At 49.0% G+C, this 144179-nt stretch overlaps 2 protein-coding genes and 1 pseudogene across 3 annotated transcripts; 2 read left to right on the top strand and 1 right to left on the bottom strand.

The window, feature by feature from the left end:
- Positions 1-18132: 18132 nt before the first annotated feature.
- LOC308354269 (sodium/glucose cotransporter 1-like) lies at positions 18133-35818 on the top strand (annotated as a pseudogene). The gene is made up of 7 exons: positions 18133-18154; positions 18829-18860; positions 20550-20655; positions 21704-21782; positions 28207-28427; positions 35623-35758; positions 35811-35818. The product of its transcript is annotated as a sodium/glucose cotransporter 1-like (transcript).
- Positions 35819-64159: 28341 nt separating this feature from the next.
- Positions 64160-138998, bottom strand: RSPH14 (radial spoke head 14 homolog; the record flags this gene model as incomplete). The annotated part of the gene is made up of 6 exons (XM_080821843.1): positions 64160-64398; positions 66195-66331; positions 68085-68310; positions 134755-134873; positions 137419-137521; positions 138800-138998. 6 exons carry the CDS (start codon positions 138996-138998, stop codon positions 64160-64162), a joined length of 1023 nt encoding a protein of 340 aa, XP_080677969.1.
- Positions 96917-125548, top strand: GNAZ (G protein subunit alpha z; the record flags this gene model as incomplete). The annotated part of the gene is made up of 2 exons (XM_080821842.1): positions 96917-97639; positions 125204-125548. 2 exons carry the CDS (start codon positions 96917-96919, stop codon positions 125546-125548), a joined length of 1068 nt encoding a protein of 355 aa, XP_080677968.1.
- Positions 138999-144179: the final 5181 nt, after the last annotated feature.

The raw sequence follows: 144179 nt of genomic DNA, 5'->3' as shown, positions 1-144179 counted from the left end.
TTTTTTTAAATTGGCCTCAGGGCTCCTTGGGTGGCTCAGTTGGTTAAGCGTCTGCCTTCAGCTCAGGTCATGATCCCAGGGTCCTGGGATTGAGCCCTGCATCTGGCTCCCTGCTCAGCGGGAAGCCTGCTTCTCCCTCTCCCACTCCCCTGCTTATGTGCCCTCTTGCTGTGTCTCTCTCTCTGTCAAATAAATAAATTAAATCTTAATTTAAAAATTGGCCTCAATTATAAGAAACATTCTTCTGAGTGGCCTGTGGACACAGGGGTGCTGAGTATGAGTACTTGTTTTGGGATCCTTCCCCTAGCGCTCGTATTGAATTAGGAACCCCCCACCCAGCTTTCTTCCAGGCCTAAGTTTGGGGCCTAAGTCTGACCAAGGTCAAAGGACTAGTAAGCCATCTGGTCATTTCCAAAAGAAACCTGCTGTTCCTTCTGTTCTAGGAGCCATAAAATATACACAGTTATCCAGACTGCTTTAGTCTTTTTCCTTCTTTATATTAGTATCTTTCCATTTGTTCTTTTTGCAGATCACATACTGTTTTTTTTTTTTCTTAGATTTTATTTATTTGTTTGACAGACAGAGAACACAAGTAGGCAGAGAGGCAGGCAGAGAGAGGAGCAGGCTCCCCACTGAGCAGGGAGCCCGATGGGGGGCTCGAACCCAGGCCCTGACTCGAACCCAGGATCATGACCTGAGCCGAAGGCAGAGGCTTTAACCCACTGAGCCACCCAGGCGCCCTCATATACTGTTTTTAATTAGGGAAGTATTACATGCTCATTGTAAGAAGTAAAAAGATGCTTAAATAAGGAATGTTACTATTCTTCCCCCATCCATTCCCATCCTGCTGAGATAACATGGGTTGTGTATACTTCCTCCCCTTTCTCAGTGCTTTGTAGGCATGAGGATACATATGTAGAGTTTTTGTCTGTTGTCTTTACAGAAGATGTGATCATGTCATACACATTACGCTGCAGCTCACTTTTTTCCCCACTTGCTATATATGGAGAGAGTCCTATAGGTCAATGAATAAGAGATTCACCTTATGTTTTTATTACCTGTCTAGTAGTCCTACAAACATGTACTCTTCAGCTCTTCCCTACTGACACTTAGATTGTTGCCAGGTGTTGTTTTTGATGTATTGGTGCTTTTAATCTGTGTAGCATGGATTCCAAAAATTAGAACTGCTGGATCAGAAGTATATGTTTACTTGAAATTTTAGTAGCTGTTACTAATGCCAACCCCCAAAGCTTGTGAGACTTACTTTAATTTTCTCACAAGCAGGATATGATCATGCTCTTTTCCCAAAGACTTAGTTATTACCGTGTGTGTGTGTGTGCACGCACTTTGTCATTGTGGCTTTGATTTGCACTTCCTAGACTCCTGGTGAGGTTGAGCATCTTTTTATGAGTTTATTGTCCATGAATTTTCTTCTCCCATGAATAGCCAGTTTATTTGCCATTTTGTATTTGGGTTGTTTGACTTTGCTATTATCAACTTCTCTGTCATTTGACTTGCTCATATGTTTCCCCCCAAGCTATCATTTGTCCAGATCAGTGTCTACTACGGATATTCGGGACCAGATAATTCACTGTGGGCATCTGTCCTATAGTTAGTTATAGGAGGCTTGGAAATATCCTCAATTCCTACCCATCCATGACTAAAAATGTGTGCAGACATTACCAAACATCCTCTGGGTGGATGGGGCAAAAATCACCTCTGGTTGAGAACTGCTGGTCTGAACTGTTAATGGTATCTTTCTGTCATTTGAGTTTTTGTTAGCTTTGAGGAAGTCAACTATCTCTCTTTTCCTTTGTATCTTGTAGGTTTCCTGCCTTGCTTAGGAAAGTTTTCTCCCAATTCCAAGATCATACAATTATTATCCTAAATTTTCTTCTAATATTTCATAGTTTTTTTCATATTTAAATCTCTAGAACATTGAGAATTTATTTTTATGTATGATGTGATGGATGAGTCTAGCTTTATTTTCTTCTACTTATTAAACCCCTTTTCTCACTGAACTGATTGCCTACATACGCACAGATGGGACTCCTTTCCGAAAGCGTTCATCAATTCCTGTCTGCCGAGCCCTCCAGGAACCTGGGAACTTAGTCTTTGCTGCTGATGCCTCGGCTCTTACAGGATGGTACAGAGGGGAAAACTTAAACTTTTTTTGGTTTGTTTTCTCTTTTATCAGTGTCACCCAGGAGGGCTTTGAGAAAGTGTTGGCTGTATCTTCTTCCCCACCAACCTAGCTGCTATGGTTGTGTTATTATTCAAGAAAGAGAGCAGGGAGAAAGGAAGAGGCAGGGACGGATGCTTAAGCCACCTTCTTCCCAGGATCTCTCTGCTTACTGTATGCTCTTCTCTTTCCATAAAGAGAGAATGCTTTTATTCATCTGAGAACTGTTTTGTAAATTCCTTTTATAAGTTTTATTGCTGATACCTTCCTTAGAAATTTTAGCTCTGCACACAGCAAGACCTTGATAAACATTTAGTGAATAGATGAAGTGAGACTAACTTAATAAGTCTGATTTGGAGTGTTGTTTCTTTGGCTTAAGGCGCTATGAAACAAGGGGACCCCATTAAAATGCAGATACCTCAGATGGCAGTTTTTAAGTTTACTGTTCCCACAGAAACACATTTCTGTCAACTAGCTGCCATCCTTAGGTCATGCTGATTCTACGCAATCCAGGAAATCCGCAGGATTGTCTTTTGATCACATTGGGGTCTGGGAATCAGAGCTAGGAGCCTGAGTAAAGAGGATGTGGATATGTTGGAAGGACACCAGAGTAATGGCAGATTGCTGTCCTGGGAGAAGCTAGGCACATGTTCAGATTTGCCATTCCTGAGTGATCCAGACATTCTCTAACCACTTATCTCCCAGACTTTGCTGGAGACTATGGCACTGGTTAACTAGCTGGGAAAGACTACAACAATATTATTTTCCCAAGAGTGTAGAGAAATGAAATGTCCATGCAATCGGACCTGAAATAGACTAGCCTCCAGCTAGGCAACCTTGAGCCTTCACTGTAACTCAGTGGGTAGGGGCTTCTATTCCTAAAAAGAAAGAAGGGGAGAATAGATTTGGGGATCTCTGCTAAAGAGAAGTGAAGGTGGTTTTTGAGAGATCGGTGTCTTTGGAGCAGTTTGTTTCTTGTATTCCTTTGTTTTTAAGGCTATCCTGTCAAGCAGTCGCAAAACAGTAGAAGACTTCTTCCTGGCTGGCCGCAATCTAGCATGGTGGCCAATGAGAAAGCCTTGCACATGGCAATCCACGTGGGGGGCCGCACACTAACTTGTCTATTACTTTAATGTAGATGTCTTATACCCAAAATAATTTGAAGTTGCCCAGCCAGGAAAGTCATTCCATTAGAGTTTGCATAACTCTGAAGAAGTTTCTTACCAACATGTTTCCATTCAACTCAGTTGAATTTGCTAACCATTTATTAGGTGCCTCGTATATACAAAGCATTGTTCTAGGTTCCAGGATACAGGCTGGAAATAGACAGTGTTGTCCTCTAGAAGTAAACACTCTAGAATGGGAGTTGGATGTGTATCCAACAAATCTCAGCACGTTACAGTGCTGTACAGTTAGTCTGGTGGGAGGTGCACAGGCCAGGTATGGATGAAAGGTAGACTCAGGCTTGCTGGGTGGAGGTGGTGCAAGACAGGAAAGGCCTTACAGAGGTAGGATTGTTTGAGCAAGATTTGAAGGTGGAGTGGGTGTTTGGCAGGGAGAGTGTGAGGGTATTCCAGGCAGAGGGAACAGCACATGGCAAAGCTTGGAGGTGTGGAACAGCTTGATGCTGGATGGAGGGAGACAGAGTAGAAACATCTTTTGTCTTTTATGTATTAAATAAGTTTTTCATTATTCAGAGTGATTCCATCCCAGAAGAGTGCCTCAAAACTCCCACAGCAGCAGAGGCAGCTGCCTGTCCATGACCCTGTACCCATGATGGAGTGGGTAGGGGTGCCCCAAGGGAGGAGAAGGATGTAGGCAACTAGCAGGGCCCTGAGTTGAGGACCCAAGCCAAGCCTGAGCTAGGGCCGCTTTATAGCTTATTTTGTAAAAAATGTGCATGCATTTCCTGCACAGGAGTGTAAGCTACATCAAGAGCATTGTATAAGAAGCACGCCCTTTCTCCAATATTCTTTGCCCTCAAATGTTAACCAGTCTTTTTTTTTTTTTAAGATTTTATTTATTTATTTGACAGAGAGAGAGAGATCACAAGTAGGCAGAGCAGCAGGCAGAGAGGGGGAAGCAGGCTCCCTGTTGAGCAGAGAGCCCGATGCAGGGCTCCATCCCAGGACCGTGAGATCATGACCTGAGCCGAAGGCAGAGACTTAACCCACTGAGCCACCCAGGCGCCCCAAATATTAACCAGTCTTACGGCAAAGATTTGGTTTTTCGCACTGGGGTAATGCTTCAAAGAAAGAAGTCTTGTCTCAGGAGGAGAAGGTGCCTTTATTCAAAGGAACAAGGAAAGTTCACTTATTTACTGTGATGGATTCCAACAACATAGCAGAAATGGCTTCGCCTCTCAGCTGCGAAGGGGAAAAGCGGTTTCCTGGTGTTAACTCTCTGAATTATACATGGATCTTCTTTTTTATATATATAAACCTGATTTAGAAAGAGAATGAATACAGCAAAGAAATATTTGCAACTGGCCTCCTCCCTTAGTTTATTTTTCTACGGAGGATTCTAGCAATACAGTCTCTTCCTGAGCTGTGAGGCCCCCAGTCTTTTGCCTAAGCCTCTTTTAGACCTGAAGTCATGTTTTCTATACCCAGAGAAATGGCACTCTGCTTCCCCCATTATCTTGTGTAACTGACACTTGTAATGGTTTTCAGGAAACACTAACATGGTTTGGCCTCCCAATGTTTATGTATATTATGATTTATTAATTTCTTTGCTGTGGCTTCTCTTTTCATTGTTAGGATTATTGCTTAATGAGCAAAATATATTTTAATATAATATATTTTATTTATATATATTTACATATATTTCATTTAATAATATAACATATTATTAAAAGAAATTGAATCAAAAGAATGACTTTTGCCACTCTGGCTTTCTTTTTTGTTTTATATTCTTCTTTAATTAGCAGATATCTGATGGGTATCAATTGCTCTCATCAAGGCCCACCACATGACTTATTCTTTTCTTCCTTTTTCTTTCTTTCTTTTTTTTTAAATTGTATATGGCTTATTCTTTTGCCCAGTTCCCAGCCCTCATTCAGCTGGCTTGACAGTGATGAAACTCTGAGACTTTCTGTCCTCCTACCCTCCCTGTTTTGTCACCTTTCTCTCCTCTCTTCCAGCTGCCTACCCAGCCGCTCATGGTCAGTCTCCCCAGCTGGCTCTCCCCCATCTCCCTTGCTTGTTGATGCTGAAGTTCCCCAGAGCTCACACTTGACCACTTCTCTCCAATTACACTCACACACTTGGCAACTCCTCTAGCTTGTGGCGTTGAATACCAGTTACATGCTAACAAATCCCAGGTCTCTCCCGTGAACTCCAGGCTCTCTTGTGACGCCTGCACTATTCAATACCTGCACTTGAGAAGTCTTTCAGGTATCCCAAATGGAACGAGCCCCAAAGGCAGCTTCAGACCTTCCTCCACAAATCGGATCCTCCCACCATCTTCCCTGTCTCCTGAACAGCAAGTCCATGCTTCTGGTTGCTCCAGTTGACAAACATGGATGCTTTAGTCTCTCTTAAACCCGACATCCCATCCATCAGGAAATCCTCTGACTTGATCTAAAAGATATCTTTCAAATCTGACCACTTCCCATCAACTCTCCCTCCAGAGTTGCTGCTTTTGTCTCTCACCTGGATTAATTTTAACAGCTTCTTGGGCTCCCTCTTTAACTACCTTGACCTTTCTATATCCAATCTCAGCAGAGCAGCTAAAGGGAACCTGTTAAAAAAATCAAGCCAAACCATGTCACTTTTCTGCTTAAAACCTTCTTGGGACTCCCATGTTACCCAGAATGAAAGCCCCACCACTTACAATGGCATGTATTAGAGCACAGATGATCTGTACCTCATTCCTCTCTGACCTTGCCTCTCAGGATTCCTGTCCCCAGCACTATCCAGTGTCCTTGAACAACACAGCTGTGCTCCTGCCTCAGGACCTTTGCCCCCTAGCTGCTCTATTCAGCTGGAACACTTTCCCCAGAATCCCCATGGCTTGCTCCCCCACCTCTTCTGGTCTTCCTCAGCTCTTCCTCAGCTCTTCTCTCAGTCCACCCTGACCACCCAATTTCCCAGTACTTCCTATCCACTTCCTCATCTTTTTTTTTTTTAAGTCTATAGCGTTTATCACTATATATCATGATATAAAATAATCCTTGGAGCACCTGGGTGGTTCATTCCATTAAATGTCTGATTTTTTTAAGATTTTATTTATTTATTCATGAGAGACAGAGAGAGAGGCCGAGGCAGAGGGAGAAGCAGATTCCCCGCCGAGCAGAGAGTCCATTGAGGGACTGGATCCCAGGACCCCGGGATCATGACCCAAGCCAAAGGCAGATGTTTAACCATCTGAGCCACCCAGGTGGCCCGTAAGTGTCCAATTCTTGGTTTCAGCTCAGGTCATGATCTTGCGGTCCTGGGATTCCTGGGATTGAGTCCTGCATTGGGCTCCACATTTAGGAGGGAGTCTGCTTAAGATTCTTTTCCCTCCTCTCTCCCTCTCCCTCCCCCTCTTCTCCTCCCCTCACTCAGGTGTGCATACACACTCTCTCAAATAAATAGATAAATAGCTTTAAAATAATCCTCTAATTTATTTTGTTTATTCTCTTTTTCCCAAAAGAATGTTAGCTTCATGAGGACAAGACTTTGTGTCTATTTTACTCACTAATGTATCCCTAATATCTAGAACAGTGCTTGAACATAGTTGGCAGTGGACTTTTATTAGTAGTTATTGAATTAATGAATGGTGCCTTTTAAACCTACCTTTTAATTTGGGGCACCTGGGTGGCTCAGCGGGTTAAGCCTCTGCCTTCGGCTCAGGTCATGATCTCAAGGTCCTGGGATTGAGCCTCGCATTGGGCTCTCTGCTCAGCAGGGAGCCTGCTTCCCTTCCTCTCTCTCTGCCTGCCTCTTGGCCTACCTGTGATCTCTGCCTGTCAAATAAATAAATAAACTCTTAAAAAAAAACCTATCTTTTAATTTAATAATGTGCTAGTATCTTCTGACATCTATAAAACATAAATAGATGGATTTATTTTATATTTATATGCAGTTGCATAGTATTATATCATTTGGACATTCCACCATTTATACACCATATTGTTGGGCAATTTAGATTATATATCACTTCTCACTGTTATGGTAAATGTAGTGAACATTCTTTTTTTTTTAAGATTTTATTTATTTATTTGAGAGAGAGAGGTGGCAAGAGAGAGCACAAGTAAGGAGAAGAGGGAGAAGCAGGCTCCCGCTGAGCAGAGAGCCTGATGTGGGGCTCAATCCCAGGACCCCATGATTATGACCAAGCCGAAGGCAGATGCTTAACCAACTGAGCCACCCCAGGTGCCCCTATAGTGAACATTCTTAACAATAAAAATAACTAGTTATACTTGAGGATTTATATGTGCCACTTCTAAGACTTTTTTTTTTTTGCCTTACAATTGTCACCGTTAAGGTATTTAGTGTCTGTATGTTCTCAACTGTGTCTTATTAGTGTATTTTACCTTTTATATTTATTTAAAAAAAACCTTCTTCGTCTGTTTAATCCTTTTGGTCTTGAACACTAGTTTTTCTTATGTCAATATTGTCAATACTGGGGTGTCTGTTTTTACCTAAAGGTTTTGTTATTTGCAGCCTTTCTTGATAATTAGGTTTTAAATCTATCTCATGTCAAGAGCATAATAGTTGGACTTTGGTTTTGAATGGAGTGGCTATCCGTACTCAACTAAAAAGCTGTCATTGGTTTAGGAAGGATTTTGCTCATTTAAATACCTCTAGGATTTTTTCTTTTGAAAGTAACAGATGTTGATTGTAAAAAAAAAAAAAAGAAAGAAAGTTGCAGTCTAAGTACAGAATTTGAAATTTTCTCCTCATTCCATCTCTATAACCATAATTCCATAAATATTTTGTTATATGTATATATTTATATAGCCAGAATCACTCCCATGCATATTTTGCACAAGTGTAAGATGCACACATAAAATTTTGATGAGATTGTATTATACATACCGCTTACCTTATTGTTAAATGAAAAGCTCCTTTATTCTTTCTGTATGCTACATTGTATCTCATCATATTCGAGTTCCTTAGTATTTTAACAAGTCTCTTATAGCTAATTAGTTAAATTGTTGATATTTTTAACTTATCTGAAGCAATGATGAAATCACATTCTGCTAACATTTCCGAAGTAGGGAACCACAAGGAAGTTGCCAGGGCAGGTGAAGGGTGGTTCCGTAAGAATGGCCATCCTTTTCTTTTCACTTTCCCCCACCTTGGGGAGCTTCTGATTTATGGCAAGGGTTTGGATAGAAGAAACACAAATGGGAATTCTGTCCAGGGAATAGTTCCTTTTGAGAAAATAGAAGATTCAGTTTGAGTTTACATTTGTGAAAATGATTTCTTGGAGCTGGACTGAGAGTTTTGATAGGTGATTGCCTTTTGATTATCAGATAGGTGCTTCTCTTTTTGCCTCAAATATTGGCAGTGGCCACTTTCTGGGCCTGGCTGGAATAGGAGCAACTTCAGGGATTGCTATTGGGGCCTTTGAGTGGAACATGAGTAATACCTCCTACAGCCACTAACCTCCATCTTTCCCATTGTCCAAATAAAACTCACAGACATAAAAACTTGCTTTCAACCTCCAGTGAATAAATATTAAAGACTCCTGGAGAAGACACAGAAGAAAGGAACCAAGTCTTTGAATTCCCAAAAAGATTGTGTCCGTTTTTGTTCTTGGTTGTTAAAGTTAATGAAGAGACAGAGAATGTTTACATTCCAAGGGTCATAGCAATACAGTGAACAAAGAACTATTAGGAGACTAATCAGGTAGGGAAAAGAGAAAAAATCATATTAACATTTAAGTATATGTGTACATATACATTTGTGCTTAAATATACATACAGATATATATATGCATATATGTGTATATGTGTGTATATAGACACACAAATATATGTACATATATGTGTGTATATATGTGTGTGTGTGTGTATATGTGTATGTATTATATATTTGCAGTATGTATTGAGAATGGGCTTCATTGAGCTCTTTGAGATATTTAACTAATTATGACAAAACTCCTAATTGACCTCCTAAGAATACCAAATTTCAACTATAAAACTTGTGAAATTGATTATTTACTTAATCTGTGGGATATATTTGTTATAGGACATGGAATTTGTTCACTATATAAGTTCAATATGAGTGAATTTATAAGTCTCGGCTTATTAATTTATCCCTATATAAATCATCTGACTTTTCTGGATAAATCAGAAAGCTCCCTACTTTCTGAGTTTTGACTTTCTACAAAAATAAAGAATACTTCTAGCAGAGTCAGTTTCAAACCTAGCAAGAAGCCTGGTTTTTACCACAATTTACCTCTCAGAATTTACTAGCATCTGCTTTATATATCCAGCTCACCTTACCCCTTCTTTGTAAGAAAGCCAGAGCCAAATTTATTACTCAATTTCAGTAACTTGTATGAAATTTTGGTAGAGTTTCTCCCCTATTTCTCTGAATGGTTTCTAATTTTTTTAAACTATCTTTTATATATAAGCCATCTTTACTCTGATCTGGAAGTAGGCAAACAATAAATTAAAAATAAATCCCCTGAAAACTGGCTCAGTTAACTCCCCAAAATTAAGAATGCACTGCTTCATAGGTTTGTTACACTGGAAGGTGTGCACTTGGGCTGTTGTTTGTAAATTTCCCCAGTACTGATACATTTGTTAGTCTCAAAACAGATAGTCACTGAGATTGCATCTCATTTAAGAGGTTGGCCTAATTCTTCTTCTTGGTTCCAGGCTCCGTTTCTTCTCTGTGTTCTCAGTTGGGTATTTTCTCCTATTTATATTAAAGCTGAGGTGAGTGTCCATAATCAGTTAATCTGTTCTCTATAAAAAATTTTTTCTTACAAATATTGCAGGTATACATAAAAGCATCCTGGAGGACAAGTTAAATTTCTCAGTCTTTTGATTCTTGTGCTAACTTCCCTAAATCCTAAGAAGTGCCTAAAATAACATCATTCTGCCTTGGGTACGCAGATACCAGTAATTGCCCATTGTTTTACTCTGGGACTTATTCAGGGGTCCACTTTTTAGGGCTTTTATAGAAAATGTTTTAAAACTTTATCTAAAAATAAGACCCAAATAAATGAAGAGAACAAATATGTTAAAGACTGGAGGACAATATCCTAAAAATGTTAGTTCTTTCCAAATTGGTCTGTACTTGGAATGCAATTCCAAACAAAATCCAAACAGGATTTTTTAGGAAGTTGATGCAATTCTAAAATGTATGTAGGAGATAGGGGATAAAGTCATGTCAGTGTCCAGCTAAAAGAGACAGAGTCCATCTAGGCTGCACATCTGTGAAGACATGTGGACTGACATTATCAGCATGGTGGAATAAAAGCTTTCTACTCTTTTCCCTCAAAGGACACCAATTTAGACAATCACCCATAGAAAAGAGGGCCTCTGCAGAAGTCCAGAAGTCCATTGGAGAAGTTCTAGCACACTGCTGGAGAAAAAGAAAATCCAAGATTAGATGTATTGAAGAGGGTGAGAGAAACAATTTCAGTGTACCTATGTCACTCCTCCCCCTAGGTGGCACAGCTTACTGCCAAGAGAGATCTTCCTGGCCTGAGATTTCTCCAACAGAGAAAATTGATAGCATGGAAGTAAATGCCCAGCTATGAAGTTGTGCAGGAGTCTACCAAGAAGACCCACTTCTTTCTCACCCCATCCAGAATATAGAGGTGTGCTACACATCTCGGGGGGTAGGAGAGGGAATGACTGAGAAAACAGCAGCCAGTGCTCTCAGATGGCATCAGAGGAACACAGATCCTACTAACCACTTTGCAGACTTATCAGGAAGCCTGCCAGGGAGCCACTGGGGTCTCCTCACCTACAGATCCCCCCAGCTGGCCCAAAGGGCACCATCCAACATGCCACACATGTCACCCACATACACCTCCATCCCATGGCTAGCTCCTTTGTGCACCTCTGATGGTGGCAAGAGTATGTCTTTTTTTGCAGAAAGTTAGTGAGCATTCACAGAAAACAAGACTAGCTCTGGAACTGGGAGAAAGCACACAAAGTTTAGTATTCAGCATTGCCCTAGGGAAAACAAGGAAAGGAGAGGCTGTCAGAACTTGACCTAGCTTTGCAGAATCAAGAGAAGATATATAATCTTAAAAATCCCCCCCCCCCAAAAAAAAGGAACAAGAAGTGTGGAGCAGGTGTATCCATAGAAAAGTCTGAGAAAGCTTCAGAATTTCTAGCAAGGCTTACAGAAGGTATTTCTCTTCAAAGTCCAGTCAGTAAAGATGAGGAGGTGACTGCTTCCTCAAATGCAAAGGCAGTAATATAAAATTTGAAGAACATGAAAAATCAAGGAAACATGGCACCACCAGAAGAATACAGTTTTCCAGTAACCAAGTCCAAAGAAACGGAGAGCTGAGATTTGTTTGATAAATGATGCAGAATAGTTGTTTGAAAGAAGTTTGGTGGCTAAAAGGAAACACAGAAAGACAATTCAATAAAATAAGGAAAACGACACATGATGGAAATGAGAAATTTAATAGATAGAAATCATTAAAATAAACAGGTTCTGGGGTGGGAGAATACAATGGATGAAATGAAAAGTACAATATAGAACATAAATAGTGTACCGGATTAAGCAGAAGAATCTATGAAGTAGAAGACAAGTCATTTGAAATTATTTGGTCAAGGGGACAATGAAAAAGAGTTATGAAAGCCTATGAGACTATGGGATACCATTAAGAGAAGCAACCCACACATCATAGAGCTCCCAGAAGGAGTAAAGAGATGAAAGGGACAGAAAGCTTATTTAAAGAAATAATGACTGAGAACCTCCAAAATCAGGGGAGAAATTTGGATATCCAAGATCATGAGGAACATAAGTGTCCCCAATTTCAACCTAAAACTATATTTTCCAAGACACATCATAATAAAATTGTCTAAAAATCAAAGAGAAAAAAATTAAAAACAACAAGAAAAAAATCCTCACATACAAGGGAACGCCTGTAATGCTATTAGCAGATTTCTTAGCAGAAGCCTTGCAGGCCAAGAGAGAGTGGGATGATATATTTAAAGTGATAAAAGGAAAAAAAAAACCCTACCAACCAAGTATACTTTATGTGATAAAGTTATCCTTCAGAAATGAAGGAGAAATAAAGGCTTTCCCAAATAGACAGTAGCTGACGGAGTTCATCGCCGCTACAGCTGTCTTACAAAAGTGCTGAAAGAAGTTCTTCAAGCTGAAATGGAAGTGCTAATGAGTAACATGAAAACATATGAAAATAAACAATACCCTGATAAAGGTAAGTATATAGTCAAATTCAGAGTAGCCTAATGTTTTTTAAGTGGTGGGATGTTAATCACTTAACTTCAGTTTAAAGGTTAAAAGACAAAAGTATTAAAAACAACTATAGCTACAATTATTGGTTAATAAATAAATAATATTAAAAGAAGTAAATTGTGGCATCAAAAACAAAATGTTGGGGTGGGGAGTAAAAGAGTACAGTTTTTGTATGTGATCAAAATTATTGCCTTAAACTAGACTGTTATAACTATGAGAAGTTGTATGTAAACCCCATGGTAACCAAAAAGCAAAAAGTTACAGTAGATATATAAAAGATAAATAGGAGGAAATGAAAGCATACTGCTAAGGAAAATCATTAGTTCATAAAGGAAGATAGCAAGAGAGAAAGAAAATAACAAAGGAATTACAAAACTACCAGAAGACAATTAATAAGATGGCATTAGTAAGCCGTTATGTAAGTAAGGTTTGTTAATATCTCCAACACCTCATGTCATTACCTTTTTTTTTTATACCGAGAGTTTCAAGATTTACTCTCTTAGCAACTTTTAACTATATAATACAATATTGTCAATGATAGTCACCATGCTAATTTTAAAATCCATTTAGCCACTCTATGCCTTTTGATTGAAGAATTTAATTCATTTATATTTAAAGTTGCTAAGAGAGTAAATCTTGAAACTCAGTATAAAAAAAAAGGTAATGACATGAGGTGTTGGAGATATTAACAAACCTTACTGTGATAATCATTTCACGAGTATTTGTATATCAAATCATGTTGTACACCTTAAACTTACACAGTGTTACATGTCATTATATATCCATAAAGCTGGAAAAAAGAAATTAAATGTATGTAAAAAGGCACAAGCATAAGAATAGCAAAGATGCTCCTATCAAAGAAAAATAAGAAGGATTTTTCTTACCAGCTATCAAGACTTACTATAAAGCTATAGTAATTAAGACACTATGATATTGACACAAGGATAAAAACATTAGCAAGTGGAAGAGGAAAATAACCCAGGAATACTCATATATATGGACATTTGATTTATGACCTCAGTGGTGCTGCAGACCACTGAGGAAAGGGTCAATTGATTATCACATTAAAAAAATCAAATTGGATGCCTATTCTACACAAAATAATTTTAGATTGATTAAAGACTTAAATAGGAAAGGTAAAAGATTTTAAACTTCATAAGGAAGTACAGCATGACTTTATGTCTTTGAGACAGAGAAAGATTTTAAAGTAAGTTGGAAAAAGCTCAAAGCCCGGCTGACCACCAATGTACACATGCATGCATGAGAACCCAGGGAACAGAAAAAAGAAACTAGAGGGAGCTCTACCCTGCAGAGACAGAGCGGCACCTCTGAGATCTGTGACTTTATAGTGCCTAGGACTCAGTACATTACCCAGCCCACCCAATGTAGGCAGTGGATAGCAGAAGTCTTACTCATAACAGAGGGCTGAAAAAACAACAGGAAATTTATGTGAGAGCTCCAAAACCAAAGGTACCAAAGAGAGGATTAACCCCCAAATCTGCATATAAATTCTGCAAGAAACCCTGACTGACTGCCAGACTACTCAATTGCCAGGAAAACCTCTAGACCAGGCTAAATTAGCAGCAACTAAAAGCTAAAAAAAACAAGCAGAGACATCAGCTGCTACACACTGCAGGGTTGTGGTGGGAGGTGGGGTGGCATGAAAGATGTTGCAGTTTGAGTCCAGGGAGGTTAATTGCCTAAAAAGCAAGAAACAGCAATCCTCAGAACAAAACAGATTCTAGAATGCTGTATCTTACGATCGATGATGGCCAGTCTGCAACCAAGAAGTATTAGACATATAAAGAAATGGAATTATAAATGTGACCCAGACTCTAAGAGAAAAAGCAATAAATAGAAACTGACTCTGACCAGGCCCAGATGTTGATTTAACAAACAAAAGACTTCAAACCTACAATTATAAATATGTTCAAAGAAGTGAATTGCGATACCAATGAATAAGCGAATAGGGCCTCTCAACAGAGAAACTGAAACTATAGAAAAGAACCAAATGGAAATTCCAGAGTTGAAAAGCACAATAGCTGAAATGAAAAATTTACAAGGGGAGCTCAACAGCACAAATAAGATAGCAAATGAGAGAATCGGTAAACTTGAGGATAATAGGAATTATTATTACCCAGGAGAAAGAACAGAAATCTGAAGAAAAAGGAAGAAAACCTCAGGACCTATGATACAATATCAAACAGTCCAGCATGCATTTACTTGATATTCCAAAAAGGAGAGAGAAACAGGCAAGAAAAAATTTTTTTCAAAAAGTGGTAACTGAAAATATCCTAAATTTTGGTGGAAAATGATAATTTACTGCGATAAAAATCTTAACAAACACCAATAAACACACAAAAAGCTACCCTTAGGTTTACATCATAGTCAAACTACTAAAAGCAAAGATAAAGAAGAAATTTTGAAAGAAGTAAAAGAAAACACATTGCATGCAGGGGAGAAATGGTACAGTGAAGGGATGAGATCTAGATGGAAGATATAATGGATATCAGGTATAATGGAGGCCAGGAAATATTTGAATGACATATTCAAATGCTGAAAGGAAGAAAAATCTGTCAACCAAGAATTCCATATCCAGTAAAAGTACTCTTCAAAAATGTAGATGAAATGTGTATAAATATCAAATCATTATTTGTACACTTAAAACTAGTATAATGTTATATATCAATTTTACCTTAATTTTTTAAAACTTAGTGCAAAAATAAAAAGAGGGTGACTAAGTAGAGTAAGATTTCTCAACTAGGACAAAAAGCATAAACCACAGAGGAAGAAATTGATGTGTAGGACTTCAAAATAAAATTTTAAACCTTAACTCTTCGAAAGATATCTTTAAGAAAGTGAAAAGTCAAGCTAGAGATTGGGGGGAAATATTTCTAGAACATATTTACAATAAAAGACTTATATCCGCAATGTGTATTTTGTTTTTCTAAAAAACCTAAAAGCTCAGTAAAAAGTTTTGAATAGCTGCTTCACCAAAGAAAACAGACAAATGGCAAGTAATCACATGAAACGATCCTCACTACAGCTGATCATTAGGAAGACATTATGTAAGATGCCACTGTACCAGACAGAATGGCTAAGAGGAAAACAACTGACACTAGCAAGAGTTGGAAAGGTGTGGAAAACTGAGACTCACACATTTCTTGAGGAAATGCAGAATGGCATGGCCACATCAGGGAGGACAGTTTGGCAGTTTTCCCACAAATTAATCCTGACCACCCAGCCAAGTATTTCCTTAGATCTAGATCCTTATGTACTCTGGAGAAATGAAAACACATGTCCACACATAAATTTGTACATGAAGCTTCATAATGGTCATGTTTCTACTAGCCAAATCTTGAAATAATCTAAATTGCAGTAGGAGAGTGGACGAACAGCACACAACATCATATACCAAGCAGCATTAAAAAGGCATCCTACAACCATGTGGCTGAATCTCAAGAACATTAGGCCAGTGAAAGAATCAGGACATTGAAAAAGAGTACATAGTGTATGATTTCATTTATTTAAAATTCTAGGAAACATCTGTGGGGAAAACTGATACTGGTTGTCTGAGACCAAGGGTGGGGTGAAGACCTTGATTGCAAATCCTAGGGGGTTCTGGGGGGGGTGTTAAGAATGCTTAATATTTCAAGTATGGTGGTAATCACATAACTATGTATTTTCCCAAACTCATCAAACTTGACGCTTAAAATGGGAGAATTTCACTGAATAGAGCTACCCTACAACCCAGCAATTACACTACTAGGTATTTAGCCAAAGGATACAAACGTGATCCGAAGGGGCACCTGAGCCCCAGTGTTTATAACAGCAATGTCCTCAATAGCCAAACCATGGAAAGAGCCCAGATGTCCATCAACAGATGAATGGATAAAGAAGATGTGGTATATATACACAATGGAATATTACTCAGCCATCAGAAAGAATGGAATCTTACCATTTACATCAACATGGATGGAACAGGAAGGTATTATGCTGAATGAAATAAATCAATCAGAGAAATATGGTTTCATTCATATGTGGAATTAAAGGAACAAAACAAAGGATCATAGGGGAAGGGAGGAAAAAATAAGATGAAATCAGAGAGGGAGACAAACCATGAGAGACTCTTAACTATAGGAAACAAACTGAAGGCTGTTGGAAGGGAGTGGAGGAAGGATGGGGATAATGGGGTAATGGGCATTAAGGAGGGCACATGATGTAATAAACACTGCGTGTTACATGCAACTGATGAATTATTGAGCCTTACATCTGAAGCTAAAGATACACTATAAGTTAACTAATTGAATTTAAATAAAATAAGTTTAAAAAAACAGTGAAATTTTTTAAATATTTGTAGAGAGACATCAAAAATGTGGGAAGCTTACTTGCCATGCAGCCTAGCATCTGCAATGATGAAGCCATAATCCCAGGAAAACTACTTCAGTTTGTGACTGTATTTTGGGATAAGGGCTTTAAAGAAGTAACTAAATTAAAAATGAGGTCATTAGCGTGGGCCCTAATCCAGTACGACCCTATAAGAAGAGAAAATTTGGACAGAGACATATACAGAGGTAAAAGGGTAGGAAGACACAAGATAACAGCCATCAACAAGCCAAGGACAGAGGCCAGGAATGGACCCTTCCTTCATGGGCCCCAAAAGAAAACAAGCCTGCTGACAGCCTCCAGAACTTCCAGCCTGCAGAACTATGAGACTGTAACATTTCTTTTTTTTTTTTTTTAAGATTGTATTTATTTGGGACACCTGGGTGGCTCAGTTGGTTGGGCGGCTGCCTTCGGCTCAGGTCATGATCCCAGCGTCCTGGGATCGAGTCCCACATCGGGCTCCTTGCTCGGCGGGGAGCCTGCTTCTCCCTCTGCCTCTGCCTACCACTCTGTCTGCCTGTGCTCGCTCGCTCTCTCTCTAACAAATAAATAAATTTTAAAAAAAGATTTTATTTATTTATTTGACAGACAGAGATTACAAGTAGACAGAGAGAGAAAGGAAAGCAGGCTCCCTGCTGAGCAGAGAGCCGGATGCGGGGCTCGATCCCAGGACCCTGACCCATTACCTGAGCTGAAGGCAGAGGCTTTAACCCATTGAGCCACCCAGGCGCCCCGAGACTATAACATTTCTATTGCTTAAGCCCCTCGGTCTGTTGCATTCTGGGATAGCAGCCCTAGCAAATGAATTCAATCAGCAGGTGTAAAATAGAACATCACCAAGAAAGAGTCATATATGAGAGTATATGATTAAGAACCCAAGAGAAGGTGGGGCGCCTGGGTGGCTCAGTGGGTTAAGTCTCTGCCTTCAGCTAAGGTCATGATCCCAGGTCCTGGATCGAGCCCCACATCGAGCTCTCTGCTCAGCAGGGGGCCTGCTTCCCACCCCCTTCCCCTCTGTTTGCCTCTCTGCCTACTTGAGATCTCTCTGTGTCAAATAAATAAATTAATTAAATAAATTAAATCTTTAAATTAAAAATATATATATATATATGTAAAAGAACCAAACAGAAGGTGAAAATATTAAAGTCATAGGTGTTTAGGAGAGGATCCATGGTCCCTGTGAAGCCCACAGGTAAGTTTTCATAAAGCAGATGGATTTTGAGGTAGAACTTAAAATAGACACATGTGAGCAGGTGCACATGAGGATTCTCAGGGCAGGTGGGACAGTTTACATTTAATTATTAGTTATTCACCTACCATGAGCTAGGCACTGTGCCTGGGTCCAGGAATCTAATGAACAAAGAGGCACACTCCCTGCCATGGGGTGCCCACAGTTGGAGACAATGGAAGTCAAAATGAACAGGATTTTTGGGGACAGCCAGCACATGCACGAGAACATGAGTACAGAGGACTAGGTTCAAGAGCTGTTGAGTCAAGTTCTGTCTCTCCTGAGCACTTGTTATATTTGTAGTATGTGATAAGTCTTTTGATTTTGCTCTGTGGAGTATTTCATGAAGGTGATTTGTCATCATTAGACCTGTTCAGTTAGCAGGATTTCCTTCTGCATTCAGGAGATTACACAGAAAGCTGGGTTCTTGGAGACAGTACTATTTCCTCTCCTTTCTTATTTCCCCCATCCTAACAAAGCCAGAGGGAGTGACCCTGCTATATCTTATATTCCTGGGCCTTTCCTAACATCAGCTGTGTCTCGGTGTGACAATCAGCATATTGTGAGCAAGACTCATCCGTTTAGGTCTGCCTCTTCTGGCACTCTGTCTGGTGATGACCCCTTTTTTGCTTATACAGGTGACAACAGTGCCAGAATATTTGAGGAAGAGGTTTGGTGGCTTTTGGATCCAGCTCCTCCTTGATATTCTGTACTTATTCCTCTATATCTTTAATAAGATCTCGGTGAGTTGTGTAAAAGTCAGCCCAAGAAAGAAAACAAAGGTAAACAAAAATTCAGTAGGCAGGAGAGTGCTAGATTGGTCTCAGCAGTTCACTCTGGGACCCCACAAGTTACTTACAGCCTCTGCTGTCTAAGTGAGAGGAGAGAAAAAAATAACTGAATAATACTTACAAAAAATAAAGTCAGAGGCATCTTCTTTGTGCCCCAAGCCTAGGTTATATGTCCCTCCTTTGTATTTCCAGAGAACATTGGGCTTACCTGTGTCATGTCATTAGGTGATGTCATTCCTCTGCTTAAAACAATTCAACAAGAGTTTTCTACCACCCCTACAAGAAAACCTAAGCCCCTTGTTATGATCTGTAAGGATGTCGGGTTCTTGTCCCTGCCTCTCAGCCTTGTCTCCTGGTCTCCTCCCTTGTTGTCCTCCGGCTCTGGCCACACTTGCCTGCCTTATTGTTTCTCAAACCCAGCAAGCTTATTCCCACTTGAAGCCTTCAACACTTGCCCTACATTGTGTCTGGAATGTTCTTCCCCCAGATTTTTCAAATATCACCTCCTTGGCGAGGTCTTCCATGGGTGTGTGCAGCCAATCTCTACTCCATTATTGGGTTTTTATTTTCTCTGTAGTACTTGTTACCATGTGAAGGTGAGTTGTTTCCTTGATCATTATCTGTCTCCTCCACTTCAGTGCAAGCTTCTGTAGGTCCAGGGCCTTGCCTGGCTTCTTCACTACATTACCCACTATGCTGAGAAAATGATTAGCACTTAAGACATTCGATTCATGTTTTGGGGTTTTTGTTTTTGTTTTAGTAACCAAATGAGTGTCACTTACCACACTGCATAGAATTGCCTATTTAGTATCTGTCACTAAATATAAGGTCCCCCAGGACAGCAGCTGAGTCTTAGTAACTCTTGTGTCTTCTAAACCCTGTTGAGTATCTACTATATTGGCATTTAGTAAACATTTGATGAATAAATGGATAGATGAATGTTGGGTTCCTTATATCACTACCTCAGAGACCACAATAACAAAGTAAGAGAATAGCCAGTTAAATGATGTGCACATGCTTTAAAATCAGTGCCAACTAAGCCAAGGATCAACAAATCTGGCCTGCAGGCCAGTCAGCCTCGTCTTCTCCTTTGTTTGATCTAAGAATGTTTTTTTTTACAGTTTTAAATGGTTATGAAAAACAGAGACAAGTATGTGGCCTACAGAGCCTACAGTATTTACTATCTGGTCTTTTAGAGAAAAAGCTTGCCAGGCCCTGATGGATGAGCTGACCCCTTTGCCTTTTCCCAACAGCAGAACTGTAGGAACGGCTCTCTCTGCACACACACTCCCTGCTACAAGGCTCCAGGGAGGAAGAGGCTTAGTTTTGTCTGAACTGAATTAACTGGATTAGCCCAAGCCCTAAAGGTGCTGACCTTGCTGAACTCATGGGGCACAAGTCTTTCCGCCCAACAGAACTTGGGTAGATTTAGTCTCTATCCATTAGCAATAAAATAGATGTGCTAACCATAGACCACTTCCTGCAGATGGCTTCTAGGGTCTTTATGATACTGCTATTGAATGAGCTGGAAATGAAAATGCAGCTTGTTGCCTGTGTACTTATTTCAGGGAGAGATCTGTACTGGCACCATGTTCATGAGACTGGTTTGGGGGTTAGATGTCTACCTGGCCACCATAGTCTTGCTGACAGTTACTGGCATTTATACCATCACAGATGAGGTTACTATAACCATGCACATATTTATATTGACACAAAAGCTCTCCTCTTATAGTGGAGTGGTAGTAGGCATTGAGGCAGGGAGTCTCCAGCTTTTGCATTTTTGCTAAGTCTATAGATCACATTGCTAGGCCCGAGGGGTGAAACAGTGAAAATAATTGTGGTGGGGTGCCTAATTGGTTTCCTACCTCTAGAAATCAGATCAGGCCTGTGGGAGCTTTCCAAGGGCACTGGCGAGGATGGCAGTGATAATGTTTGAGATGGGCCATGGCCTGACACTTCAGACTGCCAGGTAATGGAGTAGAAACAGAGAGGGAATGAGGGAGATGCAGCAGCTATAGGCATCCCGGTCACCTGGTAACCTGGTCGGGCCATCAGATGGGATCTTTTATGTAGGCGGTTCTGTCCCAGAGTATCCCCCTAGATTTTGAGAGTGGGAGATCTCATCACTTGTTTTTTCCCGCCACAACGCAAATCTTAGATGCCGGTGAGTATCCCTGGCAGTCCACCACTATCTGAGTGGGGCGCAACAGGCTGGGAATGGAATGTACTCAGTCAATGGCTGTCAATGCACAAGGGAATGGAAGTTGGGGGCTTCTTCCCAGGGGACATTTGGTAATGTCTGGAGACACTTTCAGTTTTCACAGCTGGGAAGGGGGGTGGTATCTATTGGTTTCTAGCAGGTAGAAGCCAAGGATGCTGCTAACTGTTGCTTCCAAACTGAGATTTTGTGATTAAAGATGTACTTTTTTTCCTTAGGAAAACTACCAGCTTTTCACTCATCCAAAAAGGGGAATGTAAAGGGAAATTGGGACATAGAAGGGCAAGATAAGAATCCAGCAAAAGATCATGAGAGGTATTAAAGAGAGAAAACAGGATGTACAAAGACTAAACATTGTATTATAAGACCTACTGACTTAAAGGTACAGAAGGTATGAATGGAGCAATCTGGGAGGAAGCAACACTGTAAAATAGAGACACAGAAATGACTTTCAGCAGAGAGTCTCAAATGTGGATTTTGTTTCTCTTTCTTCTACCTATTCAGGTGGTTTTGCAGCTGTGGTTTACTGATACCTTACATGCTGTTGTTATGGTCCTGGAATCAACCATATTAATGGGCTTTGGTAAGTTAATCTTGGAAAACTGGGCACCATAAGCGGAATCTTTGAATCTGATTGTCACCTAGGGCCACTTCAGCACCTTCATCTCACAGACAAGGAGACTGAAGCCCTCAGAACCCAAGAGCATTGTCTCAGATCACCCAAGAAGTTGGGGGCGGGAAGTGGGCAGGAACTTCTCTGCTCACTTCAGAAGACCGAAGAGTCAAAGAGTCAAGAAACAGGAGTGGCAATGACAAACTCTAGTGCTTTGGGACAGTGTCAAGTGGCCCAACACACTCACCCCCACCTCTATGCCTCTGTCCACGCTCTTCCCCTCTAGGTAGAACCCCCTCACTATTTCATCCATGTGGTTAAACCCACCCATCAATGTCAACAGAAGATCCACCCTACCTCCCCCCAGAAGCTGTGATTCTATGATTATTCCATCCACATGTCTTTTTTCCTGTGGACTCACATCACTACCACACTTAATATTCTGTGATACATATCCTGATTCTTCATTGATTGTGTCACATAAGAAATCATACCTCCCAGCTCTAAAACTTCTTAAGAACCAAAACCATTGTGTCCTGCACATAATGTGCAGTCTGAGGCACATGATAGGTGCTTATTAAGTAGTAAGAATGAAAATGATGGCTAATATGAATCAAGTATCAGGTACTACTAGGTATTGCCTCATTTAATCACCACAGCCACCATGATGCATTACTGCTGTTGTTATCCCCATTTTACAAATGAGGAAAAGGAGTTACTCAGTTAAGTAACTTGCTCATGAGACACACCAAGAGCAGAACTCATAGTGGTCTCTAAGCACCAAAGCTCAGCAGTATCTATAATGGCAGGTACACTTACCTTAATATGGAAGTTTCCTTCCACTAGACTGAGATAATGACCTTAGTGAGGTTGGTGTTACACACTGCTCCGTGGGTCAGAGATTGGTCTTACATAAATCTAGAAGGGATAACTCTTGGCTTGGGTATTGAAAAATTATTGAAATGATATGTGAATATGGTTGAAGGACTATGGCTCCATAGAGCATATTGTTGAGCCCCACTGATCAGAAATGATAGAATCAGAGTCACATAATCCTCAGTCTTACCATTTAGTAAGCATTAGTGTGCCATCAAGGGTACTAAGTGCCTTATTGCTGGAACACAAAATACATGTCAGGCATGAGCCAATGAATTTTTTAATGAGCTGGGAAGCAACAACTAATTTGAGTGACGAAACTGCCTAAACTATAAAACACACTAAGCCATTGTATTTAATTGTGTACGAGTATTAAATATCAACATTTTTTAAACCAGCCAAGTTCACCCCAATAGTTGAAAATGACATCCAGTTAAACTTTAAGAGCAGGTGGAATATTTCATTTAATGTTAGCAATTATATCTCTAAATAACTATATATTCTTCACTGTTATAGACTGAATATTTGTCTCCCCACAACAAAAATTCATATGTTGAAATCCTAACTCCCAATTGTGATGGGAGGTGATACCTTTGGGAAGTGATTCAGTCTTGAGGACAGAGCACTCATGAATGGCATTAATATTCTTATAAAAGAGACCCTAGAGAACCCCTTCACTTTTCTACCGTTTGAGGACACATTAAGAAGATGGCCATCTGTGAGCCAAGAAGGAGATTCTCACTAGACACCCAATCAGCCAGCACTTGATCTCAGACTTCCTAGCCTCCGGAATGGTGGGAAGCAAATATATAGTTTATAAATCACTCAATCTATGGTATTTTGTTTTGTTTTGTTTTTTTTAAAGATTTATTTATTTATTTATTTATTTGACAGACAGAGACCACAAGTAGGCAGAGAGGCAGGCAGAGAGAGAGGAGAAAGCAGGCTCCCCGCTGAGCAGAGAGCCCGACTCGGGGCTCGATCCCAGGACCCTGGGATCATGACCTGAGCCGAAGGCAGAGGCTTAACCCACTGAGCCACCCAGGCGCCCCTATGGTATTTTGTTATAGCAGCCCAAACAGACTGACATTTTCTGAGAAATGTAATGGGGTTTTTAAAACTGGGGCATTCATATTATTTCTTCTGGTAAGTAAACTATTTTAAAGTATTGGAATAATTGTTTTCTTTTAAAAATATGCAAGAATTTATACATCCAAATGAGTGTTGTTCAAACTAGTCACCATGAGACCCCATGTATATACAATTATATTTTTTTATTTTTTATTATGTTCAGTTAGCCACTGTTTAGTACATCATTAGTTTTTGATGTAGTGTTTAATGATTCATTAGTTACGTATAACACCCAATGCTTATCCCAGCATGTGCCCTCCTTAATACCTATCACCCTGTTACCCCCTCCCCCCATTCCCCTCCCTTCTGAAACCCTCAGTTTGTTTCCTGGGGTCCATAGGCTCTCATGGCTCATCTCCCTCTCTGATTTCTCTGCCTTCGACTTTCCCTCCTTATGGTCCTCCAAACTATTGCTTATGTTCCACGTATGAATGAAACCATATGATAATTGTCTTTGTCTGCTTGACTTACTTTGCTTAGCATAATCCTCTCCAGTTTGATCCATGTCAGTACAAATGGTAGGTATTCATCTTTTCTGATGGCTGAATAATATTCCGTTGTATATATGTGCCATGTCTTCTTTATCCATTGATCTGTTGAAGGGCATCTTAGCTCCTTCCACAGTTTAGTTATTGTGAACATTGCTGCTATGAACATTGGAGTACATGTGCCCCTTCTTTTCACTACATCTGTATCCTTGGGATAAATACCTAGTAGTGCAATTGCTAGGTCGTAGGGTACCTCTATTCTTCACATCTTGAGGAACCTCCATACTGTTTTCCAGAGTGGTTGTACCAGCTTGCATTCCCACCAACAGTGTAAGAGGATTCCCCTTTCTCCACATCCTCGCCAACATTTGTTGTTTCATGTTTTGTTAACTTTTGCCTTTCTAACTGGTGTGAGGTTGTAGCTCATTGTGGTTTTGATTTGAATTTCTCTGATGGCTAGTGATGTTGAGCATTTTTTCATGTGTCTGTTACCCATCTGTATGTCTTCTTTGGAGAAGTGTCTGTTCATGTTTTCTGCTCATTTTTTGACTGGATCTTTTTTTGGAGGGTGGGGGAGTAACAGCTATCCGGATTTTTTTAAATTTAATTTGTGTGTGTGTGTGTGTGTGTGAGAGAGAGAGAGAGAGAGAGAGAGAGAGAGAGAGAGAGAGAGAGTTGCATTTGAGAAGTTCTTTATAGATCTTAGCTATCGGCCCTTCATCTGTAATGTCATTTGCAAATATCTTCTCCCATTCCATGGGCTTCCCCTTAGTTTTGGTGACTGTTCCCTTTGCTCTGCAGAAACTTTTTATTCGATGAGGTCCCAAAAGTTCATTTTTGCTTTTCTTTTACTTGCCTTTGGAGGCGTGTCTTGAAAGAAGTTACTGTGACTGATGTCTGAGAGGTTACTGCCTATGTTCTCCTCTAGGATTTTGATGGATTCCTGTCTCACATTGAGGTCTTTCATCCATTTGGAGTTTATCTTTGTGTAGAATGTAAAGGAATGGTCCAGTTTCATTCTTCTATATGTAGCTGCCCAATTTTCCCAGTACCACTTATTGAAGAGACTGTCTTTTCTCCATTGGATATTATTTTCCTGATTTATCAAAGATTAGTTGACCATAGAGTTGAGGGTCCATTTCTGGAGTCTCTATTCTGTTCCATTGATCTATGTGTCTGTTTTTATGCCAATACCATGCTGTCTTGGTAATCACAGCATTGTAATATAGCTTCAAATCAGGCAACATGATGCTCCCAGCTTTGTTTTTCTTTTTCATCATTCCCTTGGTGACTTGGGGTCTTTTATGTTTCTGTACAAATTTTAGGATTGTTTGTTCTAGCTCTTTGAAAAATGCCAATGGTATTTTAATAGTGATGGCATTGAAAGTGTACATTGCTCGGGGCAGGATATACATTTTAACAAACTCACACAGGTAAACAAATAAAAATGTACATGGTGAAATACTCGTTGCCTTCGGTTCCTCGGTTCACCTCCCCAGAGGCAACCAGTGTTATAGTTTTGTGCATATCCTTCCAGAGATATTCTTCATATGTACAGTCATTTTTTAATCTATGAGATGGATAGATAGGTAGAATCAAAACAAAATTTTGCAGACTGTTTTCCACCACTGGTACTATATCTAGGGTAAATTTCTATGTCTGTGAATAGAGATCTACTACATCTTTTTGGTTTTGTATTTTTAATAAACTTCGTTGAGAAGTACACAAGACAAAATATGTAGCTAGATGAAATATCGCAAAGTGAACACACTCTGGTAACCAGCATCCAGGTCAAGAAGTTATCTTTTTGTTTACTTGCTTTCCAAACAGCTTTTGTTTCTTTTCTTTGCCTTATTACATTGGCCAGGGCCATTAGGGAAGTGTTGAGTAGAAGACAGAGTAGTAGAAGAGACAACAGGCATCCTTGTCTTACTTCCAACTTAGAGGGAAAGCTTTGGATATTTTACCATTAAATAAATTATTTGCTGTCAGTGTTTTATAGATACTCTTTGCAAAACTAACAAATTCTCTTCTATTCCTAGTTTGCTACAATTGTTTATCATGAACAGGTTTTGAATTGTAGCAAGTGTTTTTTCCATTTCTACTGAAAAGATTATATTATTTTTCTCCTTTATTCTGTTAACACAGTGAATTGTTTTGAATGTTAACTCAATCTTGCATTCCTGGAATAAACCCAGCTTATTGAGGCATATCCCAAATTCCTCTCCAAAGTGGCTGTATTAACTTGTATTCTCAGCAATATATGTGAGAATATGTGTTCCCTAACTTTTCAGCCAATAATTGATGTTTCAAGACTTTTTAAAAATCTGCCAAATAAGTGAAGAAGAAAAAAATATATCAATTCTTGTTTTACTTGGAAGTTCCCAGATACTGATGAGGTTGAACATCATTTCACATACTTAGTGACCATTTGTAGTTCCTCTTTTGTGAATTACCAATTCATATTCAATACCATATTTTTTCTGAATAGTTTCCCTTGGCTGTCAGTGTATAGTTCTTTATATGTGACACAAATTTCTTCTTTTAGCCTGACAAAATTTTAACTGATTTCAGTCATATAAATTTTAAATTTTGAGATCAAATTTATCAACCTTCCTTTTCTTTTTTGTGTCTTGTCTAAGAATATACTCCCTAACTCAAGATCATAAAGATATTCTGTTTTTATCTAATAACTTTGTACTTTACTTTTTTATTTCACCTTTTTTTAATACACATGGAATTCATTTGTAGATGTGTTATGAGGTGTCTTATTGATTTTATAGTCAGTCAGTATTCTTTCTTTGACTAGTTTTGACTCCAAATGATTCTGAGCACATTTCAAAACTCAAGTCTATATCAAAGGAACATGGCTTAATATGCCAAAATAAAAGGGTTGGGTTTTTTTGTTGTTGTTCAGTAAGTGGAATTAAGGGTGTTTTTGTGCCCTTTAAAAAATATTTTTCTTTAGGGTCACAGAGGGTGCTCAGTTTGTTGAGCAGTCAACTCTTGATTTCAGCTCAGGTCATGATCTCAGGGTCATGATATCTAGCCCTGTGGCAGGCTCCAGCACTCAGCAGGGAGTCTGCTTAAGGATTCTCTCTTCTCCTCTGACTCCCCACCCCACTTTCTCTAAAACAAGTAAATCTTTTTAAAAAAATTTTTTCTTTACTTTTAAGATTGTATAACACTTAGAAATTTTCAAGTTTGACATTTGATAAACATTTTGTTGGCATTGCAGGAAAGTTAATATTAATTTGTTTTGGTCAAGATTCTTAAGAGAGCTTGTGATAGAACTTTAGTTCAAAACTGAATATAAGCAAATAAGTACCTTCTTAACTCAAGTAAGTAAAAATTCCAAGGGCACACGACCTTCAGTGATGGCTAGATCCAGGGTTCTGAATGAACCAGGTAGACAAGAGAGCTTCAAACTGTTAAACTAGCTTAGAACTGCAAAGAATGGAAGCAGGAACTTTTGGTTCCTTAAGCTGAAGACTCCTGGGACAGATTCCAGTTAGCCCAGTTTGGGTCTCATATCCATTCCTGACACATCAGTTGTTGCCCATGGGATAGAGAGTATTGGGCAGGCCCCAGGGCATGTGGACAGTTTGATGAGGCCCACCTAAGCCACACAGGATGGAATGCAACTGGGAAGAGGAGTTCTGCTACCAGAAGTAGGAGGTGGGGTGTGGGCACACAACCGTGATTATCTACTCTACTCGTTTCTCTTTGGAAGAGGTGATGTTTTTCTTAGGCACATTTAGTCTTGACTATTTTTCAATCCATTGTGCTTTTTATACTAGGTACAGTCCATGAAACTGGGACTCACTTAGCAATCTTGGGTCTTCAAACATGTGTTACTGTATAGTTTCGGGTACTGATAAATTTTATGGTGTTTCAAGCTTTTCAGGAAGTAGGAGGATACCAGGAGCTATTGCATAAATACCCAGACAGTAAGCCAGACCTAATCCATAAAGGAAATTGGACTGCCGAGGCAGAATGTTTTAGTCCTCGCCTGGATTTTTTCCAAATCTTCCAAGATCCCATCACTGGAGACCTCCCATGGCCTGGAATCATCTTTGGTGTCTCCACTCTCTCCTTATACTACTGGTGCACTGATCAGGTAACTAGGCATGGTACAATTGAAGTGGCTGCATTGGAGGCTGTGGTCCTCAGTGCATTCCAGGCTTTCCCAGTCTCTACAACCACAGGCAACAGTTGGTCTGTCTGCACTCAGTGATCAGGGGTCCCTTCCAGTCCTTATTTATTGCCTAAAGAACTTGATAAGAAATTCTGTTTAAAAGGAATTTCAGGGCACCTGGATGGCTCAGTTGGATGACTGCCTTCAGCTCAGGTCATGATCCCAGAGTCCTGGGATTGAGTCCTGCATCAGGTTCCCAGCTCCATGGAGAGTCTGCTTCTCCTTCTGACCTTCTCCTTTCTCATGCGCTTGCTCTCCCTCTCTCTCTGTCTGTCTCAAATAAATAAATAAATAAATAATCTTTTTAAAAAATAAAAGGAATTTCACAGCCCCTTCTATAATATATCAACTATTTTCATTTTTTTCTTCTTCACTATCATTATCTAAAAAAAAATCTTTTTGGATATGAAATATGTCAGTTCTCCCCCAACTGTGTCCATAAATTAATGCAACCAATCAGTTTTTCAGTTGGCTTTTTAAGGACTCAAAACTTATTCTAAAAATTATTTGGCTCACTGTCAATGGTAGATCATTAAATATATTATGAAATATTCATATGACACAAAAGCAATAAATAAATAAATAAGAAGTACAGATACACACAATAAATTGGATGATCTTCAAGCTTGATGCCAAATAAAAGAAGCTAGACACAGATACCTAGGCACTGCATAAATACACTTTTATAAAGTTTACCACAGGCAGTGCTAACTTATGTCATTTAGGAATACACAGTAAGTGGCAAACAAATTAGAAAAGAAAAGAAAGAAAGTCATGAAAGTGATCATTTCTGGAGCAAGGGAAGGGGTTGAGGTGAAAAGAATAAGTCACATGTCAAGCATTATTTATAATTACCACAAGGTGGAAACGACCCAGATGTTCACTCATGAATGAGTGAACAGAATGTGCATCCATTCATTGGAATATTATTCAGCCATAAAAAGAAATGATGTACTGACACATGTTATAACTTAGATGGATCTCAAAAACATTATCCTAAATGGAAGGAGCGAGAGACAAATAATCATCTAATGTATGATTCCTTTTATACAAAATATCCAGAGTAGGCAAATCCACAGAGACAGAAATCCAATTAGTTCTTGCCAGGAGTTGAGAGAGGAAAAATGGAGGGGACAGCTTAATGGACATGGGTGTTCTTCCGAGGTGATGAAAAAATTTTGAAACTAGAGAGAAGTGTGATTACATAAGCTTGGGAATTCACTGGGGGCTACTGAATTGTTTAAAATGGTTTGTTATATATTACATTAAGTTCACCTCAATTAAAAAAAAAAGGCCACAGAAAGGCATCTGGGATACCTACAATGTTCCATCTGAATTTGGATGGTTGTTATAGTATATGCTCTTAATGTGCTACAGCATGCTTTCATGTGTTACATAATGATTTTTTTTTAAGATTTTATTTATTTATTTGACGACAGATCACAAGTAGCCAGAGAGGCAGGGAGAGAGAGAAGGGAGGAGGCAGGCTCCCTGCTGAGCAGAGAGCCAGATGCGGGGCTCGATCCCAGGATGCTGGGATCATGACCTGAGCCGAAGGCAGTGGCTTTAACCCACTGAGCCACCCAGGCGCCCCTACATAATGATTTTTTTTAATTTTTAAACATTTTATGGAAGAATAAAATGCTACAAATCACTAGCCCAAGTTTGAAACTGAAGAACAAAGGGGGAGAACTTGCCAAACCAGATTTTAAACATCTACAAAGCAGCAGCAATAAAAACAGTTTGAAACATCCAAGAATAGATACATAGACTAGTGGAAAAAAATAAAGAGGTCAGGCAGATTCTTGTACTTATAGAAATTTAATATGTATCCAACAGGCTTCAGAAATCAATGGGGAAGACACATACCCTTTGATGATGTTAGAAAACCAAGGGACTATTTGGAGTAACAATTCTTCACCCCCACCTAACACTTAGTACAAAGGTGGACTTTGGGTGGGTTAAAGACTTAAATGTGGAAATAAAAATGTGGAGAGAAAAGCTAGACATTTTTAAGGGAGGATGATGGAATATTTTTGAGACAGAGTGGGGAGAGTACAAATGATATTGATTTGATCACATTACATATAAGTACTTTTTAACAAAGTACCATGGAAAAAGTTGACAGATGACAGTTTAGAGATTATTAGAAATGTTTATTATGAACAAGAGACTAATAGCAAAGCCACAAGAAAAAGGAGTCCAGTAGAGATGTGGGTAAAAGATCATGATAGGCAATTTATAAATAAGGAAATTCAGACAAGCATAAAACCAGCATATAACCGGAGTTATGAGGGAAGTGCAACTCAAAACCACAAGGAAACGCAAAAATTAGACTGGTAATGCCAAGTGTTGGAAAGGCTATGAATGTTTAAGAACCTTTGTGAACTCCTGGTGGGAGTATAGACTGGCACAATCTATTCTGGAAGGTAATCCAGCAGTATTTGATAAGAGTAATTATACTGTACTCTGAGCTAGCAGTGGTGTTCCTCAGAAGCTACCTAAAATATCCTCATGCAAGTTCATGAGGGATTATATATGTGGCATCGATCACCATGTGATCATTGATTGTGCTGGTTACTCCAACGTGGGCAGATGAAATGGCAGGAGGGGCAGTAATACTGTGGAATACTATGCTGTCATAGGAGCTAGATGATACAAAACTGATAGGTCTTTAAAATGTAGTGAGTGGACAGACAAGAAACAAGATGAGATCCAGAGCACTATATGTGGGTATTCTCTATAATGTAGCTCTGGATTTTTTAAATTTGTATTCTTGTCTATTTATTATGTTTAATGGTGCTTCTTTACCTAGAAGATAAGAAAAATCTTTCTACATTTTTCTTTTCAGTTTCTTCTACAACTTTTAAAGTTGCCCCTGACCTTCCACATCTGACAGTGGGTAAACTAGATTTCCTAAACTACCTCCAAAAACAAAGTTTTCTAGTTATACTGGGTAAAATATAACAAACATCTTTTTATAGTCTTAGCAAAGCTCATAAGAAGGAAGAAACTCCCTGGAGACTGAAAAACCAAGGAGAACCGAACTCAAGAGAGTTAAGCTGACAGATACACTGATGGTGCCCTGACAGCATTTACCAAGCCAGGATTTCCAAGGCTTAGATTTAACTGGCCAGGTGAGAACAGGAGAAAGGCCTTGAGTTCATGAGTAGTGAAGAGTGAAGGCTGTACTATCAGTGAAAAGATAGACCAGGAAAATAGCTGCCCACCAGCAAAGAGAAACAAAATACGCCAACCCAAGTCCCAGGAGAAGGAAAAAAGTCTCCCCTAAGGATTCACAAGGGCAGGCTGGCTTTCCTATACATTTGAGGTTTTCATTAAAATTTTAACTTAATTCCCTGTATTATCAGGGAAAGCTCATGGGAAGAAATGAACATAAACTCATCCAAAATTTGTTATATACCAACCTGGCAAGAGTAATGGCAGATTTTCCCTGGAAGGATACACCCTCAACCAAGGTCTTGCAGCATTCCCATAAATAAATGCCTGTACAACATGAATCCCTAAACCAAAATTAGAAAATATAGAAGAATCAAACCACCTTGAGCAAGAAACAGCAGAATTAGTACACCAAAGTTCAGAAAACTGAGGTATTAGATACCATAACTTTTTAAAAAGTGCGTATAAAGAAATAAAAGGGATGTCTGGGTGGCTCAGTCAGTTAAGCATGTGCCTTTGGTTCAGATCATGATCCCAAGGTCCTGGGATCAAGACCCACATTGGGCTCCTTGCTCAGTGGGAAGCCTCCTTCTCCCTCTCCCTGCCCCATTCTCTCTCTCTCTACACCTCTAAAAAATAAAATCTTTTTAAAAATAAAGAAATAAAAATGGAACTGAAAACCTTAACACCATTCTATCAAAAACAGTCAGATATGAAAACTCAAACTTCTAAATATGAAAAATATGCTCATTGAAATGTGAAAATTTGCAAATGTTAAAATAGCATATTAAAGGGACGCTTGACTGGCTTTGTGAGAGGAGCACATGAGTCTTGATCTCCATCATGTGTTTGAACCCCACGTTGGGTATGTAGAGACTTAAATAAATAAATAAACTTTTTTAAAAAATAGCATATTAAGTACAGCTGAAGGGAAGAAATGGTCATCTGAAAGCAAGAACTGAAGAAACTATTGAAGGCACAAAACTGGAAAGTGTGAAAGAAAAACAAAATGACACGGAAGAGAGAATCAGGATTAAAATATATTTCATCAGAGTTCCAAAAGAAAAGGAGAGAGAAGCAATATTTTAAGAGAAAGTGGCTGAGAATTTTTACAATTGCTGAAAGAGCAGGAAGCATCAGACTCCAGAATCACAGTGAATCAAGCATAGATAATTTACAAATCCGCACAAAGAAATGTAATGAAACCATAATGAAAGTCCAGAACATGGAAGACAAGGAGAAGAATTTGAAGGGCACCCGAGGGGAAAGATTTCTGATAAAAAGAAGACAGTTATACCAACAACAAACTTCTCAGCTTCAACGAAGTAACCCAAAGGTAGAGGTGTAAAATTTTCAAAGTCTTTAAGGAAAATGTCACTTCTAAAGTACATGCCCAACTAAGGTATTATTCATGACCAAGGGCAAAATCAAGACATAACCTTCCCTAAAGAAGGACTGAAAGATGTACATAAAGAAAAAGGAAATACTCATGAGCAAGAAGGAATAGTTAGCAAAGATATTAACAGGTACATGAGCAAATGAGCTGAAAAATAAGAATTACAAATACAAGAAGTGAAAAACAGGACAAAACTAAAATAGTGTACCACTATTTGGAGTTAAATCTGTTTGTGGACTCTAAATTGTTCAGAAGGGCGGAGATGTTGATTGACTTTATTTTTTTTTTTATTTATTTTTGTTTATTTGTCAGAGAGAGAGAAAGAACACAGGCAGACAGAGTGGCAGGCAGAGTCAGAGGGAGAAGCAGGCTCCCCGCTGAGCAAGGAGCCCGATGTGGGACTCGATCCCGGGACGCCAGGACCATGACCCAAGCAGAAGGCAGCTGCTTAACCATCTGAGCCACCCAGGCATCCCTGTTGGTTGACTTTAGACTTGAAATTGTATCTAGGTGAAAATTTAAAGGGTCATTATTAAAAACAGAACTAGTCGGATGCCTAGGTGGCTCAGTCGGTTAAGTGTCCAACTCTTGAATTTACCTCAGGTCATGATCTCAGGGTCATGAGATCTAGCCCCGCATTCAGCTCCAAGCTCAGGACAGAGTCTGCTTGAGATTCTCTCTCTCCCTCTCCCCCTGCCCCTTCCACGCCTCAACTAAATAAATAAATCTTCAAAAAAAACACAGAAGTAGAATATATACCTTCAAACTCGTAAAGCAAATTTGAAATTAAGAAAAATTGTTAATTAAAAGAGAGACAAGCAAACTGATGGAAGGAAAATTGTTAACTTTGGCCCACTATCATTTTTTTTTAAAGATTTTATTTATTTATTTGACAGACAGAGATCACACGCAGGCAGAGAGGCAGGCAGAGAGAGAGAGAGAGGAGGAAGCAGGCTCCCCGCCCAGCAGAGAGACCGATGTGGGGCTCTATCCCAGGACCCTGGGATCATGACCTGAGCTGAAGGCAGAGGCTTTAACCCACTGAGCCACCCAGGTGCCCCGGCCCACTATCATTTTTAAATGATAATCCTCTCCTTGCCCCACTTCGTAATATATGACACTAAACAAAAGTGCTTAGGACTTTCTACATGGGATTTCTGCATTGCCTTTATAATCACCCTTCCCTCAGAACGAGAGTTGAATTTCTGCCCTTGCCCTACTCCTTCATCCCCTTCCTTGAGAGACCCTTTTCTTATGTGCATGGGACTAAGCAAAGACCAGGAAGTGCAGCCTGGCTGCCCACCCCCACCTGCTCCACAGAAGCCCACATACATTGAGATGTTAGCAACAGGATGCCAGTGGACCTCCCAAGAAGCAGTACCTATTGGTTGAAGAGAACCACTTTGGGGTTCTTCCTCCCAGTATTGAAATAATGCATTTGGAAAATAAAGACAACCTAAAGAGGAAAATGACAGTCCTGCCTGTTAATTTCACCACGCTAGCATGAATCATTATTACCATCTCAGTTAATTCCTGCGCACTTTTTTCTCGGTGTAGTGTCATGGTGTATATGCTGCTGCTGTGTCCTGTATGCCTCTTAGTTACCATCACACTGTGAGCATTTTTTCCATTATCTAAATGTTCTGCAGAAACATACTTTCAGTACATATATAATACTGCATTGTTGTGATTCATTGGACCATGGCTTTATGCACTTTCTTAAATGCTTCTCCACCTGCCAGCTGTACCATTCTGTTCGGCCTGAGTGCACACTGCTTCTTATGGCAGGAGCACCATGAAATGGGTCGTGAAACATCTCCTAGGAGATTTTGCACTTACAAGGTCTATACTAGTTCATTTCAATTTAGATGAATGAAGTCGGCCCCAGTTCTGAGAACCCTTTTGATGCTGGGGACCCACCTTTGCTTTGATGTCACGAGGGGCCTCTTCCTTCTACCTGGCAGGGGCAGTCTGTGGCCTCTAGAAGGGAGTCTCATCCTTGCCAGGGGACAGCTTGTAAGCACTGTGCCTCCATAATTGGTGTGCAGTGCTAACAATGAGGCCAAGGTCACGCGCACACCATTCCTGTCCCCTCAGGCAACTGTGCACTGAGCAAAACATGCTCATTGGTCACATGAGCCTCCTCTGGCCCTGGATGCCCTGGAGATCCCTGGATGATTGGGGTGAGCAGCTCAGCAAAAACCCACCAGAGGGCACATCCTGCCGCTGCAGCAGGTCACAATTGTCCTCTCTGCTACACTGAGGGGGCCCAGGCTTGAAACGCTCTGCTAGAGCCATCATCCCCTCCTTCACCCCTCTGTGTTTCCTTGGCAGATTTTTTTTTTTGAGATTTTATTTATTTATTTGACAGACAGAGATCACAACTAGGCAGAGAGGCAGGCAGAGAGAGGGAGAAAGGGAAGCAGGCCTCCGGCTGAGAAGAGAGCCCGATGTGGAGCTTGATCCCAGGACCCTGGGGTCATGACCTGAGCCAAAAGCAGAGACTTTAACCCACTGAGCCACCCAGGCGCCCCTCGGCAGATTTTTGTCCAGGGATGCCTGGCAGGGAAGAATATGTCTCATGTAAAAGGCGGCTGAGTCCTTTGTGGGTGTGTGAAGCTGCTGCCCATGTTCAGCATAGCGATGCCGGGAGTGATCAGCCATGTCTTACTCCCGGGTAAATCCTTAATGCTGATGTGTTCACTCTGATCACCTTCTCTTTCCTAAAGAGACCTAGAGAGTATTTGGGGTCATCAGGCCTCCCACAATATGGGGATTGAGATGCCCCAATTGCTTTTTAGGGAGCTAAAGAGTTCTGATTAAGAGTGCAGCTGAGCAAAATTCTGGCAGAAACTATGGTTGGAGGTGGCAAGAGAGAAATTCCATGAGAGAAGTTTGGATAGGGAAGAGCCAACCAAGGCTCCATGCAGCCAGAGCTCAGTCCTGGCCAGGGCTTGGAGGCACAATCTGCAGGAAGGCTCACTTGCTCCTCCTGAATCATGTGCATCACCATGGCACACACACCTGCGTGCCAGGCACTGTGCTGGGAACCTGATAGATGCTGTCAATGCTGGCTCAGATCATGAGGCTTTTGTAGCCTCAGTGAACAGATGAGGAATGTCAGGGGGGAGCTCAATGTAAACCCCCAAAGTGGGTCTGACTCAGGCCCATGTTCTTTCCCATAAATGCTATCAAAACATCTCTGTTTCTCTTAATGAGCTGTCATAACTCTGTGGATGTCTCTCATTCCCATTTCAACCTAGTTTTACTATCTATACTGTCTCTCAGGGTATCCAGTTTGTTTATTCATTAAACCTACATGGAGTGCTTTTTCTGATAGGTGCAGCCACTGGGACAAGGCAGGTGGCTTCCATGGGAGTCTTCTGTGGCTGAGCTTTGACAAGGCCAGACAGAATGCAAAACACTAATTATTGCTAAGTAACATGTGTAGGAGACATCTCTAAGCCTAATTCATCCTTCAGTCTGCCCCAAGACATGCCTCTTCTTTTTTTTTTTTTTTTTAAGATTTATTTATTTATTTGACAGCTCACAAGTAAGCAGAGAGACAGGCAGAGAGGAAGGGAAGCAGGCTTCCCACTGAGCAGAGAGCCCGATGTGGAGCTCTATTCCAGGACCCTGGGATCAGGACCTGAGCCAAAGGCAGAGGCTTTAACCCACTGAGCCCCTCTTTTTTTTTTTTTTTTTTTTTTTTTTTTAATCCTAATTCCCTTCTAGCTTTAACAGAGAGAAAGGCTTTGTTTCAACATTCCCAGATTTGGTCTTTGGCAGCCAGGTGGCATTTTGGGGTCTCATAGGTGGTGCTTCCTCATAGGTTAGGAAATACGCTATTGTGCTCTCTAGGACACCCAGAGTGCCCTGGGCTTTGAAAACCTGCCTCCCTACCCCACCCTACCCCACTTCCCAGCACAGATTTCCCTACTCACTGAGGAAGAAGACTCAGCAGAATCACATGTATCTTGGACTCTAGATAGGAAGCTGCTAAGGGAGGGAGAAAAAAGATGAGGGAATGGCCTCTCTCTCTAAGTAGAGTGGGCTTCAAGAACACAGACTCTCTCCACCCTTCTGACCAAGGGGTGAACAGAGTTGATGGAACACATTGGTGGGGAGCCCTTAGGGTGAGAAGAACCTGGAATCACTTGTCTTTAGCCCTCAGAAATGGCCAGACTCACATATCCATTAGCACATGCCAGGTGTATAAAACCAGGGAGCCATTTATCACGGAAGCTTGGCACCTGTCCATGTTCCTGGAAGAGTATGGTTTTCCAATAACCCAAATGCTCTTGGCCCTAGATTCTGAGTCTCTCCCCTGGCCAGAGCTGGGGGCCAGACACTGCCAGCTGCCAAGGTGTGATTCTCAAAATCTGGTTTTCCGTGTAGGCCACTGTATTATTTGGAGCTCTTGGTAGAACATAATATGTACATTTTTAGCTCCTCTTCCTTCTGAGCAAGTGTTACCCTCGGGCCATCTGGTGGCAAGGTGATTGCCAACAGCACCAGGCTTCTATCCCACCAACTCAACAACTCCCACCAAGTGTTTCCTTCCCCAATTGTTCCAGCAAAAATCCCAGATGAGTCTTAGTGAACTCACTTGAGTGATAAGGACCAGTTATTGTGGCCAAGGAGAAGGAATTTCCAGAATAGCCAGGCCTGGTTCCTGGGCCCTTCTTCTACTACGCTGAGTGTCACAGAGGTTCTGTTACAAGGAGCGTGGGCAGATATAAATGCGTGCAGCTGCCCCTGAGTTTTTAGTCTTCCTCAAGATGTTTGGTAACCAGTGCTTAAACTGGAAAGCCATCCCCAGTCAAACAGCTCTACCCATAAACCAGGACAATACCCTGCCTCTTCGTCATCTAAGTTGCTTTGTCGTTTGGGGTTTTTTTTCTCAGATGGTAACTTTATGTCCCTAATTTAAGCTCCTGAAGGACATTGCATTCACTCCCTTTATATCCCTTTGTCCAGAATTTCTTCCAAACACTCTGAAATAACACCCCTATGAAGACTAAGCAAGTAAGGTTTGGGGTGGCTCATGGATTAATAGGTGGATGAATAATCCGTCTGCCTCCCTGACACCTAGCAGCCGTCCCTGAAAGTCTTGTCTAGGTCACTTTAATGTTGGAGTCAAGCAGTCCATTAGTAGAAGAACTGTTTCATCTGGCTGCTAGGCACCTAATTCCCAGCCCCAAGATCCCAAAGAACGTAAGATCATGAACTGGAGCAGTCACCAGTAGATCAAGAATCTGACATACACATAGAATTACCTAGTTTGCTTCCCTTTCGCTCCCCTCAGATTTTAGAGCTCTAAGGCTGACACATTGGTGTGACTGTGACCTCTCTTACGGATAAAGTGGCATGTGTTGTACCTTCATTATGTGAGAAGTATTGTGGCATCAGAACTGGGTGCAGCTCCATCACCTACCCAGTGCTGGTGGTAGAGCTGCTGCCCGAAGATAAGAGATGGACCCCCATGATCTGTTTTCCTATTGGAGCCTATGTGCCCTCGGTCTTTAAGTGGATGGTTAGGAGAAAAGGAGCCGAAGGTGGCTTATCTACCAGGCAGCCCATCTTTCTTGGTAGAAATGTTGACTGTGAAGTAAGAGGGATATCAGTGATGCAGAGGGAGTCTCGCTTGCCCTGAGGGAAGGAGCCAGGCCTCCTCCCTCTTCATTTCTCACACACTCACACAAGGTGCACATGCTCTCAGAGGCGCAGCCTATGCCCACGATTTACGTTGTTCACTTCACCAGCTTAGCTCATGCCTTCGCTCTTTCATTCCGCTCTTTCATTCACTCTGTGCTAGTCATGGTCCTAAGCCATGAGAACACGGAGATGACAAGACCTAGTCCTGCTCTCACAGAGCTCAGGTCCAGTGGGGGAACTAGAGAGACGGGCAGCTCACCACCAGAGAGATGGCTTTCACAGAAGTGAGCCCATGAATTCATCTCAGCTGTCTCCCCAAATCCCAGAGAAAAGGCCAAACAAATAGTACCATTTTTTTTAAATCGCACAGTAGCTCTGAAGAGTGATAGGAGCTCTAGAGATCAAAATTGAAATATTTCCATAAAAATCCAATAGAGACAGGAATCTGACTGAGGGTAATACTGACCATCCCCACAGTTCAGAAAGGAAGTTGTCCACGCTCTGCAGCTAAGCCTGTCCTTGAGTACCCAGGACTTCGAGGGAAGGTAGGCAGTGGGGTACTTGAAAGGAAGTAGCTGTAAGGACACCAGGCTTTGCCTGGTCAAGTAGCCCACTGAATACAGTGGGGGCCTTGCTATGGTAGGCCTCCAGCTCAGGCCCCAGTTACCCTCCAGCCTCAACCATCAATACACAGAAATCTCTCTGTGGAGCAAAGTCCCTGCAGTATGGCAGCCTTTCAAAAGGTGAAAATACTGGATTACTATGTTATACTTCACACTTTGTGAGTGCTTGATCTCTGTTAGGCATTATGTTAATCTGTCTACTTAGTTTATCTTAATCTTAATAACAGCCCTGTGTGGTAGGTACCTTTATGTCCACTTCACCGATGAGGACACTGAGGCACAAGAAGTCACATCCCTTGCCTCCGTTTCAAACCTTCTCTGGGCCTCTGACTTCTCATCTGTACAAGTGGAGCAGCAGTGGTGTCCATCTCACAGGGAGGATTTTACAGGCTAATGCCCAAGAAAATAGTCTGGCACAAAGACCACTCAAGAGCTAGCAGCTCTCCTCATTACAGAAAGACACAGCAGGACACTAGTAAGTCTCAACACGAAGCAAGGACAAATAAAATGCTTTAATCTGTCTTAGGTGGAATGCCACTCCAAATAAAATCTGAATGTTTCATAGTGTGTAGAAAAGTGCCTTAGGAGGCCTGAGGCATCTCCTGGCATGGCCAGAAAGCTGGAGGTCCAGGAACATCTCTTCTCTTCCAGACATACAAGGCTTGATGCTGTCTGCACTTTGGGCCTCTCTCATGTCCTCCCTGACTTCTATTTTCAACTGTGCCAGCGCCCTGTTCACAATGGACATCTATAACCAGATTTGGCCTATAGCCACTGAAAAGGAGCTCATAGTAACAGGAAGGTGAAGGACTCCTCTAATCACACTAGTTACTGCTGTTAATGAAAACAATGCCCACCAGAATTATGTGAAAAATTTAGACTATCATACTGTATATAGAATTATCTTGTTTAAATACAATATGGTTGTACTTTCTTCCTGCAGTTCTGCAATGAAGATGTATTGTTTTTTTTTAATCACAAAGAAACGTGTTTCCGTTTGGGAAAAAAAACAAGTAATAATCACAATGATTTAAAAAAATGCTAGCATAGTTTAATGTACCCCCCAAAATAGTCCTTGCGGGGAAATTTACATAATTATCTCATTGTCTCATTTAGTCCTCCTGACAACCTTTAAAGGTAGGTTTCACTGTTCTTATTCTCACTGTACCAATGTGGGGGAAGTGGCTCAGAGAAGAATTGGTCTAACTGAGATCACATAGTACAAGTAGGAGAACATGTCCATGTCAGGGCCATGCTGTTAACCATGATACCACATGGCACCATGCTAGCATAGGGTGGTGAATGCATATGTATAAAACATGGTTCCTGTCTTTATTCCATAAGGTTTCACATTGGCTGCCCACAGACCACATCTGGCACACACACATTTAACTTGGCCTACCTTATGTCTGAAACACTTCTTTTATCTCATATCAAGGTGCATAGTGTTCATTTATTTAATCTGTCTAACCCCTGCATTTGAGCTTGTTTTTACATGTGATTAGCACTCCATAATTTAAAATCACTTTTCTGAGAAATCTTAAAAAACAGAACCAGTTTTATTTAAATTGTTACAACATGGGGGGGAAAACAAAGACTTAAATTCATTTTATGAAACTCAAGAAATGGATGTGGCCAAACCTAACAAAGATGGCACCAAAAATTACAACTAAAGACTAATGTCATTTTTATATATCAGTGCAAAAATTGTAAATAGGATATTAGATACACATCTAACAATAGAGTAGAAGAATGTTAAAAGAATCTCATTACCAACTGGGACTTTCTTCCAGAAATAGGATCATTCAATATTAGGAAATGGATAATATAATTCACCATATTAATAGATCAAAAGAGTAAAATCATGTGTATCTATTCCCAGATGATGAAAAAGTATTTGGTAAAATAGGTAACTTTCAACATGGTAAAACATGTCTAGATCACCCTAAAATCCAGCATCACGCCTAATGAAGGAGCTAGAAAGGAAGAGGCAAGAATGCCCTCCCTTACCACTGTGTTTATACTAATAATATATATAAGAAGATCAACAGATGAACAGATCATATATTTATATATAATATATATTATATAAATAATAATTATTATATATATAATTATATTTATATATTATATATAATTATATATAATATTATATATAATAATATTACATATAATAATAATTTTATATATATATATATATATGAAGATCAACAGATGAAGTTAGCTGACTAGGACTTTTTTTTTAAGATTTTATTTATTTATTTGACAGACAGAGATCACAAGTAGGCAGAGAGGTGGGGGGTGGGGGGAAGCAGGCTCCCTGCTCGATCCCAGGACCCTGGGACGATGACCCGAGCCGAAGGCAGAGGCTTTATCCCACTGAGCCACCCAGACGCCCCCTGACTAGGACTTTAAAATAAGCATGACTAACATATATAAGAAAACAGAGGGGGAAGTGTACAAAACAGATGAAAAACTTGAGAATTTTGCCAGATAATTAAAAGTTATAAAAATGAAACAGTTTTTCTAGAATTGGAAAGTAAATAATCTGAAATTAAGAACTCAATGGATGGGTTAACAACTAGATTGGATATAGCAGACGACATGATTAATGGAGTGGCACTGATGGAATGACAATACCAAAACCAAAACACACACACACAGAAAGAAGATATATGTGGAATGCAATCAGAAAAATTATATATATATAATAAAATTATATATATAATTATATATAATAAAAATTATATATATATCACAAAAATTATATATATAATCAACATATATTATATATATCAGAAAAATTATATATATAATCTATAATCTATATATAATCTATAATCTATATATATTATATATCAGAAAAATTATATATATAATCTATATAATATATATAATCAATATTATATATATAATCTATAATATAGATTATATATATATAAAATATATAATCTATATAATTTTTCTGATATATATGATATATATCTCACATATATATAGTGACATATATATGATATATATCTATATATGCAATCAGAAAAATTATATATATAATATATATATATAAAATTCTTTGCCATTATCTTTTCAAAATTGCTTCTACCCAAATTGTTCCTCTCTTTCTTTGATCCCGGTGATATCTATCTATCTATCTATCTAGTGATATATATATGATATATATATCTATATATATCTATACATGTAATCAGAAAAATTATATATATTATATATGATATATATATTATATAATCATATATATAGTGATATATATGATATATATCTATATATCTATATATGCAATCAGAAAAATTATATATATATAAATAAATATATATAATTATATATATTATATGTAATATATATAATATTATTATATATAATATATTATTATATATAATATATATAATTGTGTATATTATATATAATTATATTATAATTATATATTATATATATTATAAATATATTTATATTATATATTATATTATAATTATATTATAATATATATTATAAATATATTTATATTATATATTATATTATAATTATATTATATTATAATTATATTTTATTATATTATATATTATATATATTTATTAATATATAATATATATGATATATATATTATTATAATTATATTATAATATATTATATTATATATATAATATTTATATATTATAAATATATTATAATTATATATAATATAATATAATTATATATATTATATTATAATATATATTATATTAAATATATTATATATTATATTAAATATATTATATATTTATTTATTTATATAATATAATATTTATTTATAATATATATAATTTTTCTGATTGCATATATAGATATATATATAGATATATATATCATATATATATCACTAGATAGATAGATAGATAGATATCACTGGGATCAAAGAAAGAGAGGAACAATTTGGGTAGAAGCAATTTTGAAATTTATATATATATTTATATATATATTTATATATAAATATATATATAAATTATATATATACATATAATATATATTTATATGTATATATATAATTTATATATATATTTTGAAAAAGTAATGGCAAAGAATTTTCCAAAACTGTTGGATAGTTATTCAGAGATTCAAAAATTTTTACAGATTATGAGTAGGATAAATACAAAGGAAATGGACTACATTATGGTGAAACTGCTGAAAATTGAATTTAAAGAGAAAATCTGTAGAGCAGCCAGAGGAAAATAAATCACACTACCTTCAAGAGAGGACCAAAGAGACTGATAGCAGAATTTCCAACAGAAACTATAGAAGCCAAAAGACAATGGAATTACACTTTCAAGTGCTAGGGGGAATACTGCCAACGTAGAATCCAATACCCATCAAAAAATATTCTCCAAAATGAAGGTGGAGTAACATATTTTCAGATAAACACAAGTTGTGAGAACTTATTACATTAGATTTTCAGTATAAGAAATACGAAAGGGAGTTCTTCCAGCTGAAGGAAAATAATCCAGATAAAAGAATTGAACTTCAGAGAAGAATGAAGAGCACCAGAAAGAGCAAATACCTGGGAAATATAAACGCATATTAGCTGTTGAAAGTATCAAAAAGAAAAAATGTCTGTGGGATTTATAACATGTGGAAGCAAAATATACTAACAAGAGTAGCAGAGAAAATAAGCAGAGGCCAAATGGAACTTTAATTTGGGATGTGGTAAAACACAAGACTTGTACCAGACTATAATATAGCAAGGGTACATGTAATCTCATCTCTAGAATGAGCAATAAAAGAATAGTTCAAGAATGTTTAACTGACAACTTGCTTAAAGAAAAATATGGAGGGGCGCCTGGGTGGCTCAGTGGGTTGAGGCCTCTGCCTTTGGCTCGGGTCGTGATCCCAGGGTCCTGGGATCAAGCCCCGCATCGGGTTCTCTGCTCCGTGGAGAGCCTACTTTCTCCTCTCTCTCTGCCTGCCTCTCTGCTTACTTGTGATCTCTGTCTGTCAAATAAATAAATAAAATCTTTAAAAAAAAATATGGAATAACTCGTAAACTATTTGATTAGCCCCCAAGAAATTAAAAGGATAAAATATAAAAGAACATAAAAGACAGGTCAACTAAAAATAATAATAATAATAGGATGGCACAAATAAACCCAACTATATCAGTAATTTCATGAATAGTAAGTAGACTAAATACCTGAGTTAAAATGTTGAGATTATCAGACTATCAAAAACAAACAAACAAAACAAAAACCAAAAACTTTATCCTCCTTAGAAGAGACATCTTTTCTCCAGTTTTGTTGAGATATAATTGACATATAATATTGTATTAAGTTTAAGGTGTATAACATAATACTTTGATATATGCATACATTGTGAAATGATCACCACAAGTTTAGTTAATATGCATCACCACACATAGTTACAGACTTTTTTCTTATGATAAGAATTTTTTAAATTGACCATCTTAGCAACTTGCAAATATACAATACAGTGTTGCTAACTATAATTACCATTCTGTACATTATATCCCCAGAAGTTAATTTTCTTAAAATTGGAAGCTTGTACCTTTTAACCTCCTTTATCCATTTCTTCCATTCCCTCTCCACCTCTGGTAGCCTCCAATCTGCTGTCTGTTTCTAGGAGTTTGTTTGTTTAGACTCTACATGTAAGTGAGATCAGGCAGTATTTGTCTTCCTCTATCTAATTGATTTTACTTAGCATAACGCCCTCCATGGATAGCAAGGTCCAACCATGTTGTCACAAATGGCAGGATTTCTTTATTTTTTGTGCTTGAATAGTATTCCATGGTAAATACATATCACAGTTTATTTATCCAGACATCCATCTGTGGACACTTAAATTGTTTCAATGGCTTGACTATTGTAAATAATGCTGGAGTGAACCTGGGGCTACAGATGTCTTTTCATAACAGTGATTTTGTTTCCTTTGCATATATACTCAAAAGTAATGTTGCTATATTATATGGTAATTCTATTTTTAAATTTTAAGGAACTTCTATACTGTTTTGCATAATGACTGCAACAATTTACATTCCCATCAACAGTATATCCTGTTCCTCTACATCCTCATTAGTACTGAATATTTGTTATCTCTTGCCTTTTGGGTAATAGCTATCAAATATGAGATGATAGTCCACTGTGGTTTTCATTTGCATTTCCCTGACAATTAGTGACATTGAGCACTATCTCATGTACCTAGGGGCCAACTGAATGACTTCTTCGGAAAAATGTCTATTCAGATCTTTGCCCAGTTTTTAATTAGATTATTTGGTATTTTGTTTTGTTTTGTTTTGCTCCTAAGTTGTATATGAGTTCCTTATATATTTTAGATATTAACCCCTCATCAGATGTGTGGTTTGCAAATATTTTCTCCCATTCTGTGGTTGCCTTTTCATTTTGTTGCACAGAAACTTTTTAGCTTGATGTAGTCCCACTTGTTTATTTTTGCTTTTGTTGCTCGCGATTTTTGAGTCATATCCAAAAACTCATTACCAAGACCCACGTCAAAGAGCTTATTCCCTATGTTTTCTTCCAAGAGTTCTATAATTTCAGATCTCATATTTAAGTCTTTAATCCATTTTGAGTTAAATTTTGTAAGTAGTGTAAGGTAGGAGTCTAGTTTCATTCTTTTTCTTGTGAATATCCTATTTTCCCAGGACCATTTATTGACTATTGACCATTAGTTGACTATATCAACTAATATCAGACAAGAGAGCCAAGAATAGGTTTATTTCTGGGCTTTACAATTCTTCAACTAATATCAGACAAGAGAGCCAAGCATAGGTTTATTTCTGGGCTTTACAATTCTTTTCTACTTGTTTATGCATCTGTTTTTATGCCAGTGCCATACTGTTTTGATTACTATAGCTTTGTGATATAGTTTGAAATCAAGAAGTGTGATACCTCCAGCTTTGTTTTTCTTCCTCAAGATTGCTTTGGCTACTCTGAGTCTTTTGTCATTCCAAACAAATTTTAAGATTATTTTTTCTAAGTCTGTAAAAAATGCCATTGGAATCTTGATAAGGAGTGCGTTGAATCCATAGATGGCTTTGGGTAATATAGACATTTTCATAATATTGATTTGTCTAGTCCATGAACACAAGATATCCTTCTGTCTATTTGTATCTTTTTCAATTTCTTTCATCAATGTTACAGTTTTCAGTGTAGAAATCTTACACCTACTTCTTTAAATTTATTCCTAAGTATTTTATTGTTTTTGATGCTATTGTAAATGGAATTATTTTCTTTATTTCTTTTTCAGGTGACTCACTGTTAGTGTATAGAAATACTACTGATTTTGTGCACTACTGTATGTTGATTTTGTATCCTGAAACTTCATTGAAAAGAGACATCTTTAAAATAAGATTGAGGAAAGCTTACAGAAAACATGGTAAAATACATACCATGTCAATAGAAACATAGATGCAGAAATTTTAAACAAAATATTAGCAGGTCCAACAACATAGAAAAAGAAAAATACACCTTGACCATCTGGAGCTTATTCCAGAAATGCAAGAATAGATTTATTTTTATTCAAAAATCAATCAACGTACTTGACCACATTAACTGAAAACAGAAGAAAATCATATAGTCACCGCAATAGATGAATTTAGAATTTAGAAAGTCTAATACCTATTTATTTTTTAAAATCTTAGAAAATTTAAAAGATTTTCTTTACACTGGCTTTTAAATATACACACACACACACACACACACACACATATGTGTGTGTGTGTGTGTGTGTGTGTGTGTGTGTATATATGAAAGCTTAGATGTATCATACTTAATGTTTACATTTTCCCTGAGATTGGGAACTAGATACATAGGTCCACTATAACCACTTTTATTCAACGTTGTGCTGGAGATGCTATTCTGCGCAAAAGGTATGAAAAGGAAACAAATGTCATGAGGATAGAAATAAAATCATCATAAAAGACTTTGTAGACAAACTGTTAAAATTCAAAAGTGAATTTAACAAGACTGTTACAAGGTAAAAGTACAAGAATCAACCATATTTTACATATTATCATTTATAATGTCATTGAACTATATCAGATACCTAGGAATAAATCTCACAAAAATGAGAAAATTGCTGAAAATTACAAAGCATTGTTGAGAGAAATTAGTGAGACCTAAGTATATAAAGGAATATACCATATCGATCAGTTAGAAGTTTCAGTATTGACAATATGTTCTCTCTATGTTATTCTATATATTCAGAGTAATTCCTGTCAGAATTGTAGTAGCTTTTTGTGTGTGTGTAAAAATTGACAAACCAGTTCTAAAATTAAGAGAGAAAATGCAAAGAGCAAAGAATAGCCAAAGCAGGGTGGAGGGTGGGGAGAGAAGGAAAGAAAGGAAAGAAAAGAAAAGAAAAGCCAAAGCAATTTTTCAAGATGAACAAAGCTGGAGGATTTGTTAAGCGATACCAATATCTATTGTGAAGTGATACTAATTAGATAGTATGGTTTTGGTACAAATATAGACAAATCAAAGGAACAAAGTACAGAATACAGAAGGCCCACAGGTATATAGTCACCTGATTTATGGTAAAGATTTCAGTATAATGTAGTAGGGAAAGTGATGGGGAGAAGGATTTTCAATAAATGGTCCTGGGTTATATGGCTATTCATGGAAAAAAGAATGTTGACTCTTACCTCACAACATACACAAAATCTATATCTGTTGTATATCGGATTGTGAAAGATAAAGTAATAAAGCCTTTTTAAGGATTTATTTATTTATCTATTTATTTGAGAAAGAGAGAACACATGTGAGTGGGGAGGGGCAGAGGGAAAGAATCTCAAGGAGACTTCCCACCAAACAGGGAGCCAGATGAGGGTTTCAATCCCACAACCCTGAGATCATGACCTGAGCCAAAATCAAGAGTCAACTGCTTAAACTACTGAGCCAGCCAGATGCCCCAAACAATAAAGCTTTTATAAGAAAAAAAGTGGTCAGCATCACAGTGGATTGCCAATCACACATCATTTGCATCAGCTGTACCTTTCTTAATATGGCTTAAATAAATTTTTGATTCACCTAGAATTGTGGTCACATATCAGAATTAAACTTAATATGGCTTAAATAATTTTTTATTAAATTTATTTTAATGTCCCTTTTTAAAATTAATTTATTTTTTAATGTCCCTTTTAAAAATTAATTTATTTTTTAATTTAAATTTAATTGATTAACATATGATGTATTATTGGTTTCAGAGGTAGAGGTCAGTGATTCAAAAGTCTTATATAACACTCAGTGCCCATTATATTATATTATATCAAGTGACCTCCTTAATGTCCATCACCCATTTCCCCATCTTCCCACCTCCCTCCCTTCAGCAGCCATCAACTTGTTTCCCATGATTAAGAGTCTCTTATGGTTTGTCTCCTTCTCTGGTTTTGTCTTGTTTAATTTTTTTCTCTCTTCCCCCATGATCCTCTCTTTTGCTTCTTAAATTCCACATATCAGTGAGATCATATGATAACTGTCATTCTCTGATTGACTTACTTCACTTAACATAATACCCTCTAGTTCCATCCATGTTGTTGCAAATGGCAAGATTTCATTTTTTGTGGCTGATTAATAGTCCATTGTATATATAGACCATATCACCTTTATCCATGAAATGTCCCTTTTTGTCTCTAATAATAGTACTTGTCTTGAGGCTTATTTTGTTAATAATATATCCCACCCTGGCTTTCCTATGTTTAGTGTTTGTAATATCTTTTACTTTTAACCTTTAAATATACTTAAAGTGAGTCCCTTGTAGACCACATCATAGTTGGATCTTGATTTTTTTTCTCTGACAATCTCTGCCTTTTAATTTAAGAGTTAAATTCATCTGTATTAATATCATCAGTATGATTGGAAACGGTTTTTAATATTTGATTTTAATTTCTTTTGGTTGCTCTAGGCATCATAATAGGCATGATTAATCTATCTTTTTCTACTTAGAGTTAATACTGTATTATTCCATGTAAAACATAAATGCCTTAGAATAGTATATTTTCTCCTTCCATCTTTTGTGTTATGGCTGTCATATATTTTATAGCTATGTGTATATAAATCCCATAATACAGTGATAACAATATAATTTTTGCTATAAGAAGATATGTAGCATTTTATATTTACCATATATTTTATCTTTTTGGTGCTCATCATTGCAACTTTTAGGTTTGAGTTTCCAATATGTGTCATTTCTCTTCACTCTGAAGAATTTTCTTCAGCATGTCTTATAATTCAGGTCTGCTGGTAGGTTCTCTGTTTTTGGTTATTCTAAAATGTTTTTATTTTGTCTTTATTTTTTGAAGGATACTTTTGCTGGGTATAGAATTTTGGGTTGACACTATTTTTTCCTACCACCAGGGTCTTATTTTCCCCAAACATGCATAGTTCAGGGATCATCCAAGGGCATAAGGAAAGTTTATGTACAGCTTGGATCTCCTTGCTCTGTGGCTCCCTCTTTTCTAGAATTTTTTCGCCCAACATTTCCAACCACTCTGAACTCCCAACCTCCATCTTCTAACACCTCTGCCTAGTAAGAGTGAGGCTCTATGCCTAACTTCTAGCCACCCACGCCATGCAGACTAGGGAGGGCCCTCAGAAGAAAAGCCGGGTAATGTAGATAGCACCCAATATGATTATATTCTTTTCAAGGATTAAATCCTCTTTCATTTCTGCCTGCTTTTGGCTCCCTTCAGTGTTGTTGTTTTATATTTGGCCCACAATTTGCCATTGTTATCTGTAGGAGGATTAGTCCCAGGCAAATATCCCACCATTACTCAGGTGGGAATTCACATCCTATGTCTTCTTTGACTATCAAGGAATTAGTGCTTTATAGCTTATCGTTCACTCTAAATAATAATTTTTAAGCCCTTGTTGACACAGAACTAAGATTTATTCATCTTTGGGATGACATTTGGTCTAGTGTAATTTTATATATAAATACATAATTTTAAATCTTTTACTTAGCAAAAGCGATGAACATTTGGAGCTTATACTCAGTTTTGTAAAATTTTCAGTAAAATTTAAATAAGTTCTGAACCTGTTGAAATCTTCAAAATCATGTGCTATACTAATCTGTCTAAAATTCCTTAAAACATGTTACCCTCAAGAAATTAATATTTTTCCATGTAATTTTAAGCATAACTGCCCAAACACAGCCTCCAAATGTGAAAATCTATCCATGATCCAGGAACACACAAATGGACACTTGGTTTTACTTGTTCAGAACTTAAAGGATTTTTATCTGAAGACTTACGCGGCTGTCTCCTCTGTCCCATACTTATGAATGGGCATCTGAATTTAACCTAAGTATAACTGAGCTAATAGCATGGCTTATAGATATTTTATTGATGGGGGAGGGAGGGAAGCTTATCAAATTGCTATTGACTATTGATTTAATTTAGAGGTTTTTTGTTACAATATTATTTACTGTCACCATCATCTGGGTCTCTGTTATACAAACAGAATACAGTGAGCAGCTGTTTGAATACACACATGCAGTTATGAGTTACTTGACCCCACTCATTGCTGCCATCTTCCTGCTTGCTGTATTTTGCAAGAGGGTCACTGAACAAGTAGGTGTTGGCATGGCCACTGCATGACACAGTGTGAGGGCTTGCCTTCATATCATAGTTGTTATTGCAAGAGCTGCCCTAGAAGGGTCTTTTATGCTTCAAGAGTTCACACCATTGTATCATTTGCTTTTCAAGAAATGATTTCCTCCTGGGCAGATTTGGTCTGAATTCCTTCATGAGTGCAGGGAAAAGGCAAGCTCTGATTTGTTTTCCTCCCTTTGCAATGTAATCCACTCAACTATGCCATAGATGATGCAGTGTGCATCCTCCTCCCTCACACATATCTGCGTGTAAGAAAATATTATTCTGCTGCCTCTGTACATGGATGTGTCATACTCAGAAATTTCATACTCACAGGGAGATGTACAGTCATGAACTCCCTTTGCCTTTCCTGCAGTGAAGACCATCTCTTCTAAGCATACTTAAAACTAAAGATCCCAGGGTGCCTGAGTGGCTCTGTAGATTAAACGTCTGCCTTCAGCTTGGGTCATGATCTCAATTTCCTGGGATGGAGCCCCATGTTGGGCTCCCTGCTCAGCAGGGAGTCTGTTTGAGATTCTCTCTCTCCCTCTGCCCCTCTCTCACTCATGCTTTCTCTCCATGTGTCTCATAAATGAATGAATATAAATATTTTTTTAAAAACGAAAGATCCCAATTAATGATTCGATCATTTTATCCATAAGACTTTTTTTTTTTTTATAGAGAGAGAGGGGGTTTTGGGGAGGGGGCACAGAGAGACAAAGAGAGAGAATCTTAAACAGGCTCCATACTCAGTGCAGCACCCTACATGGGGTTCAATCTCACAACCCTAAGATCATGACCTGAGCTGAAATCAAGAGTTGGACACTTAACAAACTGAGCCACCCAGGCATCCCATCCATAAGCCTTTGAAAGCATAATTTGTCAGAATATTTTCATTTGTTTTTTGAATCATAACCTGTTTCCCCTAACAGCACTGAGTAACTGGGCCTTGTACAAGTTCCTGAGCACAGTGTATGAAGTGCTACGTGATTTGGCCCCTAACTCTTGGCCTTTGCCCTCTCCATGCACAGCCCTCAGGCCCCAGCCATTCTTAACCATCTGTAGTGCTGATTACCTAACTGTCCTGTGCCTTCTCTGGCCTCCCTTCAGTTGCATAGACTGTTCACTTTGCCAAGAATATCTTTTTCCTCTTCCACCAGGCTGGTGCTCCCTATAGATCCATCTCAGATATCCAGTCCTCCAGACCAACCTGCTAGTGCTCCCTGCTCTGCTCAGTTCAAGACTCAATTTAGCACCAAGAATGTGGGGGGAGGGTGGCTGGGTTCTGTAGATGCCCATGCTGCTTCTCTCTGATCTGCTGGGAGGGGCAGGGGCAAGAAAGGCAGGTTGTCATGAGAATCTGCCTTCCATCAATGACAACAACATTGAGGTATTGGAGCCTACTGCCAAGGAGAACTGGGGATCCGGTCAGTGATTCCCTGCTACTCCTGGTCCAAGGTTACAAGCACATTGCTGGTACCGTCTTTGACCTAGAGAGTTTCTCCAGGCCCTCTCTCCCACTCTGATTCAGATGGCGTGCTCATCTGGTTTTGCTGCCCATCTGTTTCTAGATCTTCCCTTTCTGCACATCTCCTTCAATAAATGGTTCCTGTGGATTCCCCACCTGGCTTTTGGTTTTAGGTCTTTCTCCAAGATGCTTGCCCATATACTGTATACTATCTATACTTGCCCATATACTATATACTGTCTCCTCTGACATCTATCCCCATCTAAGTCAGGCTCCAGATACAGCTCCAGAGCCAAGGTGAAGTCCTTACTCTTAAAGAGTGGACAGTGTGGTTGGAGGAGACAGATGATACCCAATAAGCAGAGAAAGGTTTCTGATAGTGATGCAGTGTTGTTTAAAAGTTTAAAAAGGGTAGTGGAGGGTGACAAGTCAGACTCTAGTGGCAGGGGCTATACAAGGACCTTAGCCAAGGTGGTAGGAGAAGACTTCTAAGAAAATGACCTTGAATCTGAACCCTGAAGGATGAGCCAGAAATACCAAGATCTAGGCAGAGACCCAGAGAGAAGGGCAAGCACAAAGTCCTGTGCCAAGAGCAAAATGGGCAGATTCAACATGCAGGGGGAAGGTTGCACACAGTGGCTGAAGTGGAATGGCCAAGGGTATAGTGGCAGAGCCAGGTGAGGTCAACTGAGGGGCAGGATTGAGATTTGACTCTGATGGTGGGCCATGAGAAGCTTTGGGAGAGTTTAAGCAAAGCACTCACTAATACATGCTTTAAAGAGCTCACTCTGGCTTCTGTGGGGACAATGGGCAAGCAAGAGGCCAGATAGGAAGGCCAACTATGTAGGAGTAGGTAGCAGTTCAGGATTAGGGTGGTAGCCATAGGGTAATGGGATGCTGACACATTTTAAGAGGCAGAGCCAACAGGATTTGCTAAAGGGTTGGTGGGAGTGCCAAATGGAAAGAAAGGGGGCAGGGATGACTCCTGGGGTTTCAACCTGAGCAACCAGGGAGATAGAGGTGTCACCCAAAGCCATGGGGGAAGACTGTGTTGGGTCGGTGGCTCTGGGAGTGCAGGAGGAACAATAGAAATGACCGCGGGGGGGGCCTGCCATCTTCCAGCCCCCTCCGCCCCCTTCCTTAACCCTTGACTCTCCCCCCAAAAAGATGTATGCCCAGGTCACGCCTCCATAGGTAACCTGATACCTATGCAGGAAACGGAAGTATCAGGACCCCCCACCCCATACCCTCCGATCACCAAATACCCTACCATATATGGATGTGAGCCCATGCCCCGCCTTGGCCCGATAAAAGACCCCCCGCCACCTCCCTCCCAGTGCCACTTCCCCGACTCCACTTTCCAGAGTTGCAGAACCTCACCTGAGGGTACCCACCTCCTCCCAGCGCGACTTTCCTGGCTCCCCTTCTCCTGAGCCCTGAAAATTCACTGGAGAGTGCCTTTAATAAATCTTGCCTTGTGCCTACCTCACCTGGTGTCGTGCTTATCTCACCTATAAAACCTTACAGACTGGGGTCCTTTTGGACACATAATGTTTGAGATACCTATTCATTATCTTACATAGAAGTGTTTCCAAAGTTTTTTAAGTTTTCTGATTGACCTTAGAGAGACTGCAGGTGTCTCAGGTCTTTGTTCAGCACAGGAAGGTAGGGCCTCCTCACTGGTGCTTACATTCTGCTTCCTTCCACAAGGTATTTAAAACCTTTACTGTGATGAGCTTAACTTCAGAACTCAACTAGTGGGCAAGTGAGGCTGAAGGTTTGTCTCACCACCCATCTCCCTCCAGGTGACTCCCTTGGGGCTCCTCCTTTGACAGGGTGCCTTCAGGGGGTTGACCAGAGGACTTCTGATTGGCTTCTCTCCAATGTTCTCTGAGTTTGCCTATGGAACCTGGATCCCCCTACAGAGCCCCCTGATCATCTGCAGTGTGCACTACCTCTACTTTGCTATAATTCTCTTCCTAATTAGTCTTTTCACATTCCGGGGGATCTCCTTATTCACAGACCTGATTCCGGATAAACATGTAAGTGCTGCCCCAAGGGTGTTCTGGGGTTAACCTCCAGTCCCAGCACTCCGAGGAGCAGTAATTTGGCTCCACTAGTTTTGGAGAGAGTGATTGAATTCCTGCATTCTTTTTGAAAGGGGAGGGCTGGGGGCTGGGAGTGGGGGATGGGTCAGAAATAGACCCTGACTCAAAAACAAAACTAAACTGAAAAGCTTTTCAACAATCCACCATTTAGGTATTCACTCAGAATGAGAAGTTTGGCTTTTAAAATGCAAATTTTCCTTAGAAGTGTTAAGTTCCCTAACCTCAGTATGAATTAATGTAATCAGGGCAGTCCCAGCTGCCACCTACCCTCAGGGAATTAAGCCAGCAGGAGGGGGAGGGGACAGGAATACTGGCCTGTGGCTGGCTCAGGGCTAGGTGACTCTCAGCCTCCTCCTGCGTGGCCATTCCAACCTCCTAGGAGGCAGGGATCAGTCACCCCAGTTGGAAGTCTGGACTCAGAGAAATTAAGTCTCTTGTCCAAGGTATGAAAACTGGGTAAGTGGCAGGGCTGGGCCCCAACCTGGCTCCACTACATCACCTCCATAAGCATGACCAGCAGGCTTCGCACTACAGGGACTTGGCCAAGCCAGAAAGCCCCATAGCATCCAAAGTTTAGGGGGTAGCTCAGTAGGGAGATGGGTCTGTGAGATCTACATGCCTGTCTTGCAGCTTTTCCTGGGATCTGGGTAAAAGCCATAAACTTGGAAGACTACCTCCAGGCACCCCCCCCCCAACCTTGAGCTTGCTCTCTGGTGACATTTCTTGCTCTGTAGGGTCTGTTTGATTCATTCCTCTCTTGTGCACAGAGCCCAGTTGGGAAAAGGATGGACCACATGGGGAAGACAACCAGGATTGTCTGGGATGTGCACGCCCACTGCCTCGGTGACAGCAGGGAGACTTCCCTGGTCCCAGCACCTTGAAAAACTGGCAGTGGGTGGTGAACTTGATTTCCTGTTGCTTGGGGTCTTAATTGTTTAGATGGTCTGCATTCTTTTCTGCTGTTCTCTTCCTCTCAACTTTTTAGTTGTGTCCACTTCTCAGGCAACCAAGTACTTGTTGAGTGTTTCCTATCTGCCTCCCAGTATGCCAGGTGCTCTGGAGTACAGAAAGCAGCTGCCAGTAGGGGAGGGAGAGATGAACAGGAAAATTGGATAAGTGTCAGTGGGCCAGGCCCTCTCCTCACCGCCTACCAGAGGAGGCAGGACAGCAGGGATTGCACACGAAGCCAAGCTCTTCCAGCACACCCAGCAACCTCTTCCACAGGGACTGATAGTGTTGTTGGGAAGGCAAATGCATACATATGGCATCATCAGGAAGCAATTAAAGGCTAACCCCCGTCTCTGTCATTAGCACAACAGAATTTTAGTTCTGACATTTTAGTCTGAGAGGTGGGGCTCCAAACAAGTCTTAAAGTGGGCTGGCTCGGGAGGGGCCTGTCCAGCTCATTCAAGTCCCTGCCATATGTTAGGTTTGGTGGTGCTGGGATTCAAAAACAACAAGGCTAATATAATGGATCAAAATCTATTCCAGGATAGGTTTGGTGGAAATGTTCACTTGTTGACACTTCAGAAACAAGCAACAACAATTGGCTGGATTTGTTACTTCCCCAAGTTTCCATGTGGGTTTTCAGAAAAGGAACAAAATCACCAGCATAAGGGAGGGGAGCTCCCTACTGCATATGCAAATGCCTTGTTGAGTTTGAGCAACTCAGCTCAGGGCGGGCCAGGTAAACCAGGTAAAGCCTCTTCTGGACTGGGTTAGTGCTCAACTCTGACAGCTAGAAAGAGATTCTGGAAGGAAAGCAGCACTCTGGTCTGCCCTGTCCACTCATCTGGTCAGAGGACCTCTTCCTCCACCCAAAGAAGCAGACCAGGGGGGATGGGCAGCTGCTCCCACCCTGAAGGGCAAGGTTCCTGGACTCTCTGAGCCCTGAGCACATTGCCTACCACCGCTTACTGTACAGCTGAAGGACACAGGCCGAGGCAGATTGTGTCACTCTGTGCCAAATCCACACAAGCACATGGTACCAGAGCCAGAACTGAAATCCTGGGTTCCCAAGTGCCACACTTTTCCCCAGTCCATATTCCTTCAGTCTCTTGTCGAAGTTGAACCACCAGGTGTCATCTCAGTCCTTGGAGACCCTGGTGCCCAGCTGCTGGCCATGGCTGGGTCCTGTCTGTGTGACAGGGCCCTGGGTGGTGACATGGCCCTGCTCTCCCCCCAGCTCCACCAGCTCTGTTGGATCTTACGAGACAGCCAAGAAGCAAGGGTAAATCTGGACGAAGAGATTAAAGTTAAGAAACCTGCACCCCAAGCGCCCCAAGCATAGCCAGGTGAGAAGGAAGAGCCAAACCCTGCAGGGGGTCCTGTTTAAAGTGTTCTAGGTAAGTGTGGCCCAAGCTGCCACTCTGGCACCCATGGTCTCCCCTTCCAGAAATGCTCTTCCAGGCCCCCTCTGAGGTGTCTGTTGAGGCTGAGATATCTCTAGACATCTGTGTGGAGCCTTCTGGGCTGGGGAGAAGCAGCAGATGCAGTGAGCCACCCATAGAGGGGCAGGTAGGGGGAGGAGACAAGGGGTCTGGCTTGGGGCTTGGGCACAGGCACAAAGCAAAAGGCACTCCAGGAGATGAGGAGGAGCCAGCAGAGGAAAGACAAACACTGATGGGCAAAGATAGATGAGGCCTTAGGACTGGCCACTGAATTAGCCACACAGAGATGGTGATGTACCTCAATAAGAGCAGTCTGGGGGAGAAGAAGGAGGGGGGCTCCAGGGAAGAAGTCTGAAGACAGTTAGAGTTCAGTCCCAGCAAGCAGAGGGAGAATGTTGCAGGGAGGAGCTCCAGAAGGCCCAGAGGAAGGTTTTCAGCAGATGGGGTCAGAAAGGGAGTGTTGGGGCCACGGGGTAGGGTGACCTGAGCTTCTTGCAGCCCTGACGCAAACAGGGATAAAGGCCTAATGAGATTAGTCCTGAGTCTTAGGCGGAGAGTGCCTGGGGAGGCTGTGAGTTTAGGGGAGGAGGCAACAATCTGGGGCCCCCTTCACCCCTGCTAGGGAATTTTAGAGCCCAGAGAGGCCTTGGGCTCCCTCCTGCTATCTGCAGAGGAGGCCTTGAACAGGTGCACAGCAAGGGAGTAAACTCTCCTGAGCATGGCTGATCCACACAGCTGGCGGATGCAGGGCTCCCTGGCAATTTCTCTTCTCTGAGTGAGGGAAACGAGCCTACTGGGGGCCCGCAGTGTGCCAGGTGCTTGTCCTTGGTACCCCTCCCAGTTCCTCTTCTCCCTCCACGGTCGTGGGGGAATGATGATGATGATGATAATGACAGTGGCTAATATTTACTGCCCACTTGGGATGTGCCAGGCAGCGTCAAAATTATACCCCTGTGTGATAGGTACAATTAGTATTCCCATTTAGAGATGGAGAAACTGAGGCACTGAACAGTTAACTAACTTGCCCCAGGCTTCACAGATAACAAGGCAGTGGTGGAGCTGGGACTTGAACACAGCCAAGTCTGACTCTAAAATGTGTGCTCTTGGTCAATGGCCCTCCCACTCCCCATCATACAGCCTGGGGGCTGTCATCAAATGATCAGTTGTCTTTTAGATACAGCAGCCTCTTTGGGGTTGGCAGCTACATGATGATATGACATGGGTGTCCATGTTATATGGACTTCTCAGCACTGGCAGCAGAGATTGTATCCCTGACTTTGGGGTCCCCTGGCTGCAGCCACCCTCCCCTTGTAACAGAGGCTCCTCTGTCCCCAGCTGATGGGTTCCATCACCGCTGGTGCCGCCTCAGCCTTGGGACACAGCTGGCATGGAGGCTGCCCAACAGAATGAGACAGAGAACACTGCTGGATGCCTGCTCTCAGACAGAAATGTGCTCAACTCATCATCAAGGAGGAAACTGTTTCCAGGCGGCAACGGCACCTACTGTGGTATGTGGGAGCTAGCCGTGGTGCTGACCTGCGCCTGAGCAGGCCCGAGGAGCAGACCGCCAGATCTGAACCGACAGACTTGAGCAAGCCCCAGAAGGCGTTTTCACTAATCTGAATAGAAACTTTCCTATAATTCCTAGACTTCCCTCCTTTGCCTCCTGGAAAACATCAGTGATTTCCCATTCAAGTGCCCAGAGTGCCTTTTTTGGGCCAGACTGCAAGACTGATACCTGCCTGAGGAAGACATTCCCTGAGAGCTTACCAAGGAGATCAGTGTCTGATTCCAGAAATCAGGGGATTTCTTCCATCCTCTGGAGAGTAGTGACTGGGGAGGCAGATTCAGAGGAGCAGTCACTTGCTCTAGACCTATTCAGCTGTGTTTGGGCATGTGCCTAAGACAGAGAAGGGTGGTCACTCCAGGATCTACGCCCAGTTGAAGGCTCTGCCAGTAGAAGGCGAGCATGACCCCAGGTAGTTCCCACCCCCACACATACCTTAGCCCCTTATCCCACCTCTCCCATGTCTCTGAGGATGGTGGTAGGTATTCTGTGGCAGGGGCTGAGGACAGATCTTCATTTTGGAGTCTTTTGGTCTTTTTGTGGGACTGACCACTGAGATGCGACACCATAGAAAGTCCTCCTTCTTGTGTCCTCCTGATGTTTGCCTGTTCCCTCTGTTCCAGACGTATTCAAGGAGGACCAGGGCTGCCTCTAGAAGGCCTGGGATGTGTTTTGTGGACTGGAGCCACAGCCAGGCCCCAAACTGGCCCCAAAAGAGGTAGCCAAGGAGAGTATGGGGTGTGCTGCCATATCTGAAAGGATAGAGCACATGTTGGAAGGGACAAAGTGCCATGATACGTCTGAAAGGACAGAACATGGTGCCACACTGGAAGAGACAGAGTGCTGTGACACATCTAAAGGGACAGAACACAATGACATGTGGGTAGGGATAAAGTACGCTGACATGTCAGAGATACCCTTCTGGAGAGAAATTGCCAATGCCTGCGGGTTCCTCTCGATATCAGCTGAAGTCCTATTGCACATCTACTACTAAGGCAGCTGGGGCTCAGGGGCATCTGGGAAGAGCAGGCAAACCACAGCCTCTTCCAGACTCCCTCATCATCCAGTAGAGAAAGTCTTTCCTACCAGGAGACCCGTGGCTATGGGACCAAGGATTACACTAATGTAAACACTCCCTCAGTGTCACAAGTCAAGTGCCACCAGCTGCAGGGCATGTGTGCTGAGGGGACAGGGTGAAGTCCATTTGTGACTCCAGAGACTATGCAAATGAGAACATCTGTTCCTTTACAAAATGAGTCATTTTCTCCAAATGGCTCTACTGCATAAACACTGACTTTCACTTTAAATTTAATTTTGGCTTTTTATTTCTAGATATATTTGGGATTTTTGCTTGTGTTTACTTCACTGTAACCATTTCCTTCCTATACCCTGCCTCCATTTGCTTTGTGCTCTCCTCCTTTTTAAAGGTATATCCTGCTGGCAAAGATCCCATGTAGTATAAGCCCCACCCCCACATGGGGTTCCCACCACAAGTGTTATGCCCACTGCCAATGACCTCCCAAGCCAGCTGGAGCCAAGGCTGCCCATGGGTGGGACTTTAGCTCCTGCCTGGACCACTGATGGAGCTGAGGCAGTTTCTGCTCAGTGGAGCAGGCCTCCAACAATTCAGCACTGCTGGCTACAGTCACACTGCACCCTTGAAAGGCAGGTGGAGAGGAAACCTTCCTCTTTCCAGAGTTCTTTCCAGTCGCTCCCAGTCTGCCTGCAATTGGCATGTTATTGGGCATTGGGGCCAGGAGATAGACTCCCTTAGCTGTCAAGTATAGGCCACTCCCAGGCTGTGTTTCTGCAAGGACTCCCTAAGCTGCTCCTTCCTCTTCCTTCTTCTCAAAAATAAACTATCTGTGTCTTTAGAAAAAGTCCCAGGTGCCTTGAAGTGATTTGGCAGAGGCCCATCCAGCATCGCAAAAATCACATTCTGAAGGCACACTCACATGCAGTCCCTCCTCCCTAGTTTATCCCTTCAACTGAGATTTCTGAGTGCCTACTATGTGCCAGCCACTGCAAGAAAATAGCTGCTAACAGAGCATAGGCACCAAAGTGAAACACTAGCTGTGACGGCCAGCTTTTAGTGCAGCCTGCGGTTTTGCTGCCTGGGGTAAGGGCATTATCACATTCAAGACACAGAATCACCCTTTGTGGAAGTACAAGAAATTAACCACATTTTATAGGGAAGGAAGCAGACTCGGCAAGGAAATTAAGTACACTGGGAATGGGCATGGGGTCTGGAACAGCCCTGCCTGACATCAAGGCCACAGACTGGCCCACCATGTGTCATGTATACTGCAGGGAGGCCCACCTAGTCTGAGTCAGAGAAGGCCTCTTACGACCAAAGAAGGAGGTCAATTAGCTGGACAACAGAAGGGACGACATGCAGAAACACATGAGGTAAGAGTGCAAAGCATGTTTGAGGATGCCAAGACATGACTTATGCGTAGAAGAACCGTGGGAGATGGGGAGGGCAAGGTGGACAGGAGCCTGACTTGCCTTATATACTTTGGGATCCTAAGTCCCTGGGAGCTTCAGTGGGGAAGTGACAGGATCAGATTTGCTCTGCTACTGCTGAAATGATGAAAAGGAGGCAGGAACACCCACCAGGAGACTGTTTAGAACAATCCAGGCAAGTTAGTGGCAGAGAGGAAATGGCATCAAGAGAAGCCAGCAATTAGAAGTAATAGAACTTGACCAATTGAGGGAGAGGCCAGCAACTAGAAGTAATCGAACTTGATTTGTGGAGGGAGAGGCCAGAATGACTCTCTGAGTTAAGCATATGGGCAAAGGGTACACCAATTCTAAAGACAGGCCACACTGGAAAAGGAGCAGATATAGGAGAAAAGTTGAGCACCACTTGGAACATGCTGAGTTTTAGATGCAAGAAGATACTTACTGTCATCTTGACAATTTTACATCTTCTGATCCGTGAACATGTTATGTCTTTTCATTTATTTAGATTTTTCTTTCAACAATGTTTTGTTTTCAGTGTCCAAATTTTGCACTTCTCTGTTAAATTTATTCCTAGGTATTTTATTCTTTTCAATGCTATTGTAAATGGAGTTGTTTTCTTTGTCAACTTTGCTAAGGTTGTTGACTAGTTCTAACAGTTTTTAAGTGTATACCTTGGAATTTTCCATATATAAGTTCCCATCATCTGCAAAAAGAGATAGTTTACTTTTTTCCTTCCAGTCTGGATGCCTGTGACTTCATTTTCTTGCCTAATTGCTTTGGCTAGAACCCTCAGTACAATGTTCAATTGAAGTAGTGAGAGCAGACATTCTTGTCTTGTTCCTGATCTTCAAGGGACTGCATCCAGTCTCTCACCATTGAGAATGATGGTAGCTATGACTTTTTGCAGATGTTACCCCGTATTTCTAGTTTGGATTTTTTGGATTTTCTTTTTTTTAAGAAATGGATATCAGATTTCATCAAATGCTTTTTCTGCATCTATTAAGATGATCATGTGATTTCTATCCTTTATTGTATGTGTATATATATTACATTGATTCAGTTTCAAATGTTAAACCAACCTTGCATTCCTGGGATAAATTCCCGTTGGTCATGGAATATAATGCTCTTTTTTTTTTTTTTAAGATTTTATTTATTTGACAGAGAGAGACAGCAAGAGAGGGAATACAAGCAAGGGGGGTAGGGAGAAGGAAAAGCAGGCTTCCCACTGAGCAAGGATCCCGATGTAGGGCTTGATCCCAGGACCCTGATATCACAACCTGAGCCAAAAGCAGATGCTTAATGACTGAGCCACCCAGGGGTCCCAGTATAATGCTTTTTAAATGTGGCTGTATTTGGTTTGATGATATTTGATTGAGATTTTATTTCTCTATTCATAAAGGATATTGGTCTATAGTTCTCTTATGATGTCTTTGTCTGGCTTGGGTATCAACTAATTTGGGGTAAAATTTACCTCAGAATAAGTTGGGAAGTGTCCCACCCCCTTCTATTTTTCAGAAGAGTTTGTGAAGGATTCTTATTAATTATTGCCTGGACATTAAGTTGGATAGAAGGATCCAGAACTAAGGAGAGAGGCTGGGGCTACACACCCAGATTTGGGAGAGACAAAGCAGTGGGCAGGCCTAGCTAAGAAGGGAACCTGGTAGAGGGGGCCCACAGCCAGGCAGGTGAGATTGTATGGGAGAACAGGAGGAGAGAGGGCCTAGACAGAGCTGTGAGAATCATGAACACTACTGGTCACGTGAAGAAAGAGAGTTTTACAAAGGAGACCAAAGAGAGCACAGCCAGAGCCTTGGAAGGAGGCCCAAAACAGCTGCTACAGGAAGGGAACATCCATACCTGGGCCACAGCATGGGTCAAGCACAAAGAGCACAGGATCTTGGCAGCAAGATGGTCAGTAACCTTGGCCAGTGGCCTTGGCCAGAGCCCTTTGGTGAAGCAGTAGAGGTGGAACCAGCATGCTATGTGTTGAGGTGAGATGGGGACCCGAGGAAGTCGAGGTCTTCAAGCACCTGTTTTACTGAAGGAGAAAAGGTTTCCTCTTTGGGAGCCTATTTTGAGAATATTCCCTTGAAATACCAGCTGGGCTCAGCAGCCAGTCCCCTTGGGCTGATCCTCTAATTCCAGTGACGCAAACTTCTCTGTTTCTTCTAGGAAAGTGAAGGCCCCAGTCAATAAAAGAACTATAAGAAGGTGCTCGCTTGAGGGTTCTGGTTCTCCTGATGTTTATTCTGGAAGGACTGGGAATCCCATAAGCCTGGGATGCTCTGTCCCATAGGAAATATGGCTGCCGGTTGGTGCTATAATGAGAAAAACCTTGTTTGAGGCAGGGAGCCTCAAAAAGCTCCCTTGAAGCTGTGCTCCCCTTCTGCAGCTTCTCCAATAGGAGTCAGAACTGGTTTAAGAACCATCATCCTGCCAGACCAGGCAGGGAAGTCTGGGGCTGGTTAAATGTTACCCAGGCCTCCTACCCTCTGCAGCCTGGCTTCTCCTCCTTCAAGCTCTCCAGCCTCCTTTGCTAGTTTCATCAGGGGAACAAGAGAGGCAGGTGGAGGCTCAGGTGGAAGGCTGGCGAGAGGGCTGCCCTGGGGCTAGGGAGTGGTTGGCTTCAGGGCAGCTGGGAGCTTGTCCTTATGACATCTTTGTGCTGCTGGGAAGATCCTTGTCCTGGGCACGCATGCCTAGGGGGCCTCATACAACTCACACTCCTCCTAAAAGAGCCCACATGAGCTTGCACTTCAACCTTCCCCCCTGAGAGAGGGGGGCAGAACTGGCTAAGCGGTGCAGTGCCCAACCACACCCAAGGGCCTGGTCGCTCAAGTATCTAAAGCTTGGGTGGGCCAGATCCAGCTGTGTTCCTTCCCCCAATATAACTCCTAGCTCCTCCTTGTACCTGGAAGGCCCAGCCCTGCTCTCTACCTTCTGAGGGGACTCTTGGATGCAAAAGAGAGCTGGTATGCCATCCTTCCATCCCTGGGCCTTGGACTTAGCCCATGCCTTCTCACCTGGCCACCATGACCCAGTCCTTCGGGGCCGGGTATTTCCACTTTGTAGGAGAGAGGGAAGATGTGACCACACTCTAGGACCATAAAATGCCATTCAGACCCAATATAAAGAGATTCAGCCCATTTATTCAGGCAAGCAGCTTATCAGGTCTGGCCCAGCAAGCAGCTCAGGGTTTCCACTCAATGACTTTGATGGCGATCTGGGCTGCCCGCCGCACTGCCTCACTGGGGTCCTCCTCGAGGGTGCGGAAGATGGGCACATGAGACTGCAGAAACTTGCGGCCCTCAGGAGCCTCAGCCAGCATGGTGAGGGCCTTGGTGGCATTCAAACGTGCCTTGCTCAAGGGTGAGGACAGCAGGTTCAGGAGCGGGTGGATGGCTTCTGTGTCCAGGGCGGCATACTTTCCTGTGGGCCACCAACACCAGGCATTCCTCAGGGGGCCGTCCTGTTCCACCTCCTCCCACCCCAGCCCAACTCTGACCTCTGGCCTGTGCAGCCTCGGGGGAGGTACCTTCCCTCACTCCAGTGCAGGCCGTGGCATCTTCCTCTGCCTCCAGTCTTGGCCTCCTCATTCCTGCCCCTCAACTGGCTTCTCCCCACCCACCCTGATGCCTGTCCTGCAATCCAGTTCTCTAATGCAACACAAAAATTAAAATCCAATTGTTTGTTTATGTGGCAAGTGTTTCTTGAGCACCTACTCTGCTCCAGGAACAAAAACTCAGAGTTCTTTCCCTCCTGGTACTTACAATCTAGTGGAGGATGCAGACATTAATCTGTAAAGGAGACACCCCTCCTGAACCTTCGACATCTTTCTGCTGTCTTGGCCTGCTAAAAGGCCAGGTAATTGCCCCCTACCCCCCGGCTTCCTGCCAGGCTCAGTGTACTCTTCTCTGTGTGCTAGAACCTGCGCAGCCACCCTCGGCCCTGCTGACTTCCACTGTCACTTAAGACAATACCCAGGACCCTCCCAGAGGAGGCTTGGCCCCTGTCCTGTGCCTGCAGCATGCTATGCTTCTCCTCTAGGTCATCAACCCTCTGCCACTCCCCGCAAACTGTTTGCAGGAGGCTGAGATCCAGGGTCTAGGTCCCTACCACCCAGCACAGGGCCTGGCACATGGCAGGGGCTAGGGGCCCTTGGCTGGAGTGCCAGCTCAGTGAAAAGTGGCCTCACATCCCCAATTTCCGGGTGTTGCCTGGGCCCATAGGGAGCTCTGGTCCACCAAGAGCTCCCGCAGGAAGCTCAAGCAAGACATTGCACTGAAGACGCCCCACCAGAGGGATATACACACAAGGGGAGCCCCTGCCTTGTTAGTCAGTGTCTTCACTGCACAGTTGAAAGGGGGTTGTGGCTCTGGGGAAGTCCCCAACCTCTCCTCCTCTGGTATGTTTCAAATTCCACAATTAGCATCAAGTGGGGAATGGCTGAGAGCCCCAGTTCTGGGGGAGCTTTGCTGCATGCTGATTGAGAATCAGAGACCCAGTCAGTCCTCCATGGAATACCAAGAAAGCACAGGGCACAGGACTGGTGCTGGCAACTGTATGCATGGGGAAAGACCGAGAGCTTTCAGCAGTCACGTGGGATGACCCACCCTGGCCTCCAAGTGGGGAAACCAACCCCAGCTTCTCCTGTGGCCAGGATTGGATGACTTAGCATGGAAGCCTGACTGGCAGGGGCAGGGGAGGGGACAGCGGGGAGGGGGAGTCCCCAGGTGGGAGAGATAATCTCATAGTCTTATTTGCTCCCCACCCCTACCCACTGAAAAAAAAGTAATTTTGATCAAAAAACAACATGGAAGCAAGGGCTCCAGTGTTCGTTTAGGCCTTAGGATAACCAAATCAAGGATGGCAAACTACATAATTCATCCCAGAATTGAGGCATACAAGGGGCCTGGGTTGGAGGCAGGAATTCCAGGCCCAGAGAATAGCCTTGTAGGAGGGGAGAGAGGTCCTAATGGGAGTGACCAGGGAGGGCCACAGGTAGGTGACCCACTGTGGCCAGGAAGAAGAGGGAGGGTGGAGCCTTGGCCCAAAAGTGAAAGACTTCAACAATAGACCAGGCAAAGTATTTTGGTAGGGCAGGGAGAGGGCATTACCGGGATGCTGAGGACAAAACGAGAGTTCTGGAAAACTCGCAGGGGCAGCCAGCATGCTAGAGGCTGCAGTGACCCCCCCTGCACAGGGGATGCAGCTGGCCACCTCACCTTGGGTGGTGACCATGGCATACATGAGGGCCCCAGCAGCATTGGCCTGCACCTCCTCCACATTGTCCTTCAGCAGGTGCACCAGGATGGGGATGATGTCGTGCTGCCACACCTGGTTCTTGCCATCCAGAGGAATGCTGGGCCAGAGAGGGGACAGCTGTGTGACTTCACTTGACAAAGAGGAGGGGGCTGAGAGCCTAGGACCACCCCAGGGGACACCAGGAGAACTTGTGTTGGGACCACCCCTGGGGGTCCGGGCCTGGCCAGGGGGTACCAGGGTGCAAGTGCTGGTGTGAGGTTTGGGTCTTCCCCCATGCTGGGACAACCTGGGAGCACAGCCTGGGGCCACCGAAGGCCAAGCTGCAGAGGAGCCAGGGGGTGATGGAGCCTGGCCCTAAGGTATCACATGAAGAAGAAACCAGACGTGTTTCCCCCGGACCTAAGATGGGGAGCAGCAGGACCCAGGGACACTCATTTTGACTCCATGCAGGAGCCAGAGCTGCCAGAGATGGGCTAAGGCACGGAAGTGGCAAGCTGCCAGGGAGACACCCGTGCAGAGCCACCCTCAGGGGAGAGGACGCTGTAAGTCACTTCTAATCCTGGCACTGTATGAAGCTGTGAAAATGAATGTGCTGGGCTCCCCACGGGCTCCCTTTGGGAACTTGATCAAAGATGTAGAGTCTTGGGCCCCGCCAGCAGGGATTCCGTGTGTTCGTTCATTCCCACGGCCAGGGCTGATAAGCACCTCGGTGGGACCTGGTCCGGGATGCAGAGACAAGAGCACAACTGACCGTGGGGCTGGATGATTCTTTGTGGTGGCGGCTGTCCCATGTGTTGTGCGATGCTGCCCAGCATCCCCGGCTTCCCCCAACTCGATGCCAGGAGCGCCCTTCTCCCTCAAGTTAGAACAACCAGAAATGTCTCCAGACAGTGCTGCCTGTCTCCCAGGGGACCAAAGCTCCTCTGTTTCAAAGCCCTGCTCTCCAGCAGCAACCAGAGCAAAGCCCTGTCTTCAGGAGCTCCCCAAGGGATGACACACGAGAAGGAGGGCATGGTGAAAGACACAAGCAGGCCTGGTGGAGGTCACCACTTTCTAGAGTAGGTAGGGTCCTCAGAGGCTTCACTGCAAGACCTCTGAGCAAAGTCCAGATGGTGACCGGTCTGGGATGGGGCTCCAGCATCTCCACGATCACAAGCTCCCCAGGGTCTGGATCGGGGGCCAGACCTGCCAAAATGCTGGCCCAGGTCTCTAGAAAGAATGCCAGCTGGAGGGATAGCCAGGGCTAGGGGAGGCACAAGGCACCAGGATGTAGGCAGTGGCCATATCTAAGATATAGACTTGGGGGGATGAGGGACCTCTGCCCTCGGAAAACGTCTCTGTTTGGGATCACATATGTCCTCCCTGCCCCCCATCCCTCCCTGCTCTGAGGCGTTGTGCTCCCTCAGGTTCCAGGCCAGGATTTAGACTGTGATCCCGTGTGACCCTGGGTCACCAATGACTGGACACATGTGCCCTTCGTGTCCTTACCTATAAAAGGTAATCACCTCCCTTGCAGGAGAACCGCTTGTAGATAATGCCTGACGTCTATAGACAACTTAGTAACTGTGAGCATCACCACACTTCTGTGCTTGCCTTCCTCACAAGGAGGGGGTACAAACCATCTTGCTTTGCCCAGGACTGGGGCCTTCTTCTGGGGATATGGGACCATGAGTGCTAAGCTCACAGGCCAATAGGACAGTGCCCCTACCCCAGGGGACAGGGAGCTCTGGGGCAGGCTGGCTTCCTGGGGGGCCGGGGGGCAGCTCAGGTGCCTTCTCTGAGCCTAAGCAGAAGGTTCCAGGCTGGCCACCCCTGCCCTCCCCACTCCATCCACGTGGGCCCAGGCTCACCTGACCGCGATGAGTGTGCGGGCAGCTTTGCTGCGAATGTCGTTGTTGGCACTGAGAAGCTTCTGCTTCAGGAAGGGCACCACACTGCTACTCAGCGCCTCAGTGGCATCCACCATCAGGCAGGCAGCCAGTGTATCCAGGAGGAGCCCTTGGATCTCTTCCTCCTCCCTCTGCAGCTTCCACACCAGGGAGGGGATGAGGCCACTGTTGACAATGCCCTGGGCTCCTATGGGATGGGAAAGGGCACTGAGGCTGGGCCAGTCACCCCAACCCATTCTGGGCAGCAAGAGGGGCGAGGAGAGGCCTGCAGAGCTGGTAGGGGAGAGGAGATTCGCAAATGCCACTGGCTGCCAGACCCCTGAGCAGCTAGCAGAAGTCTGGGGATGACAAGCTAGGGTGGAAACCACACAGCCCTGGAGGACCCCCAAAGGTGCCATCCTTTGGTCACCTGTAACTGGGGCGGGTGGGGGGGGGTGGAGCATCAGCCTTCAACAGGTGCTCAGGAGCCTGAGAAGCAGCAGCCATCCCTGCAGGGCCCAGGCATAGGAGGAACTACCTTGAACAAGAAGGAAGGTGGGGGGAACAGCCAACCTCCTCCTTCCTACCCACATCTCTAAGCCACTAGAAACCCCAGACCAATCTGGCCAGCCCTTGGGGAAAGGAAAAAGCTTGGAATCAAATCTGAGGCACAAATCAACAGGCCACCATCTTATATACAAAAAAGAGCTGTGCCTCCAACCAGAGGTAGCAGGAAATCCATAGACTCTGGCCAAGGGGGTCTAAAAAACCCGCAGGAAAGGGGGCTCTACATGGCAGCTTGGCTGGGACACCAGAACTGGGAGAAGGTGGGGAGGCGAGGCTCCCCAAGAATGGGTTCCACTTCCCTCCGTTCAGTTCCTTCTCCCTCCTGAGGGATGTCCGGAGGGGAACCCAGAACCAGGTCCAGGCAGCACTCCTGAGGGGCCCAGCTCCCCTGTGTTCAGAACTGCTCCCTGGGAGTGAGCAGGGCGATGCTGGGGAGGGCAGACTCCCTCTTCCCAGCGCTCCTCCCGGCCCTCTTCCTGGCCTCCCCAGACCCACACCACCCACTGAGAGGCCGTGTATATATAGCCCCCATGGAGGTGGCCATCAGCAACACCTCTCTCTTCCGCCTCCCCAGCTAAACCCTCTAATTTACTCTAGAGAGACAAATCAACAGGTTAATTAGCCTAAAGGTCTCTAAGTGCCAATTAGCACCAGGGATTTCCTCTTTGAAGACATCACCCCAGCCTTCCTCCCTCACTTCCTGAGGACATCAAATGGCAGGTGCCCCAGGGTGAGGGAGGTGGAGGGGCATGAATGCATGTCCAGTGGCTCCCTCTGCCCCTGACCAGCTTCTCATTGGGGTGTCCCAGTACAGCAACCAGCTCTGCCACATTTGTTCTCAGGGCATTCACAACACAAGAAGAGCAGTTGCCCGTTGCCTTAAGAGCACTGCACTTTTTAAAATTCAATACACGCAGATTTCAAAAAATGCCTGGCTTGGACTCCTTAATGTATCCCGCTGTGTGATCTTAGACAAGTTACCTAACCTCCCAGAGCCTGTTTTCCTCGATATGCAAACCAGCCTAGCCGGCAAGGAGTTGTGTAATGCCAATGGGTAGTGATTGGTGGGAGCATGCTCCCTGGAAGGGACTATCACATAAGCCCAGAACGTCTGGACCTAGCATCATAAGGAATTCCACCACCACTGAGACCCAGCTACAAGCAAAGGCCTGTGGGGCAGGGGTGAGGATTGAGGAGTGGGATGCGAAGACAAAAGCTGAACCGCCCTTGCCCTGTGGGAACACAGCCCCTCTCTCCCCTTCAGCCTCACCCTCCCCATCAGGCCCCAGCCAGACCACACACCTGCCCTTCTGCTCTAACTCCACTGCCCACTGGGGCACCTGCCCCACAGGCTCCCTACCTGCCCCAGCCATTGGGTCCAACTCTACCACAACCTGACCCAGACAGCCCCTCCCCAACTCACCACAGGCAGATGACAGTTGGACTTGCCAAGGATTTTGCTGCCTGGAAAGATTTTGCATAGAAGGAGAAAGTTCCTAGCTGGGGGACACCTGAGCAAAGGCCTGGGGATGAGGAATTTGTGCATCATCAAACTGGAGCTTGATTGTGGCTTCACTTGCACCTGGATCTGGGCTTTCCAGGGACTCCCTCCTCCCATAGGTGTTGCTGGGCACAGGCTGGGAGGAGGGGCGTGAGGAAGAGAGTTGAAGTCAAACTGCTGGAGGTCATCACCTCCACTGCTCCCTCCCTAGGTGAGGAAACCAAGGCCCAGAGAAGCAATTCAAGTGCCTGAGGTCACACAGCAGACCGGGGTAAAGCCAGGGCCCTGGGCTACTTGGGTTTTTTTTCCGCAGGCATTTGTCTTGGTCCTCTGCTCCTAGAAATGCTGAGCACCAGGACCCGGGTTCATTCTGAGACAGAGGGAGAAGATTAAAAATAAAACGCGTGCCGGGTGTGCCTCTCTACTCGTTCACTTTGCTTTTCAGCTAAAAGGAGAGTTGCAGGCCTGGCTATTTATAACTAACCCAGATCTGCAATGGCTTGTTCAAATTGGGGTTGGGGGGCTGCACAGACCCCAAGGAAACAAAGTGGAGAAACCCACTCAGCCCTGCCACAGCCTGAGAATTGGTCAGCAGGGCTTAGGAGAGCAGATCAAGCTGGGAGAAGAGCCAGAGAGGATGGTGCTATGGGCATCCAGAGATGAGCAAGAAGCCACCACCCCCACCCTTGGGTAGTGGGGAGACAAATGGCAGTCAGCCAGGACCGTCATGACAACACAGGTTCGTACTCAAGTAGATGAGGGATTCCAGGATCCTAGGGATTCTGAACATGCAGGAAGAGAGACCCAGGCAGGCTGGACCCCATGGGCAGCAGGGCAAAGGTATGAGGTATAGGTGTACTTGGGGAAGGCCCGGGTCTGGCATGGCTGGTGCGCCAGGATGGATTCAGTGGTTGATGGCCCAGAAAGCTCCACCAATCCCTCTGGAATTGAAGGGACATGATACCCAGGGCACGAAATGCCCTGTGGTTGAGGTTTGGTCATTTCCTGGAGGATAGCCTGATAGCACCTAGAGAGGCCGCTCCTCGGCCATCTGTCCCTGCTGGATTGGTGAAGTATGAGGCTCAATGAACAGGGCCTTCCTCTTTCCATCAAAAGGGTCCCAGCTGTTGTCTCCTGGTCCTGTTTTCCTGGCTAATAAGGACTGAGGACAGAGTGTCAGCCCCTGCCCCAGGGCATCCAGACCTCACTGCAACCCACCCGTCCAGGGTTAGAATCATGTGGCTCCCATTGCCTGAATCCGTGGCATGACAAACCCCCCGCCCCGTGCCTATCTCTGCTCCTGGGGACACATCCCTGTCCTTAGCTTATGCGGCCTCTCATGGCATATGATGTAGCTGACCCCATCTCACCTCTCAAGACACTCTCTTCCCAAGGTACCAGGACCCTCTACTCGCTGGTTCCCAGCCACCTCTCCCACTGGTCCACCATCTGCTTAGCAAGTACCATCCTTCCTCCAGCATCTCCTATCATGTGGGCCTCCTGTTTGGCCCCTGCCCTCCCCACTCTGCCCCCCACTCCGTCCCTCTATCTTGGCTGCAGCCAGACACACGCTGTCGCTCAGTGATCCTACAACTCTACGCTGAACTCAGCTTCATGGAGAATCTCTGCTTTCTTATTTTCTGAGGGCTGACTAGTTGACATTTTGTTATTTGATTCTGCGTATTAGGACAACGTACATTAATGGGACCGCACATACAGCACACAAATATGGAACAAAAACTTGTCATCCTCCTTCCCAAATTTAAAAAAGCTAATCCTAAAACTCTCCAGTGGTTCTTAGGCTGACATCCCCAATCTCACAGAAGGGCCACTCGCCTGGTGTGACTGTCCCCACTCCAGCCCTATATTCTGGCACCCACACCTGCTTGCTGGCTCCAACCCACTCCAGCTGATCTTCCATGGGTTCCTGCAGGCATCATGGCTCCTTCACACCCAGTGCATTCCCCACCTTGAAATATGCTTCTCCCCTGCCCCAGGTCATAGACCACCTCCATCCTGGTGTCTCCCAGTGCCCAGTTCTCCCCCTGCCACATGTCCCCAGGGCCCTGGTGGGTCTCCTCCATGAGGCCGCACACAACTATAATGGTGAATTATTGCCCCACAGACAGGAAGGTCTACCAGGCAGGGGTCTAAATCCCAGAACTGTGCCTGTGCAGGGGAGGTCATCAGTAAATGACTGTCGTATGAAAAATTGTGATCGTTGGTGGCCACCAGACTCAGGTGAGGGAGGCAGCAGCCAGCCCTTTGAGGCTACTTCAGGGGCTAGCTGCTGATCTCACCCTGGACTGCAGTAGAGGGTCACCCTACACTGAACTCTAGGCTTGCCCCTGCAAACAGCTCCATTCGGATCCTGATCCTACAACAGAAACTGCCCTTGCCCCTCTCTAATCCTGTGCCCACATGTATTTCCCCTCAGAATCACTCTCCAAGGACCCTTTACTAGAGTCCCCCTTAACAGGGAAGGAAACTGAGGCTCATCCAGGTGAAATAACCCCACCCCAAGGGTGTACAGGCCAACAGAGCCCAGTCTGTGCTTCCCTCCTACCCCCTCTCACCTCTGATCCACACCAGGGCAGGGCCTGTGCCTGCCAGCTAACTGGTATCACAGCCATTGGCCTCTGAGTGGTCCTGTGAGCAGAGGCCCAGCCTGACCCAACCAGGAGGGTTGAAGGCACACACCCAGAGGAGCCCCCCTCCATTTTTGGCCACCTCCCTTTGGTTCTCACTGGCCCCCCTCCAGCAAGCACTGTGCCAGGTCTAGGTTTGCCCCATGATGCCCATCACCAGCATCTGTCCTGTCCCTGAGAGTTTAGGTAACTTATTCACAGGTGGGTATGTCAGTCACGGGGTGAGGGTGGGGGGCAAGTAGTGCAACAGTCTCCATCTCAACATCTCCAACTCAACAGTCTCTCATCTCATCCTCAGCAGAGGAAACATTCCCAGAGCAGTAATGGAATGATCTTGCAATGCCACAGTGCCCAGCCTGCTGAACCAGACCCCCACCCCTGCCTTCTGACCACAAACCTGGACTAGGATGACCACCCAATCTGCCCCTGTCAATGATCAATTTCAGTGCTTCTGCCCAGTGTGGGGTGATCCTTATAATGTGCCCATGAGGATGTAAAGTGATAAGGAAGGTGTTAACTGGGAGAATCTGACATTTTTACCAGGGATGCTCTAGAATACAGAAAGATTCAAGTTATAATGATGGAAAAGACAGAGGCATTAATATTTTGGCTCTCTGGCCAAAGACTTTTAAGCACAGGAGTGAAGGGCCCTCCTGGCTCTGAGGCCCACAGCTCTGGGCTCCCGCTGAAATTGAAAGCAAAACTTGGCAGACCGGCTCACGTGCATTTTGCTGACCATGGGATGACTTCTACCTTCTACCAGCTTCTCCAAGGCGGCAATGGGGGATCCTGGCCTTAACGGAGCCGGCTGCCTCCCGCCTCTCTGATCTGGGGGGCATATCCTGGGCCCTTCTCCCTCTCCTCCTTTTTAAGGCAACCTTCTGTAGCCAGGATTGTCAGGGACCCTGAAGAGCCCCTACACGCTGGGGGAATGTGCAGCAAAGATGACTGATGTCCCTCCCATCGCTGCACCAGCCTCACCGGTGTATGCCTTAAGGGTTTGCATAGCCTTTCACGCGTTCTAGTGGATTGTCGAGACAATTCAAAGAAGCCGGCGCCACTAGCCCCACTTTGCAAAACAGGCTCAGAGAGGTCAGTTGGTTGCCCAAGGTCGCAGAGCTCATAAAGTGCCAAACTGCATTCGAACTCAAACCCAGGGAGACGAGCGGGGCGAGGAGGGTGCCTGGGCCTTCCGCCACTCAGGCTGAGTCTCCGGCTCTGCGAAAAGCTGTCCCGCTGGGTCAGCTCCGCGGCTTCAGCGCAGCAGACTCCCAAAGACGGCGGTGCGGACAGCGCGTGCCGGGCTGCGGCGCGCGGAGCCACGGCCCCGCCCCTACCCGTTGCCATTGGACCGCACATGCATCCGTCAGCCGCTCCTGTCCAATGAGAAGAGAGCCGGCGCTTGTGGCGGGGCGGCGGCGCCCAGCGCGTGGTCACCGACGGGCGCGCGGCACCCCCGCCCGCGGTTGGCCTGGCAACGCGCTGCACTCGCGGCTCCGCCCCCTGCCGGCGGCAGCTCGGCGCGGGGCGGGTGGACCCGCGGGCGGGCGGCGGGCGGCGGGCGGCGCGGGAGAGCGGGCGGAGGGAGCCAAGCCGGCCGGAGGGTGTGCGCCGCCCGTGGTCCGGTCACGTCCCCGCGCGGGTGCCGCCGCCCGCGTAGTGCGGAACGAGGGCGCCGCGGCCCGCGCTCGCCGCCCCGCCCCGCCCCACCCGGAGCAGCTCGGCCGATGCACCGTGCGGCGGCCCGGAGGTGAGTGAGCGGACCCGCAGCCGGGGCGCGGGGCAGAACCTCGGGGTGCTAGGGAAGCGGCTGGGGCGTCCACCCCACCCCCACCCGGGGCCCCGCCCGGGCCTTTGTGCTAGGGATCCGCCCGGGCTGGGGGCGCCGGGGAGCAGCGAAAGGGATGCCCGACCGGGGTGTGGGCGACCGGGACGGAGATGTCCGCGAGGTGGGCAGGGGGCGACCGCAGGCCCGGCAGGTGCTGGGAAGGGGCGCCAGTCGGCCGAGGAGCCGGCGGGAGGGGCGGCTGCGGGCCCGGGAGGTGGGCAGGGGCTGCCAAGGATGCCGCGTCGGCCCCCCCCCCCCCCCAGAATAGCCGCCGGTGCGGAGCCGGGGCCAGACGACCTGCAGGAGAGGCGCTGAGGCGGGGTCTCTCTCCCAGGGGAGCGGGGAGGAGGCGACCCCGGGAGGCTGGAGCGCCGACGCGTGGCCTTGGCTGAAACGGAGGAGAGGGCCCCGGAGGCCTGGGCCCGGGGCCGAGTGGCTCGCAGTTTTCCGTCATCGGTCTTGTAGAGAACAGGTTCCTTGGAGGCATTTAGAGCAAGAGATGAGTATCGTCCTGCAGCGATTGTGATATGTTCCTGGCTCAATATTTTTTTCCCTTAAAAGGCGGTGGGGGTGTTAGGGGGTGTTGGAGGGGAGAGATGTAAGGGCCTCCCAGCAGGGGCTCCGTATCCTGCGGGAGATCCAAGGGGGCTCTGTCTGCAGGGCGGTGCTGAGCCTGCCTGGGTGATGATGGCAGGAATCCTCCTAGGCCAAGAATTGGGGTTCTCTGTCACAAGAGAGAAGAGGATGGGAAGGCAGTGCTGCAACCAGGGTTCCCTGGAGTCCCTGTCTCAGGATGGAAGGACCTGCCTGGTAGGCGAGGTCTGCCTGTTTTGGTGAGGCAGCCCAGCCCCTGATGGGCTCCCTTCTGCCCAAGTGATTTCCCTGCCCTGGGGACTCACTCCTGCTGCCTTGGGTTCTGTCTGGAGGAGGCTCCTTGGCCAAATTCAATTAAACAAATATTTACTGAGCATTTGCTCCCCCAGAGCCTGGCGCTGAGGTGGGAGTGGACTGGGCCTGCCCTCCCGGGACTGACTCACCACCCCACAGGGGAGAAACATCTCTGCTCAGATAACCCAACCCTGAGTGTGGATGCCGTGGCCTCTGGAGGGACCTCAGAGATGACCTGGACTGGGGTTAGATGGGCTTGTGGGCAAAGTGACATTTGAACTGGAGCTTGAAGGATGTGAGCACAGCTGGGGTGGGCACTGTGGACAGAGAGGAGAAAATGGACCAAAGCGCAGAGAGGGCACTCAGGCAGTTGGGTCTGGCAGGAGCATAGGATGTGCTTGGGAAAGCACAGGTGGTATGGCGGGAAGGGTGGGTGGGGGACGCACAGGAGCTGATGGAGCTGAGGAAATGGAACATCCCATTTCTTGTTAGCAGTGGCTCTTTGACGGAGGCCACAGTTTCTTCACCTGTAAAGGGGAGCAGCTCTGTGACCTAGGGGTTGGGGTGGGCCTGGGGAAGAGCTTGAAAGACTCCAGTCCTAGGCTCCTTGGAGCCTAGGACTCCCCTTCCAGGCACCTTGCCTTATGGAGAGGGTCAGGGTACTGGATTAACCAACAGCCTGGCCCACTTCCTAGCCAGGTTGGAGAATGAGATTTAGCTGGTGACTCTGCCCCTTTGGGGCGTGGATGTTTGTGAATAGTAATCAAAGAGGCTTGAGAACCTCCAGTTAGGGGCTGATCGCATGGGATGAAGTGGTGTGCTTTCAGCATTCCTCATGCTCCGGGGACAAGACTCTGACATTTGGTTTAAAACTCTGGTGTGTTCCTCTAACAGACGTTGATCTTCTGCAACAGGAGCTGAATAAGACATAGTCTCTCTCCCTCGGAAGGCCTGTGTCACTTTCCGCCCTAGATCTGCTTGCTTGCTTGCTCCCAGGGATGTTTTCACTCTCCCTCTGAAGGGGCTGTTTATTACTCATCTGTGTAGCCAACCCCCCAACCCCCAAACACACACCTACTTTCATCTTTTCGCCAAGGCCCATGTTGCTGTGGTGAAAGCAGGGCCTGCCTGCCCTTGTAGGGGCACGGACCAGGCCAAGAGGGACAGAGCCACTTCACTCTTGTCCCTGTTGCCAGGCCATATTCTGGGCACCTGCTACAGGATTCTAGATTTGGGACACAGAATGAATCCCTCCCTTTGCCCCCAACTTCTCGGCTCTTCTGTTTCCTGGAGTCTCAGGAATTCCTTGGTCCAGATCTCAGGAGCTTCTAGGGTGGTTCCAGGAACTTCTGGGTAACCAGGTGGACTTGGCAAGGCTGCCCAGAGCCCCCTGTAGGACTCTAGTGGGATAGAGAACTGCATGGTGGGAAGGCTGGCCTGACACTCAGGGTGTGGTCTCAGCAGCCTCAACCTAGCTGTGTGGTTTTCTTATGGGTACACACATGTGATGACAGTGTGTGCTGTGCCTTCTTTCCCTGGACGCGAGGATGAGGCAGCCCTGTACTGTCCCCTTGCTAGCCCTCAGAAGACCTAAAATGACATGTGGCCCTAGGGCATTCTCATTGCTGCTGACCATAGCAGGACTTGCAGGAACTCTGGAAGAGGTAGATTAGCACACTGCTCTCTCACAACCCCAGGAAGGAAACCTGGGGTAACTGAGCCTCCAGGCACAGGCCAGCAGGCACTGTGGTTGGCAGGAAAGAGGGCAAAAGGAAATGGATAGAGGCATCAGGGCAGATGCTGAGGACAAGCCCCACAGTGGTAGCCTGATACAGCTTAGGCAGACCGGGGAATGACATGGGAAGGCCCAGACTCCCCTGGGGGAGGGGGAGCCTCCAGTCAAGACCTCCAAAGACATGGGTCAGGCGCTGGCCCATGTCACCCCCAGCCTACCCCCATCCTAAGTTCCTTTGTCTTCATTCATCAACAGAGCCAAGAGTTCCCTGCCTGGTCCCTGCACCAGTCCCTACATGGGTCCTCCCTATGGATTTTGCCCCTTTACACAGGTCTACACTGGCAGGGGAGATGCTTCACAGGAGTAAACTCACAGGAACTAACCACAGGGACTGTCTGACCACTCCTGGAACACACAGGAGATGTCAGCCCTCTGTACAGAGCCCGAGGAGACGGAAATGGTTCGCGCATACATTCATTCCTTTGGGTAATATTTACCAGAACCTTCCGGGTGCTAGGTGCTGTGCCAGGCACAGGGTAAGGTACGGAGCAGGACAGACGCAGTGTCTGCCCTCATGGAAACCCAGGGAGGCTGGCACAACACCTGTGTGACTGACTGCCAGGTAAGGTAGGTGTCATGAAGAGAACTAAAAAAGAGAGTACAGAGAGGGAGGGTCAGGGGGCCGCTGTATGGAGGGGCCATTGGCACAGTACCATGGAGAGTAGCGGGTGAGCTGTGACTGATGGGGAAGAGCATCCAGAAGGAGATGGCAGGTGCAAAGGCACTGGAGCTGCTAGGGGTCCCACCAGAAAGCCAGGTAGCTAGAGCCCCATAGGGTGGGGTGGTTTATGGAGTGGCTCAGGTAGGACTCTGCAGGCCCTGGTGAGGCAGGAATCCCTGGGGTGGTTTGGAGCAGAGAAGAGAGTCAAACTACTTCCACTGTTAAAAGACCTGTGTGGCTGATGGGCATGGGGGCAAGACCAGAGGGCCATGAGGGGCCATTACAGCAATTAGGGGAAGGAGGCTGCTGACCCAGGGCAGTGGAAACAGTAGGGATCATGAAGAGTGTTGGTTGAGGATTTATTTTAAAGAGGACCTGCTGATGGAGAAGAGGCAAGGACAGCTCTGGAGGGATGGCAGTGGCATTGGCAGAGAAGGAAGACACGGGAAATTGGTGGTTGGCTTAGACCCTGGTAGACATGGCTGTTATGTGGCAGTCAAAGGGGAGAGAGCGAGGCTGGAGGTAGAAACCTGGAATCCTTGGCACCAGATGTGTGGGACTGGCCAAGGGCACTTGGAGATCAAGGGTAGGTTGGTCTAGAGGGACTGAGTCAGGCCTTGAGGCCCTCACCACTGAGAGGATGCGCTGAGAAGGAGCTTCCAGAAAGTAGAGATTTAGAAGGATGGATGAGCAAATAAGGTAGAAGCACAATCATGATGGCAACATGGTGGGGGATAGGTTGCAGCTGAGGGGGGTGGGGGCAGTGCAGAAGAGGATGTTCCCAAGGGGGTGGGTCTCTAGAGGCAAACATCGAGGTATGCATGGGGTGCATGCGGACTAAGCAACATGGTGGGTAGGTCCAGCTACATAATTTGTGGGGCCCTTGTTAAGTTTTTAAACCTTTCGAGACAACAGAGCATTAAACCAGGCCTGGGGCCTGGTTGTGGCACTGGGAGGGCAGTGCCATGGGCCCACCACCCAGGCTCCCCTTCACTTGTGTCCCTTGGGCAGGGGGGCAGGGGGGCTGTGTTTGGCACTTGGGGCCACTAGGGTCAGTCGGAGCCAGCCTGCGAGCCTCACCCTGGCCTCCTGTGAGTGTTGCTTCCTCCCTCTCTGTCCCATGACCCCCTGTGGCCTTGGGCAGGGGGCACAACTTGAGGGCTGAGGGCTGGGCAGTCTGTTGGCAGGACCCAGGTGAGCATGGCGGGTGGCTTCACACAACAATGGCTTCCTTGAGTTCATCTCTTTTCCAAAGGAACCTGCTACATCACAGAGTTTTACGTTATTTGCTTCTAAATTAAGGTATAACTCTCTTTTAGAGACATCCCTGGAGAATCCATCAAAAAGTGCTAAGAAGCGAGACTGTTAAAAACCACGGTGCAGGGAGAGGCCTCAGAGTATCAAGCCCCACATTCCTTCAGCAGCCTCTAACCAGAAACACACCCTTCCCTGAGGGCTCGTCCAGGCCGGCCATGGCTCTCCCGGCAGACTGGGCAGTGGTTTGAGCAAACCTTTCCGAAAGAAACCCTGCCCCCACTGACAGCCTTCCCCAACCCCTGGGATGGAGAATGCTGCAGACCGGCTTCCGGGACCTGAGCCCTAACACCCTCAGCAAGGCCCCATGCCACTATGAGTCATGGAGGTCAAGGTTGTGGTGTTGGAGCAGAGGACAGTGGGCTCAGTTGTGCACATTTCCCCCAGAGCCCAGACATAGGCATTCACTGGGACAGCAGCGGGATCTGCTGTGGAGCACAGTGGGCAGGTGCCTTCGGCTCACTTCCACTACCAGTTCCTCCAAGAGGGGGCTGAATTCTACCTCAGTTTTGTCCTCACAGTTGAGGAGATGGAGACATGGGGAGAAGATGGGGTGGCTTTCCCCAGTGGGTGATTGCATCTGTTTGCCCCCCAGCTTCATCATGACAGCCTACTACCTGTCTTATTTGTGTTTACCATCTCTCCTGAATCTGAATGTAAGCTCTGGGAGGTCAAGACCTTTGTTTGCTGTTTGCCACTGTCAATCCAGCCCCCAGAGCCTGGCCTTGCCACAGTAGGGTCTCAGCAAATCACCGTTGGAGGGGGAAGTAAATACTGGTGAGGAGACAGGGCGAACAGGAGCTTTTGTGCCACATTCATGCAGAGGCTGGGCCCCCTGGATTGCTCACACTGGAGAACCACTGCTCTAGCTCAGTCCTCCACTCCCCAGAGGTTATGCTTTTGGGTCCCCAGAGGTGTGTGTTCGGGCTTTAGGTTTGACGGACAAACACAAACCACCTACAGATGGACACCACTGGCTGGGCGCCAGTGAGGCCCCACTGTGGTTCACTCCCAAGCCAAGACAGGTGGCTGTCCAGCTTCTCAAACTGCCATCACAGGCACAGGTCCCTGCCACTAGAAATCAGAGGCCTCAGGCTGACACCTGGCCCCGCAGTGTTGGGGTGTGCCTAGATGAGGCCTTGGTCAGACACGGGCATTTCAAATGGTCATGACATGAGGCATGTCCACGGGAAGCTGTCCTAAGAGAGCAAGTCAAGATCCTGGCAGTAGGAAAGGAACACGGTGATCTGTGGTGACCATGTGATGGCTGAGTGGCCTTTCGAGATAACCCCTGTGCCCCCAAGATTAGCTCAGCAGAGCAGCCAGGTGCAGAGGAAAATATACTAGATGGGAAATCAGGAGGCCTGGGTTCTAGTCCTGTAATGTTGATGCTGATAAATTCTCTGCACTCACGGAGCCTCGGTGTCCTCACCTTTAAATTGGCCTTGGTCAGAGGTACAGATAGTTCTCATTTCTTGTACCAACTCTGGAGTGGCTGCCCCGGGCAGACAGTGTTGAGAAGGTTCCCAAGGCTGAGTTGTGGCTTAGAGGGAAAGTGGTCATGGTTGGTGAGTGACACCTACCACGGGTACTGGGGGAGGATTTATACTTGGAGGTCTTCACCAGGGACTGGCCGACCCCACCTGTCTCGCCCTCACTCTCGCCTAGAAGCTGCAGCTCGGTCTTCATCTCTCTTTCTGTGCCCCTTCTTCTGGACCCCGGCTCTGACCCCCAGATTAGGTGAGAACTCGCCTCCTCTTCAGTGCTTCCGCAGCCAGCATTCTGAGTCTAACAGACAGCTTAGGTCGCTGTGGACCTCTTCCCGTGGCAGCTTCTTTCTGTACCCCTGATGAATGAGCAATTGAAGGAGCCTCAGGCTCATAGGCTGCCTGGAATTAGGACCACCCCAGGTGACCACAGATATAGTGTTGTAGCAGTGAGGACAGTGCAGGCAGAAGGAGGGAGTGACAAGGGAGGGGTAGGGGACCATCCCGTGGGGTCAGGTGGTTCTGTCCGACCTCAGCCATGGGGTGGCTCACCCAGCTTCACCAGGGCGAACATGGGAAATTGTTCCAATTGCCCAGAGGGACTTCTGAAGACCCTTCTTGACCAAGGGTTAGAGGACTTGACACCTACAGCCTTCACCCTGGCTCCATCAGGTCCTGATGACCTGAGCTAGTAATACCCTACCTCTACACCCCCTGGCCTCCATGGCAGCAGGCACCCCTACCCGCCCTATCTTCTGCAACCAGGCTGTCCCAGCTGTGTGCGGCCTCTGGCCTATACCACATGTCCCCTCTCGCTTCCTGTGGCCCCGTGAAGTAACCACCAGGACCCCAGCCAGCCAGACCACCGACCTGCCCCCATCAGCACATATGAGGTGCAGTGGCCCTGTCTCCAAGCTGATCTTTCCTCCAGTGTGGTCAGCCTCCCTCACCCACTCCGTTACCTCTGATATGCTGTGCAAACATATTTCTCGATAAAATGCTGGGAAGAAAAATAATTAGAGTGTTGCTTCCATTATCCAATTTTTGATTAATCAAACTCTCTTTGTCCTCGGCCAAAATCTATTCATTTCCCTTAAACACTGGGCCAGTGCCAGGCATCGATTTCCTCTATGATAACACCACGCACGTACGCATGCACATCTCCAGCCCTGCCCCACGCCATGGCAGGGAGGAGGGCGTGGAAGCACTGTCAGGGCTGTCTGCCCCAACACCACCCACCCCCTCCAAGAAGCCCCACAGCTATGCCACACTCATCATCCCTACCCCACCCCCTCGAGCTCCTCAACTGGGCTCAGCCCCTCTGTGGCCTGCATCCTTGTGTGTGGTAGTCTTGTCTCCCTGGCTGTTCTGGGGCTCTCCTGTGGCAGGTGAAGAATGGAGGACCAGTGTAGGTAGAGGGACTGTGGAGGAAATGGCCGCTATGTCTGCTGAGGCCTGGGGCAGAGGGTGAGCTGCAGCCCCAGGCTCTGGCTTGTCACTGGCACAGTAAGGCTGGGGCTGGGTGAGGAGGCCAAGAGTGGGGACCCGGGCTTATGAGGGAACCCCAGGGTCTTGAGGTTGGGCTAGAGTCTGGATGGGGGCAAGCTTTCAATGGCAGCAATGGGAGCCCAGTCCTGATAGGCTTAGCAGATGAAGGGACGTCCTGGGACAGTGGCTCAGAGGCAGAGCAGCATCAGAGTTGGCCAAGGCTAGATGGGAGGGGGCCACACATCTGTGGTGTCCATCTGGGGGAAGGCCAAGGTCCTTTCTGGAAAACTTCCCAGAAGTCCCTGCTGTCCCCTCCCAGTGATGAGTTGGCCCTTCCCTCACTCAGTACAAAGGGCTGAGGTGGATTTTTCAGCACCTGCTTCCTGTCAGGTACCTGTGGGCCTGTGGGACACATCAGTGACAGACCAACAGCCCCTGCCTGCCCTGTGAAGCTGGCATTCTGTAAATGTGAGTGGGGGAGGGCAGTAAATATGATAAGGGAGTTATGCACCCACTATGTTAGAAAATACAGTGTTGTGAGACACTTGGGGAGTCATAAGTAGGATGGGCAGGAGGGCACCTCTGCGCCATTTGGGGAAAGGATGGATTGGCTCTCTGGACAAAGACTGTTCTAGGGAGAGGGAAGAGCCAGTGCAGAGGCCCTGAATTGAGAGTGTGGATGACACTTGAGAGACAGCAGGAGGGCTAGTGCAGCAGGGGTGGAGAGTGGAGGGAGCACAGCACCCTGGGGCCCCAGACTGGCTCAGAATTGAGGTGGCCAGTCGTGGGAAGGTTTTGAGCACAGGAGAGACAGATGCTCTGCCTTGTAATACGACAAGGATCCCCCTGGCTGCTGGGGGAGCAGAGTGCCGGGGCCAGGAGAGAGGAGGGGTGTCTGAGAGGTCACTGTAGCAGTCTCCATTGAGAGGCTGGGGGCTGGGAGGTAGGTGGCTAGATTGCAGACACAGGGCTCCCCTGAGGCCAGCCCTGACCTGAGGCTCTGGATTCTGTCAGAAAGGAAGCGGGGTGGGCAGAGGGAAGGCAAGCATGCAGTAGACGCCGCAGGTGCCCTCAGATCTCCTTCCCTGCAGGCACACTGTCCCCCACCACATCAGTGTTACCTACCTGCTCATGGCTGCACCCCTTGCTGGGGAACTGCCTTGGGCCCTGGGAGGCTCTGCCCTATCCCTCGAGGTGGGACAGCCTTGATTTCATTCAGGCTCCAGAGTGCCCAGGGATCAGGCTGCACCAAAAAGGCATCTGAAACCACACCTCCGCCTGGTTCCCTCCCTGGCCCCATTCTGCCTCTCTCTGTCCTGAGCTTGCTCCCTCGACCAGTCATGGGCCCAAGAATCCCCATTTCAGGCTCTGCTTCTTGAGCACCCAATCAACAGGTCAGAGGCTGCTGCTGGCTTGCAGACTCCTAGGGGTGGCTGGGCATAGGCAAGAGGGCAGGGGTCCCAGACCCACAGCCTGCAGGCTGGCGTGAGTTCAGGAGGCTGGGGAAGCAGACGGTGGGGTAGGGCAAGGTGAAAAAGGGAACAGATGGGAGACAGTGCTCACCTTCCAGGTGGGAAAGCCAAGAAAGGAGCTGCAGGGCGGCAGGAGGGGCTCAGGGAAGGAGCTGTGCACTTGCCTGGCCCATAGAGTCCTCAGCAAAGAGGGTCTGGCCTGAGGGGTAGCCAGGGTGGGGGATGGGATCTTGGGCCACCACACTCAGAGGCCAGAACTTGCAGGGCAAGAGACTCAGTGAGGTTAAATCAGAGTCTCCACCCAGGTGCTTCTGGGCCTGACCAAAAGTCACCAGTTACCTTAGCTACGGAAAGGGGGAGCCAGGCTCCACCCCAGGCAGCAACCCCTTCCACTCAGCTTTCAGTAAAGGCTGCATGTCTTCCCTGCCCATCTGGGCCTCCTTCCCCCTTGTATGTGGAACCTTTCCGTTTTTATTTATTTATTTGCTCCTGGCCCAGAGAAATCTCTGGCCTGATTTCCTCCTGAGTCAGTGTTCTTCAGGCCACGCTATCACATCTCATCTGGTCAGCCTTCACGCTGTGGGCATCCGGAGCCACGGGACAGTACGATGCCGCAGGGAAGGGCCTCCCTGCTCATCTTCAGCAGTACCCTGAGGCCAAGAGCCTGCATCCCTGGGGTAGAGCCATTTGCACCGCCTCTCTGCAGCTGAGGACACGGCGCACTCAACCTCGGTCCTTCTCCTGTCTGCCTGCCACTGGCTCTGAAATAAGCATGGAGCTAGGAAGGGGCCAAGAAAGGGGGGGCTGCTTTTAAGGGGAGCCCATCTGTAGGGTGCCAGTGCCAGGCCAGTCGGGCCAGCTGGGGGGGACATGGATAAGCTAACGCACTAGCCAGGGCCCTGGTGGCTTTGGGGAGGCACCAGAGAACCCATCCGTGCGGAGCCATGTTTCCCCAGCTCCAAAGTGTCTCGTGTGTGCACATGCTCCCGTTTTTTCAAAGACACTGTTGTGATAAATGAAATGATGGATCATTTACAAACCGTATAGAAAGCATGGTGCTCAGAAACCCTCTTACCCCCATCACCAATACTCACTGGATGAATAGGGGTACTCTGTGCTCACTGGAGAATGTGCCCTGCACTTTGGTGCCCACCGCTTAGAGTCAGTGGTGTCTGGCCCAAACCCATGGGTGCCATCCGTACTTGGCATTGTGACTGCGCCCTTGAATACTGTACAAGTTGATGAAATATGAATGTAAGGGGGACTTTTGTGGAAACTCAGTGGATGCTCTGGAAAGCCTCAGTAAAAGCTGTGGTTGGGTTTGGTGTGGGCAAGACAGCGGTAAGACGGGGACAGAGAACCATGATAACCCAGGATTCGGGTCCCGGTTACTTTGCCATCACACGCCACATGGAGAAAGTCAACTGGATGTCACCCGTAGTGTGCTGTGGTTTGAGAAGGAACAGTGACAGCAACTCCAGCAAGTGAGCCTGTGCTCTGAAAAAAGATGGCCTGCCCCCAAAATTGGGGGAGGAGTTTATGATTATCTGTTTTAAGTTAAATGTTTAAAGTTCAGATTATCATTTCTTATGACTCCCTGCTAAAGCTAAAGTCGTGTTTCAATATCCCAGCCAGCCAGCAGTCCCAACTTCGGTGGCAACTTTTGGTCATTAACGGATCTTAAAAATATACCCATAATTATGGTATATATAATTATCTATAGGGTTGGTGTTGTTGGTGTTGTTGTTGACAAGAGAACAGGGAGGGGTAGGTCCCTCTACTTAGAAAGGTTGTCTGTGACAGACAAGGGCTGAGGAAGGGGTTGCTTGACCACACTGGAGAGCTCCTTCCTGGACAGGCCAACCTGGAAGCCCCTTCCTCGGGACCACCCCAGGTGAGAGCCCAGGAGTAACTTGCAGGCAATTGGGTGTTCCTCAGCCTGAGGGAGACCAGGAGATGCTGGTACACCAGGCAGGAGGGCCAGGGTGCAGAGATACACTGTCTCTCCCTACACCCTGCCCAGGCTTCTGTCTTATTTTCAGCAAGAAGAGAAATGATCGGGATAGGGTTGGGGGGGCGGGGCGCAAGCTGGCTAGGGCAGGAAGGGGCAGGGCAAATTGGCATGGGTGGTAGGAGGGGAAGGCAGAAGGGTTCTGGAGGATCTTGCCTACAGCTTGGGAAGGGTGGGCACAGGCAGAGGGGTCCAAGTCCCCTGCTGGGGTCCTAGAGGGCCAGTTTGGACAGCAGTAGACCCTCCATGCAGGCCCCCAGTCAAGGTCATGTGAGGTAATGCACTCAGAAGGGAGTTCTGGGAAGCTTTGGAGCTGTGAACCAGTAATTTTTGGTCTTCGTCCATCTACCCATCCATCTGTTCTGCACATCTTTACAGAGCTGGTGAGGGAGAGGGAGGGTAAGGTGGGCCTCGAGCAGGAGGCCAGACCCACCCAAGGGCTTGGTGGGTGTGCTCAGGGTAGGTGCATGCAGGCCTGCCAGCAGCCCAGAGGCCAAGGAAGGGCCAGTCCTGGGCATCCCTGCTGGACTCTCCCTGGGTGAATTCCAGTCCAGCATTGAGCCAATGGCACACAACACTTCACTTGAGATCACACAAGGCCAGGCGGCAAGTCACCACTGAGCCCTTTAGGCTCTAAGGGGGCCGCCTGTCACTGCAGCGGTCAGGGAGCCCTCCCAGGGAGAGAGGCTCTTGCCTGGCCTCAGAGGGAGATGTTTTCAGTGGGGTGGGTTGGGGTGGAGCACTGTGCCATGGGGAACAGGAGACACAGACAGGGAGGCGGGGACCAGGCTTCTGGCAGGGGTCACAGGAAGAAAGAGGTAGGGTGTGGAGCTGGGCTTTCCCTAGAGGGTAGCTCCTAGGAGGGTGGTCTTTCCCTGTCCCCATCCAGTATTACTGGCATCAAGGCAAGCAGGGGCTTTTATCTCCTCAGGAAGATACAACTTTTTCATCCAGAAGTATGTGTTATTGTGTCAAAAACCATCCAGGCATTTGGAATGGGCCGACCCAGATTCTGCCATACGTGCTGTCGGTCAGGCCCACGAGCTCTAATGTGTGAGGGAGACATGGTGCATTCAGCCTCACTTGCTGGCCTTGCTTTGCCAGCCTTTTGGGAGAACCCACATGTCCAGCATCCCACACAGGGAGTGACAGCAGACTGCCCACAGGTCTGGGGTGAGTTGATGTACCCCTCTACCCCCACCAAAGGCACTTCCATGGGAGAAAGAGGGTCTCAGTTAGGACGGTTTCTGCCTTCTGGCCCCTGGGGGCGGGGGTCCCTGCCACAGCAGCCATCACTGAGCCACTCCCTAGGAAACCATGGGAAGGACGAGGCTTGGGTGGGCCTGCTCTGAGCTGGGCCCAGGCCCGGCAGGGTCTTCTGCTGCCCAACCAAGCACCTGGGGCAGTGTCCCCTTAGGTATCCCCATCCTGCCTGCCTCCTGCTCTGGCCCCCGTCCCACCCTCACACAACAGCAGCTTCTTATGATCGTGTTTTATCCAGTGTCACCTCCCTGGACCTTCCTGCCACATGCCTCCGCACCCCTAGCCTCCACAGTGCTGTCCCTTTATCAGAAGTGGCCTTGCAGACTTACATGCTCACAGTCTCCCCAGCCAGAACACGCGCTCCTCGGGACAGACTCAGCTTATTCCACCCCTCCCCCACCCATGTCCCCAAGTCCAAAGCAGAGCCTCTGCACACCAGCCTTGATTCCCAGAGGTCACAGTGATGCTCGTTTGGGGACCAGTGGTTAACGATAGACTGTCCTTCTGGATCTGAGGGTAGAGGGCCTGGGTGCAGATGCCCAGTGCACCTCATGCTAGGTCATTTAGTGACAGAAGCAGCAGCAGGGGGTGCCCTGATGAACAGGCAAATGGAACCAAGCAGTAGAGGAAGCAACAGGTGGGGATGGCACCCTTTTCTGAGACGACAGACAGCCTCTGAGTTAGGACAAGGGATGCAGTGCTGACCCTCCAGCCCCACTGCCTCTGCCCCAGGGGTCCCAGCTAGAAGACATCTGGGCTCAGGTTCCCTGATGCTCACATCATACGAGGTGGCCTGAGGCCACAGCTGGAAGCAGCACCCAGCCTCCCCGTGAGGAGGGTAATCCTTTTTCATTTCACTCTCGATCCCTTTCCTTCAAGGAGAAAATCCCTGTTTGGTGCCAGTGTGACTCTCGCACCCTCCAGTGCGCTAATCCTGGTCGTTTAACAAAGAGCGAGAACTCTGCAGGCCCTTCCACAGGCAGTGTCCCTGCAAGCCGCGGCGACACCAGCTCGTAGTTTAGGTTACTTCTGCTTGTGGTGACTCCAGCTTTCCACTTAAGTAGGAATATGAAGTCGTTCTTAAAGTACAGCCATTTCAGTAAAAAGTGCAAGTTAACGCAAAGAGCAACGCTAACTCAGAGCAGGTGAGCAGGCTGTTCTGGGGGGACAGAGGTCCCCATGGTGGGAAAGCTGAGCCCTGCAGGCTCAGGTCCCCCGCTCCTCAGACCCTCGTTCCTACCTCTGTATGGCTTACAGAAGGGGCCGCTGATACTGTGGAGGGCTAGCGCGTGGGTACAGTGGTGCTGGAGAGGCAGATGCCCTAGTTCGGGCCTCGCCGCATTCAGACTGGGAAGAAGTGAGGAGTTGGAAGGGAAGGGAAGTCCAACCCAGCAGAAGAACTGGGCATGGAAAGGTCATTGGCTTATCCGAGACCACAGAGGAGCCGCCAAGAAGACCCCGCAGGTCCAGGTTGGGCTCTGAGAAGGAACCCGGCACACGACACTCAGGCAGGAAAGAGGGAGGACAAATGTCAACTGAAAAGTAGAACACCAGATTCTAGGACGCCAGGCATGAAAGGGCAGTGGGAACCATTTCCTTACTAAGAGGGGAGGGAAACCGATAATCAGTGACCGTGCAGGCAGAGGCTTTTCCGGACCTAATGTTTCTAAAATAGAGCCACGGTGGGAGCTGACGCAGGGACAGCAGTTCCGGAGGGCAGGGAGGGGGACCCACTCTCTGGAGGAAGAAAATAGGAATGACCTGGGTGAGTTTGGCCCCAGGAGGCCATGGGAACCCCTTCTGACCTGCCAGCCGAGGCCAGCCAAGCTCAGCAGCGGAGGTGTATGGGCCCCAATGTGCCTGTCCTCCTGCCAGTGCCTGCAGACGCTGAGCCATGGGCCCACCGGGACTTGGAGCAGGTTCCTCCCTGCTCTGCCCAGGGGCCCTGACGTGCGGCAGAGCCTGAGGTCACAGATATCGGGGATGGGCCTCCACCCTCCTCCCGCTCCAGGTCACCACAGAGCAGCTGCTGGGTGCCAAGGTGGAGCTGGCAGGTGGGAGAGCTGCTGCTGCCAAAGCGGAAGGTGTCTGAGCAAGCTGGGGCGGTGGGTGGGGCCAGGGGACAGTAGTGCTGAGTCATAGCCCTGCCCAGGCAGGCTGATGCTTGGCCTCTCCAGGGGGCAATGGACAGGCAGCTCTGGGTCAGTGGAAAGGCCAGGACCTCAGACTGACGATCCTCACACTGAGGGGGGCTGAGCACTCTAAGGAGCATCAGGCTGGGGGCGTGTGTGAGGGAAGACTCGGGGCCCGCACATGCCCTGGGTATGTGGTCTAACCCTGCCTGCTGGCCCTGGAATCTGGGCTGCCCTCTGCCTCTGGGGTTCTACCCGTGTCCCCCACCCCCGCCCCACAGCTGGCCATCTGAGTGGCCTCTGCCTAGACGCCAGACACAACTGTGCCTCTCTCTCCATTCAGTCCGGCTGCGGGCCTGCCTCCTCAGTGGGGCCAAACTCCCCTCCCTGGCTCACCCCTTTCTGATGGTCCGGGACTCAGTGTGGAGTGGGCTTTCCTTGGGTAGGGAGGAGACCACAGAGTGAGGGGCTTGGCTTCTTGTTTCCACCTCCCTCCAAGGAAGTGGGTGCCCTGTGACAAGCAGGCCCCGCCCTCCAGGCCAGGCCTTCTCCAGTCCTGTAAGCTGATAAGCCGTCTGCTCTCCCTGGCGACCCTCTGGCTTAGCCCGGCTTGGGCAGCAACACCTTGTGACCTGGACTCTGGGCTCTTTTCCTCTGGGGGGAGGGCCCAGGAGGGGCTGGTGTCACACAGCCTGGCTCTGCCCTGCTCTGCCCTGGCCCTTAACTCAGCTGTGACTGAGGACAGTAGTGGCCATGACTCTGTGCCAGGCCATGTGGGGCACACCTGGGGAGAGCCGCCACCTGATGTGGTGGGCATCCGGGATACAGAGCGCCAGAGTATGGAAAGGCCCCAGAGAGGAGGCAATTCCATACTCCCAGCCCCTGGCTCAGGGCTGTTACCCAGCATCTGTGATGGGAGTGGAGACTGGAGAGGGTCATATATGGGGGAAGGGGGCAGTGAGACATGAGGACGGGCTGATCCTGTCAGGCAGAGAGCAGGAACCAGGATCGGGGGCCTGGGGGCAGGGCAGGGAAGGAATAAGTGGTGTGTGTGCCCAAGTATCTGGCCTTGAGGCTGCGGGCAGCGGAGCAGCTTTCTGTCGAGGGGTCCCTGAATAGACTCTGGGTTTGGGGTTCACACCCTGCCAGCCTTTAGGTAATAGGCAAGTGAGTAGGTCAGTTAGGGAGACCTGGGAGGGGCCCTGATGGAGCAGAGCCCACCATGGCACACCTGCCGCTTCTTCCCAGTGTCCCCTCTCCCAGAATGGCCCCACTTCCAGCCTGCTGGCCAGACCCCAGGATGCCCTGAACCCTACCACCACTCTGTCGCCAGACACCGTCTACCATACAGCAGCCTGTGTGTTCTCCGCCCCAGCCCTTGTCCACGCTGCTGCCCTGTCACCTGGATAGCTGCACTCAGGAGTCCATCCTGTTTGATTCACATATAGGGCACTCCTCGCTCAAACCCTGGCTGGCATCCAGCTCTCTCAGACAAAAAGCTAGAGCTCTCACAGTGACCTTCTACTGCCAGCCCCTCATGTTTGACACCATCTACCCACCTTCCTTCCTGTCCCTCAGACTGGCCTAGCACATTTTCACCTTTGGAGCCGGCAGTTCCACTCCCCTCACCATCTGCTCTGTTACCTGTCAGGGAGCAGGCCCTGCCCACTTCATGGACCAGCAACCTTTACCACAGCACCCCCGACCCTACTCATGTGCAGCTTGGCTCCCTTCTCCATCATAGATCATTTGCTGCCTTTGATCTAATTCTCACCTCCCTCCACCTGTGTAAACTCAGGCATGGGTCTTTGCTTCATTCAGCAGTGCCCCCCGCCCCAGCCCAGGTGCCAGGCTCAAAGGCCCAGTTCCGCTAAATGGTAAGGAATACCGACTCCTCCCCTTGGCCCCTCTCATGCACCTCAGCCTGGCTCCACGCTGTGGCCCTCTGTATGTGGTATGTCCTCTGTTCCCCGCATGCCACAAGTACCCGCACACAGGCACGTGCACGCACTTACTCATTCCCACACATGTCCATGGACCTGCACACAGGCGCATGCCTAGACCAGTGCACGCGCACATACACAGTCCTGCGAACAGACACATACACATATGCCTGTGTGTGACCCCAGACACACACACACACACTCAACCACATGGTCATAACCATGCACCCACACAGTGGGTGCCCCTGACCAACCCTGCCTCCTCCTCTCACCTGTGACTTTCTCCTTTCTGTCCAGCCACTCTGACCTTCCTTCAGCTCCCCATTCACACCATGGTCTGTCTCTCCCCTTGCCCACAGGGCCTTGGCACATGACCTTCCTCTGCCTGGTACAGTCTTTCACTCACCCATTCCTCAGTAATTTCCAGCCAGACCCAGAAGCGCTGTGGTGAGGGGATTATGGGTATCAGGCACTGGGGACCCATGAGCAGTTATCGAACCAGGAAACAATGTGGTCATCCAGCCCTTGGTCCTTTTTCTCTGGGCTGACTGGGGAGTTTGAGGAGGCCCAGTAAAGCCCTGGATCAGACTGAGAGAGGACTGGCAGGAAGCTCACACAAAGGCAAAGAAGCCAAGCCTCAGAATGGGAATAAACTGAGGTCCCTTTTGGACCTTGGCACATACACTTGTTCACAGGCCTCCCCTCCCTGTATCTGTGCACAGCCCAGTTCCTGCCACCAGTTCCAAGGCATGGAGACTGATATGCCCTGGGACATAGCTGAGCCCTGCAGAGCTGTAGGAAGAATTCTGAGTGGGCCTTCTGCTTATTTGGTTCTGGTGACCTGAATGAAGAGGTGCCTCTAAAAGAGGGACCCACCTCAGATGTGACTGTTTGTGGCTGCCCCATGCAGATGGCAGAAGTTCCTGGACTTGGGCTGATGCACACAATCGCCTCCTGGCTGTGTTTCCTTCCCCTTTACTCCCACATTGCCTTGTGGCTGCACTGGTCAAGGACCACATGGCCAGCCCCAGGCTGCCTGCCCACTGCCCCCAAACTGCTCTCCTGATTCTCAGAAGCCCAGCTCTCGGCCTTGGGGTTGTGGAGCACATACCTCCCCAAAACGCAAGCCACACCTCCTTGGACAGGGCGGCTTTGCACTGAAGACCAGGTGGGCGAGTCTTTGTACCAGCTGGGGGCCATTAGTCAGGCATTCCAGTCTACAGAATGGATGATGTGGTCCCCAAGTGGCCCTCCACTGGTGGGGGGAAGCCAAGACCAGGCAGGGGGCCTGCCTCTTTCTCTTGTACCACGTGGCCTCCTCGCTCTTTTTATTTTTGGGGTAGCTTACCCACAAGACATTTTTTTTTTTGGTGTTAAAATAGACATAATATAAAACTTACCATTTTAGCCATTTTTAAGTTTGTAGTTCCATGGTTTTACATACATTAATAATGCTGTGCAACCATCTGTCTCTATGAACTTGACTACTCTAAGGACCTCCTAGACATGGAATGACATAGTATTTGTCCTTTTGTGACTGGCTTCTTTCACCAAGTGTGAAATCCTCAAGGGTCATCCCTGTTGTAGCAGGTGTCCTTCCTTTTTAAGGCTGAATAATATTCCTTTGTGTGTGCTTTACGTGTCCACTCATCTGTCAGCTGGCGCTGGGTTTGCTGCCACCTCTTAGCTGTCGTGGTTAGTGCTGCTGTGAACACAAGTGTACAAAAATCTCCCCAAGACCCTGATTTCCGTTCTCTTGGGTGTATACCCGAAGTGGAATTGCTGGTAATTCTATTTTTAGTTTTTTTGAGGAAGAACCACCCTCCTGTTTTCCGTAGCAGCTGTACCACTTTGTATTTCTACCAACAGTACGCAAGGGAGCCAATTTCTGTTCATCCTTTTCTTGTTGTTGTTGTTTTAAAAATATAGTACTCATCCTTCTGGGTACGTGGTGGTGTCTTACTGTGGTTTTGATCTCCACTGCTCCGACAGTCAATGATACCTAGCATCTTTTCATGCGCTTACTGGCCATGTGTTTATTTTCTTCGGAGAAATGTGCGTTCAAGTCCTTCACCCAATTTCCAGTCAGGTCATTTGTTCTGCTACTGAGGTTTACTTCTCTGTATATTATAGATATTAACCCTTTATTTTTTATTTATTTAATTTTTTTTAATTTATTTTATTTGCAGGTATTTCCTTCCAGCCTGTATTTGCCTTTTTACCTGTTGATAGTGCCTTTTTTGCACAAAATTTTGTAATTTTTATGCAGTCCAGTTTGTCTCTTTTTTCCTTTTGATGTCTATGACCTTCAGTGTCATATCCAAGAGACCATCGTCAAATGCAATGCAATGCAGCTCTTGACCTATGCTTTCTCCTCAGATTGCTATAGTTTTAGGTCTTACATTTAAGTATTTGATCCATTTTAAGTTATTTTTTGTATTTGGTGTTCGGTAAGGGCATCACCATTGTTCTAAGGAAACCCCAGCCTGGCAGGAGAAACCAGAGAAAGGGAGGGCACAGAGGAGAGAGGCACAGGCCACAGGTGGGGACAGGGTACCCTGCTGGTGGGGTGGCAGCCACGCATGAGCTGACCTGTGAAGATCAGGTGGGGTTCCGGTACAGGAGCAAGGCAAGGGGCCACTGAGGAGCATCAGCCCCAACTGACTGAGACAGCCCTCCAGAGGACAGCCCTATGCTCAGCCTGGCAGGCTCCTCAGGCCCAAGCTGCAAGGGGAGGGATTTGGGTTTGAGAAGAATCTGGCCACAGGGCAATCATGCATGGCACTGGGAGGATGTGGCCGATGTCTTGGTCCGTTTGGGTGTAACTCCACATGGAGGCAGGGGACTTTCCGGCACAACCCCAGGCCATGTCACCTCTTTGGGCTAGACCATTTCCTAAGAGTTAGGTCACTGCAGGGTGCCTTGAGGCATGTAGACTTGGTGCCTGGTTGATCCTTTTCTAGGTGGCAGCGAAAGCAGAGAATGGTGGTAGGAACCTGTCATTCCAGGTGTGACCTTTGTCCCTATCACTGACCAGCCCAGGGAGAACTGGCCACTTGGGGCCTGAGTAGACCTCAGCTTCTCAAACACAAGGAAAACAATAATGACAACATGGGGCACCACCAGCATGGCTGGCCTTGCCTTCAGGAGGGAGGGCACTGGCAGGGGAGTCCCCAGGCGCCCTGGGCAGCTGCAGGATTTTGGACTCCTTTCTACACCTAAGGGCCTGCTGGCTCATCAGCAGGGCCCAGGGAGAAGCCACCGGGTCCCTGTTCCACACTCTCATAGTCCAGGATGGAGAGAGGCAAGCCTGGGTGCCATGAGAGACAGGGCCTTGTTAATGCCCTGATACTTGTTTACAAACCTCTCTTAGAATAAAAGTTCATTCAAGAAGATCCAGGAAATAGGGTAAAATGCAAAGAAGAGGAAGAAAAAATAAAAAGACCCTTGTGATCCTACAACCTAGAACTCACTGCTGCTTGAATTCCTTCCCTGACCTCTGCTCACATGGCAAGTACATAGCGGCCATGTCCCCCACCCACAGTCCAGTGGGACTGTGGGTAAAGGGCAGAGTTCCTCAGCTTCTTCATGCCTAAGCCTCTCTCCTACCTGTGTTCACTGCGTGCCTGTGGTGTGCAGGATACTTCACGGCTCCCAGGCCCCAGGGGACGAGGGCTGAGCACACAGGCCATGCTTGGTTCTAAGGGACAATCACAGATGATGAGGACACTGGGGTACTTGCTGCCCCTGGCTGGGTTCCAGGCTCTGCATTGAATGCTCTACCCCTAAGAGATGCTCACGACTGGTGAGGGACAGGTTCTGTAATGTGGAGTCAAGTGCCCAGGCCACACAGCTGGGATGAGACTCATCATCCCGGAAGCACTGGGTGCATATGAAGGTTCGACTGAGGGGGAAAGGTAGCATGAGAGGTGCTTGTCGGCCCCCTGGCCATGGAGGCAGGTGGGTCCAGGGAAAGAACAGGCCTCAGGGCCTGCTTCAGAGCAGAACTGCTGGGCCTGACGGCACAGAGGCCAGCTGGGAGCATGGACAGTTGAGGAAACGAGATGAGGCCCCTGGCTCTCGGTCTGTTGGCCTTGGGTCCTTCCCATCCAGGGCCTGTCATGAGGCAGGTGGGGGCTTTAGAGGGGAGGGGTGAAGGCTGGCTACAGCAGAATGAGGAGGCTGCCAGAGACAGCCAGGCCAGGGCAGAGGTTGCAGGAAGGAGGCAAGAGTTGTGTGGGGCAGGCTGCCAGGTGGGGGCAGAGCCTGAGCTCTGGGTCTGCCCTGGTGGGGAGGGCCCTGGCCCAGCGGCTCATAGGTCATTGGGAGAGGCCTGGGAAGAGCTTGCAGCTGAGAGCTGAGAGCTGAGAGCTGGGTGCTGAGGTGCTGACACCCTGCCCAGGGTGTGAGCACAGCTGTTCCTTATTGACCATCAGTGTGGGAGCACAGACATGAAAGACACGGCCTGGGACCTTGGAGCCTGTGGACTGCCGCCTTGCCTTGCCTTGGACTCAGCAATTCCCAGTGCCCTCAGATATACTCTGTCCTGGCTTGCCTCCCACACCTGGCTGCTGCCCTGCACCCCGTAGCCCCTGCCACCCCAACTCAGCCCACCCTGCCCACGCCTCCCCTCCCCTCCCGCACTGCTACCTCACCCGCCAGGAGCCAGGCTTCTGTCCACCCTGTGGGCTCCCAGCCCGGGGCCTCTGCCTTGCTCTGCTCCTTGCCTATCTGCTTACACCAGGCCTGGCCAGCCTTCTCCTGGTGAATGTCCTGCCCTGAGAGAGAGCAGGAATGACCCAGCTCCCACAAGAGGTGCTGAGGGGGATTACCCAGTTACCCTGGCATGGGACCCCACCGTAAACCAAGGAGGAGCCGAGCCCCATTGATGCTGCAGCACATGTGGGTACAGCCCCTGCAACTACAGGAGAGAGTGAGGGAGGTGGGGGGAGGACATCACAGTAGGATCGTTGTATTGAATCCTAACAACCACCAGACCCAGGGACTGAGGCTCTGGGAGGGTAAGGTTGGCAGGGTCCAGTGGGCAGGGAAGGGCAGCAGGGCCCCGGGCTCACTCCCTCACTCCGAAAACCCTAAGGTTAAAGTCCTTGTATGGCTCTGGGCACGCTTTCCTCAAGCACCAGGCTCCAGGCACGCTGGCTCGCAGGAGGGGTGTGGGGCGTGGCTCCCAGGCACATTTGTTTCGCTGTGGGTTTGGGCACGACTCAGCAGAGGTCCGAAGAAGGGAGGGGGTTTGATTCACTGTTCTCTGGGCTGCTTCCTGACGAGGTCCGAGGTCTCCCTTTCCCACCCGGCTTGTGGTGGGAAGAGGCTCACCCTCTTCTCTGTGTTGGCAGGTGAAGGGCGGATGCCCAAGGCAGGGGGGCCGCAGGGAGCGCCCGCGGCACTGGTGGCTGGCCTTGCAGCCACGCTTAGCAGCCCCGCCGCAGCAACCGGCAGCCCGACGGCAGCAGCCTAGGCAGAGGCTAGAGTACAGCTTCCCACCGCCGGGAGGACAGGGAATGACTGCGGCCCATTGGGCCCCACGGTGGCCTGGGCAGGTGGAGTGGCCCTAGAGGGAGGGCCCGGCCACCTCCTCCCCCCAGGCGATCACCATGCCAGCTGGAGAAGAGGTGCTGGGGCAGGGGCTGCAGTGTGGCATGGCCTTGCCCCCCAACCCACGCTGAGCACTTCGAGGGCAGCAGGGCTCCGTCTGCTGGGCACACCCGGCCCGCATCTCAGCGTCCCCTGCTTGGTGGCGACAGGGAGAGGCACCCCGTCCCGTGCTCTGCATCTGGGCCCGCCGCTGCCGGACCATGGGATGTCGGCAAAGCTCAGAGGAGAAAGAGGCAGCGCGGCGGTCCCGGAGAATTGACCGCCATCTGCGCTCAGAGAGCCAACGGCAGCGCCGTGAGATCAAGCTGCTCCTGCTGGGCACCAGCAACTCCGGCAAGAGCACCATCGTGAAGCAGATGAAGATCATCCACAGTGGGGGCTTTAATCTGGAGGCCTGCAAGGAGTACAAGCCCCTCATCATCTACAACGCCATCGACTCGCTGACGCGCATCATCCGTGCCCTGGCTGCCCTCAAGATCGACTTCCACAACCCGGACCGTGCTTACGACGCCGTCCAGCTCTTCGCGCTCACGGGCCCCGCCGAGAGCAAGGGCGAGATCACCCCCGAGCTGCTGGGCGTCATGCGGCGGCTGTGGGCCGACCCCGGGGCGCAGGCCTGCTTTGGCCGGTCCAGCGAGTACCACCTGGAAGACAACGCCGCCTACTACCTGAACGACCTGGAGCGCATCGCCGCGCCCGACTACATCCCCACCGTCGAGGACATTCTGCGCTCCCGGGACATGACCACGGGCATCGTGGAGAACAAGTTCACCTTCAAGGAGCTCACCTTCAAGATGGTAGATGTGGGCGGGCAGAGGTCAGAGCGCAAAAAATGGATCCACTGTTTCGAGGGCGTCACAGCCATCATCTTCTGTGTGGAGCTTAGTGGCTATGACCTGAAGCTCTACGAGGACAACCAGACGGTGAGTGTGCCAGGCTTTTCCTCTACTTGTTGCTGCCACTGCTGGCTCCTTGGAAGTGGGTGGGCTTGAGGGTATGGGCCAGCACGGCCGGAGAGGCTGCAGTCAGAGGGGGAGCCGTGGTGACTGTGGTGAGGAACTGTCCGGGGAGCATGGTGTGGGGCATGGTGGCCATCATGGGCACTCAAGGACCTTGGGGTAGCGCCTACTATCAGCTCTCTCAGTGGCCACCCTAGCATGGACAGGTCCCACTCTGACCTCGGTGCCCTGGCAGGCCCTCAGTGCTCTGAATGCCCTCTGAATAATCACCATACCCTCAGGCTCCACCAGGTAGGGGTGCCCTCACCCAGCTGCTGACGAGGGGCTCAGAGACCCCAAGGTACCCAAGTGGCCTGACGTCAGTGCCACAAGAAAACCACACCCCATGCCTGAAATACTCAGGGCATGGAGGGCCACCCTCTGCTGAGTGGGGCCTGCTCCTCAGCTGCAAGGGCAAGTTGCTTGGAGCCCAGAGGAGGGGCCCTTGGACACCTGGGTGTCAAGGAAAGCTCACTGAGGAGGAGAAAGGGGAAGCTGGGCCCTGTGAGGAGCTTTGTTTCCCATGAGGTTGGGGGGCAGTCAGGTGCATTGGGGGAGTAACCCCGGAGGCTGGGAGGGAGGTTGACATCTCTGCCAGACAGGAGTGGGAACAGGGCCCAGGCCAGGCATTCAGGTGTCAGTCCATGTAGCAGTTCACTAAATGCACAGAACTTCTACCAATCCCAGGCACTGTGCTGGGTCCTGGGAACTGCAGCCACAGCCCCACAACCCCAAGTGGATCCTGGGAGCCTGGTGGTGACAGGGTTCAGAACTGTTTCTGAGGTTTAATCCCCAGGGGTTGGGTGGGTGTGGGGAGTCTGTCAGGCCCTCAGTCCTGGCTAAGGACTACTGTGTGGAGAAGGAGGTCAAAGGCAGGTGGTGGGTGGAGGCCCCAGAGAGTGGGGGCAGTGCAAGGAGGGGCCAAGGGGCAACGAGGGTTGGTGCTGAGCCAGTGGGGGCTCAAGGGGGAGCTGCTGGGCAGGAAAGGAAGCTAGACCACTGGCAAGGAGGGGGTGGCCACATGATGCAGGCTCAGCCCTCAACCAGAAGGTCACAAGGCACCATAGTGTCCTTGGGTGCCCAGGAGTGGTAGTAGGGGCTGAGCAGCTGGATAGCATGGGGGAGGCCTGAGCTGCCCCACCCAGGCTGCCCTGTGGAGGAAGCTTTGTGCCAGGCAGGAACACTGAGCAGAGACCTGGAATCTGCCCTTAAGAGGCCTTTGATCCTGGGGGTGAGAACCGTGGGGGCAAACAGGAGTCTGCAAGTAGCTGTAAGTGGTGTAGGACCGTGGGTGCCAGCAGCTTGGGGAGGTGGTGGGCTAGCAGGGGTTGGGGTGATGATGGTCATGGTGGGGGACCCACCATGCTGGGAAATGGGGGGCAGGGTCAGCCTCCAGGGTTCAAGGGACCAGGGCGATGACAAGGAAGGGGCTTGGTCCTTCACTCAGTCTTTTCTAAGGCAGGTGGTGGCTTTATGCTTTGGGTTCAGGCAGGAGTCTTACTTGAGCCTGCAGCCCCAAGAAAGCCCGTGGGTGGCTGCAGGCTGTGGCCACCGTGCTGGGTGTCTGAGCGCTTTTCTGGATGGAGAGGGGGTCTTTGGCTTTCGTCAGGTTTCCAAGGAAGTCCAGCCTCTTGAAGGAGGGGAAATAAACAGCTTCAGGTAGTCATGGAGATAGGAAGCAGGGCTCCCTTCATCTGCCCTGTGTGCATCCAGGGGTCTCTCCAGAGCTGTGCCAGACAGTGACAGGGTAAGGGGTCTGGGCTGAGGACACTGCATCCATGAGGCAGGGCAAGCCTGCAACTCCCTGTGGGCAGGGCGGCCTTGCCCCTAGCACTGTGCAGTTTCTAGGGGTTCTAGCTCCTCTTATTCTTCTTCTGCCTATACTCACTTCAGTGCCATGTGTGGTTCTGGGCATCCCAGATGATGGGCGAAGTCAGGCTCTTCGATGAGGCACTGCTCTGGGCAGACGGCTTGGGGCTAACCAGGCCAGGATGCAAGACCAGGGTCAGGTGCCCAGGTGAGGCCCTAGAACAGTGCCAAGGCAGGTCTGCCAGCCACACGGTGCTCCCGTGGTCAGCTCTCTGGGCTTCTGCCTGTTTCTGCTGTGTCCTGAGGCTGGTGACAGCCTGTGCTCTGGTGCCTTCCCGGGGCCTAGATCTCAGGGCTGCTTCATCTGTCATCTTCAGCACAAGCATGGCAGGTTCCTTCAGCACTGGGCCAGGCTCCCACACTGTCTGTTGGCAGGCTCTGTTGGCCAAGCCTGTGCCCACAGGTGTGGCAGGACATGGGAGGCAGGGGGATGCCTGGGCCCTAAGCTGGTCCTGTGTCTCATGGAGGGATTTGGCTATCATCTCTGCTCTCTGAGCCTGTCAACTAGGAAGCGGCCCAAGTGTCCTCCAAGATGGGCCCAAAGCCAGGCCTTCTGCCTGAGGCCTGACCGGGTCCGCCTGGCCCACCCCCTACCTCCTCACTGTCTCTCTCCTCTCTGCTCTGGCCTTCGTGGGCTTGTTTCACTCACATGCTCTACTGTCTCCAGCCTTAAGGGTATGACCACCCTGCCTCTGCCTGTCTCAGTCCTTCAGGTGTCATCTCAGGAATCACCTCTTTGAAAGGCCGTCCCTGACCCAGCGCCAGCACACCCCTCCATTGCAGCCTGTCATTACATATGGGTCCCCACTCATGTGCCGGTGAATGGCCGCACAGCTGGGCTGGGTGGACAGATGGCTGGACAGGCAGCAGGCCCTCACATCTCTAGCCTACTCCCGGCCCTGTCCCTGGGGGGCACATGACTAGCAGCACTGGGCAGGGATGGCAACCCCTGGCCTGGCTGGGGGCGTGGTTTCTGGAAGACCTGTATTTGCACCCTGTAGGCAGCCAGGCTCTGAAGCTGCTCAGGGAATTTTCTAAAGGGAGGGGCTAGTAGCCAGGCCTGTACCCCACCACTGCCACCACCCTGGTCTCCGCAGGCCTGGGGAGGTGCTTGTTCCCCAGAAAAGGAAATTCTTCATGAGAAACTCAAGCGAGGCTGGAAATTCACTGGATTCCAAATAGTTGTGACCTTTCATGCTCTACCAGCAGTATCTCAGGATGGAAAACAAACAGGCTGCCGAGGAAAGACAATAGCCCCTGTGGTTCCTCCAGCCGGCTGGCCGCCACGGTGGGCTGGCCGCCCAGGGGAGAGCCGGGCCAGGCAGAGAGCAGAGCCTGCCTCTGCCGGCGCCTGCAGGCAGCTCCTATCACCACCGCCGACCCGCCTCTCTGTGTCCCTGCCCTCCTCCTGTCAGCCAAGGCGAATGCAGCCATCGGGAACAGGACGGGGGTGCCCCCCATGCCTTCTTTGCAAGGGCCCACAAGTGTCCCTGGGCCCCAGCAAAGGCAAGGTAGCCAAGAACCAGCCGTGCTGTTTTTTGCAGAAGCTAAGGGAACCTGGGGGCCTGGTGCTACACTCTGGACGTGGCTCCTCAGAGGTCTTCTCTCCCCCTCGGCTCTTGAGTCCTCGTCTTCTCCCTGACAGCAGGCTGGCAGAGCCCCCCGCCCCCATGCCTGGCAAACAAGCCACAGCCACCACCACCACCTCCCCCCACCCCCCGCCCGCTGGCATCTACGTCAGCACGTTGCCAGGGGTAACGTCAGGATCTCTAGGCTCCTGGGCGTGGAGGGCTGTGGAGGGCTGCAGCAAGCACAGGACAGCACCTGGGCAGGGGAGGCAGATTCCGGGCTGTCCATGGACCACGGCAATGAGCAGATGCAAGGAGCCATGCCCAGCCTTCATAATAATTCCCCGCCCTGATCCTGGAAGGATTTAATGGGTCCTGGGCCCGCCTGGGGCCCCATCACCGCCTACAGCCCTGGCAGGCACCTAGGGGCTCTAGAGTCTGTGGTGGTCCTCTACTATCCCCCATGGGGCTCCCTCAGAGAGCACAGGAGGCTAGAGCACAGCCCAGGGGTCACCTGACTGATCCTGTGGGGTGGCAGCAGCTGTGCCTGTTGTCCTGGTCACGGGTCGGGGGACAGGTGGGGGTGCCCAGGCTTAGGACAGTCATGTTCCCTCCCTTAGCCACACCTGCTGCCTGGGGCCAAGCCAGTGCTCCCTGCCTCTGGCCCACCTTTTTGTGGCAACGCCAATTCCTGGCAGCTCTGCCTGCCTTCTGGGCCTGTCCCATGGCCTCTTCCAGGAGTAAAGAAAGATAGGGCTTTAAACTCAGAGACTCGGCCATTGCCCCACTCAGGCACAGAGGCATGCTGGCTAGCCACCCATCCCACTGTGACAGCCCCAAGAGGCTGTGTGCCCCAGGCCCTGCTCCTGCCCCTTTAGTACCCCACCAGGTGGGGCCCCAGCACCCTGCTGCAAACCCCTGGAAGGCACAGGAGGTTGGGCACCTGCCCCCCAACCTCTACCCCTGCAGATCTGCTAGTGGACTCTGCAGCTGCTTAAAGGTAGACGATTCTTCAGAAAAGACAGATGAAAAGGTCCAAGTATAAAGTATCAAAGTGTTCCCATGTGAAAACCCACAGGGAGCTCACTAGTTGCCCATTTTCTGGTGGAGCTGTTGGTGTTCCCGGCCCTGTAAGGGGCCTGTTGTGCACCTGCTATGTACCTGCTCTGCAGATGCAAGGCCTGGACTAGAGGCCAGACACTGAGGTGAACCCAACTTTCCCAACGGCACAAGGAGCTAGGTTTTTGAGGGGGGTGGGGCAAACATGCTGCATGGTTGTGGTGTCATCTCTACAAACCTTATGCTGCCCTGGGACACCTGTCCCCTCCTTCAGAACCTGGCAGTTCCCAGGGGTGTCCCCTGCTTTGCTTTCATGCAGGACCAACTGTGGCCACAGCATGGTGTGGCCTGGGCCACAGCGAGGCTCTGGGGGAGGCATGGTGTCCCTACTGCTTATCCAACAGATACCTGACTGACATGTGTTGAGGAGGGTCCCTGGGATTATGGGTAGGACACAAGGACACGCCCCTTAGGGCATCAAGTTCTGCAGCTGGCAGGTGCTACATAACCAGACTCCAGACTGTGATTATAACCTCTGCCCAGCCCTGGGCAGTGGCCCCTCCTCATCCTGGGACTCTCAGATCCCAGGGGAGCTGACCTCAGTACAGTTCCCAGCCCCACCACCCCATGAGGCCAGGCCCAAAGCCCCATCATCCTCCTAGTCTCTATGGCATGTGCTGTGGGCACAGAGCTAGCACACAGTGGTGCTTACCAGACTGGACTGGGCAGGAAGCATGCAGGCGGGGGAAGAGCCAGAGGTCAGGGCCATCTTCTGGGTGTGCACCTGCTGGGACACTCAGCCCTTCTGGGAAGCCCCTGAAAGGGCCGGACCCTAAGTGGGGGTCATGTGCAGTGTGCCTCAGAGGAGAGGGCTGCTCAAGCCTGTCCTACAAACTGTCCCCGCACCCTAGCACTGCTTTGTCATTCAGCCCTAAAGGGAGCTTGGTGGTGGCGTGGTGTCATGAAATGACATGTTGAAGGTGATACGGTGGATTGCAGTAAGACAGGCTTTTATCTATGGTTAGCAGAGCTGGTGATCACAGAGCTGGGCCAAAGGAGGTGATTAGAATGGGCAACAACCAGATGTGGGTGATACCCCAGCTTAGTTTTGTCCTTTAGTGTCCTAACCAGCCACCTTTGCAAATGGGGAAAATGGGGCCTAGAGATCATATATTGTGTGTCCCAGGCCTGAATCTGGCTCTCAGGGGATGGGGAGCTGGCACTGCTCCCTCAGGGATTCTCCCACATCCTGTAGGTACAGGGGTGCTCCAGGGAGAGCCTAAGGGGGTGGACTGCCTTCCCCTCCTTGGGCTCAGGAGACTTGAGTCACGGTTGGCACTGCCCCCCCACACCCCATCAGTGGCAGGACCACAGGCAGTCCAAGCAGAGTACACCCCCACTCTGCCTCCTGCTCCTGACCCAGTCAAGGACATAGATCCAGGAATTGTGCCATGGGGACTTGGGTCTGTGCTGGGAAGGCATGCCATCGACCCACATAGAGGCCGCCGGCTTTCCCCCCACATACCCCCCACCACAGCACGGATCTCCCTGAGTCTCTCCTTCCGATCTCATGGTGTGCCAGGGCCACATCCAGTTTGTTGCAACCTCTGCAAATCGCAGATGATCCTGGGATATCAGGGACCTCCTGGACCAGAGCCAGGAGGCAGGCCCTGGCTGGCAAAGGGGTGAGGGTTCCTTGGAATGGACAGTCCCAGGTACAGATCTGAGCTGCTTTGCTGAGGCAAAGGCATTAAGAGGGTCAGGCCATGACAGTGCAGGTACAGGCGGGCACGGGGCTTGGCTGGCCACACACTTTCCCCAGCGGCATCCCCTTTACAGCGTAGACCAGCTCTTTCTCTCTGTGGTTGGCTGCAAGGGGGACGGGCACATATGTACTCACAAATGGGTTGCTGTCAGCTCAGAGGTGCTGTCGGTACTTGTGAACAGTCCCCGCCCCCCAACTCCATGTGGGCTCCTCGGGCCCTGCGCCCGTCCAAGGTCCTTTGTTCTGTGGCCCAGCCCTTCTCCTAGCACTAACAGGGCGAAGGCCACCTGGTTCTCACCTCAACGGACCCTGGCTGTGAGCCCATTGCCCCAACTCAGTGAGTGGCCAGTGGCAATGGGTACTCGCTTCCCCAGGGCCCTGGGCTTGGTGTGAGTTCCCATGGGGTGTCGGCTCCAGCCTGCAATAAGCAAGGGCAGAGTGGAGAGAGGGCAGAGAAGGCAGTGGCCATCAGCCATCACTCCCCCACAGCACAGCCTGATGCCTAGATGTGACCCCTAGCACTTGCCAACCAATTGTTCAGTTCCTCTGGCTGAGACCTCCTTCCCTCTCTTCCCAGGGAGACGTGAGGCCACTGAGGCCATTGTCAATAGCAGTTTCCTCTGTTTGCCTTCCCTGTTGCACTGGAAGCTTCCAAGGGCTCCCATTTCCCTGTCTACCTCTATGCTTAACTCCTTGCCCTGAGTAAGTCCTCCATCAGATATCTGCCAAACAGAAGGATGAGGCCATGCCCTGGGCTCAGGCCCACCTGCTGCTCAGTGTGACCAGCCCCTCCACTCCCGCTCCACACTGCATAGGGGAGCTTCAGGATCCTAATACTGCCTTTCCGTTTAGCCCTACCTCCTCATCCTTGTGGACGCAGCACTGCCTGGAGCATCTCAGCCACCCTTCCATGGTAGTCACCTCCTGCTGTGTCACTAGAGACCCCTTCCTCCCCAGGCATAGGCTGTCACTAAGCACAGCTGGGACATCATCCCCGTCGCTCACCTCTTCCCCCACAACAGACTTTGCCACGCACTTTGGCAGAATCTGCATGGGGATGTCCACAGTGTTCCTTGGATCTCTGAGCCTGGTGGCCCTCCCCAAACAGGAAGTCAACCAGCTCAGGCTCAAGTGTGGGCCTCCCTCAGAGACAAGCTGGGGTCCGCCTCTTGCCCTAGCGCTGACAAGCCTGGGGGGAGGGGAGCAGGCAGGTGCTCTCTGCACTGTGCTGGCAGAGCCAGCCCCCCACCTGCCTACGGGGTTGCCGAAAGCCAGGTGAGCAGCAGCGGCAGAGCCTCCCTGTCTGCACGCCAGCCGCCAGCCGGCTGGAGGGCTGGAGCTGGCCAGTACCAGCTCCCAAGTGCCAGGTTTTCAAGTTTTAGGAACTCTGTGAGCTGGTTGCCATCGTGTTGGTGGCTTAAACTCATCCAGGAGAGAGTATTCACATGATAGAAATTGGCAAATGCTACAAATCAGCCCCCTCCTGGCTGGCTGTTAAACATTCGGCACCCTATTGCAGCCAGTGACCCCAAACCCTAGCCAGGAGGGCCTGTGCCGGGGCAGGCTCACTGAGAGGTGAATTACAGCATTCGCTGTCTGCATCTTTCTGGAGAGCTGGGAAGTGTCCCTCTTTCTCAGACTCAGCAGTTCCCTGCTCTGGCCCTGTGACCGCAGGTGTGATTTTCTGTTCACATTCATCCCATTGGAGAACAGTGATTGGCCAGAGTGGCTCCACACTCGTCGTGGGTCCTCCCTCCCACTCTCCCCAAGCAGATTTACGAGAAGCCTTTCTACACAGGGAAGCAGACTCAGAGCTGGGTAGTTTTGCTTTCTCTCTGTCAGCACGTTGGCAGACTAACATGAGACCATCGGCTCAAGCTCGGGCCCGTCCTGTGTTCTTCTCCACCTGAGAGGACAGGCCCTTAGGGTACTCATTCAGGAAGCATTTCTCACACACCTCCTGTGTGCAGCGAGCTCACCATCTAGGCACAGAAATGATTATGTCCCCTCCTCCCGTGCGGTCAGATGAGATCGGCCTCACGCAGCCCCAAAGGGCTGGAGTGACTCTGCCAGCACCCACTGGCCCCATGCTCGCTGTAGCCAGCTTCAAGGCACCCCTGTGAAGCAGCTGTCTGGAAGGGCCTGCTCTGCCCCGGAGACCAACTTGCAGGAGAGAAGGGGGGGCCCAAGCATCAGGGGCCTGAGTGGATTAGGATGTAGGTGGGAGTATGTAAGCGCTCAATGTAAGCAGGGGGAGAGCAGGGTGTGGAGAGCTAGGGCCCCAGCTGCCCTGCCGAAGGGGCAAGATTCCAGGAGCTGCATCCTATCCTTGGCAGTCTACGGTGGACATTGGTGCCCGCATACCTGGGGACAGCAGAACTGGGGTTCGCTGGGGCAGCTGCATCTCCTGCCATCTGTACACCTCCCCCTCTGCCACCTGATCTGCTCTGGAGGGTGCCCCTTCCACTGAGCAGAACATCTCCATTCTATGCTCACTGGGAGCTGCACGGTGGAACTTGCCCACCTGCATCCCACCCGGCCACCCAGCCAGTGGGGTAGTTAATTTCCCCTGCACTTTAGTTCTTTACACACACATCGAAACAGGCCTGGGTTTTAAGATACAGGTTATTATTGTTTTAAGGGATTTCTATAATCCGAGAACTGAAAAACAGCTTGCCCACTTACCAAGAACAGAGTGCAGGGAGGAGACTAAGAGCAGTGGGGGGCCAAGCTGACTTGGGGACCCTCATTAACTGGCATAGATGGGGACGTTGGAGGTCTGCCATCCAGGGGAGTCCCACAACTGCCCTGAAAAGCACCAGAAATGGGCCTGTGCTAACCAGTTCCAGGTGGGACTCCTCTTTGCCCATCTATAGGATGCCCAAGGTCCCACCAGCTTTGACGGTCTAGAGTTTCTGGGAAGATGAGAGTAACCATCAACTGGGGGGAGGGGTGGGCTATGGGCATCTGAGGGGGACACTGAGGACAGAGCAGAGCGAAACGCACCCCTACTCCCTGTGCATGGCTCTCGACTGGACACGTGTCCTCAGGCCCTGAAATCAAGCTCTGGCTGGCCCGTGAGCCCAGGCTACAGCTCCCCCTAATCCTGCCTTCCTCACCCACAGCTGGCATCTCCCTGGCTCATGCACTTTCTCTAATTTCGTTAATAAAATCACAGTCAGCCAAAGGCCCTGGGCTGACCAAGGCAACCTTTAGTCTTGGATGGCTTCCCACCCCTGGGCCAGCAGGAAAGGCACTAAGGGGAGACTTCTACTCCAAGGCTCTTTATTCAGTATCCATCAGGCTCCCAGGCACACCCCCTGTGGCTCCTCTTTCAGCCTTGACTGCCCAAGGACAGGACCCCAGGCGACGAGAGGGAGCAGTACCTGGCCACATGGGACCCCTGGTCCTGTGCAGCCTCCACTTGGATGATCGGATCCAGTGTTGGCTTCCTCATCTGTAAAGTGGGGCAGTCCCTCAGCTCAAGGACAAGACATGGTTTTGATGATCTCTGCCTTTACCTGTGCCTGTGCTTGGTGCCCACAGGGCCTGGAACTGTGGGGCTAGTGCTCTGATGGAAGAGAATACAGGTGTTGGGAGTTTAGACCCAGGGAGGATCAGCAGGACAGGGAACCTCTCCCAGACCCCATGGCCTCCCCTGTGACCCTGCCTGGTGTGGGTGACGGGGAAGGTGGTATGGGAGTCAGCACAAGCCTAAGAGGAACGTGGTACCCTCCTGCCATTTCATTTTCCTCAAGCCCAAGAGGAACGTGGTACCCTCCTGCCATTTCATTTTCCTCTCACAGGAGATAGCCATGAGCTCCCCCTGGCCTAGCATGTGGGCTGAGCCTGCACACAGCTAAGGTCCCCCAAGGCCAAGGTCAGCCTACCACAGAGCAGGCTGGGGCCATTGCTGGCCTGAGCTGAGACTGATTCCCCAGGGTGGTCTGTTCCCCAGGGAGCCTATTGATAGCCATACTGCCCACTGCACCACCCCCCCCAGTCCCACACATACCTCACAGGGCCAGGCTGTAAGTGCCCTGCAGGCTATGATGTGACATCGCAGAGCACAGGCAGTGCTGGACAGGGCTCTCATGGTCTGCTCTGACACTCAGACACTCTAGCTTTTTGTAGCCCAGCTGACCAGGGGACCTGGCATGGGGCTCTCAGAGCAAAGGCACTGTGGCACTGCCAGGCCTGGGCCAGACACGTTCCTCCCAGGAGGCATTCCAGTCCCCCAGCTACAGTGGTGTGGGGAGGGCAGGAGGTCTCTTCTGGCCAGCAAGGAACCTGTGGAGGTTGGAGGCCTGGTGATCTCCGGAGCTGTCCCACTGTGTGAGTCCAGCCTGTAGGCAGTGAGGCCATGACTGATCAGCTGGCCTCTGGCACACCCTCCCCCCAAATCTTGTTCCTGCTCTCACCTAGCACTCTGTCTGCAGGCATAGCTGCTGGGGCTCTGTAGTCCCACAACCCAGACTGTCCTGCCCACCTGTGGCCCAGCCTGGGCATCACCCTGAGCCACCCCATGCTCTCCCCCAACACTGCCTATCTGGGATGATGCGCTGGCACAGCCCTAGTGAAGCAGGTAGGGACAGGAAAAGGTGGTCAAGGCGTTTGGGGGCCCATGCAGGAGGCAGTGATTCCTGAGCCACACATCCTGAAGCCCAAGGCTTTCTCCCAAGTGAAGACAAGGGCTTGAGGCCAGAAATGGGGCCCTTCCCACTTTGTCTCACCTCCTAGCCTTGCCTGTGAACAGGCTGAGAGGCTGGGACAGAGCTGGCCAGAGCGAGCACCAAGAAAGCACTGCCTGCTGCTGAGAACCTAGCAAGGTATGGGGTGTGTCGATGACAGTACCAGCATCCAGGGCAGGATAAAGCCAGCAGCCACCGCCTTGGGCAAATGCAGTGATGGGCACTGGGCCAGCAACAGCCACTCCCAGGCTGGAGGTCCCTGTCGTGGCAGTGCCTGGGATCCATGGAGGGTCCCACAACCTGCAGAATTCCCTAAATCATGTCCCGATTGTGTGGCTGCACCAATATGCACATGGCAGTCCTTCCTTGGGAGAGGTTCTGCCACTGATCAGATTCTCACTGGAGATGACACCCCAGAAGATTGAACTAGCCTCCTTCGCCCCCTGCAGATGGAAAAGTCAGGGTCAGGGCACTAATGGCCCATAGACAAAGGTTCCTCTTTAAGATAGCTCTACCCTCCCTGTCCCCAGCTTCCCATGTCCCTGCAAGAACTGGCTGCCACCGCTTTCAGCAGCCTTTGCTCCTGGAGGTGTTGCCGAGGGCTATGCCCAGGAGTACAGAAGCCTGCTCCTTGCTGAACAGGGTCAGGCTAGTGGGTTCTGGGGTGGGGGGGTCCCCTGGAGCTGAAAACATGGACAGTTTTTTGCACCGCCATTTCCTCCCTCGGTGACAGTGATGGTCTGCAAGCCCCGGGCCAGGCCTGTAATCTGTGTTGCCAGCTTCCAGTCTGCACGCACCTGTGTCCTGCTGTTTGCTAATTTCCCGTCAGTGACTGACAGCAGGGGGACTTGGATCAAGCTGGCAAGTTTTAACATAAAAACAAATAGGAAAAAAAAACAAAAACAAAAAAAAACAAATAGGAAACAGTTCTCATTTCAGCCGAAGTAGAAACGGACTAGGGCTCTGAGAGAAGCATTCCTCCCTGAGGCAGTGGATTGTGGGTGGGGGTTAAGGTGAGGGCAGGCGGGGCCACAGCCTAGACTCCATCCAACACTGCCAGTGGCCTGCTGGGTGGCCCAGAGGCACCTGCCCTCTCTGGGCCTGGACATGAATTGGGGGAGCAGCACATGGGATCTCCAGGGCCTTTCAGAGCAGATGCCTCCATGTTGTCCTGAGAATTTGCTGCCCCAAATACCTAAGCTACCTTCTCAAGTGACAGGATGCTCCCCACCCATGTGGCACTAACCCCAGGGCTCTGCCTCCCCAGGGCTATGTGGATGCTTGTGGGAGTAGGATAGTCCTTTCCATCTCTAAGATCCTATACATCATTGATTCTAAGGTGCAGTGAAACCAGAAAGCAAAACTAAGCGAGGTGTGTATTTGGGGTGCCAGTGTCCTGGTTGGCCGACACAGACTTCTGGGGGTACAGCTTAGTCAGCTGGGGCCCCAGGGCTGTTGTGTGGCCTGGGCTGCCCAGGTCCAGGCCCCTTGTCCCTTGCACAGCTCCTGAGGAGTCCAGGCAGTGCATAGGGCTGAAGCACAGCATCAGCTCAGAGCTCGGATGGCTGTGTGGGCCGTGGCTGGCCACAAGTAGAAGGTGAGCTGGAGTGACCACACTTGTACTGAGGCGCCCTGGCTCTCAGCCCTGTGCCAGGTACAGTGGGAGAGTCGGTGGTAACCAGGCCTCAGCCCTTCCTCTCCAGGGGCTGACATCCAGGTTGGGAAGACGAGGGAGGGCAGAGGACAGAGACTAGACCCCCAGATGCCATCATGGGGCCCTGCGTGTAAACCTCTAAGCCCCCCCATCATCACAGGGTGTGGCACCCACTACACAGATGAGGGAACTCAGGTTCTAAGAACAAGTTCCCCAGGTGGCCCAGCTTGTCCCTCCGTCACCTTCTAAGGAGGACTCTTGGCTCTACCCTGCTATGTGGGGTAGAGGGGGTCTGAGATGCTGCCACCCTTGCTATTATTTTGGGTCCCCACAGTCACCCTCCATGTACACATGGGGAAGCCAGGGACCAGCAAACAGAATGGCCCACAGAAGGTGGGTGCCAAGCTGGTGGGAGGCATCAGAGGCAGGTGGTCCAAAACTAAACTGGCCAAGGCAGGAAGTAGCTCTCCCCTGTCTCTGGCAGGTTCAGAGGGGCTTAGGCTATTAGGACCTGAGTTTCCGCTTTACCAACAGCCTGTTATCTTGTTTAAACAGCCTTTGCTGTTTGAAATGACAGGCCTAGCCGGTGCTGTTACTACGAACGTTGCAACTGTCACTGGATTGGGGGCAAGGGGACAGGCAGGCAGTGACTCTTGACTTCGGCACTGGTTGGAGCATACCCCCACCGCAGAGATGCCCCATCTGTTGCTGGCCCGAGGCCTACAGGGCTGAGCACTTTAAAATGGGCCACGCCTGACCCTCCCGGCCCCTTCCCTTCCTGCATAGGCGTGCAGCAAGCAGGAGCCTGGGGCAGGAGAGACCTGGGAAAGAAGGAGAGAAGGTGGTGGGAAGGTCAAGGGCCCCATGAAAACCTGGGACTGTCCAAGGGCATGAGGTGTGCCACCCTGAGTTGCTAATCTTTGTGTGCCACATGCTAATCTCCACTCTAGCCAGGGAGTCCTGGGGCCTCAGGGCTGTTCGTCCATAGGTGGCAGCACAGGCTGGCGGGTGGAGAGGAGGTAGGAGCAGGAGCCAGACAGGCCTCCAGGCCTGCAGAGTTGGGGCCTGGGGCCTCTACGCAAAACCCCCAGGGGCTGGCCATGGGGGCGGAAATGGGAAAATAAAACCTGAGACTGCATCCACCAAAACACAGGATCAGGTAGTTGCTGATCGTTTGAGAGCCGGAAGAGCTCCTGCTTATCAAATGCCTTTTCAGCCCATTTTGCTGGATTGATCCACTGAACAACGGAGCTCAAGTGAGAAAGAACACAGGCCAACTGTCAGTGAAAGACCAGGGCTGCGCAAGGCCTGTCTTGGGGAGGGAAGCCTGGCCCTGCTATCCTTGGTGGCCCCTGCCATCAGCGTCCTGGGCTGGGGAGGAGGCTGGGAACAGGGTGAGGCCATCTGTGGGCCAGGCCCAGGGCCGTGCACCTGTGCGGTAGGGCAGGGCAGGGCCCTTGGCGCCAGTAGCTCCTCCCACCCCGCCTGAGCCCCACATTCACGGCTGTCACACCGATTGATCGCCAACAGCGTGTGCCATCTGGCCCTGCTGCCGTCACCCCACGTTCGGCAGACCGCCCTGTCCGGGTGCTGGAGAGACCAGTGCCCCTGACAGACAGGGCACTGTACTCACGGCAGATGATGAGCAGTAACGACAACAAGGTCCAATGGCGCTTGAAGCTGTGTCGCAAACAGACAGTTAAGGTCATGACTAGGGGTGCTTCAGGTGGGGGGGTAAGGGAGGGCATTGGAGAGTGACCCTCTCTGTGGGAACCCCAGGGAAGGAACAGCACAGCCAAAGCAGAGGCCCTCAGGAAGGGAGGGGAAGGATGAGTCAGGGAGCTGGGGGAAAGCACCCTATCACCGTCTACGATAGAAGCAACTGGAAGGGATAGCCTTGGTTGTGGTAGGGTCATGGGGAGAGCCACAGAGCAGAAAGTCAGGAGACAGTCTAGCAAGAGATGAAGGGGGAGCACTTCAGGGAGCGGTGTAGACGGATTCCATTTGTGTCTGGAGGTACAATCAGTGGGACGGGGTACAGGCAGAGCCCACAGCCTGACACGGGGTCCTCTGCATGCCACAGCCACCCACCCCCCAGCCTCAGCTAGGGTGATTTCTGGTGGCAGAAGTCAGCTCATTCATCAGTGCCCAGCCCAGACATGCCCCCTGCCCGTGCCGCCTGCCCTCCAGCTTACACGGTGTGGTGCTGGACAGCTAGTGTCATATGTGTCCTTCTCCTAGGCGGGCTCCATTCTCATAAGCCAGAACTGCTCCTTGCTCTTCTCTCTCTCTCGAAGCAGGAGTGCGCACTACACTCAGTAGGAGCTTAAGGTAGAGCCAAGTGACCAACTGGGGTCCAAAGAAAAGGGACTGGAAGGGCAGCCAAAGCCGAGGGGGGAGGTGGGCCTGCATCTTGGTGCTGTGGCCAGCGGCGCTTAGTTGGGAGTGCTGGGTGTCCAGCTTTCTCATGCTGTTGCTTGTTGACCACATTTCTGTTGTGACTCACTGCATGAGAGCCGAAAATAACTGCCGTCTCCTGGCTAGCTGGACCTGGGGCTATCGAGCAAAGTTCAAGGAGAACCAAGGCAGTCCTCCATGGGCCTGGTCAAACAGTGGGTGGGCAGCCCTGCTGGAGCAGAACGGAGTCTGAGAGCCCCTCACCCAGGCCCCCACCCTATAGGGTTGCTTCCTGCGTCAGTAAGGGATCAGCCACTGACCCTTCCAGACTGTCCCACACATGGCCCCCGGGGAGCCCTAGAGCTGAAATAAGCCAGGGAGAAAAGGGGGGTCAGATGCTGATCTGAGTGGACACCTGACCAGGGGTCAGAGAGCAAGGGTAGCCGGGGCCTACACTGGGGAGGCCTGGGGCTGGGCCTGGGGCCACGAGAACAGAGTGTGATAGGAAAGCATGGAGTGGGAGTGTGGATGGTGCAGAGGAGAGGAAGCCCCCTGTGGCTGTGACAGATGGAGGGGAGAGAGTGGCAGGAGCTGCTGTCCCTGTGCGTGGACAGGGCTGTGTCCGTCTTTCTCAGCCTGGCCATCCTGAGGGCTTAATCACAGCTACAAGACCAGCATAGCTCCACGGCCTTGAGGACCTAGGTTTGGAGGATGGGCGGCTGACCTGGGCCTGGGGAGCAGTGGAAAGCGGGGGCTGTCCTGAGGGAGAATGCTGCTCGCCGCAGAGGCCCTGAATACCCGGGAGGAGCAAACGGTAAGCGACAGTGCTTCCTGGCTCCCCCGCATTGCCTTGGTGTCTCTCCTTTCTGTGCTGTCCCTGCAGATTGGCTCCAGGGACAGTCAGGGGCTCATTGATTCATTAGCCTCATTAATCCAGTTCTCCAGTCTGGCAAGGCAGCGTTTAGGTTTGTGGGAGGAAGAAGTGGGAAATGCTAACCAGATTGGTCTGGAAGTGACCCTGGTCATCCAGCTCTGTCCCCAGACATGTCCCCCTTTCCTGGGGCCAATAGCAGTGGGAAGGGTGGCTGTGGTTGTCTGAGGCTCTCCTTGGGATGGGAGTGGTAGGCCTAGGAGCTGGGCTTAGGCAGGCCAGGCAAACCCTCTGAGCCCATTTCTATATCTGTAAAATGGGAATATTGGGAAGATCCCCTTATAGCCTCTTTTCTGAGATGAACAGAGCTGGACATCCAGGCATCATGGTAGCCTCCACACAAAGGAAGCAAGGTCTAGAGCCATCAGAGGCAAAAGTTGAGGCTAACACAGCCACAGGCTAACACTGCCAAGGGCAAGGCACTATCCAGTGGTCCCTCAGTAACACTGCCAGTATCTAACCTCCTCTTGCTTGGGGAGGCCCCCTCCACCCAGGGGTGCTTCTGCCAGGAGCAGGTCACTGGGAGGACCTCCCTTCTCCACTGCCCACTACCCTGTCCCTCAGGAAGGGACAGTTGAGGGTCCCCTCAACTCCCAGACCCCCTCTCCTCCGCCCCAACAAGGAGGTAGTTATGGCCAATATTTCTCAGGCCAGCCAGCCAGGGCCAGGCCTGTGTGCCCCTGTGAAGCGATGCCTGGCCCAGTTCAAGATCAGCAGCCTCCTCCTGCCATTGGTGTGTGTTGCAGTGTGAGGCTTTGAGGGTGGAGGCTTTCTTCTCAGTTGTCATGGAAACAGCAACGAGTCTGCTGAGCATCTGAGTACTCAGCTCAACAGCGGGAGGGGAGCAGCCACCCTGGGCGGCAGCTGCTGTGACAGACTCTCAGCAGCTCAGCATTTGGAAGGACCCAAGGGGCTGCGGTGCTCCTCGGCCTGGCGAGCCCAGAGGGCGACTCGGAGAACTCCTTGCCTGCTGTCTCCCTGTGGGCGGCTGGGCCATAACGACATCGGCCCTCTTGTCCGCACAGGATTATGGTGATTTCTGTCCAGGCATGAGTGAGCTGAGCACACAGGCCCTGCCCTCCGGGAGACACTTCCAGTGAGGGGACACATACTGTGGGGCAGAGGAAGAGGGTGGGGAAACACAGATTCCAGCAGGCGTGAGCCAACATGACTCAGGCCTCCTCCACCTGCTCCCGAGATGGGCCTCTGCCGAGGAGCGGCACTGCTGCTCTCTATGTGGTTTTTGCCTGTCTGGTCATCCCTTCTACCGTCTCCCAAATGCGTCCCAAGCCCCTCACGTTCAGACAGGTGTGTACAGTGCTTCCCCCTCCCCAACTCCAGCTCAAAGGAGAGTGGCAGGCCCGCCCTGGAGCACAGCCATCTGTCCACAGGTCCAGGATGCAGCCACAAATCTCCAGTCTCCAGCCAGGCAAGGCAAGGCGAGCTCAGCCCAGCAGCCGGGGAGACCCCAGAAAGTCTCAGGCACCGCCTGCTCTCTGCCTGGGGTGTGGTGGCACATGGGGACAGGAAGTAGGCTGACAGGAGGTGCTTCTAAGCAGAGGTTAATGGCAAAGGGTGTCCTGGAGCCCAAGAAGGCTGCTTGACCACAGTTCCTCACTGTTGGCCATAGCTGCTCTGAAAGGAGAGCAGAGTATCCTAACATTGAGCCAACAGCATCTTTGTGACAACAGCACAAGGCCTGAGCCCAGATGAGGCGCTGCTGGTCCTAGCATCCTTCTCACCCCAGAATCCCACCCTGTCTCCTGCTCCTCAGAGTGCCTCTCCCTCCTCCACTGCTTCCCCTAGGGAACCCCACCCTGACCCTGAGACACAGTTCAAGGAGGCCTCCAGCCCAGTCTGGGGTTTGCACTCTGCTTCTTGCCACCACCACCCTGTCTACCTGCGGGGAGATACAGTCCAGGGTTTTGTACCTCTGAGCGCCCCTTGGACAAGCTGGAGTCCAAAAGAGACTTGAACCCTGGAAGGATGAGGACCCTAGTAGACTGGTTGGGGAAGCAAAGGGCTTTGGGCCACCAGCAGCCTGCAGTCTGGGCCCAGCCTCTCTTGCTCCCGGAGCCTTGGACTGGTGCACCCCACAAACAGCCTCCACCAGCTTCCTGTGGCCACCCAGCAAGGCCACCTGAGCACCCCCAGGCCATCCTAAACTTCTCTGCAGCTTTTCATGAAGAGAAATATACACATACTCCTCTCTCGCCCCCAAAGACCTGCCCCCCGCCCCCTACTTCCTTGGAGACAAAGAATAAGCTGTTTCCCTGGGTGACTGACACAATCCTTGAAGTGATTTTACTCTCGAGGCACAACCCTGTCTTCACACCGGGCAACAGCTGCAAACATGTCTAACACAGGTCCCGCCCACCTCACACTCCTTCCTGCCAGGGACTCAGGGCACAGGTCTGAGGGTGGGGCCCGCTTGCCCTCCTCCCTCTGGCGAAGTCTGGGGACACCAAAGCCCTAGTGGGGCTCAGGATGGGCCGGGGAAGTCTTGGAGGCTCCTCCCACCTACCAGGCCCAGAGTACAGGATGCTGGGCCTCCCCTGCCTCCCCTGGTCGGGGGGAGGGGCAGTTGGCATTGCAGTGAGGGTAGCTGCCAGGCTGACCACTAGGACATGCCGTTCAGTGGGTCCGCACTTCCCCACCCGTCAGACCACACCCTGCCAGCTGACGGGCAGCTCCCAGACCTTGGTGCCCCCAAGCTTCCACCACAGAGGGAGCCCCAAGGGGCCAGAGGCTTGGCTGTTACTTCATAAAGGGTGCCAGTTTTGAGGTCCAACCCCAAATGAAACTTGCCCTTTGGCCCATCTAGCCATGGTGCTGCCAGGCAGCCTCAGTGCCCTAGTCCTGCTCTCAGTGCCCTTGGAACCTGGCACTTTGCTGCCCGGGGCCAGGCCCGGTGGCCCAGCTACGGAGTGGGTGGCCACGGGGCTGGCTCCATGCATTGTGAATGGAACTCATTCATGTGCATAGCCCAGCCTCCCAGCCCTACTTCCAGTGTGAAAAGCTGAATTCACAGTTCCCGGGAACAAACACTCCAGGCTTTTCTACAATGCACAGACTTGAGCTTCCCAGGTTATAACAAGACTGACACCTCATCCTAAAGATGAGGAAACTGAGTCCCAGGGCAGGACAGAGCCTCCCCAGGCTCTGGAGCCCCAGCTGATCCAGTGCTAAGGCCCTGGCCCCCCACTGCATCCCCTCCATCCCCTCTACCAGCTTGTCCACACTAAAGCTCCATGCCTTTGCTGATCTTTACTCTAGTGCCTTTCCCTGTCCTACCCCCCACAAGGCCCAGGAGAGATGCCCCCTCAAGGAAGTTTCCCTTTTTTTTTTTTAACTTTTTTTTTTTTTTAATTTGACAGGCAGAGATCACAAGTAGGCAGAGAGGCAGGCAGAGAGAGAGGGGGAAGCAGGCTCCCTGCTGAGCAGAGAGCCCGATGCGGAGCTCGATCCCAGGACCCTGGGACCCAGGACCCCTGGGATCCTTTGGCAGAGGCTTTAACCCACTGAGCCACCCAGGCGCCCCTGGAAGTTTCCCTTTTTATCTCAGTCATACCCATGATGGCCACCACAGCCATGGGGACTGAGCTTTCCCTAAATGTCACACTTTAGTTCTCAGCCACCCTGAGAGGGGGCAATGCAGGTGGGGAAACAGGCTTGGGATAGCTAAGAGCCAGTGGCTGGCAGATCAAGGTTCTGACCCTCATTGGCCACTCTACAGCCACCACACCACCTCATTCATTTCATCCTCCCTAGGACTGGCTCGCTGAGAACAGGGCCGTTGGCTCACCTCTCCATCACCCTTATGCTTAGAACAGCATCTCATGCAGAAGAGCCCCTGGAGAAGGTCTGCCAGGGAGATAAGGAAGGAGTGAGGAATGCAGAGGCTCAGCAAGGAAGGAGTGTGGAAGTGTTGGCAGGCTGGAATTCCAAGTCACCAGGACCCCAGGGTGCTGGGAAGAGTTGAAACCTTGATGTCACCAGCATTTTATGTGAGGTCTAAGGCTGGAGACCCCTGTGGACTCCTGGTTGGGCCAGCTGGCCTTGCCCTGTGTGCTGTGACCACAGTGAGCCCTGTACCGGACCCTGGGGGGTGGGAACCTGGTGGAGAGGGAGCAGACAGGGACACAGAATGGGTCAGTACAGAGCCTTCCCCAGCTATGCAACATATCACATGCTACCACCTCCTGGCATATCCCCCACTCCATGAAATATGCCCATCAGTAGAGGGCAGGCCCCCCGGTTGGCCTCTCCTGTGTTCCAAAGGCCTGGTTGATGGTGTGTTCAGCATGAGTCGGCATTTGCATACGGCTGCCCAAAACCAGTGTGACCTTGCAGGGTAGACAGGTACTGGTCCCATCACCCTTGGAATGTGTGTCTACATGATGTTGGGAACAGGATAGACTGAACTAGTGTTCTGTGAGGACTACAGAGCCGGGAGCTGGTATGGAAACCAAGGGAACCTGGAGCGTGCCCAGGCCTCCTGGGGGCCCCATGGGGAGCAAGGAGCAGAGTCCACACAGCCTGCCTTTTCCTAGAATAGGACAGTGGGGGACCCATGTGATGGTAACAGGCCAGCAGGGTTTGCTGAGCACCTGCGTCGGGCCAGGCAAACCTGGACAGGTACCACATAGCATGCCTGTGCCAGATGGGGACTCAAGGCCCAAGAGGTAGGTAGAGGACCCAGGCCCCATAACAAATGACAAAAACCAGGAGTGTGAGTCTTTGTGTACATTTTCTCCATTAAAAGCCCATGCCCTTTGTGAGGCTGGTATCCCTGCCTTTGCCTCACAGATATGGGGCCGGGGCGCCAAGAAGCAGGCATTTTGCCCAGACTGACACAGTCAAGAAGCAGTCTGTGCAAGGCATCTCAGAGCAGGTGAGGGCCAGAAATAGGGAGTCACATAGAGGCAGAGGCTGGGAGAAGGATGAGAACACCCAGATCATGCAGAGCCAGTGTGCCCCCTGAAGGGGTCCTGATTTTGCCCCAGGAGCTCAGTCAAGAAATTTGGGGACAGAGAGGGTTTCAGAGCATGCACATGCCCCTTCCCCATAGCTTGGCCCTCTGTCCAGGGGTGGTCAGTGAGTCACCACAAACAGGACCTGTGTCCTAACAGAACACCTGTGGTGGCCTGTGAGGAGAAAACAGGAAGGACCCTGCCCTCTGGGCACCCTGAGCAACAGATGTCTGTCAGGAGGGGTGCGATGGATGGAGGTCTTTCTCTCACCTGCCTGCCCACAGTTCGGTGCTGCCAGAAAGTGAAGTGTACATTACTGTGCGGGTTAGTTAGGCTTATGGTAAAGAGACGCTGAAGGGTCCCCAGCTCCAAAACCAGGCCACCGCCCCTAGTGCACCCCAAAGGCATGTAAAGTTGCAGATACGCTGCACCCCAGACTGCGTACTCTTACAGGTTGTGGAAGCAAGCTGCATGATGCTCGAGAAACTGGTGCAGGCTTTGGAAGGAGGAAGGAGGGTTGCAGACTGAAATGAGCCCCCAAGAAGGACAGATTAGAAAGACCCAAAGCAGGGTGGTAGCCTGGGAGTCATTAGCCAGCTCCCTTACCTGTTCCCTTACCTTTCTCTAGAAACTACAGTGCCTTGGGAGGGCTGAGCAATGCTCCCCCCAGTTATGGAGGGACCCAAGAACCATGGCCTGGAGGACACCTGCTGGCCCCTCTCCCTCAGGCAGGCCAGTGAACTCCCAAATCAGTGGGAGTCAGACATGCTAGAAGAGGCCAGGCAGGAAACGTCTTGGACCAACCCCTTTGCCTGTTGTGGGGCCCATTCCATTCATTTGCAAAGTGCAGGGGCTATCCTTGAGTTTCCGTGCTTGGGTTCAAGGCTGGGTCTCTGGGAATCAGCCCTCTGCCACCCAGCCAGCATGCAAGGAAACCAAAGGCAGCCCTGCCATGTCATAGCTACTGGGCTTGACCTGTCAAATCAGGGAGCAGCGGTCACTAGAGGTGCTCCGCCTGGCACCTGGGGCTGTCCTGTGCACCACTGAAAAGCTAAGGGGACCTCCTGTGAGGAGGTAAGCCTCACGCCAGAGAGGGCAGGGCCAGGTGGCCATCGCATCTCCAGGCTGAATAGTCACAGGAGGTGCCCTGAGGAACCAGGTGGGAACAGAGGTGCTGCAGAGCCCAGGAACCTGTCGAGCTGGCTGGCTGAGCCCAGGTCTGCAGAGAGGCCTCTCTCCTTCCAGCCCATGGAGCTGTTCCTGCACTGGGACCCATGGTATCCCAGAGCAGCTCTGTGTGGGCAGTGCAGGGAGGGGGACCTGCCATTGAGAGCTGAGAGGAGACGACAGACACCCTGTGCCAGGGCAAGGGCAGTGAGTGGCATGGGAGAGCTCCCATAGGGCAGCAGGGGCCTCACACCAGCACCTTCCTTTCTCCTCACAGTGGTCCTGACATTGAATGCCATGACCATCCCATTTTGTACATGAGGAAACTGAGGCCCAGAGACGAGAAACGACTTGTTCAAGGCTCATCAAAAACTGATGGTGACAGGAAACACTAGGTCTCTGGCCCCAGACCCTGTGCTTATAACCAGGGACAGGGATAGCACTTTTGTGACACCAGGAGAGCCTTCGTAGAGAATCAGAACTGAGGGGCAACATTCCCCTCACCAAATGCAGGCTCCCTTTCGCACCCCAGCTCACCCTGGGCATGGTTGTCAAAATGAAGCTGGTCTGCTCCAGGCCACCAGAGGTGCTGACAGTAGCCATATGCCAGGTGAAGGCCTCTGCTGCCAAGTTCAACACTAAGCCGACTCCACACTCACAGGCCAGCAAGCTCCTTAGGAACAGGTCATTAGGGGCACCTGGGTGGCTCAATCAGTTGAGCATCTACCTGCGATTTAGGCTGTGATCCTGGGGTCCTGGAATTGAGCCCCATATGAGGCTCCCTGCTCATCAGGGAATCTGCTTCTCCCTCTCCCCTTCCCCCTCCCACTGGCTGTGCCCTTTCTCTCTCTTTCTATCTCAAATAAATAAAGCCTTATAAGGCGGGGGGGGGGGGGGGCAGCTGGGTGGCTCGGTTGTTAAGCATCTGCCTTTGGCTCAGGTCATGATCCCAGGGTCCTGGGATCAAGCCCCACATTGGGCTCCCTGCTCAGTGGGAAGCCTGCTTCTCCCTCTCCCACTCACCCCTCCTGCTTGTGTTCCCTCTCTCACTGTCTCTCTCTCTCTCTGTGTGTCAAATAAATAAAAATCTTAAAAAAAAAAAAAAAAGACAGAAAGAAAGAAAAGGAACAGGTCATTACATTAGGTCCTGCCCAGTGACATCCACAGGCCACCTGGGGGAAAGCCTATTCAGTGGCACTGAGTGTATTTGGACCCGTCTGAATAGTTGTTGTTTTGTTTTTGTTTTTGTTTTTGTTTTGTTTTGGCAAATGGCCAAGAAATGACTTCTTTACCACTCCAGGGACAACATCCAGCCACCCAGTTGCCCCCCACTGTCTGACATGGTTTATTACAGATCACTGATTTCTCACCATTGAGCTGTATGATTCCCACCATTGCCCACACTTCTGATAGGAATTGTCTGTTCCATGTTATTTATATGAATGAATGTGCAAACCCCAGACTCTTAGAAAGGGCCATCTTGCTGGTGAGCAGGCCCTGGAGAGAGCTGGCTGGGTATCAGAGCCCCAGGCTGGCACTGCTGGGGGCTACTGGTGGGTGTGCTTTCTTCTAGGGGAGCCACCTATGACCACTCCTTTGCTGGCAGCTAGAGCGGTAAAGGCAAGGAGGGCTTCTTGCTGGAAGAGAACATGTTGGTAGAGACACAGGGCTCTTAGCTGAGCCCTGGGAGTTGGCCTTTCCAAGCCTCCATCTCCCCATGTGTAAAATGGGTAGCACCCCTGTTTGCAGCACAGACATGCCCTGCAGGCTTCTCGGATTCGGGGTCCGAGAGGATGTTTGTATCAGGCTAACAGAAGTTTCACAGGACAAGGGGGTGATGTGCTAGCAATGATTCCAAAGCTGCCCCTGGCTTCATTTGCCCTAGGGGCCCAGCAGCCTGCTTGGACTGCACAAGGATGGTGCCCAACCCTGGCTTACCACCTTTGGGGCCCTCAGCAACAGCTAACAACACCAAGTGGGCAGTGTTACAAGGGAACTGGGTGGCAGGGGGAGCCCCACCCAGGCCAAGGAGGAGAAGAATGGGGTCATAGCTGGTGTCCAAGCCATGCACACACACCAAGGGCCGGGGGTGGGGGATGGGCAGGAGAAACCCTAAAGGCCAGACTGAGGGGCTGGGACTTTATCCTGGTACAGGGTGCATAGTCAGACATGTGCTGCAGGAAGGTGAACAGGGATATGGGGGTGGGAGAAGTCAGGGGAGCTTCCGGGAAGAAGGAGCCTTCAGCTCAGCTGCAGAGGGTGAGTGGAACATGGAGAGAGGAGAAAGGAAGACGCAAAGGTGGGGCGGAGAGGTGCACCCATGGCACTCATTCCTCCCAAACTCACACTCATGTAGTTTCAAGAGTTACTGCCCAAAACAGCATGTTCCTTTTGTAGTGCTCTGTGCTTTGAGGTATCAGGACACTGCCCTATCCACTTGGGATGCAGAAATGCACGTGCCGCAGTGACAGTAGCACTATGGGCTCTGAGTCCCCAGGGGTAGCCCCAGGATACCCCAAGTGTAGCCCCAGGGCCCCACCCTTCCCACGCACCATCTCCTGGCTTTGGCCCCCCCTCAGCAGAGGAGCCTGGTGCAGCAGCAACACGTGTGGGCCACGAGCACCCAGGGAGCAGGAGGGGGCAACAGGTGGAGCAAAGCATTTAGCCCAGTGCTTCCTAAGCTCTGAAGGTCGTGTATGTTTCCACAAGCCGGTCTCTGGTCAGTGTGTCCCCCGGGCAGTACGGAATCCCGCCTGGCAGCACTCGCACAGCCACAGTGTCTACACAGACAGATTCTGTGGTTATTCTTTGCTGCCCATCATCTCCCAGGTGTGTAAATAATGGCCAGTGTGGTTACCTGTGGTTTGTCCCAAGGAAGAGAGAGCAACAGGAAACCTGAGCCTCTAGATGCCAGGGAATCGAGCAGAGCCCCAGGATGGGGCAAGGGCCCCACGTGAGGGAGCCTCCTGTTCTGTGGTCCTAGGCAGTAGCGATCCTCTCAGCATTTTGCAAGGCACTGCCAAGGGCATGACTGCCTGTAAGGAAGTGCCTGAGTTCTCAGATTCCCAAGTAAGGAACGTGAGGCTTGGAGAGATGTCTAGGATCCAAAAAGCCTGCCAAGAGCTGTCAGTCAGGTGAAGGTTCATGTGGGACAGGAAGGACTGGTCAGTTGGGGCTGAAGTTAGGAACCCAGGATGTGTGCTGAGCAGGAATAGTGGCTGAGGTGGCTGTGGGGTGGGAGGGGTCGTGTGGCCTGTCAACTGTTCCAGTGCCACAGAGGACCTGCCCTCAAGGGACCAACCAGCAGAGGCCTCAGTGTGAGTGCTGGCCAGCACATATGCATTATTTCAGCATGCTGGGGATGTCCTCCTGCCCCTCCACTGCCTGGACTCCACAGCCTGCCCAGAGCTGCTGGGCTCAGACTGGGTATAAGAGCGCCCCTGGCTTTCACCCCCAGGGACCCAGCAGATACCCATTCTAAGACCCTGGCCATGTCCTGACTCCTCTGCCTGGCTCCCAATCCGTGAACCCCAATTCAACACCCAGGGCCCAGCCCTTGGGGACTAGCCTGTTAGGTCCCACCTGCTGGTGGCCCACCCATCCCCCACACCCCAAGTCCTAGACCTCTGTCTGGGCTCTATCACCTGGCATGAGAGCTGGGACCTGTCGCTAGCCCTTAGGACATGCTCAGCCAGTGTTTGCTCAATGAATTAATGCATGCGTGCTAACGACTCCATCTGTTATTTATCTGATGTGAAATTTGGGGTCAGAAGCACAGCCCCTGATTATGACATCATTCCTAAGAGAATTGATAGTTCTGTTAGGCTTTACAATGTGGCTTCCAGGAATCCATTAGAGCTAATTACTCCCCAGTAGAATGTGACATTCCTAGACCACCACTTATCTCACATTTGGGAACATTGTGGGGCTCCTCCAGGCACTGCTGGGGCTGGGGATCCTGTATCTTGTTTCTACAGAAAGGTCACCGCCCCCCCCTTTTTCCCAAGACCCCAAACCACTCACTTTCCAGAGTTTCTGGTATTCCTGAGCTCATTCTAAACAAGGCACAAGATCAGTTTTGGAAGACAGGAACTCCAAGGTGTCTATGGAATCCCAGGGCAGCTTCTCTGAGGTGGGAGAGTCATGACAAGTACCGCTGAGCTTCCTCTCCCCCTTCAAGCTGGTTCCCTCTCAGCACTGGTGCTATTCCATTATGTACCTCAGACAGTTCCAAATCTCCAGGAGAGTAGGGTTTCACTGAGGCATCCTCCTGGACACCCCCATCTGGGGTGACCTCACTTAGGCTAACAGCGCTGCCCATCCATGCTGCAGTGAGCCTGAGCTCCTGGCCGTGGAACTTGGAGCACATTTTCCGTCTCCCCAAGCCTCAGTTTCTTCATCTGTAAAACGGGAATAGGAAGGTGCAAGGTCTGAACCAGCTGGCATGCCGTGGCCACACCATCAGCACCAGCTGCAGCTTCCTTCCTCATTCCCACACGACTGGTGATACAACCTGGTCAGAGAGTCCTGAAATCCGACGCCTCAGATCTAAACTAAACCAGTTCCGGGCTTTGTTTGGACATTTGGCTTGTTCATTTTATTTTGAAATGAAGGGTAGCTTTTGCCATAGTAACTCACCAGCAATCCTTTTAGAAGCTAGAATCATCGGTTCTCTGTGGAAACGGTGGGTTTGGGAGTCACACAGATGCATTGTGTTCCTTAAAAACTCAGTCACTACAACCCATTTAAGGTCCTCAGATGGGGGTAAATAAGGGCCAGTGCCACTGGGGTCACTGAGCCTCCTGGGCCACTGTCCTCACATGAGCCTGGAAGGGGCAGAGGGGACTGAGCCTTCCCCAACTCTCTAGATTGGAGCTTTTGGTTTGGAAGCACGGGCTCTCTACTCACAGATCTGGCTGAGGACTGATGGTACCATGTGACAGCACCGAGGCTTGGAGGATGGGCCAGAGCTGCTGGCCGGGCAGGAGGCTGGCCACACTCAGGTTGAGGAAGACGTGATGGCAGCTCAGGCGCCTTGAGCTAGCACAGGACAGCAGGAGATGAGGCCCTCAGCTGTGAGTACGGAGTTGCCCAGGTCCCTGCGGCCGACGGATGCTGTGCAGCAGCCCCAGGCTGCAGAGGAGGGTCTGATGAAGCAGAACATCCCCTTACAAAGACATGTCAGGGTGCCGCAGGTGGGGCCAGCCCCTTCAGGGGCCCCAGAGCCCATAGGAGGCAGGCAAAGACAGACTTGGCCTCGCAGAGGAAGGACTTCCCACCAGGACGGTGGTATTTCCGGGGCCAGTGCCGGGCTGGGAGAGCCTGCCACGGGGGGCTTCCTCCCACCAGGGCCGCCAGCCTAGAGCCTTTCCATGCTACATCCCCTGATTAATGCCAGCATTTTCCTGCCCACAGAGTCGGATGGCAGAGAGCCTGCGCCTTTTTGACTCCATCTGTAACAACAACTGGTTCATCAACACCTCACTCATCCTCTTCCTGAACAAGAAGGACCTGCTGGCGGAGAAGATCCGGCGTATTCCGCTCACCATCTGCTTCCCGGAGTACAAGGGCCAGAACACCTACGAGGAGGCCGCTGTCTACATCCAGCGGCAGTTCGAGGACCTGAATCGCAACAAGGAGACCAAGGAGATCTACTCCCACTTCACCTGTGCCACCGACACCAGTAACATCCAGTTTGTTTTTGATGCGGTGACAGACGTCATCATACAGAACAATCTCAAGTACATAGGCCTTTGCTGAGGAGCCAGGCTGGCCAGTTTGCCTGTGGCGAAACCCCTGGGGTGTCACACACCCCCACTCGTGCTAGGGAGACCCAGCCCAGGGGCAGAAAACAGGGGAGGCCTGATGAATGTCCCCCCCGCCCCTCCACCTCCTTGGCCCCCATGTTTCCGCAAACATAAATATATATGGATAGATTGCTAGGTAGGTAGACACACACACACGCGCACACACACAGTCTGGAGATGGCCAAGTTCCCCAAAGTGTTGGAGCCTCTTGAAGACTTAAGCAGCTGTCACCAAGTTCACTACAAGCCCTTCCTGCCCCTTCACCTTGCCTTCCCGAGTCAGCCCCGCTCTGCATGGGGTGGGGGGGTCCCTGTGGGACTAGGAGGAGAGGCAGCTGGGTCATCTGGAGGAACACCAGCTCTGCCCAAGCTTCGGACTGGGGACCTTGCTACTGACCAGAAGGGAGGACGAGAGCAGGGTCCGTGCGCCTTCCCTGCTGGCCACGCCTACTGCTGGCCTGCTCTGTACCATGTTTGTTCTGGAACCAGGGTGCGAGGCCAGATGACACCACTAACCAGACCTCTAGCCACTCACAGCTCTTTTTAAACAGCTTCAGAATATGCAGCAAAAATCCACACAGTAACAGGAGTGGCACGATTTGTTTCGAACTTGGCCAGCTGGGTTCCAGCTTTTCTTCTACCAGTCTGATGTTTTATAAATCAAACCCTGGTTTTTCTTCTCTGACATCCTTTTTTTTTTTTTTTTTTTTGGCCAAATCTCGTGGTGTTTCGCAGAAATACGGAAAATTTCAAATGCAGTTGAGTATTCTTTTTTAAAATGCAGATTTTCAAAACATATTTTTTTTTCAGGTGGTCCTTTTTGTGTCTGGCTTGCTGAGTGTAAAAGTTGTTACCTGGATGAGCCTTCCCTCTGCTCCCGAGCGACACTGGGGCTGACAGCCACCCTGTGGCAGCCTCGTAGGGCCGCATTGTACATAAGCCCATGCAGCGTCCTCCTGTTTCCGGTGCGGTTTCTGCTTCGTTTTTATTTCAGAAAATAAACGTGATGTATTTCAAGAAGGTTCTTCACCGAGGAGCGAACAAACAGTAGCTAAATGTCTTGGTGTTTAAAGAGTAAATTATTCGTGGCTTTGCAAGTGGAGGAAGGGGAAGTGAGAGATGGGGCCCCAGCCCCTGCATGCCCTGCACCTGAGATGGGCCGAGAGCTACTTCGACTCCTGTGAAGGCTCAGCCAGCGTTGTAGCCTGAGGGAGGCCCTGCTGGGACCTTGCACTCTGGCCCTGCCTGTCCCAGGGCCTGTGGCACCTGCCACCATGGAAGGACCTTGGCCCAGGGCTGCATGTAAATATGAAACCCCTGCCATCAAGAGGGAAGGCACCGCCAGAGCCCTTGCCAAATCTCCTTTTCTCTCAGCCTCTGTTCGGTACCCGTATGTCCAAGGTCAGTGTGTGGGATCACAGCCAAGGACTTTAAGAGATGTACAGAGGGAAAGAGGAGCTGGTGATTGTATGAAAGTTAAAGATTGTCTACTTTAAGAAAATAAAATAACCTGAATGAGCTGAGCCTCGTGCTGCCGTGCTGTGAGTGTGAGCGGCTGACCTGCGAGACAGTGCCCAGAGACACCATCCAGGCCCAGCTTGCATTTTCCTCTCCCCTGATCCACACAGTCAGGCACAATCACTTTGAAATGAACATCAAGAATAAACAACCTTGGGGTGCCTGGGTGGCTCAGTTGGTTAAGCGACTGCCTTCCGCTCAGATCATGATCCTGGAGTCCTGGGATCAAGTTCCACATTGAGCTCCTTGCTCAGTGGGGAGCCTGCTTCTCCCTCTGACCCTGCCCCTTCTCATGCTCTCTCTCTCGCTCTCTCTCAAGTAAATAAATAAAATCTTAAAAAAAAAAAAAAAAGAACAAACAACCTCAAGTGAGGAAAGAAAGTGTAAGAGAAGGGAGCCCTGCCAGGCCCATGTGTCTGGAGGGGCTGAGGTTTGGGGGTGATGATGGCTCCAAGACCCTCGCCCAGCACTGCCCCAGGCTGCAGCATCCCCCACACCCCTCCTAGCCTAAAGACACCTCTGCCAGAGTACAGGAGGTGGACAGCCTGGAGGGTGCCAATAATGCCCAACCATGAGGGTGGGGTCCTGCAGGGGGTGAGGAGGAGGGGTCCCCCACCATCTCCCCATCTACTGACGCTGACTTGTGTGGTTAGGGGCATCTCCATGTGCTGGAGAGCACTAATTAGGAGTCGAGTAAGTTTGTTCACTCTGCACCAAGCGCCTTACACATTATTTTAACACCTGTACCACACAGCAGGTTGTCAGCTGTGACCCGTTTTACAGATGAGAAAAGGTGCTCAAGTCAAGGTCAAGGAGTGGTGGAGCAGAGAGGCAAGTGTTTCCCACAGCCTAGCCCTGCTCCTGGTCACTTTGCACCCAGACAGGGTCCCACAGGGAGGTGCAGAGCCACTCTGCACCTCCTCCTCAAATCCAGGACCTACACAAAGCTCTGAGTGAGGACCAGCAGGTGGGGAGATACACATTACAGGGACACAAGTACAGATCGGGCTCTCTCCCTCCCCCACCCCAAGCCCTCATGGGGAATCCCTTCACACCTTCCCACATCACCAAACAGCAAAAACCCAAGGGGACTTTTGTATAAGAAGAAATAGCGTGTGAGTTAAAATCTTGGGGACTTATTTTACGCTTTTAATGCCAACTGTGAAAAGAGCAGTAATTTCACCGTGAGCATCCTTCGCCCAAAAATACATAGCTAGAAGGAAAATAGGAGGATTCTGCCTTCTCTCCTGATGTGCTCGGGGTGGGAGGTGGCTTCCCTGGGCCAGCGCTCCCAGTTCCCGGAGCCCAGTCAGCCGACTCTCCCAGGGCCCCATCTCCACTGCAATCTGTCTGCACTGCATTTTTTTTTCCTTTTACACCTCTGTGATCTGCTACATGAACTGCCCCTCCCTGCCTCATTTCACTGACTCCTCTGACATGTATGTCTCCCATACTCTCCACTTCCACAACATTTCGGAGACCAAGTGCCTTTCATTTTTCATGTCGTACGTTGCCTATTTTTACTGAAGTGTAATTGACATTCCATCCTTTTAGTTTGAGGTATTCCCCTTAGTGATTCAGTACTTCAATATGTGTTATGAAATGATCCCCATGAGAAGTCTAGTCACCCTCTGTCTGTGCTGGTTCTTCCTCTGGTGGGCCTGCTACATCCCCCTTTTTCTCTGCTCATGATCCAGGTATGTCTTCCCCATGCTCGAGTCCAAGATGGCCTATCTCTTGGGGCCCAGCCCGCCGGGTGTTTGATGTCCCCTCTCTCCCACACTCCCCTGCATGAAGCACCCATGCCAGGGCAAGGTAGGAAGGGGCTCTGGCCCACCTTCTTCCTCCACTGTGCCCAGACCATACCCAGTATGGAGAAGTCACCTGCTAAGCTAAAGGTCCAGGAAAGGTCCACCATCAGGGTAGAGGAGAGCTCTACCCTGTGCAGGAGGAGCTGGCCCAGCCTCGCCATCTGCAGGTGACTAACAACAGCCCAGGTCCCACGATGCAGCCAAAGACTCCCTCTCCTAGGGCACACCTACCATGTGGGCTCTGGGGGATCGCCATCTGCCCCTATAGCTCTTGTGGTCACCTAAGACAGAGCAATGGGTCACTGACAATAATCCCAGCTCTTCACGGTGACTGCTCACCTCATGGCTCTGGGCTGAACCTGGTATGCAGTCATCTGATTCAATCCTCCCCAGCTCCTGAGAAGCCAAGATTACTGGCTCTGTTTTATAGAGGGGAAGGCAGAGACCTGGAGGGGGGATGACTTCCCAGCATCACACAGTCTAACGAGTGACCTGACCAGGCCTGGGTCCCCAGGGCCAGTGCTCCATCTGTCCACCCTCCCTGGAGCCCATGCAAGGCCCTGGCCATTTAGGACAAATGGGGATGGGGTGAGGGTCTGCTGCCTCAGGGGCAAGTGCCGGGAAGGGCCACAGTCCCCCATGAGGACAAGGGGGCCCCACCAAGGCTGGATGGCACCCTGGGCGTCGCCTAAGAGATAAGCTGGGTGAGGGGTTTCAGTGCTGATGTAGGTCCAAGGCCAGGGGCCAGCTGCTTCTGCCTAGCGCAGGCACCAGAAGGACTTGACCCGCTTTGTGTAATGAGCTGTCCTCAACTGCCTGGGAATATGAAAGCCTTGTGGAGAGGGCTGAGAAAGACTGCCTGCTCCAAGAGAGCCCAGAGGGATAGCTGCTGGGATGGTGACCTACCTTGACTGGGCCAGACAGGGAAAGGCTCTCCTGGCTGGAGAAGGCCAGTAGATGGGGAGGGTGAGAGGAGACAAGGCTTCAGGCAGGTGCACCAGGCTGGGAACCAGGTGGACAGAGTCACTGTTTGTGGGCATCATCCTTTGCTAAGTCTGGGAAGGGGGCACAGACTGTCAGGCTGAGGACATGCTTGGGGCCTGCCGCACCCTGTCCTGAAGGCAGGTGAGAAAGGACAGGCCCACCCCTCTAAGGCAGCCAGCTCCATCCCTGCATTCTGCAGTGTCAGAGCCAGGAGGAGCCGGGGTTGTTCCAGGCCACCTCCCCGGGCAGCCCCTGAAGAGAGAAAGGAGTGCAGCAGCTTATCTGCCCAAGACTGCCTGTCTGAGGCACACTGCAGAAAGGGGGAAAACACCGTGTTTTGCTTCTTCAGCAGACCCTCTCCCTAGGCTTCTGCCACTCCCACCCCTTCAGCTCCAAAGTCCCCCCACACCTCAAGATTCCCAAGATTGGAACTGCATCTGACAGCAAGCCCTGTCCCTCCCCAGGCCCACGGTGCTCCTGTCTGAGGCTGAGGAGCCAGTCTCCACAGGACAGGACTGAGCACAGCCTCTCTGCCTCCCTGGTGGGTGCTGGCCCCTGGGCAGGGAGGGGCACCTATTTTTACCCCCCACAGCCCCGTGCAAGCCAAGGCTGCCTACAGTGTGTCAGAGACAGAACAGTCCCTGCACCGTGCTGCTGCCACAACTGGACCAGCAGTTCAGAGCTCGGTCCAGACTCACAGGTGCACCCAGTCACCCTGGTTCCAGGCCACCATCAGAGGGCCCAAGGGGCCTGGGCTGTGGCCAGTGGAGCTGGTAGGGAGACACTTCTGGGGCCCTGTGCTATTCAGCTGCCTCCCAAAATCCAGTTACAGAAGAATCCTCGATTTTGACATCAGAGTTCTCTCCTGTAACGCCAGCCACAAAATAAGACCCGTTTCTGCGTGTGGTTAGCAGAAATGAGGGAGCAGACAGAGATTCCCCCAGAATTCCCAGCGGTCACTCAGGGCCCGCCTAGCAAGGAACCTGGGCTGGAGGCTTCTGCCTGGCATTTGCCTCTATAATCCTGCTTTCCCTTCGCCTGACTTGCAGCACCCCAGGGCCTGAGATAAGAGCCAGGCGGGGTCAGGCAGTCATCGGTCCTATGGCACCCCCTGCTGGTTACTCTGGGAAACCATACAGCTCGCCAGATCCCTCCAGGCCCAAGGACTCAAGAGGAGGACCTTCCCCCTTCCCCTGCAGGTATCTCATACTACGGAGGGACACGGACGGAGCAATTGAGGCAAAGTGGCTGGACCAGATCAAGGGCCCAACACGGTTGCTGAATTGATGAAGGAGGGAGGGAGCTAATTGCCGCAAATAACTAAAAAATGATCCTTTAAAATATGGCATAAAAGCTGCTAACACCAATATCTGTTGAGTGCAGAGGGTGCCTTTTGGCGTGGCAGCAGATAGAAAACCTGTACTGATGACCACCAGCCGGAGAGCCAGCTGAGCCCAGACTAAGGCCTCACACAGGCACCCAGACTCCCATGCACCGTGATAAAGCCGAAACTACTGCCCAAGATCACACACTGGTTAAAAGTACACCCATGAAGGAGATGCACCCACCCCACCCTGAGGCCCAGCGAGGACACCACCTGGGACACAGCCACACTGGCCACGCCAGAAGCCACAGTGCTCAGAGTCCCCCCAGGCAGACTTGTTGGGGCATCTGCCCTAGCCTATGTCTCTCTCTCCCCCCCAACCACTGCTACACATCCCTAACCAGAGTGTCCCAGGCCTCCCTTGCAGGCACAATGAGCAGCATCTAAGGAAGGCTGTGATACAGGGTGTGGCTTGCTCCTGGGGCCCCCGGTAAGGCTAGTGCCAACCACAGCCCCCCTACTCTTTGCGATGTGCCCAGTGCTTGTGGCTTCTAGAACAGTTTTGCAGGAAGGAGATAGAAGCAGGCCCTCCCCACCAGAACACAGATTACCATAGAGTTTTTGTAGCTAAGACCAGACTGGCAAGGGCTAGACAAGAAGACCTGTAAACAACAAACAAACAAACAAAAATCCAGGCCAGGTACCTTCACTAGCTAAATGTGAAAAGCAAAACACTTACACTTCTAGAACAAAACAGGGCAGAATATCTTCATGAACACTGAACACACACACACATACACACAGAGGGAAAGACTGATGAAACCTACTACATCCAAATGAAAAACTGCTGGGCTAATGAACAAACAGTGAAAAGCCACACAACAGCCCAGGAAATGTCATTTGCAATGTGTGCACATAGCCAACGAAGGATTGGAATCCACGATGAATGAAACGCTCCCTCAGATCAATAAGAAATAGAAAAACAACCCAACAGAATTCTCAGGCTCCAGGGAGGCACCCGGCAGGAGAGGTTCATGCGGGTGGCGCCAGGCAGAGGAAAGACGCCTCCTCTCCCAGCCACGGGGGATGGCAAAGCCATACGACAGTGCAACAGCACAGCACACCTCGAGGTTGCTGTTGAGGGTGCACAGCAGGCTCTCTCCTGCCTGGAGGAGGGAGGGCGGGGAAGCAGTGGCAGTATCCGGCCGAGGTGAAGGCCGTGCATCTCCTGCCTCCACAAGGATGCTGTCCTCCAGCAGAGGCCTTGGAGGGACTCCAGGAAAATCTGAGCAGGAACACTCGGGATCAGAAACAACCAGCCTGCCCCATGAGCCAACCAGGGGTAAGTGTATTGAATGTCAGCGTTACATTCAAACAGCAGAAAGGTATGCAACAGTTAAAACAGTCAAACAGAGCCTGTGACACGGCATGGCTAAATCTCAAAATTATAACATTAGGTTAAGTGGCAAGGGGATGCATTCAGCCAGATCCATTGGCATCGAGTTTTAAAACATGCTGGGTGAGATCTCTGTATGACTACATCCTTGGTAACATATAAAGACGTGTGTTAGGGATATAGTCAGAAATTACCGGGGACTCCAGGGAGGGCAGGAGAAAAGGTGCTGGGTGGGGAGGTTCACAGGGTGCTTGGACTATTTTTTTTTTTTAAATAAAACAAGCAAATGGGAAATACGGTGAAATGTTAAAACTTAGCAAAGCTGTGATGGTACCTGATGTTTACTCTCATTATCTCTGTATTTCTCCGAAGGCTTAAACAGATCGCAATAATTTAAGAGAGCTGGCTGGGAGCTCCACACCCCAAGAAGGAGCATTCCTGTGTGGTAAGCACAGGGCATTCATTTAGCTCAGCCCTGAGCGCCGGTGCTTCACAGACACCCCACTCTCCCAGTGGCCCTCAATCATGGCCTCAAGAGAGAACCAGCCAGGGTGCGTTTGAGAAAGTTACATGTGCCAGCTCCCAGAGACAGATCCTGTTAGCCTGGGATAGGGCCAGGGATAAGCGCGTCTTTCAAAAGACCACCAGAGGGTTCTGTCGTCTGGCCTAACGTGTTCCCTAACATCCAGTTTGGCCCAGCTGGAAGAAGTCTTGCTTCCCGGATGGGCAGCAATCCCGGGCCCCCAAGGGCTCCTCTCCTTTGCCTTACCTCGCTGAACCTCATCCCATTAGTCAGTTCTCTCTGGGCCCTCAACTCAGCGAGAGCTCGCGCATGGAGGTGAGTGTTTATGCCACGTTTCATGCAGGGCGATGTGCAACACGCTTGGCAAGCATCTTCTCACTTGCCCTCACTTCCCCATCCAGGGGCAGGCAAGGAACCAGGGGAAGGGCAGAGGGAACCCTGGGCCATCTCAATCCTGGGCTATGATGCCTTTTTGCCCACCTTTAACTTAAGTCACCCCCTTAAGGCCTTGATATCACGCCTCTCTGGATGAGCCCTTGTTTAAAAAAATGTTCATTGCACCACCTGACAGGGCAGACATGAACCTGATACAAATCTGAACCCTTTAGCTGCAGTGGTTGGGTGGCTGTCACCCTGGACTCTGCATCTAAATCAGCAGGAACGCTCAACCAAGGGGGACCTCCAGCCTGGTGGAGGAGGGGCAGGCTTTCTTTATTGCTTAAACATGCTATGGCACACTTCACAAATGAGGACATTTACAGGGCTATAATCATCAGGGAAACACAAATTAAAACCAAAATGAGACCAAACACCCACCCCCCAAAATAGCTAAAATAAAGAGCCAGGAAAGATCAAGTGTGTGTGAGGATCAAGGGTGTGTGCTGCTGGTGGGAGTGCAAACTGGTGTAAGTATTTTAGAAACCATCGGTGGTAGCTTCTAAAGCTGAACATAAAGCTGTCCTAGCCGCAGCAAGTCCCCTCCCAGGTATGTCTCAAAAGAAACGCATCTCTATACCCATCAAAAGACACTCACAAGAACGTTTATGGACATTCTGTTCTTGGTAGCCATTCGCTAGAAACAATTCAAGTGTCCGTTGGCAACAAAGTGGGTAAAGAAACTGTAGTGTACTCATATAATGTGAATACCATAGTCCAGCGCAAATTGTCAAAAATCATACATGGATCTCTGAGATAAAACGCTGAGCACAAAGAAAGCTAGAAACCAGATATTACAGGATGGATGTTTCCACTTAGGTAAAATTTAAGAAAAGGCATAAAACAACTTACAGTCTCATGTACAGGAGATACCGTTTCCCTTTGGGTGAGGGGTAGTAACTGGTCTGGGGCATGTGGGAAGTTTTTAGATTGGTGGCGAAGCTCTAGAAATTTCTCAGTCTGTGTGGTGATTCCATGGCATGTTCCTTAGTACAACTTAATAAAACGTTCATGTACGATTTGTGCCTTTTTGATATGTACGTTGTACCTTAGTAAAAGCATAACTTTTTTTTTTTTTAAACGCGCTCTAGACTGTGACCTGCAGCATGGCGCATGAGTGACCTAGAGTGGAGACCAAGGGGCCACCTGAGTGCCCACAGAGAGCCTACCTGAGGGCAGCTGGGCCACGTGCTTCAATGCCAGGTGCAGATTCTCTCGGCAGGCTACCTGAGGGTCGTTCAGCAGGTAGGACAAGGCAAGGAGGACATCGTGCTCTAAAAAGCCCTCTCTGGAGAAAAGAATTCAGATTTAGACACAGTTAAGACCATGCCCAGAGAGGATCCAGTAAGACCAAGGAGGAAGTTGCCCACCTGCAACAGGCATGGACCACATTCCTCTGGCTTCCAGGGAAAAGAGAAAGGCCAGAGGTGGGCAAGGCATTACACCATCCCTAGAGGCCATGAGAGCAGTGTGGCTTGTGTGCCAGTGGAAGGAACCACACGTTGGAATCACACAGCTCTTTCCCTTCCTTAGCTAGGACTCCAACTGCTCTGTGTGCCCCTGGATCCTTCCTTTCACTCTTGTGAGTGTCAGTCCTGTTATCTGTAAAATGGGGATGAGGCCGCAGAATCCCACAACTGACCTACCCTGAACTTCAGGGACCCACCCACCAGGGCACACACCCACCGATGCTCCAGGCTCTGCAAACGCTGTCCCTGGAAGCCCCTGCCTCTCCCCCGAGCTGAATGGGGGGCTTGCCAATAGCCAGGGGCTTGCCTCCAAGCCTATGTATGCCTGTTACGCTGCTTGTGATAATTATGTAAGTTAATTAACTATTAGATAAGCCAATTAGATGTGAGAAGAGGTTTGTTGGTTGGTTTGTTTTTTTAATTTCCTTATGAAAACAAAGTTGATTGCTTTGGGAAGACTCAAAAGTGAGTCTCAAAAAAAAAGTGACATGACTATAAATTCTAGAAGGCTTTTACATGCAGATTACTCCATTAATGTCTTTGAGTTCTCTGCTCTATTGGAAAGAAACCCAAGCTGCAAATTAGATGATGTTATAGGTGTGGTTTAAGCAAAAAAGAGATGATGGGAAACATCAACCAGTGGGTCCACACCCAAGAAGAGGTCTGGATGGCAAACCGGGATTGGCGAATGCCGAATTATTTGTGTCTGGGGTTAAAATGAACAGTTTAAAGGGAATGTACAATTTCTTCAATTGCTGGCTTTATGACTTTTTTTTTTTATAACTAACTAACTGCACATCTGTTGTGAGGGCTTCTGAGCTCATATGTCTCAGGGCTGAGCTCAGTGAGAACTCAGTGTGATGCCCTTGCCCGCCCAGGACCTAACACAGGAAGTGCCCAACCAATCGTGCTTATGCCATTGTGGGCCAGGATTTAACCTACAGTGAATTCTGAGTCATTCTGGGACAAGAAAATCCTAGCAGGGCCCCCAGGTTGCAGGGGACTTCCCTGACTGCCCATCATGAGAGGGCCTCTTCAGTCAGTTCCAGTCACCCACTCCCTGTCACTCCTGCTTTGTAAGGCTGGGGTGTTTGCCTTGAGGGCATCTGCCTCCCTCACCCACAAGCGAGCAAGAGGTAGGCCAGGGCAGCTAGGCCTCCTGGAAGGCTCTCCCGTTTGCCGGCTGTTATACCGACAGACTCCTCAAGGTGACAAGACATCAAGCCTTAGGCTGCTGCCCCCATCCTCTCTTCCTGTTGCTGCCTGTATGGGTACAAGAGGTACAAAAGTTTCCACATGACCAGTTACTTAGAGCTTGCCAGGCTCCACAAGCTACTGGCTTTAAGTTATAGGCTCACCACAGAACTCAGGCAAACTCCAGAAATCAGCCTCTGTTACTTTGGGCCCTTTGCATTCTTTGTCTACTGTGCTATGGTGGAGCAAGCCACGGTTTGGGAACCCTGGACCCTGGTATCTTCGTTCTCCTCCCCACACCTGGAGGTCGCAGTGGGAGGGATGGCAGATGCTGAAGGACTGTGCAGGCCAGGCCAGAGCAGGTCCTTGGTCAGTGATATTTGCTTCACTGAGTGTCACCCCATCCAATCCTGCTACCGTGGCCATGTCCAGGAATCCGCACCCCCCCCAACCTCCTCCTGCCACGAAACAAACTGACAAGCACCCCCACTAGGCTCACAATTTCCTTGCACCTGCCCAAGCTCCAGGCACCTCTCCCCACAGTGTCCGTCAGCCCTTGTGGGCTAACCATTTAATGTCCACATCAGGTCAGAGAGAGAAAAGAGGAGCAGGAAGAATGAGAGGCTCTTCAGTCCTCGATGCTTCTAAGTATTAAGGCACTCGCCCTGGGTCTGTCTCAGGTAAGCACAGCAACACATTTAACCCCCTGCTGCCATGAGCAGGTGCAGACGAGGACAATGAGGTACAGAGAGCTTGGGGAGAGGCGGGACTGAGCAAAATTACATTTCGTGAGATGCCCTGACACCCCTGAAAGGATCTCCAGCTTCTACAAAGAGGCATCTGTTGTTTACATCAAAGCAGCTGGAAGACAGTGAGCACCCTGCCCTTGATTCCTTCTTTCTGGGTGCTTGCACCATGGGCAGCAGCACCTGGGCAGGGCTCCAGGGCTGTTTGTGATCTCAAGGCTGTTTGTAGCACCAAGTAAAACTAGTCATCCCAGGTCAAGAGTATGAACTGAACAGATATGAGAAAGCACCTCCACCCTCCCCTCGACACACACACAGACTGACAGACAAAAATTCAGGGATTCAAGGTCATCCAAGGGCCTGCCACCCAGGGGAGGGGTGTGGCTCCCAAGCATGACATGGGTTTCCAGAGACAGCTGCCCACCTGCCCACGTTATGGGTCGCCATGATGTGGAGCACCTCGGTGGTCTTTATCCGCACCATGTCATTGCTGTCCTTCAGCAAAGCTTTCAGGCTCTCCAGGCAGCCTACAAGGCACAAAAATCTTTGAACATTTACTAGTCTCAGAAATCAACTCACCCGGAAGTCAACAAGTGAGCCAGTGTTGGGCAACAAGAGACTACTGCTGCTTTGGGGGCTGGGGGAATAGTGTCAGTTGCGAAGTAGTTTCAACTCACCCAAGGGGTCTCTGTGTGCCAGAAAGGCTCGCACAGGGGACTGTGTTATCTAACTCCCTGCACGTTTCCAAACAATGCCTTGTGTCTCGGTCCACTGCAGGATTAAGAAAATGGCCTTTGCATTTGGGGAGACTGAGGGTCAAATTCTCACCCCTGTCCCAAAGTGGTCATGTACTCTTTTTTTTTTTTTTTTTTTAATTTATTTGTCAGAGAGAGAGTGGGAGAGAGAGTGAGCGAGCATAGGCAGAGGCAGAGGGAGAAGCAGGCTTCCCGCCAAGCAAGGAGCCCGATGTGGGACTCAATCCCAGGATGCTGGGATCATGACCTGAGCTGAAGGCAGCTGCTTAACCAACTGAGCCACCCAGGCGTCCCCATGTACTCTTGAATAGGTCACACCTAGGAATGCCAGGTTGTGCAAATAAAAATCCAGCTTTATTTATTGATCTGGCAACCCTAGCCTTGTACCCCTCCTCTGAACCTCCAGTTTTCTTATCTGTCAGTTTTCTTATCTTCCCTCCCAAGGCAGGTGCTATCAGAATTAAGGTAACATAGAAAAAAAAAAGATAACATAGGCAGTGCACCTGGGTGGTGCTGGCCCAGAGTCAGGCTTATTAAACAGCGACTCTTAGTACTGAAGTTCCACCCAGTGTCCTAGGCCCTGGTTCTAGGAACCACAGCCAAATCTGGAATCAACTGGCCCTTCAGTACTAAGGCTGGAGGGAGAAGCAGCAATTTGTCCATCATGTGCCTCATCTGGGAAACGTGTGACCATGTCATGAAAATCACCTCAAGACTTATTTTGATAATTAGCAGAGTGGGAAACAAGGGACATAGTTCCCAGATACATGTGTGGTTTTAGTAAGGTGCAGGCCATCTTTTGTGACAGTCTCATGGATGAGATAGATAAACAGCACTGTTTGGTGGATCTGTGGCCACCTGGTTGAGCCATAGCAGAGGGGACAGACTTGTGGCTCTCGGTGGGATGCTGGTGTGTCTGAGCAAGGACAGACTGACAAACCCAGAGGGACACGGTGAAGGGGCCAGGTCACCTTAGCCCCTCCCACTTCTGGCCACTGTGTCTGTCCATCCAGACCCCAGTCATGGTCACCTGGGCTGTGACACACTCACCTATGTCGATGGCCACGTAGACATGCTCAGGGTCGTGCATGAGGTCACAGAGAGCCATGAGGGCTTTCTGCCTCGTCAGCAGGTCCTCCGACTGCAGCTCTTCGTTGAGCTTGGGCAGGGCCCGACAGCCATAGGCAATGGAGGCCTGGGTAGGGTTGATGTCAGGGGGCAGGTACATGGAGATCCGGGCATGGGCCATCCTTCCACGCCTACAGAGGGCAGCTCTCTAGCTCTCAAAACAAAAGCACTGCAGAACCACTGATTAAGAGAAATCAAAAAGGTGTCATTATTACCACCGGGATTTAGAAGCTACTTCTCATTTGATCCTCGAAACTGTAATGGCAGTCAGGTGGGTATCTTTACTTTCTTTCTTTCTTTTTTTTTTTTTTTTAAGATTTTATTTATTTGTTTGAGGGAGAGAGAGCGAGAGAGAAGGAGGAGAGGGAGAAGCAGGCTCCCCGCTGAGCAGGGAGCCCGATGTGGGGCTTGATCCCAGGACCCTGAGATCATGACCTGAGCCGAAGGCAGACAAACAACCGACTGAGCCACTCAGGCACCCCCTTTACTTTCATTTTATGGTTTAGCAAACTGAGGCTGAGAGCAATGAAGGAATCTGCTCAAGGTCACAATAAAGGTAAATAGCAGCCCAAATTGCAAACTCCAGTGCTCTCCCATGCTTAATGAAAGAGGGACCACCAATGCTTTACAGGCTGGTCCTTGGGTCAAAGGCACCAAAGAGACAAAACGAACCAAACCAGCAAACACGAATATGGTCACCACAGGTTGTGCTTATCTTATGCCAGCAACACCTAGTATCTAACTCAACTACTCCAGGATTTGTGTTATCCCAATCTTACAAAGGAAGTAGTTGAGGTCTGAGGGTAAGAGATGGCTTCAGGTTATGGAACTGATAAGGCCAGGAGCCAATGTTCAAATCCAGGTCTAGTTCATTCATCCATCAGGGACCCATATTCAGATGCTGCTTCTCCTTCTTTTTTTTTTTTTTTTTTTTAGTATTTTTTATTATGCTCAGTTAGCCACCGTATAGTATAGTATTCAGATTCTTCTGACACATCCACAGAAAAAGGGATTAAGCTTAAAGTGTGATATAATTTTATTACACACATACACACTTGGAGTGACTGTAGGTGGTGTGGCTCGGTATAGCTGACCCTTGAACAACACAGGTGTGAAATGCACGGGTCCATTTACACATGGATTTTTTATAAAACGGTACTTTTTTTACACAATACACTTTGCAAATAAATATTTTTTACATAACTACTGAACGTATTCTCTCCCTGATACCTCTCTTAATAACATTTTTTTTAAATCTAGCTTCCTTTATTGTGAGAATATAGTATAGTATACAATAAATATAACATAACATACGTGGTCATTGACAGTTTATGTTATCGGTAAGGCTTCTGGTCAACAATGGGCTTAGTAATAGTTAAGAAGGGAGTCAAAAGTTATAAGTGGATTTTAGATTGTGGGGGAAGGGTAGTGTTGGCACTCCCAACCCCTATGTTGTTCGAGGGTCAACTGTAATTAAGAACGGGGTCAGACCTAGGCCATGGGTGGCCCTTGACAAGTTGCTTCTTCTATCTGTGTCTTTCTACTGCTGCAAAAGGGAAGTGATAAGAGCACCTCCTTCCTTCCCTGCCAGAGTGGTTATAGGAACTGCTGCTACCCAGGAGCCTGCCACAGCAGTCTCTGGCTTTGTCCTCTGTGGCTACAGTTACGGTGGTGGTGGTTCCTGCAATTAGTCCCAGTGACAGTCCCAGCCCTGTAGGAATGCTCAGCTTCGGTAAAGGAGGTGAGCCTGACTCTGATTCTGGGCACCAGGTGACCGCCCGGGGCAAGAGGAGAGGGGCCCTGGCTAAGAGGGACGAGGCCTTTCCTGGGCTCTCCGAGCTAGGAGTAGTGGGTGCTAGGGACAGAGTCCTGCCCTCTTCTAAGGAGCATGGTTAGGGAGGAAGAGAGCCCGGTGTGAACAGGAAGGGGTGAATCTGGGGACCCCCCTGTTCCCTCTGGCGGCCGCTGGCTCACCTGCCTCAGCCCGCGGTCCCGGAAGCGCTCGCCCGTTGCCAGGCGACCGGTTGCCAGGCTACCCCACGGCGTCCGCAGCTCCCACCGCGCAGGCGCGAAGGGCCCCGGGCCGGAACCAGCTGTAAAGTGGGGACAATGATGCTTTACAGGGTTACGGTGAAGAACAAAGGCGGCTCAGCTTTGTTCATGGTACAGAAGGGAAGCGAAGTGACTGTACTCTGAATTGAACCCTGCATGCCTTTAATCCTCAGAGTAAACTCGGGAAGTGATAACATCCAGTTTACCAACAAACTTAAGAAAGGTTCAGTAGCTTCCCCTAAATTACCCTGGTCTGATCCCTGGACTGTCTAGCCCTGGCTCATGCTCCTTGATGTGCAATCTGATTACCTGCTAATGACACAGATCAGCCCCGCAGTGGAGTAAATACACTGCTGGCTGGAGCAATTGCTCTTGAAAGCAAGCCAGACCCAGCCATCACCTGCATAAAACCCTCCCATGGCTTTCCCCTGGTCTCAGGACAGAGTCCAAACTCCTAGCCTGCTACTTAAGGCCCTGGGTCATGGCCTCCTTCAGCCATGCTGGATTCTTTTAATTTCCCGAATGGACAACTCTTTCCTGCAGGCTGAGATGCTTGTAACACTAACCACTTCTTTGCCCTTCAAGACGCAGCTCGGTGTACACTTCCTCCATGGATCCTGTCCTCTCCCCAACTCCAAAATAGTAAATAATCCCATAATTTAATTATCCCACAGGCACACTTCCTCCTCTAATTCTCTATTTCTGTTTCCCCCAGCACACTCCAACTTCCCGGATGATGGAGGCCTTGTCAGTCCTGTTTACTTGCCTTTCCAGTGCCGGGAATATACTAGAAGTTTCAGTCAATGTAGCATAAACGAATGGTTAATGGACTTGAATCAAGATTTGTAATCTACAAAGCACTTTCACCAACTTGTGTGATCTTCACAAAGAACCTTGAAGTTGATAGTCACATCCATTTTATAGCTGAGTAAACTGAGGCACAGGAAGAGGTAGAGCAACTCACGTAAGTCCACCCCCTAAGCCTGCAGCCTTAGCACTGAAACTTAACTAACAAAGGCACCAGGTATTAGCCTCCAGCACAATTAGCTTTGGAATGAAGATCACTACTCTGATCTGTGTACCCAGGATCCCATATTGTGATGAGGAGATCTGCCCCTACTGTGGTTCTTCAAAGGACCTAGTTATAAAGGATCTCTAACCCAGAGCCTCCTAGCTTTTTTAGGAAGATGGTGTGGAGAGCGCTGGAGTAGGAGTCAGGAAATCTGGTTTTGAATTCTAGTTCTAACTCACTAGGCAAATTCTTTTGATTTTGTGAGCCTTGGGTGCCTTATCTGTGAAATTAGGGAGCCGAATCGAGTAGGTACTCAAAGCTGGGAACCCTGGGCCTCTCAGAATCTGGTTAGAGTCCTTTTTTTTTTTTTTTTAAATTACCCTTCAGTTTTATTATTTTCCAATCTCTTTTTGTTAACTTTTAAAGATACACAAAACATTATATAGGTATATATGTTAATTATGAAACATAAAAATATAATAACTATGTGTGAATTCACCACCAAGAACATTCTGAATGCCTGCATCCTCTTCCCCATCCTATAGCCCATCTTCCTCTCCAAAGCTAACTACTCTCTCATTTTATGATTACACAGTCTTACAAGTGCCTCTAGAGGCCATCTAGCCCACATGCCTCACTCTTCAAACAGAAACTAGGTTATAGGAGCTCAGCGACAGGTCAGCTTTTAAACAGCCATTAATTACAGAAATTAATTTTATAAAATGAGCTCTAGAAGCCAGGCATATGATATTCAGGCATCATTAGTTTCAGAACTATGCAGACTAAGGTTGATGAACAGTAGGCCACTGCAGGGGACTGGACTCCAATCAAAGGCCAATGGTGCAGCAAAAGTTCTTACGCCATGATTGCTGAGAGGAGGAGGTGTCTGTGGGAGAGACTTGAAGGACGAAAGCACGCCAAAATACATCAAGGCTGACCTGGCAAGGCCAGAGATAGGGAGATGTTATTTATCATCTGTGTTCCAAATTGTTTATTTTCATTTGAGTTATTTATTGAATAAGCAATATATGCCCATAGAGGAAAATCTAGAATATGAAAGTAAAATGTCTCTGTCCCTCCTCAGTCCCCAGCCAACAGGTTGTCCTGACCTGTAATAACCACCACTGGTATCTTTACAGAGCTAAGCTAAACTTATGCAAGTAAATATGATTCATTTACTTTTTATTGTAGCAGCATACTTCAGTGTTCTCTACCTTTTTTTAAAAAATTTAATATTCACTCACTCCCTTAACATTCACTCAATGTCTGCTATGCCCAGGCACTGTTTGACCCATGCCTTACATGGATGAAATAAACACGAACACCCCTGCTCTTGCTGCAGCCAGTGGGGGGAGATAGACAACCAACATAAACGACAAGTTTTATAGTATGTTAGAAAATAGTAGGTGCCTGGGAGAAACAGAGCGGAATAAGGGGTTGGGAGGATGTTACAATTGTAAATAGGCTGTTTTGGGGAGGCCTCATCTAGTGGTGTTATCTAAGCAAATGTGAAGGGGAAGGAGGCGAGCAATGTGAAGATCTGGGGAAAAAACATTCCAGGCTTAGAGAACAGCCAGTGCAAACACCCCGGTGCCTGGTGTGTTGCAGGAACAAGGAGGCCAGTGGAGCCTGTGTGGGATGTGGGGATGAAGATGAGAGGAAATAAGGCCAGAGCAAATTACATGAAACCTCTTGGGCCATTGTAGGGATTTATTAATCTGAAAAAGATGAGGAGGCATTGGGCGGTTTGGAGCCAAAGATTGCCGGTGATCTGATCTGTTTTAACAGGAGGAGCCCTGGGGCGCTGAACTGGGAATAGGTTTAACGGCAAGGGTAAAGGCAAGGCGACCAGTTGGAGGGAGAGATGATGGTTTGGACAAGGGCAATACCAGTGGAAGGGGCGGGCGGTAAGAGGATACTGGACAAATTTTCAGGATAGAAACTACTGGATTTACTGATAAATCAGATACGGGTTGTGAGAAAAAGGAGTCAAGGGATCTTGGAGATCCCCCATACCAATATATAAAGAAAAACACGAACTATTTAGACAACCAGAAAAAATCGTACTTAATATTATGAAAATAAATATTTAAACACCTCACGTAATCCCTACCCGTTCGATTAAACTACCACCTTTCCCATGGAAGCTGGGTGCGAGAGTCTCTCCACCCCGCCCCCGCCCCTGGGGCCCTGGCCCCGCCTCCTGGCCGCCCTGCCCCCGCCCACCACCCACCTGCC

Source organism: Martes martes, assembly GCF_963455335.1.
Source record: "Martes martes genome assembly, chromosome: 13".
Taxonomy (NCBI): domain Eukaryota; kingdom Metazoa; phylum Chordata; class Mammalia; order Carnivora; family Mustelidae; genus Martes; species Martes martes.
Note: the sequence above shows the minus strand (reverse complement) of the source record. Positions and strands in the feature narration are given on the sequence as shown.